Source organism: Cryptomeria japonica, chromosome 4 (assembly GCF_030272615.1).
Source record: "Cryptomeria japonica chromosome 4, Sugi_1.0, whole genome shotgun sequence".
Classification (NCBI taxonomy): Eukaryota; Viridiplantae; Streptophyta; class Pinopsida; order Cupressales; family Cupressaceae; genus Cryptomeria; species Cryptomeria japonica.
The window spans coordinates 417,895,800-418,039,978 of record NC_081408.1 but is presented as its reverse complement, the minus strand read 5'-3'; the positions used below and the strand labels follow the sequence as shown (position 1 = coordinate 418,039,978).

Here is a 144,179-nt window from a genome sequence, read left to right as displayed (position 1 = left end):
GAAGGCACTTATCACACACCCAGCTAATTAGATGTTTCCAGATCATCAGAATCACTCTTATAAGAAGAAAATGAAGAAAAGTATTATGCCCCCAATCCTTGCTCCTCTTAGTCAAGATAGACTTCCTCCAGTTGCTCAGAGGGAATAATAATCGAAAACCAATTGAAAAGATAGCACACAAAGAAAATTTCAATCATATCTCAAATAGTTTACTGATTGTTTTTAGTAGTGGTGTTTTATTTGTTTACTCAGTGATAAAACTTTGTAGTGGATAGGAGACAGGTGACTGACTCAGATTGGATGAACTAGTACTACTGACATAAAGATGACTTGGTTAAACTACTTAGGACATGTAAATTAATCAGTCGATTACCCTAAGACTAGGACATTGATCGGTTTCAACCCATGAGGGTTCCAAAAGAACCTAGATGTCACAAATGCAACTAAAACATATGTACAAGCTAAGGAAAAGATGCAACAATTCAGTACAGGAGATAAGACGAACCTGGATAAAATCTAGCAGCCATACTGATCGATGTCATTGGTTTGATTTGTGTGATCATTGATAGGAACGTCTACTTTTAAAGAGTAAGTACCTCGTATAAGACCGATCTGCCTAGTTTCAAGTGTACCCTTCCTTGTATAAGACATGTTGATGTTTGATAGAGTTTGATAAAATGATTATCAAGACATGTGATAAGTTTCATTGCAGACTTTGAGAGTTTGTCTGTGGTTGATTTGGTTTGAATGATAATCTATGCTTTCTTGTTTCAATTTATCATTTTTTTGATTTAGTGAGTTTTTTATTTTATTTTTTAGGACATTTTAGGATTTTAGGATTTTTTTCAGGACATTTTATGATTTTTAGAATTTTTTTCAGGACATTGTATGATTTTTAGGATTTTTTTCAGTTATTTTATGTTTTTAAAGATTTTTTCTAGACATTTTAGGATTTTTAGGATTTTTTTCAGCTATGCCCCCACTATGCAGACCTATATGACAACATGATCTACAGAATGCATGTGGTAACAATGAATTTTTGATATGATCTATGTTAAGGCAACATGCATGATGAAGATGCATTTCCTATTCGAACAAAGATGATTGTGTTTGTTTAGAATTTAGTAATACACCAATTGAAGTGGAGGTACAAAACATTTCATAGATAAGCGGCTAATTGATCTTTAAGGTCCCTTGGAACATCCAAATTAACACACTTAGTGACTAGGATTTACAAATGGAGACGCAAAAAACTTCCCCATAGATTCTTGGAACTTTGAACTTCTTTTGCCCATGTGAGTGCAAATGAGTTAATTATTGCTCTTGTATTCACTAAGAATCCTTAGCATCTGGTGCAGGAGCACCCTTCCAAGCTCTTCCTCCTTCTTTATTTTGTTGATTTTATGCTTCTTTTGAAGCCATTGTACATGTAATAAGGGCCAAGAGCTCATTTGTTCTTCACTAGGTCCTAGTTTTAGGTCCTTAGTGTTTTTGTTGTGATTTCTTGTGCAGGGGAGGTTGAGAATGCCTTAGATGTGTGTTAGGCCTTAATGGCATGTTGATGTCCTTAGGATAGCCCAAAATAGGCCTAGGAGTCATGAAAAGCAACAATGGCAAAGTTGCTCAAAAGATGCAAAAGTTGCATGACAACTTTTAAAAGTTGTCAAGCAACTTTTCCACCCAAAAGGTAAAGGACCCTTGTTGAGCGTGGAGAGCCCTAATTTTGGCACACCGGCTAAGGCAAAGGAGGTATAAGTAATTGAAAACCCTAATTGGATGGGTTGGATGTCAGACATTGTACGGCCCAAGCCTATTGGATTCACTGTGACTATTTTGTTGGTTACCATTCAGTTTGAATGAAGCTACCGAACAAGTTAATGGATTGATTTGCATGTAAAATTGTGTGGGATGTTTTCTATGGTGTAAATAATTTCATTGTGAGTAATTATATTAGGTTTTTATTTGTCAGTTGAGTGTGTTTGTAAATAGTTTGTAAATTGCATAGTCATTGTCCAGTTTTGGACTGGTTTGTGTAAATGGATGCATAACTCCATTCCCCATTGTGGAACCACCATGAAACCATGGGGAATGAGAGTGTAGACTTTGTATTATAATCCAATGCAAGAAGGGCCCTTGAAAATGAAAGGAATCCATTTGAAGACCCATTCCTAGGCGAGACTGGACAGTGCCCGGTTAGGAATGGTTGTTGGTGCAGAGGTCTTGGAGAGAAAGGTTGGTCAGTGGAGAGTGCACCCTTTTGAGGAGGTGTAAAGGAGCATGTGAAGCACCACTGGTGTGAAGGAGGAGCCTCCACCAATCTAGACAAGGTGGCTAGAACACAAAATGCCCACTGTGACCCAGGCAGACCTTAAAAACCCTCACAAAACCCTTAAAAACCCCAAAATTCGCCCTAGGCACTGTATGGCCACTTGGAGGCCCAAAACCAAAGAAATCCTTGAGCCCTTGCCAGATTAATGGCAATCCATTTTGGGAGTTGGGGTAGTTTGTGCATCGTTTGTGAGAGGAAGCCCTAAAGGACTGGGTAGGAGGCCTAATTGGTCCTAATCCTTGTAGCCCTATTTTGTAGGCAAAACACAAAATAGTGAGATCGGTAAGGGGTTGAAGGCTTGAAACCTCTTGGGGGCACATGAATGGGTGGAAAGACTATGAATTAGACTTGATATAACCTTGCTAAGACCTTGGAAGGTGTAGAACAAGCCTAGCCCTTATTAGCCATAGTAAGGGGTTTTGAGTCTCATGAGTAGGTGAGACCTTAGGAGCAGCATTGCAAATCATTGGTGGGTGGATTGGGCAAAGTCAGGGGATTCCTTAAGTAGAGGGAGTCCTAGAGACCCTAGGGTATGTAGAGAACACCAGGTGATCCAAGGAAAGGATCCAAGAGCATAGACTAGGCTAGTCTATCCCAAGCACCATCCCATCATATTGGTATAAGAGAAAGTTAAAGATTTGTTGGACTGTGTATGTCTCTATATACTGGTGAATCAGTAGGGGAGAGCAGAATGGTCACTAATGCAGAGCTAGCTAGAGAGGTAGAAGAGCAGAAGGAGAAGAATAGACTCCTTGAAGAAGCCATGAGTGAGATAAGGGATAAGTTGCAAGAAGTGGTGGATCAGAGAACACAAGGACCTTGGGGTGAAGACACCAAGGATAAAGGCAAGAGAACCATTGACATAGATGATCTTATACCTGAACTAGATCCCTTGTTTAATGAAGAATCATTTGTGAAGACTATTAAGGCTTTGAACACCAAAGCTTTTGAAGGATTGCAACATTTCAGTGGAAGGATGGACATTGACACTGTCATGGAATGGATTGAGGGCATGGAAAACCACTTTGAGTGTGAGGGAGTGATAGAGGCTCAAAAGGTTAAGGTTGCCAAATCTAGATTAAGGGGAGCAGCTTTAACATGGTGGAAGTACCTGCAAGAAGAGAGAGTTAGTATGGGGAAGCTACCTATTGCAAATTGGAAGGCCATGGTGAGCAAGATCAAAGAGAACTACTTACTAGAGGATTATGAAGTCTAACTTCATAAGAAGAGATAGGGTTTGAAGCAAAAAGACCTTGATGTGACCTCCTACACTGAAGAATTTCAAAAACTTTGTCTTAGATCCAAAGTCCAAGAAGATGAATCTATTAAGGTGGCTAGGTATCTAAGCGGCCTAAAGTGGAACATTCAGGAGGAGATAAGTCTATGGACTCCTACTACTGTTCAAAAATGTCATCAGCTTGCTGTCAAGGTAGAAGAGAGGAACAAAAGGAAAGGAGACTCCAATAACAGGGTAGAGGCAGAGGTAGAGAGCAAATGAACCACTGAGGTGGTTACCAAAGCAAGTCAAATGAGTAGAGGAACCAAGGAGAAGCCAAGTTGACTAAACATGGCAGTGAAACCAATCTTAGAGGAGGCCATTCTAGAGGAGGAGGTGCACAAGGTGGTACAAGTAGGGGTAGAGGTACCAGCAGAGGTAACTCCTACTTTGCAACTATGAAGTGTTACAATTGTGGACAATTGGTACACCCGACATATAGATGCCCTGATAAGCCTACCTCATCAAACAGTGGAAATAGGGTTGCCTATGCTCATGAAGACTCTTCAAGAAGCAAGACACTAGATGTGGACCAGATTGAATCAGAGATTGGGGAAAATCTGATGTTCAATAGGATTTTGATCAAACAGTCGGTTAAGGAGGAACCCAAACATAGGAGAGCATTGTTTAGGGTGAGATGCAAAGTTCTTGGTAAGGTGTGTAAGGTGATAGTTGATATAGGCTCAACTGACAACATCATCTCAAAAGAGGTAGCTAGGAAGTTGAAACTCACAAGAATACCCCACACTAGCCCTTACAACGTGACTTGGTTGAACAAAGGACAGAGTGTGCTAGTCAATGAACAGACTTGGGTAGAGTTTTCTATTGGAGGATATAAGGATAAGATCCTTTGTGATGTGTTACCTATGGATGCTTGTCATCTGCTGCTAGGAAGACCCTGGAAATTTGATAGGAAGGTGATCTATGATGGAGAGGAGAACTCCATATCATTTAAGAAGGACATCAAGACCTTCAAGATTCAGTCTTTGACAGAGGATGAAGAAGGAACTTCAAAAACATCTAGTGTCTTATTGGCTACTGGTAAAGAGTTCTTAAATTTTCTACATGAGGAGGAGATAGTGAAGTCTGCCATCTTTGTGAAACCAAAGGAGGAAGAAGACAAGTTGCAGGAAGAAGTACCCAAGGAGGTGAAGCAAATGTTGCAAGAATATAAGCACATAGTGAATGATGGAGCACTTGCAACACTCCCACCTAGAAGGTCTATAAGCCATCAAATAGACTTTTTTCCCAGTGCATATAAGCTCACACCTGATCAGAACAAGGAGGTAGCAAGGCAAGTGTAGGAGTTATTGGAACAAGGATTGATTAAGAAGAGCATCAGCCAATGTGCAGTCTCGATAGTGCTAGCATCAAAGAAGGGAGGTAAGTGGAGATTATGCACCGACTCAAGAGCAATCAATAGGATCACCATAAGGTATAGGTTTCCTATTCCTAGAATAGAGGATTTGATGGACTATTTAGGAGGTGCCATGTATTTCACCAAATTGGACCTTAAAAGTGGTTATCACCAGATTAGAATCAGGGAGGGTGATGAGTGGAAGACTGCTTTGAAGACAACAGAAGGATTGTATGAATGGCTTGTGATGCCATTTGGACTCACCAATGCCCCAAGGACCTTCATGAGGTTGATGAATGAGGTGTTAAAAGACTTCACAGGCAGATTTGTGGTGGTGTACCTAGATGACATTCTCATCTATAGAAGAACCAAAGAGGAACACCTTGAGCATTTGAGGTTAGTTTTAGAGAGGTTGCATGAGGAGAAGTTATCCATCAACCTAGAGAAGTGTGACTTCTTGAAGCAAGAGCTGGTCTACCTAGGATTTGTGGTGTCTAAAGAAACCTTGAAAATGGATCCAAGCAAAGCGGAGGCAATCTTGAATTGGCCTGCACCTCAAATAGGGACTGAAGTTAGGAGTTTCCATGGATTAGCTCAATTCAATAGGAAGTTTGTGAGGAACTTCAGTGGCATATGTGCACCATTCCTTGACACCATTAAGGGAGACCTTAAAACTAAGTTTAAATGGACAGAGCAGGCTGACAAAGCATTTCAATTGTTGAAGCAAGAAGTAGCCACAAAACCTATTCTTCTCCTACCCACCTTTGATAAGCTATTCACATTGGAGTGTTATGCAAGTGGAATTGTAGTAGGTGGTGTATTGAGTCAAGAGGGAAGACCTCTGGCATTTTTCAGTGAGAATCTTAATGAAGCAAAGAAGAAGTACTCAACCTATGACCTAGAGTTGTATGCAGTAGTGCAGTCTCTAAAGAAATGGAAGCATTGCCTACTTCCAAAGGAATTTGTGGTGTTCACAGACAACCAGGCATTGAGTTACATTAACACTCAAGAGAATCTGAGCAATAGACATCTAAAATGGATGGAATACCTCCAATCCTTCACCTTCACCATCAAGCATAAGAAGGGGCAACTTAACAAGGTGGCAGATGCATTGAGCAGGAAGTTGTTGACAGCTCAAGAACTACAGTTGCAAAGCATAGGAATAGAAGGTTTCAAGGACCTCTATGAAGGAGATGAAGACTTCTCATCAGCTTACAAGGTTTGCAAGGAGTTTGAGAACCATTTCCATGGTGAGTATGCAGATTACACTCTCCAAAATGGTCTCTTGTTCAAGGGTAATCAGTTGTGTGTACCAAGAGGATCCATGAGGGAGAACCTCATCCAAGAGAAACACAATGGCAGTTTAAGCGGACTCTTTGGAGTCAACGAAACCTTGGATTTAGTACAGAGGTACTACTACTGGCCAAAGTTGCCAAGGAATGTGAAAAGATATGTAGAACAATGTGGTGTATGACAAAGAGCAAAAGGAGGATCAAGCAATGCCAATCTCTATCAACCATTGTCGGTCCCTAATAGGCCTTGGGAATGCATAAGCATGGACTTTGTAGTAGGACTTCCCAAGACAAAGATAGGTATGGACAACATCTATGTGGTAGTAGATAGATTTTCCAAGATGAGCCATTTTATTCCATGTAAAACTACACATGATGCTAGCTATGTTGCACATCTTTTCTTTAAGGAGATTGTTAGGATTCATGGACTCCCTTTAAGCATTGTTTCAGATAGGGACAACAAGTTCATGGGTCATTTTTGGCAGACATTATGGAGGAGACTAGGAACTAATCTCTCATTTAGCTCAACTTACCATCCACAAACAGATGGTCAAACTGAAGTCATCAATAGGGTGTTAGGCAATTTGTTGAGGTGTTTAACTAAGGAGTATGGGAAGACATGGGATCTAGTCATTCCACAAGTAGAGTATGCATATAATGACAGTGTGAATAGGACCACCAGTAGAAGTCCTTTTGAGGTTGTCTATGGTAGACATCCAAGAGGTGTATGTGAGTTGAGAGACCTTGGTACTTTGGAAATGAAGAGTGGGAAAGCAGAGGACTTCACTCAAACCATCAAGGAAGTCCAAGAGTAGGTTAAGAAGGCCATCCTTGATTCCACTCAAAAATTGAAGGCCAAAGTGGATGAGAGAAGGAGAGAAGTTTAGTTCAAGGTGGGTGACTATGTGATGGTCCATTTGAGCAAAGCTAGGATGCAAAGTGGTAAGCCTACCAAACTGCAAATGAAGAGGGTAGGACCTTGTGAAATTTTGGCAAAATATGGTGAGAATGCCTATAAGGTTGATCTTCCTTCAGACTTAGCCATTTCACCAGTCTTCAATGTTGCTGATCCAATCATGTACAAGGGTGAGATAGCAGGGCAGACTGAGAACCAAGCCAAGGTACTACAAGACTTGGATGTGAGTACCTTACCTCAAGTGAAGAAGCCTATAGAAGAGGAAATTTTGGAGTCAAGAGTGAAGAAGTCTACCAGACACCAGGTCTACATGGAGCACTTAGTGAAATGGGCAGATCAACTAGTATCTGAAGCTACTTGGGTGGAGGAGAGAAAGTTCAAGAAGCTTGGCATAGACCCGACTCTCATCTCTTCTCCTAATTCTTAGTTGTGTGTAGAGGGGGAGTATGGTGCAGGCACACCCTTCCAAGCTCTTCCTCCTTTATTTTGTTGGTTTTATGCTTCTTTTGAAGCCATTGTACATGTAATAAGGGCTAAGAGCTCATTTGTTCTTCACTAGGTCCTAGTTTTAGGTCCTTAGTGTTTTTGTTGTGATTTATTGTGCAGGAGAGGTTGAGTGTGCCTTAGATGTGTGTTAGGCCTTAATGGAATGTTGATGTCCTTAGGATAGCCCAAAATAGGCCTAGGAGTCATCAAAAGCAACAATGGCAAAGTTTCTCAAAAGATGCAAAAGTTGCATGACAACTTTTAAAAGTTGTCAAGCAACTTTTCCACCCAAAAGGTAAAGGACCCTTGTTGAGCATGGAGAGCCCTAATTTTGGCACACCGACTGAGGAAAAGGAGGTATAAGTAATTTCAAACACTAATTGGATGGGTTGGATGTCAGACATTGTACGGCCCAAGCCTATTGGATTGACTGTGACTGTTTTGTTGGTTACCAGTCAGTTTGAATGAAGCTACCAAGCAAGTTAATGGATTGATTTGCATGTAAAACTATGTGGGATGTTTTCTATGGTGTAAATACTTTCATTGGGAGTAATTAGATTAGGTTTTTATTTTCCAGTTGAGTGTGTTTGTAAATAGTTTATAAATTGCATAGTCACTGTCCAGTTTTGGACTGGTTTGTGTAAATGGATGCATAACTCCATTCCCCATTGTGGAACCACCATGAAACCATGGCGAATGAGAGTGTAGACTTTGTATTATAATCCAATGCAAGAAGGGCCCTTGAAAATGCAAGGAAGCCATTTGAAGATCCATTCCTAGGTGAGACTGGACAGTGCCCGATTAGGAATGGTTGTTGGTGAAGAGGTCTTGGAGAGCAAGGTTGGTCAGTGGAGAGTGCACCCTTTTGAGGAGGTGTAAAGGAGCATTTGAAGCACCATTGGTTTGAAGGAGGAGCCTCCACCAATCCAGACAAGGTGGCTAGAACACAAAACACCCACTGTGACCTAGGCAGACCTTAAAAAACCTCACAAAACCCTTAAAAACCCCAAAATTCGCCCTGGGCACTGTACAACCACTTGGCGGCCCAAAACCAAAGAAATCCTTGAGCCCTTGCCAAATTAATGGTAGTCCATTTTGGGATTTTGGGTAGTTTGTGCATCATTTGTGAGAGGGAGCCCTAAAGGACCGGGTAGGAGGCCTAATTGGTCCTAATCCTTGTAGCCCTATTTTGTAGGCAAAACACAAAATAGTGAAATCGGTAAGGGGTTGAAGGCTTGAAACCTCTTGGGGGCACATGAATGGGTGGAAAGACTATGAATTAGACTTGATATAACCTTTCTAAGACCTTGGAAGGTGTAGAACATGCCTCGCCCTTATTAGCCATAGTAAGGGGTTTTGAGTCTCATGAGTAGGTGAGACCTTAGGAGTAGCATTGCAACTCATTGGTGGGTGGATTGGGCAAAGTCAGGGGAGTCCTAGAGACCCTAGGGTGTGTAGAGAACACCAGGTGATCCAAAGAAAGGATATAAGAGCATAGACTAGGCTAGTCTATCCCAAGCACCATCCCATCAGCATCATATATGACTAGCTACGTGGATTATCCTAACTTCCAAAGCACATGATAGATTTTGGGTTAACAAGTCTCAAATAGTGAAACCACTACCCAACCATAAGTAAAGCATCGTCACAGGGTAACATTAAAAATGAATGACCCCAGGATGTCCAAGACTTCATGTCTGAATATCTAAGAAAGGAGATGACCTTTGTTTCTCTTGAATGCAAATAAATGATAAACTTGGAGTTGCCTTGTTTTATTAATGCTTCTATATGCAAATGTAGAAATTTTGTGAATACAATGCATTTGAAAAAGAAACTATATGCAATGCACTGCTTTTAAGAAAATGATATGCACTGTAGAAAGAAAATGCTAAACTAACCCAGCACTTAGATATAATATCATTTAAGGTGCATGTTATGTATAGGGTCACATTTTTTTGTGTAGGTAGTTTACTAGTCTAGCATAAAGATGTCTTTCCAAGAAGGACTCAACTAAGTATGTCCAGCATCTCCATTGTTAATTTCCTTTGTTTTTGGATTTGGTGATGAAACTAGGGTAAATTCTTATGCAAAGGATCGGATAAGAGGTATGGGAAGATGAAAAAGAGGTGTTGGATAATGGATCAGATATTAAAAGTTTGGTGCATGAGTGAATGGAAGCATTTGTGGGATCATCATTGGCACACATCTTGAGGGATGGTGGATTGATGGAGGAAAAGTGGATCTCAGATTTTGAGATTTGGATGGAGGAACAACTAGGGATTTTGGGACATAAGGATGCAAAATGGATGAAAGAGGTGATGGAGAAATAGATTTGGGAGGTTTGGATGGAGGAACAACTATCATGGCTATTGATTTAGATTTTTCTTTAGACTGTTGTGCTTCAAGGTGTAATACCCTAAAATTGGTCACCTAAACCATGGGCCCCTAATCTTGACAACATCACCAAGGTCCTAACGAAAGGCAATTAAATCAACTTTGAGCACATAATTAATTAATTCTTCAATCATTAAATGTCACATGGCAAGTGAATTATTCTATATTAATTAAATATTTATTTAATTAATTAAATCATTCCAAGAAAATCATTTTGATCAATTATCCTGTTTAATTTATTAAATATCCTAGCATATTTAATTAATTAATAAATTTGCCATTTAATCATTAAAAAAGGAATTAATTTATTACAAAAGAGGAATCAATATGCAAAGCAAGACTTAAACTGAAAAAATAAAAGAATTGAATTGAGAGAGAAATCAAACTTGAGATATTATTTCTTCTTCTAAGTTGAGATAACTTTAAATCAGAAAAGTAATTAAAATGAATTATTAATCATTCTCTAAAATTGGAACTCAAAGCTTTTGAGAAAAGAAATTTAGTTGCATTGAAAAGACTTGTTTTCTTGAATAAATCAAAGAATATGCATGGAATCGCCTATTTTTAGCACAAGTGCATAGAATTAAATGATTTTTTCTCCAATGCAAACTCAAACTTATAATATGAATGCATTTAAATCAAACTATAATTGGAATCTATCTCAAGGTTAACTGAGTCTGATCTCTCAATTCTTTCAATTATCCTAAATTGTGTTTTTTCTTGAATAATCTCAACCGCTCATTGCTAATTGATCTTGACCATTGGTCTCTCTTGTGATTCTCTATAAATTCAGCCTTCATCTCTCATTTAAAACACCCTGGAGATTTTTTGGTATGATACAGTTTTTTCTCTAGAGTCATTGAAGATATTGTGCTTTCTTTTTTGAGATTATTGCATCTTAGTTTAGCTTTTTACATTTGTATTACAATTATGATTTCTTGAATTCATATAGCTTACTATTCATCCCTCTAGCATAATCTTGCATCCATTTAGCTTAATAAAATGCTCATATAGATTAAATCCTTCATCTTGGTGTAGTCTAGTCATTGGTATTGCTTATACAAATCTGAGAGCAAGTCTATACTTGCATCTTTTAGAAGGCAATTGGTCAATTTGTGATGGTTTTATTATTCATGCTTATATCTGTCTAACCATACATGTAATGATTTAATTGAAGTGTTGTGTCTTATAGCTTACAGATACTTATTCCACTTTTCACACACACATTTTTGGCACCCACCATGGGGTAGAAGACTACATCTTTCATCCTCCAAGACTCACATTTCTGGCACCCACCGTGGGGTAGAAGACTACATCTTTCATCCTCCAAGACTAACTTTTTTCTTATTTTTCAGATTTTTTTTTTTTGGATTTTTGTCCGTACAGTTACTGCGAAATATCGTACGAGGTTTCCCACGTGCCCGAATGACAAACTACAGATATCATGCGATCTCATATGAATTATCATACGACTTTGTGAGAATTGTTGTATAGTATTCTGTATTTTTGGGTTAAAAGAAGACTTCATTCTTCAGGTTCTTTATTCAATTTTTATCATACTAATGCTGACCCTAGCTTGTTGTCTATTTGTCTGAGGAATTTTCACAACCTAATATTTTTTTGTAGAATGCTTGTCGAAGGATATGCTTGTCAAACACAGACAATAGGACTACTGATTCATTGTCTTTGCAAGTTGCCTAAGGAGAATTGAGTAAACATTGTGTATTCTTTAAATTCATTTTTAGACACCTAAATTGCTATCTGGTTAATGAACAAATTTGTCTTTTGTGTTTTAAGAAAATTCTGAGAGGTAGGAGAGTATGCTCTTGTCTGCACAGACAATCAGAAATCTAGACACTTGAGGCTTTTTCTATGTTTGAGATTTGTGTACCTTTAGCGGGCCTACCACGGTTGGAAAAAGTAATCACCCTGTGAGAACGACCCAAGTGAGTACAGTCGGACCTGGGAATTCCAACTCACTATAATAAATGGGTTTCTAGTTGATTAAAGTCTCAGAGGATGGGATTATTTGAGTTTTCTCTTTGAGATCTCTCATTTCAGGCATTTTGTAGGGCCTCACAGTCTCAATCACATTTACGTGACTATAGCTTGTTTCAGTACCTTGTCAGGCTATAGGCCTCAATCATGCTTGTGTGCCTTCAAGGGGTAATTTTGAACGGAATTCCTGACTAAGAACTATAAGTCAGAGGCTACCCGGTTCACCTCCAAAAGGGGGGATAATCTTTGTGCAAGAGAGATAGTACCTCTCCCAAGATACTTGCCATTTCATGCCCCCATTAGCATTTGGAGTCGGCTAATACAGCATTGAGAATCCATTGCATGAGACTGAGCGACCGTATTCTGATTAGCTATTGGGGGTGTACCTGAGTCTGCAAGCAAAGTTTTGATTCTCTCACCAATTTCCATAGGATTAGCGTGTTGTGATTGAAGTCATTATACATATTGCGTGTTTACTATGTTTTCATCCCTGAAATTGAAACTGGAATACCAAAACTCGAGAAAACAATAAACAACTCAGTGATAAAAACTTTGTCCGTATCAAAAACTAGTCTACCTTAGTGGTCAAAACTTTGTCTGTGTCACAAACTAGTCTATCTTAGCCGTCAAAAACTCAGTCCATCTCAAAATTGGTCATCATCAGTCATTAAAAACTTTTTTTGTTAGAATTTTGTCTCTGTCCAGTAAACTATCATACAAGTCTTCTGATTTATCATATTGTTGCATACGTATTTTCATACTAAATTTCATCAAGCCTTACAGTTTGTCATCTCATCCTGCACTAGTTGTCGTATGAGATCTAATAAATTGTCGTCCTGCTTAGGGAAGTATCATTTGAGTCCTTTTCCTATGTTGTATGAGAAAACATCACATTCATCAGTTTTTCATCTGAGGTATACCCACTTGTCATACGAACCTAGGCAGCAACTTGTACAAAATATTTTTTCATTGTCCTAAAGCTCTTAAACTGTCGTCTGGTCTTGTAAACCCTGTCGTCTGAATCTCTAATTTTGTCATTCCAAAATAGTCAAACTTGCCTAGAAACAGTCTACAATGAGCATAAAACTGGTTATCATCATCCTGAGCATAAATAAATCTAAACAGTGTATTTCCATCATTGTGTTGCATGATTTTATTGATCATCTTTCAACTAGTTCAATCAACCATTTATCAAACTTAAGTTACTTAGATAACGTCTTATACAAGATAGATCATTCTTGAAACCAGACTGAGTCTTAGTCACTTCTCTTGAATCAAACAAGGTAACTTAGATCACATCTTAAATAGGATAGATCTTTCCTGAAACCAGACTAAATCTTAGTTGCTTCTCTCAATCAATATGTTAAACGAATAACTAGCTCTTGATCTTGACTTCTGCATCACAAATAGCTCTAGGTCACATCAGTCAATAAAAATGCCTACTCAAACCAGAATTTCTCGTAAGAAAGTTGACAAAGGCAAAGGACCATCCTTTTCATATTAGGATAATCTATTTTATGTAGAGGACCTTGTCATTAATAAACCTTCATCATGAGATATACCAGTTTATGATCAACCCTTGTCTCCCACCATATTTGGAACAAAACAAGAAACACAAGCTGCTAAACAAATTACTTATGATGATCTCAATATGCATGCTACTGACAGTGATTCCTCATCAGGTGAATATGTAGCCTCTGAACCTACCGAAATTGATATTCATAAATGTCAAAAGGATAAAGATTTCCAAAAAATGATGAAGGTTATCATGGCTAGAAAAAAAGAAGACTATTTTATAGAACTAGCAAAGCAAGGCGCTAAACTACCTACTAGTTATAACGTTGAGGCCCTCATCACTAAAGAGGAAGAGACACCCTTAGCAATGGTAAACAAACAATTACAAGTGTTATGGACTGAGATCACAAAACTTAAAAAAAAGGATAAATCATCAAAACAATATTCTCTGGACACGATATGCCCATTTCAATTTGATAAAAACCTTTACATGCCTTCATTTCCTTCAAGTGGAGATCCCGAAACTTGACAAATACGATGGCAACTTAGATCCTCAAGACCATGTCAGAGAAATTTTTACTTTATGTATGGAGTTCATGCATGAATAAACATATCTCATGCACCTTTTCCCGAGAAGTTTAGGAGGGCAAGCTATAGAATGGTTCTCAAGCCTACCTATGGGAATAAAAACTTTTGAAGAATTAATGCAATTGTTTCTACAATAATACTCCTATAATATTCATCATCCAGTCACTATGATAGATCTTTGCAATACCAAATAGAAAATAGGAGAGCCCTTTCTCAATTTCCTCCAACGTTGGAGAAAGATGTTCTCTAGATATTCATAGCCTATTCCAGATTCTGAGAAGATGGATATATTCCTCATCAACTTGATCCCAAAATTGAAATACAATATCCAAATGCAAGTATACCCTTCATTCAACAAAATGGTAGACAGTGCCCTCAGAATAGAAGATGTGCTTATAAAGAAAGGAGATATCTCACTTTGGAAAGAAACACAACAAGGTTCTAGTTCCAAATAAAAGAACAAATATTGGAAATATGGAAAAGACAAAAATAGAAACATTGTTAATGATAGAGTGGTAGACACTGTGAAAGAAAAATAAAAAACCACGATATTTAACTTGGCTAGTGGCACACAAGCACTCAAAGCAGCTGAAACTGCAACAGAAAATCCTCCGAAGAAAGTAAAAGAGTTGTTTAAAGAGAAACCTCTTCTTTCAAAACCTAAACGCAGCTTCACTCCTTTGGAAGAATCATATGAATCTGCTTTCAAAAATTTATTGGCAAATGATTTGATAACCTTACCAGACAATTCTAGGCCATATGATCCTGAAGTCAAACCAAAATGGCAGAGAGAACGAATACTACGAATACCATCGAAACAAAGGTCATAACACAAATAAACTACATGAAGCTCAAGCATGAGATTTGAGATCTCATCAATGCTGGCAAAATTGTTGTTGGAAATCACACGACTAATGCTGATCACAAAGCTTTTAAGGACCCCTTACTTGTTTATGAACAAAGTGATTCCTCAAAGTCAAAAGGAGGTGCCAAAGTTAATTACACCTTTACCAACAATGACAATGTGATCAACATGATTAAGTTTTCTCAACCTGAATATTGCAATGTGATCATAATCAAAGATAAACAAAATGAATCACAAAATGCAAATGTTGTGACCCGCGCTTAAAAGAAAGTCACTCTCCAAGGAGCTAGTTCTTCAACTCCTACTCAAACAAATTCAAACCTACCAACTTCTTCAAACAAACAAACAAATATAGCCATGGCTAAATCCAAATAGTTGGCTTCATCATTCTCTCCTAGTTATATCATTATCAAACAATTGAAAAGAACGAACACTCAAATATCCATCTTTGAATTGCTCAAAATCTCTTTTGCTCAAAAAGAGATCTTGGACAAAGCTTTGCTCACTACTAATGTCCCAAAAGATTTAGATATCGATTGGTTTCAATCTATGGTGGGTCACCTGACTTCACCTCATTATCTTACCTTCTCTGAAGAAGATGACAACTCATTGAATCACCCACATAACCAGCCATTGCACATTGAAGCTATGATCTATAAACACCGAGTTAAACATGTTTTGATAGATGGAGGCACTGGGTTGAATATTTGTACCTATAATCTGCTTACATAGCTGGGCTTTTCTGAAAATGTCATTGATCCGACCAGGAAAATAACAATCAAAGGTTATGATGAAGAAGAAAGAACCTCTAAAGGTCTGCTACTATTATCAATCAGGATAGGACCTGTAGAAAGAGATGTTATTTTTTAGGTGCTTGATCTCCCTCTTTCATACAACATCTTACTAGGTAGGCCATGGATTCACGAAATGAAGGTAGTTCCATCTATGTATCATCAATGCTTAAAATTTCCTTATAACAGAGTTGAAGTCAATATTCTTGCTGATACAAACTCCCCCTGTAATGCATTGACAAAGAGTGTTGATACCTTTGTGCCTCATAATAGAGCAGCCTCTACAGCTGAATATTTAGAAACCTTGATTAAAGACTTAGACAAGAAATTAAAAATCACAAATACTGGCATGGATCGATACAAGATAGAACCAGTACTTTCACTAATCTGTCTTCCTCAATCACCAAGACAGTTAGGAAAACCATCAGAGGTTATGAAGCCATAGACTTCCACTTCAAATATTATATATAATGGTCTCTTTGTACAATCCTCTACTTCCCTTGTAGATCAAATAGAAGAGGATGTTGTTCTCAAATGGCTTTTCAAGGAAGATAGTGAAAACAAGGAAGTATGGCATTGTGAGATTTCCCCGACACAATATGGTCCAAGATATAAAATGATTCAATGCATGGGATATTCAAGTACTAGTCCTCTGGGAAAAAATTAAGAAGGTATTGTTGAACCTATTCAACTACAAACTAAGTCTACAAGTGATAAAGTTGGATTGGGATACAATCCAGGAAAGACATCAGAACAGAAACATATTTTCCATCATCAGTCTAAGTGGAGGAAAAATATTCTGCCTTTAACTACACAGGAAGTAAACACTCAACAGACTCAAGAAGAGTATGAAAAAGAACAAGAAGAACTAGCAATCAAGAGAGAGGAAACAACCGGTAATCAAGTTCCAATGGTATCAGCTACAATACTACAAGGAGTAGAAATCCAAGAGGATATGAGAGAAGAGGTAGAAAGAATCAGAGAATTGTTTGCACCACTAAAAATTCCAGTCACATACGCTGGTAGACAACAAGTAGATGATTCAAAAAATGACTCGAATGAGTATGAATGGGGTCCATATCATCTCTTAGATACATCTAATACAAAAACCTTAGAAGAATCTAATGATATCACAAATGACACACAAGAACTGATGCACTTAAAGCTACAAAAAGATATAGAAGAAATCAAACTAAAAAGACAAGAAGGCTATGAACAAAAGCTAAAAGAAGGAAGAACACAAGAAAATTCTTCACCTATTATGTCTCCCTCTAATAGGACAAAACAAATCAGGTATGGAACTACACAAGAAGAATTGGAAGCTCCAGAAATAGAACCAGTCAATAGTCTAGAGGAAGCTGAATGGAGTAGACGACAGAGATTCACGGAACTATCAAGGTTATATCAACAGGTATGTTAGATACAAGTGATAAATGAACTAAATCACAAAGGAATTTGTACCATAAAAGATGTAGGTGTTGACACTATACATACATTCACTCAATCACTTGAAGAAGAGTCGGAAACTCCATCCTATGACTTTGATGACTCTGACAACAATCCTATTTATGACAATACCTATTCAACATCAAACTCTGACTCCTCTATCATGAATGTCGGGAATCTGTCTACTGATCTTGTTACTGTCAAACCTTGATATGTAGTCCATCCTGGCATAGAGAACAATACTAGAATTAGGTCTATTGGATTTGGTCAACTAAATATTAACGTGTCACTTCAATGATCATGTTGTAACTCTTCCTGGTCTCGAGACATTTACGCAAGGTAGTCTTCTAGAACCTGACTTGTCGGTCCAAAATTATGATGATAATACCATGAACTCCCTTGAACCTATTCAAAATCTATCCTTGGTACATCCTGAACTAATTGACTATAGTCTACAAAACCAACCTATGAATGTACCTATCTTTGCCAATGACTACATGTTAACCTACTACCTTAATGCTGTCGAACCAATGGACTCTTCCACCAATGAGAAAAGTGAGAACATGACTGAAACAGATATCAAGTATTAGTCGCAAAAATCAAAAAAAGAAAAATAAAAGATCTGATGGCAAAAACCACATTGTGGGTGTGTCAGATTCAAAAATAGAGAAAATAAAGGATGTACCTAAGGGTGAAAACCTCTCCGAGGCACCTGAAGGTGAGATACTTGATATACTACCAAGTCACTTCCAGGAAAGGTCTTCTATATTGATTGAACCAACTCAGCCAGTAAATAGTGGGAGTCAAGAGACAACACATATCAACCACTTATCTCAATCATTATCAGCAGAAGAGTTAAAATATTTCAGCAATCTCTTTTTAGAAAAGAAGATCAACTTTGCATGGACATACTCTGATATGCTAGGCCTAGATCATGATCTTATCATGCACCATATTTCTATTACACTAGGAGTTAAACGAGTCAAGCAAAAACTTCGTAAGATGCACACTCATGTGGCACTGCTAGTCAAGGCTGAGCTAGAAAAATTGCTAAAAGCAGGATTTATCAGAGCTATAGACTATGCAGAATGGATATCAAACATAGTACCTGTATCAAAGACAAACAAATCTATTAGGGTTTGCACATACTTCAGAGATCTCAACAAAGCATGTCCGAAGGATGATTTTCCATTGCCTAACATTGATATGATAGTGGATATGACTGTTGGATATGAGATGTACTCACTAATGGATGGATTCTATGGTTATAATCAGACCAAAATAGCTCTTGGAGATCAAGAAAAGACAGCTTACACTTGTGCATGGGGAACCTTTTGCTGGAACGTCATGCCATTTGGCTAAAGAATGCAGGAGCAACTTACCAAAGAGTAGTAACAACTATCTTTCATGATATGATGATAAAAACATGGAAGATTATGTTGGTGATACCTTAGTAAAGACTATAAAGAGATCCATGTAAGGCCCTACCCCGACCCATCCTAGCATTACAATGATTTTCATTTTGGAACTATTATGGATGCTTTATGTTTATACATTATGGATATAGAACTTTATATGATCCCAGGAATTGGATAACATTGATATATTGATGCTTCATTTCTATGCATTGTGGATATAGAATTTTATATGATTCTAGAATAGGATAACATTGGGATGGTGTATGTCATTATTTGATTTGCAGGACTTTATTATGATGCTAGAAATATAATGCATATCTTATGAATGGATTAAATTTATGAGGATTATGATAATTGCTTGTGTGGATTTGTCTTGTTATATGGTAAATTGATTTGTATGATGTCAATTGTATGCAGAGTGATTGATTTATATTCATATTTATGTGTTTAATATTATATGAGGCTATTGAGAAGTACTAATGTGTAATTGAGATGCATAGGAAAATTATCCATGTGACCATGGAAACATTATGGAGAATCAAGCCTAGGCCTATGTACGTTCGTAAAACCAGGGGTTGTCTATTTGGAGAGACAACACCTCGTATGTATCATATTTTATTCGTAAATGTAAATGATTGCATGTGTGTTAAATTGTAATTATTTATTTGTATAAATCCTTCAAGAGACAATTGCCATGTGTGTATTAGTGTTGTGGAATTGTTTTGTAGTGTCACTTGACACATATGTTGTATGTTGTGTTGGCATTGTCATGTCACCTTTTTGAGAGATTTTTTTTTTTTTAATTGATATGTTTCCAAATTATCCTTGAAGATTCCAAGAAATCTAGGATAGTGAGCCATTAGGAGGGTCAACTTAGAGTTGACCCGTAGGTAAACTTTAGGTGGACTTTCAAAGGGTTAAACCAACTCCTAGAGTCAGTTTTGGAGCATTTTTATTGGGCCTTATGGGGTACCTATGGGTGAAGGCCAAATTTGGCCATGTGTCCTCCCCCTAGGACTTGTTTAACCTCCCAAAAAAGTGGGTTTTCCTAGATGGCCGAATTTCATCTTTAGGAGTTCCATCCTTGGGTAGATAACCTTCTTGATATGTGTCATTCCTCTTCCCCATTTCATTCCTCTTCTTGAGGTGCCTTGGTTAGGGAGTGTGTAAGACCTAGGGAAGACCAACCAATGGGAGCCTCTCACTCTATCCAAGAGGTTGGAAAGAGTGGGAGAAGCCTTCTTAGGCAAGAGATTGAGACTTAGTGAGTTAATCACCCACTCTCCATCTTTGGAGATGAGATCTGACAGTTTTGAAACCAGTTTAGAATAGAATTTTGGCTAAGTGTTGCAAAAAAGAATTATGGAATTGGGCTACTCTTCTCCAAGCTATCCCTAGTAAACCCTTGGCAGATTCCAGGTTGGTGCACTTTCTTACTTGTATGTTGGAAATTTGTTTGTAGGATTGCTTGAATGTAATTGTTGCTTTCCTTGTATTTCCTTTGTGAAAATATTATGTGATCTTTCTTTTATTCTTTTGTATGCATTTTCTTGTGTTTTGGGAGTATCCAAGGCCTTCTTACCATTGGGAGGGTAGAATGGTCTTGGGGGTGGAAGGAGTTTGACAGCCTTAGAGTGAGAGGCTCTCATTATGAGAGTGATCTCAAGGGTTTTTTTATGTGACCATTGCTGCATAGTTTTGTTTATGCATTCGGGGGTCATAAGGGGAGAAAGTATGGCATGTATGCCTTGGGGGTCATAAGGATGTTGGGTTAAGATGGACTTTTGTTATGTTCTTGGTGGCCATGAGTTGGCTGTAATCTACTATCTTGTAGTTCTCCTCAAGGTACTTGGTCCACTTCCACCCATGTAAACATCACATTAAGTGATAAAGTTTAGCCTTGGGATGGAATGTGTTTGCTTGAGTGTAACCCATTTAGAACTTGGTTCTCCAAGCTCGGGGGTGGCTTCTAGTAAGCCTAGGTTGGGAGGTGAGCACTCCATGGTCATAGCCTTAAGATTTTGCATTGCAAGTTGCCTTGGGAGGGGATTGAAGGAAAAGCTTGGAAATGGACTTGTTGAATCTATTTTAGTTGCAGAAAAAGAATAGGAGATGTAATATTGTATTTTAGATGCAGAAATGTAAAAGAGGAGTTTTAGGTTGTATTTATTTTGTATAAAGAAATGTATTTATTTTATTTAAGTCCTCATTATTAGGAATGAGAGACCAGTTGGGTATTTCACCCATTGTAAAAGTTGACAAACTATATTCAGATTATTCTTGTAAGAATTGCATCCTTTTAAGTTGATATTGCAAAATAAAAATAAAATGATTAAATGGACATTAGAGGAAAATTAGTTCTGCATTCTTTTTTTTAACATTTCTAAGTGTTTTCTGGTCTATATATGTTGTTGTCATTTAGCTATCTCTATCATGTTTCTTTCAACAACAAAAAAAATGCAGAAAGTATAATGAGAATATTTGGAAGTAGAAAAGCATAAATGCTAGTAAAATAAAAACAATTATTTAGTTCTAGCTATTTTCTAAATGCAAATAGGGTTAAACAGACATTTTGAAGTATCATAGTTTTGCATTGTGCAAATGATAATGTTTTAAGTGTTTTCTGTATTAATTAAATGTTGTTGTAATTGTATTTATTATTGTCATTTTTCTATTTTCAAAAAAAAAAAATGCAGAAAGTTAAAGTAGACAAATTTAAATTTACCTTTTCCTATAGTTATCTAGTAGAAGCTAAAATGAAAAGAAATGTTGTTAGATAAATCTGTTAGTTTAGAAAGTCTGTTGTTATGTGATTTAAAAGAATATATATATGCACAGATTTAGAAAACCAAAAATTACAAATAGATTTATGTCCTATTCTACTTTCTGTTAGCCATTAACTTACTTTATCACTGTATAAAAACAAAAGAGAATATAAAAAAAAAATTAAAAAAATCTAATATACCCATATTTAAATGGATCACATTATAAATCTATAAAAAAAAGAGATGCTTATCTTTTATTAAGTTGTTGTTTTCCCTTATTATTTACCAGTCTTATACATTGATTTATGCATAAGATATATATATATATATATATATATATATAATTTTAAATTTAAATAAAGTATAAAAAAAATATAACAAAAAAAAATATCTCTAAAAAAAAAAAATTATCCCGAAACCTCACCCGAGGGTTACCTCGGAGCCAAGGGATCCCGCAGGCTTCCCGGGTGGTGTGGGCTCCCTATGGGCCACGACCCACAGAGGTGTTGAGGCGCCGCTGTGGGCCGAGGTGGCCCCCTTTGTCTAGCATGGCCCCCGCGGGATAAACAAAACCGCCGCCCCTGCAAGAAAATCCGCCCTTCTGCCATGCCTCCTTGGTCGCCGCCTCCATGGTCACCCTCTTCCATGGCCGTTGCCTTAACCTTGTCATAACACACACAAAAAAATAATAAACCCTAACCCAATTTCCGGTTAGGGTAAAGGCAAATGAAATAAGAATAAAATTAAGTTAGATAAAATATGCAACCCTAATCCAATTTCAGATTAGGGTTTGCATTCAACCCTAGCCCACATTCGGGTTAGGGTTAGCATTTAAAAATTATAAAAATATCAGGGTTGATATTTAAAATAAAAGAGAGATATTACTCTACCCTAATCAGGGTTTGAAAATTAAATATAATAAAAAATAAGAAGAAGGGGAAATTCTTTTTAAAATTTGAAAAAGAATTCCCCCCTCCCCTCCCCCCCATTTAATTTGAGTCATATGTGAAACCAATTTATAACTCCTTATTTGATTTGGGAGAAAATTAATTTTAATGTAGTTTTTTTTTAGGATATGATTTAAAATGGAGATTAATGTTATATAGTTACATTAATCGCATAATTGAGTTAATTTAATTAACTAGGGTTACTATAAAAGTTATTTTATATAATTAATTACATGTGGACGTTAAGTTAAATTTAATTTGGGGGAAATTTATAAATAGAAATTATTAATTATTTTATTCGAATTTTTAGCCTATGGGGTCATTATTGGCCAAATCATTTATTAGTCAGAATTTGAATAGTTGGGGAATTAAAATTGACTTAAATATAAAGTATATTTATTTGGCAAATAACATTATTGAATTTGCTAACCTTATTGGTTATATTTAAATAATGAATTTGCATGCACCCAATTAATTAATTTTAAATTAAGATAATATTATCGTTATTTTAAGTAGCCTGGAATGATTATAATACAATCAAGATATTTAAATATCTCTCGACTTTAATGAGCAAAAAATTAATTAGGTTGATTAAATTAACTAATTAAATTGCGATGACCCTCTTAGGGAATAGTTAGTCTCCATTAATAATTATCACGTTATTGAGTGAATTAATTATTTCAACTTTAGTAAAAAAATTCTATTTACATCTTAGTTAAGACAAAACTTAATTGATTCCATTTTAAATGTAGGTTATTTTTACGAGTTTATGTTGTCCAAAAAAAATAAAAATTGTTGTTTCATTTTTTGCCCAAACATTTGGGCACGACAATCCACACATATTCAAGAGCTAGGTCTCATACTAGATAGAATCGAAAAAATCAAGCTCCGGCTAAATCCTAAAAAGTGTGTATTCACAGTGACATAAGGGAAATTACTTGGTTACATTATTTCAAAGAAAGGAATTGAGGTTGATCCTGAGAAGGTCCAAGCTATAATGGAAATGCCACCTCCAAGGAATATTAGTCAAATGAGAAGTTTACAAGGACATCTCCAGTCAATAACATGCTTTATTTCTCAGCTAGCAAATAAAGATCAACCCTTCACAAAAGTATTAAGGAAAGGAGTAACATACAACTAGGATCAAGAATGTGAACATCACCTTCAGGAAGTCAAAGAATACCTATCTAATGCACCAATATTGATGCCACCAATTCAAGGTAAACCATTGATTCTATACATATCAACTACTGATTCATCACTGGAGGCACTTTTGGTGTCCTATGAAATGAACTATACTATAATAGAAAAAACATGTTTGGCATTAGTCTTTGCACCACAAAAATTGAGACACTACATGTTAGCACATTCAATCAAGCTAGTAGCTAAGATTGATCTGCTCAAATATCTTCTCAACAAAGCAACACTTACCGGAAGATTGACTAAATGGGTCATGGTTCTTATAGAGTTTGATATTGAATATGTAGAACGCAAAGCCATCAGAGGTCAAGTCATTGCTGATCAACTTGCTAATGCTCCACTTGAAGACACTCAACCTTTGCATATAGAATTTTTTGATGAATCTATCATGCACCTTACTCAACAATCATGGAAGATGTTCTTTGATGGGTATTTCACTCAACATGGTTTCAGTGCTGGAATACTTTTTATTACTCCTCAAAAATATTCAATCCCGAAGGCTTACAAGATTCTCAACCCTTTCACAAACAACATTGCAGAGTATGAAGCTTTGGTAAATGGGATCAAGCTGGCTATCGAATGGAAGGTTGTTGAATTACACATCTATGGAGATTCTTAGCTAATCACCAATCAAATCAATGATACATATCAGAATCGAGATGAGAAACTGATGCTTTATAAGAGAATGGTTGATGATCTCAAGAAATATTTTACTTTTGTATCATTTCAGCAGATCTCCAGATCAAAAAATAGGGCAATAGATGCTATGGCCACCTTGGCATCTATACCAGAGTTACAAGAATCTAATTTTCACTTTGAATTCCTAGTGGAGGAGTTACATTACCCTACCTATGATTCTCTTGAGTCCCAGATGGTCTGTTCTATTATTGAACATGACTCATCTCGCTACAGCCACATTTACTCTTATCTACGAGACCAAATTATCCCTGAAAATATTACCCATAATGAGAAAAGGAACCTAACCTGAAATGCTTCATAGTACGTCATCATCGCTAACAATCTATTTAGGTGAGGTTTGGATCGTATTTTGCTTAGGTGTCTAGAAACTGAAGAGTCCCAATGCGCATTATCTGAAGTCCATGAAGGTATTTGTGGATCTCATTCAAATGGTCTAACTTTAGCTCGGAAACTACTAAGGGTTGGCTACTACTGTCCAAACATGGAGAAAGATGCTATAAAGTTATCTAAAACTTATGAGAAGTGTCAGATACATGGGAATCTCATACATGCTCTAGCAAGGTATCTCATACCCTTCATTACAAATTAGCCTTTTCAACAATGGGAGTTTGATCTCATTGGCCAAATATATCCTACATCATCTAATGGAAACAAGTTTATCATAAATGCCACTGAGTACTTCACTAAGTTGGTAGAAGTGGTTCCGCTCATCAAAGCAACAGGTAAACAAGTAGCTTTGTTCATCCTTAACTATATCATCTATAGGTATGGGATACCTTCATCCACTATGACTGACAATGGAGGGTTGTTCAAGAACAAAGATCTACATGAGCTCTTTGAAAAATTCAAAATCAAACAACACTGGTCATCCATATATTACCCTCGAGGTAATGGACAAGCTGAAGCATCTAACAAAATTCTGTTGACTATCTTACACAAAACAGTAAACAAATCTGGGAGGGATTGGCATCTGCAGGTCGATCCTGCATTATGGGCTTATAAAACAAGTATTAGAACACCTACTGGGGCTACACCTTTTTCTTTGGTGTATGGATTTGAAGCAGTCTTACCTATTGAGGTGGAAATACTATCTTTGAGAGTTTCTTTGTAAGGTCTTGCTACTGATGAAGACTACATAATATCTTGATTGCAAGAACTCGAGTTGCTGGATGAACGTCGGCAAGTGACGTTTGATCATCTGAGAGTGTATCAAAAGAGAATGTCTAAAGGATATAACAAGAAGGTCCAACAAAGATAATTTCATGTTGCTGACCTTGTTCTGAGAGAAAATCCTAAAAATCAACAGTTTCGAGACAACAAAGGGAAGTTTGAACCCAACTGGCTAGGTCCCTACATCGTTACTGTAGCCTTTGGCTTTGGTGCCTATCAACTCTCAACATCAAAAGGAGAATAGCTTCGTGAACCGATCAACACTATCCACTTGAAAAATTTCTTCACTTAGTATTCTCTACTCCAGCAACCTGTACAGCTGAAAAAGTCCTAGAAAAAAATCATAAAATGTCCTGAAAAAAAAAAAAAAGAATCTTTGCCAAGCAGGTGAAAACCTGGCAAAGAGGCACCTCTTGTACTCAAGTGCTCCATCTATCAACGCAACGTTGGCATTTCTTGCTTTCCTGCATCTTTGATTTCACTTGTACATATCTTTTAATCACTTTTTGTGACATCCTTGTTCTTTAGAACCCTCATGGCTTGAAACTGATCAATGTACTAGTCTTAGGGTAATCGACTGAGCAATTTATGTCCTAAGAAGTATCAACCAAGTCATCTTTATTTTAGTGATATCTGGTCATCCAATTTGAGTCAGACACTTGTCTCCTAACTAATGAAGAGTTTTATCACTAAGTACACAAGCAAAATAACATTACTGAAAACAATCACTAAACAGTTTGAGATATGCATGAAATTTTCTTTGTGTGTTGTCTTCTATATTGGTTTTTGATTATTATTCCCTCTGAGTAACTCGAGGAAGTCTATCTTGACTAAGAGGAGCGAGGATTGGGGGCATAATATTTTCTTTGTTTTCTGCTCATAGGAATGATTCCGATGATCTGGAAACATCTAATCAGCTGGGTGTCTGTGATAAGTGCCTTCACATCAAGGTGAAATCGCCACACATACTTCAACTCCGCTTATTTTTATGCTACAGGGAGGTTGGTATCATTTCTTTGTTTATTTTGAGGGAATTTATTTAAATGTACAATCCGGATGCATGCATAATTTGTCCAAGGATATGAATGAAAAAAGGATCATTGCAGACAAGATACTTAATATTGCACATGAAAAGAAAGGAACTCTATTTTGCCTGCTATGTTTGTAAATGCTCAGTGATGAAAATTAAGCATTTCAAATCTAGTGACTAGGTTTTAGGTTGCATTCATTCTACATTTTGTGCATTGCGAGTGATTTCTGTATGATAACAATGATCTCTTTATCTTCTGAATGAGCGTTTGAAGTATCATCATTTCTTGGCTAAGTGGTCTCTTTTTCATCATTTCTCCGATCAAGTACTTGTGTATTGAGATGTTAGCTACATACATAAGCATCTTATATAGATCTATAAATTTCATTAAACACATTCATTTGCATTCATATTATTGCATAGAAAAATAAAAATTTGCATTACTAGTTACTCATTTTCATCATTTATTTGCATATGAAAAGAAACAAAAAAAATAAACATTCATATTAATCTGCATAATATACATTTATACTGAAAAAATATGCATACATATAGAATAAAGCATATAGAAAAACATCTCACAATCAATCAACAGAAGTACGATGAAATCAAATCAAGATCTCGTATGAATATCTCAGAGTACAAATAAAAGTTTTAGGGTACAAATGATATCAACTATCATCTACAATCTCCAATCGGAGTAAGAATCGTATGGCCTACAAAAAAATGGGGTATATAAAAAAATCTAGGAGCTATAAAAAAATCTAGCTCTCTGCCTCTCCCTCATTACCAGGTGGTGGAGGAGGTGGAGCCTGCTAACCACCATCCTGCCTAGGTGCCTGAGCTCCCTCAGATTGCACCATATATTGAGAATATGGGACAACCTTCTGCGCTACGGGAACTGCTACACTATAAGTTGCAACATAATATTTTGCCCAACTCGTCTGGTGCAGAACCTCTCACTGGAGAGTATCTCACTCAACTCTGACCTCTACCAGTTGTCGGTCCTGCTCTGCAAGCTATGTCTGAGCCACTGTCAACTGTCACTGCAAACCGACTAATCTCGCTCTCATGGACCATACTAGATCAGCTTCTCCCTACTCCCTCATAGGATCTTTGCCTCCATCTCAACCTCCATCCCTGCCTCCATCTCCACCCTACTCATCCCTCCACTGTCACACCTATCTAGGAGTTGCTCACTACTCCTCTCCTCCACCCTTTGTTGCCCTGGCACCACTAGCCCCCACACCAATAGCTCCAAGGGATCCACCCTCCCCTCTCTACCGTTGTCTCCCCCTAGTTGGTACTTTGCTACTATCACCAGGATCACCACCTACCCATCTAGAACCCGCCACTCTCTATCCCTATGCCTATCCATGTACCTGTGTTTGTGTAGGGGCCTCATCCTCAACCTCCTCTATGAGAGGCACATGCTTAGGTGGATCCATAAAACTAGGAAAGGGATGACTCTGAAACCAATCCATGTACTGGGGCAATACCCCCACATCTGCAATATCCTCCAGATAGTCCCATCGAAGTCATTGCAATCTGGTAAGCACCTGCATGCTCAATGTGTATGACAACGTAGGGGCCCATCCTCATCTCTCCTCATCCCCATAATGAGCATAGGGTGTGAACTCCTATGAAATCCCCTGAGGCCTCCCATACTACCTCATAACCTGAGATACAACAAATCGCTCAATAACGGTAACAGATATGCCAATAAGAGGACACATCATGAACATATCTCTTTGTTTATCTCTCCAGTCGTCCCACAGCTCTAGACCCATGTATGGTCTCCATACAACAATGATTAGATCATCAAGCTATCATCACCAATACTCTATCTTTCCCAGATGAGGATGAGTAACGTATCCAAAATATCTATAAATGATCGGTTGGTGTGGATCTCTGGCATCATCAACAATAGGTCTACAAACTGAGATATGCTCCCAGGCCAAAATCTGCACTCCTACTGTCATGCTCTTCCTATCCCTATATGCAATCTCATGCATCTCATGATACATGTGGGCTAACAAACAAGATCCCCATCCTAATCTCTCAGGATGAGTCAGTAGTCTCTTGAGCATCCTAGCCCAGCCACATAAGAAGCCCTGTTGACCCTGTCTAACATAATGAAACAACCAATGAACCCTGCTAATACACATGCCAGCAAAAACTCCTCATTATATATAGCCATCATATCATCCCAACTAATCGCCCACTCAAGAATGTCCTCATCATGAAAAATGTGTCTCAAGGCTAAGACACCAAGACGGTGAGTAGAATCATAGTCAACCTTATCCCCAGCAAACAAAATCCTCAAAATCCTATAAACATCCTTTGGAGTAATAGTCATCTCTCCCACTGGTAGATGAAAGGTGTTGAGCTCAGAATGGAACCGCTCAACAAGTTCAGTAAGAATCCCATGATTCACACGGATATTAGGCATATGTAAAAGGTGAGTAAATGCACACAAATCAATATGTGCTCTATCTATATCTGATAGCTTGCAAACTAGCCTCATTGTAGGAGGATAGACACACTGAAATAGGATATGTGGTGGTCGAACCTGCAAGAATCAAACAATGGAGCATCAGCAAGTCATTCAAATTACGCTATACAACATGTTAAACATCATGCAAATCCAAATACACCAAATGCCAAATAAAAATTTCATGTTTTGACCCTTAAAAATGTTTACTATTTTCCATACGACATTTCACAGAGTAAGCAAAAACTCATACGAGTCAGCAATTAATGTAGCCCGATAAAAGACTCCCATATGACAAAAGACATGCATTCGCATGATAAAATGGACTTTCAAGTAAACTCTCGTACGATACATGGGGTGACCCCAGACGACAAAACATATGGCCTAATATGATAAACCACACAAGGACAGTTTATCGTACGAGAGACAGTACCGTCTCGCATGACAAAATGACATTGACCGATTTTGGATGCTATTAAAAAGCAAAAAATTCACCAAAATTCAAAATTGATGAAATGTGAAGGCATAACATTGATTACTTACCACTGGCTCATAGTTTTGTGGTCAATTATGACGTCTCTTGCACTCGAATTGATGCTCTTGGATCGGAATAACCATTTTTCTTCGTAGAAGGCTTTTCAAATTTCAAACGTGGAGAGGTTAAAATGAATTGAAAATGACACTTGGACCCCTTATATAGCCAAAAACCTAATTTTTCAACTTGTTCCGATGGACATGAAAATTGTACCCTAAGCTAATTTGCCCATCCTGATTCCATTTTTAGGATCGAAATTGAAATTTGAGATCATTCTCCTAGTCAATTTCACACAACTTAGACCACTTAGCCCTTTCATCAAATGCTCATTCTTTTCTTCAATTTGCACTCAATTTCTCATTATTCAACACTAAATCTTCAAATATTTCTTCGAATCATTCTTTGTGCTCAAATATTTATCATCACCAACAATTGCCTAAAATTATCTTTCAATTTTGCTCCCGAGGGGGCATACTCATGACCTCATATCTTCAATGTCGAGAAAATTTTTAGATCTTCATCAAAAGTCGAGAAAAACAATTTTCAACTAAAGAAAATCAAACAAATCCTTATCGCTAGGGGCATCTCAAATTCATCGCTTCAATTCAAGTTGATATTGTCTTCATCTGAATTAGTCTCTTAACGTTAATCAGTTTCATCGCTTTTCATCAAGCTCATTATTCGTTTAAACTCAATCAAAAGTTTAAAAAGTATCTTTGATCACACGCTCAATCTAAGCAGTTGTTCAATTTCATCGCTTCAAATCAAGATGGACAGTTTCATCGCTTCAAATCAAGCTGGATAGTTTATCTTCTCTCATCGTGTCTTGATCCATTAAGTTCAAGATTGATTTTATCTTTGCTCATTGTGTCTAGTTCAATCAAGTTCAAGTTTGGTATCTTTGCTCTTCATATGTCCTAGTTCAATCAAGTTCGAGATTGGTATCACTTTAATTAACTTTGTTCAGTTTCATTGCTTCAAATTAAGATAAACACCTCGCTCTTCATCTGGTTCATGATCAATCAAGTTCAGAACTGGTATCTCCTAGACATCAACTATTCTTTGAACCAACGCATTTTTCGCACATTAATTCAAAGGGGGGCAAATGTAATACCCTAAAATTGGTCATCTAAACCATGGGCCCCTAATCTCGACAACATCACCAAGGTCCTAACCAAAGGCAATTAAATCAACGTTGAGCACACAATTAATTAATTCTTCAATCATTAAATGTCACATGGCAAGTGAATTATTTTATATTAATTAAATATTTATTTAATTAATTAAATCATTCCAAGAAAGTCATTTTGATCAATTATCCTATTTAATTTATTAAATATCCTAGCATATTTAATTAATTAATAAATTTTCCATTTAATCATAAAAAAAGGAATTAATTTATTACAAAAGAGGAATCAATATGCAAAGCAAGAGTTAAATTGAAAAAATAAAAGAATTGAATTGAGAGAGAAATCAAACTTGATATATTATTTCTTCTTCTAAATTGAGATAACTTGAAATCAGAAAAGTAATTAAAATGAATTATTAATCATTCTCTAAAATTGGAACTCAAAGCTTTTGAGAAAAGAAATTCTGTTGCGTTGAAAAGACATTTTTCTTGAATAAATCAAAGAATATGCATAGAATCACCTATTTTTATCACAAGTGCATGGAATTAATTGAATTTTATCTCCAATGCAAACTCAATCTTATAATCTGAATGCATTTCAATCAAACTATAATTGGAATCTATCTCAAGGTTAATTGAATCTGATCTCTCGATTTTTTCAATTATCCTAAATTGTGCTTTTTCTTGAATAATCTCAACTGCTCATTGCTAATTGATCTTGACTATTGGTCTCTCTTGTGATTCTCTATAAATTCATCCTTCATCTCTCATTCAAAACACCCTGGAGATTTATTGTTATTATACAGTTTTTTCTCTGGAGTCATTGAAGGTATTATGCTTTCTTTTTTTAGATTATTGCATCTTAGTTTAGCTTTTTGTATATTTAGTTCAATTATGATTTCTTGAATTCATATAGCTTACTATTCATCCATCTAGCATAATCTTGCATCCATTTAGCTTAATAAAATGCTCATATAGATTAAATCCTTCATCTTGGTGTAGTCTAGTCACTGGTATTGCTTATACAAATCTGAGAGCAAGTCTATATTGGCATCTTTTAGAAGGCAATTGGTTGATTTGTGATGGTTTTATTATTCATGCTTATATCTATCTAACCACACATGTAATGAATTAATTGAAGTGTTGTGAGACAATTAGGGATCCACATGGTTTTTTATTTTTCATGATTTTGTAGTTTCTTGGAACGCATTGCTTCTACAAATGCCTTAGGAACCCATATAGCTTTTGATTTTTCTTTCTTTTGCTTAGTGAGCCTTTGTATCCTTTTAGATGGATGGAAGGTACGTGAAGATGTACGCCTTTGTTAGTCCTGGACAAGTGATGGAGGAATATAGGGTCCTAAAATGGATGGAAGAGATAAAGGGGAAGGCCTATACCTAGATTTTAGTTTAGTAGGGATACCAACATCTTGAGGAATGTCTACCCCTTTTCCCTTATAAATATTTTGACTTGTAGGATACACTTTTCTTTTAAAGATGACGTGAGTCCATTATGAGGTGGGGGTGGAACATAGGGAATGATAGGAACATGAGAGGGCTTTGTAGGCATGATGGATCCTTGAGGTGGACATGGAGGATTCTAACAAGGAAATGAAGAGATACTTTGATCTTGACATGGAAGAGGACCATTGGATAGAGTAGGAAGGGTGTTTGACTCTTCATTTTGAATAGGATCATTTGAAAAAGGTGGAAGAGGCATCATGATCTTGCTTAGGAAGGATGCTTTTCTCTTGAGATGGAATGGGATCATCTTGGAAGAAATGGAAAGGTATAATGGGATCATCATGGGATTCTAGGGAGGTAAGATCCTTTTCAAGCATTGGCTGGGATGGTCTTTGAGATATCCCTTGAGGGTCAACATGAAAAGTTTCATCATTAGGTTCATTATTTGAGGGATATGATATGGATTTCTATTGAGAAGCCTTAGGAGATGGAGGTTTCATGGAAGAGATGGAGGCTACATGTAAGCCAATGCTATACACAGGTTCATCATTTTGATCGTGCTTGGTAATGACATCTGGTTTCTCTTTAGGTGAATTATTATGATCTAAAATTTCAATAACACCATCATCAAGGAAGTATTAAACTTTATGTTTTTTATTCCTATGATATGCACAATAATTACTCAAAATTTCACATCCCCATGTGGTCTTTTTAGGCAATATGATAAGATTGTTCTTAAGAATCTCTTCCAAAGCCGACTCAATAGATTTCCCCAAAGGTGTAAACTGTCTATCTGGGGCATAGATGTCCTTTTGTCTTGGTGAAGATGTCTTGTGATCTTGTATGAGATTTGGCTTTTAATTTTCAATTACTTTCTGTTCTGGACCTTATATAATTGTTTTAGCATTTCTTGAAGTCTAGTGTTCTTGATATCATAAAATTTTATCTCAAGAGGGGTCATTAAATCTTCTTATTGGGCTTGAATGTCATATATTTCTCTCTTGATATCTTGAATTTGTTGGGCCAACGTAGCCATGGGCTTCGTAATTCTGTCAAAATTTTTAGGAGACCTCCTAGTTTGAATAGGCATTTACAATCAACGTGATCGAGAGCTAGATGTGATGCAGATGTCAAGATTAAATCAAAGCTAGTTACGCATTTTAACATAGTGATTAAGAAAGGTGACTAAGACCCAGTCTTGTTTCAGGAATGATCTATCATGTGTAAGATGTGATCTAAGCAACCTAGGTTGATTAAGTTTGATAAGCGATTGATAAGATATTTGATAAGTTTGATAATTAATTGATTTGAACTAGCTGGGAGATAATCGACAAAGTCCTGCAACACAGCGGCGAGGGTATACTATCAAGGTTGTTTATGCTCAAGATTAAAAAAAAGACCAGATATACGCTCACTATAGACTAATTAGGCAAGTATGAAAGTTCTAGAAAAGTATGCAAATAGACAAGTTCTAGACTGACATCAAAAATTTGTACGATAGTATTCTGACCTAAATGACAATTTAGTAGGTTCCAGATCACATGGGAAGTTTCTCGTACGAATTGCTATCTACACTCGCTCAACAATTTAAGGTTCTCCAGACGATAATTTGATGAGGATTATGTTTACTCGTACGACAGTGTTTCGAATGTTAGACGACAATTCTCTAGGATGATAACGATAATTTTGAGGACCAGGATGACAATTCTGATAAGACCAGACGACAAACTAACATGACCAATTCAAACTCGTACGACAACAAATATATAGCCAGATGATAATTAGTAGACTCGTACGATAGAGGACTAGATAGAGATGAGATTATGACACGGACAGAGACAAGATTCTGACAAGGACAGAGTTTTGATCATTGAGTTTTTGACGTTTTTAATTGTTTTCTCGAGTTTTAGTATTTCAGTTTCAATTTCAGGGATGAAAACACAGTAAACATGCAAGATGTATCATAACTTCAAGCACAACACACTAACCCTACGGAAGTTGGCTTAGAGAAGAAAACCTTTTCTTGCAAACTCAACTACACACCCAATAGCTAATCAGAATACGGCCATTAAGTCTCATGCAATGAATTCTTAATGCCGTATTAGCCAACTCCAAATGCTAATGGGGTCATGAAATGGCAAGTATCTTAGGAGAGTTACTATCTCTCTTGCACAAAGATTATCCCCCTTTCAGAGGTGAATCGGGTAGCCTCTATCTTAAATTTCTTAGTAAGGAATTTTGTTTGAAACTACTGCTTGAAGTCACACAAGCATCATTGAGGCCTATAGCCCAACAAGGTACCAAAACAATTTGTAGTCACGTAAACTTGATTAAGACCACAAGGCCCTACAAAATGCTCGATATGAGAGATCTCAAAGAGAAAACTCAAATAATCCCATCCTCAGAGACTTTAATCATGAGAGGCTTATTTATTATAGTGAGTTGGAATGCTGAGGTCTAGTTGTACTCACTTGGGTCATTCTCACAGGGTGATTACTTTTTTCCATTGTGATAGGCCCACTAAAGGTACATAAATCTCAAAACTTAGAAAAAGCTTTGAGGGTCTAGATTTCCTGATTATCTGTGCAGACAAGAGCATACTCTCCTACCTCTTAGATTTTTCTAAAAACACAAAAATAGATTTGTTCATTAATCAGATAGGAATTTAAGTGCTTAAAAATAAATTTAAAGAATACACGATATTCACTTGAATCTCCTCAAGCAGCCTGCAAAACAACGAATCAGTAGTCATATTGTTTTTGTGCGACAGACGCGTTCTTTGACAAACATTCTGCAAAAAAACTTGTTAGGCTGTAAAAAAATCTCTCATGCAAACAAAAAAATAAGCCAGAGTTAGCATTAGTATCATAAAAATCCAATAAGAAAACCCCTAAAAATTTAGTCTATTTCTGATATGAGAAACCAAAAAATCATACGATAATTCTCACCCACTCGTACGATAATTCATGACGGAGCGTATGAGACCTGCAGATTGTCGTTCAGGCCTCTGTGAAAACTCGTACGAGTTTTAGTAGTAACTATATGGAAAAAATCAAAATAAGCTGATCTCCAAGGCCGAAAATTGTAGTCTTCTACCCCACGGTGGGCGCCACAAATGTGTGCATGTAAAGTGGATAAGTATCTACAAGCTATAAGACACAACACTTCAATTAATTTATTGCATGCATGGTTAGACAAATATAATCATGAATATAAAAACCATAACAAATAGACCTATTGCCTTCTAAAATATGTGAGTACATACTTGCTCTCAGATTTGTCTAAGCAATACTAGTGACTAGACTACACCAAGACAAAGGATTTAATCTACATGAGCACAAAAATAAGCTAAATGGATGCAAGATTAAGCTAGATGAATGAATATTAAGCTAGATGAAAGAATATTAAGCTAGATGAAATCAAGCAATCATAATTAAACTAAATATGCAAAAAACCTAAACTAAGATGAAGTAATCTCAAAGCACAATATCTTCAATGACTCCAGAGAAAATACTGCACAATAAAAATAAATCTCTAGGGTGTCTTGAATGAGAGATGAAGGCTGAATTTATAGACTCAAAAGAGAGACCAACGGTCAAGATCGATTAACAATGAGTGGTTGAGATTCCTCTAGAAAAAGCACAATCCAGATTAATTGAAATAATTGAGAGATTATATTAAGCTAATCTTGAGATAGATTCCAATTATAGCTTGATTGAATACATTCAGATTATAAATTTGAGTTTGTATTGAAGATAAAATTAGTTGATTCCATGCACTTGAGATAAAATTTAGGTGATTCCATGCACATGAGATAAAATTAGATGAAGATTTTTATTTAGAAAAAGCCTTTTCAATATAACTGAACCTCTTTCCTTAAGAAAAGCTTTGAGTTTTATTTTTAGAGAAAATGATTAAATCAATTTAAGTCCTTTTCTTATTTCTCAAGTTATCTCAATTTTAGAAAAATAAATATCTTAAGTTTGATTTCTTCTCTCAATTTAATTCTTTTCATTTGTTTTCACTCTTTCTTTTGTAGATTAATTCATCTTTTTGTGATTAATCTCTTTTTGTAAATTAATTCCTCTTTTTGTGATTAATCTCTTTTTGTAAATTAATTCATTTTTTTATGATTAAATGGCAAATTTATTTATTAATTAAATATGCTAAAATATTTAATTAAATAAATAGGATAATTGATCAAAATTATTTACTTGGAATGATTTAATTAATTAAATAAATATTTAATTAATATAGAGTGATTTATTTTCCATGTAACATTAATGATTGAAGAATTAATTAATTAGGTGTTCAAGGTTGATTTAATTGCCTTTGGTTAGGACCTTGGTGATGTTGTAGAGATTAGGGGCCCATGGTTTAGGTCACCACCTTTAGGGTATTACAGTAATCATGCTTTAGAATATAATCAATTAAAATCAATCAGAATATCAGATAGATAGATTGTGCCTAGAAGAAAGATCTTTCGATTCAAGGTCCCAGTTGTGACCTATTCTACCTGGCCTGTATGCCAGTATGTTGTAACCCAGTTGTTATCGGTTGGATGTAATCAAATTTCATGCAATAAAACTACTTGTTCTGCATTGCCTCCATCATATCCATGTGTTTCCGTTGTGTTTACTCTTACTGACCAGTCTAGATTGATCTCCTTGAGGTCCCTCCTCACTGGTGGTTGCATCAAGTGGTATCAGAGTGAAGTTTCATTCCGGAGGTTGCATGTCTAGAATTTTTGTTGTAGGGTGGTAGATTACAGATCCAAGATGCAATTGCAGAGGACTAGCGTGAATCAATAGCGCGAAGAGGAACTAGGAATGGTGGAGCGCATGGGAATGCAGACCCCTGTTGTGATGGAGATGTTGCAAGGAATAACAACCCAGTTAGAAGTTGTGGAGACAGCCCAGAGAAGAGGCCACCATATTGAAGATGTAAGCGAAGATGAAGGAGAAGAATCCCCAGTAGAACAAGTAAACCTACCGGCCATTGATCTGGATGAAGAAAGGTTTTTAAGGGTTTTAAGTAAAGAGAACACTAAACCTCATTTTACCCCACCGAAATATGATGGGAAGTTAGATTCAAATGAATTAATGGATTGGATCTCAAAGATGGAGAAGTATTTTGATTTTGAGAACACTGAAGAAGAGAGGAAGGTGAAATATGTCTATACCCAGTTGAAAGGTCATGCATCTCTTTGGTGGGAGAATTTGCAAGTTGATAGACAAAGAAGAGGTAAAGAAAAGATTAAGATATGAGATCAGATGATTGCTAAGTTCAAATCAAAGTTTGTTCTGGCGAATTATCAATTAGATTTGTTCCAGAAATTACAAAACCTAAGAGAGAAGGAATCTAGTGTGAAGGAGTACACCGAAGTATTTTACAAATTGAACATCAAATCTGGATATGTTGATAATGAAGTTGAACAAATTGCAAGATATTTGAACCGATTGCAGATGTCTGTACAAGATGAACTGAGTATGATCAAATTGGAGAGTGTTGAAGAGGCTTACTAGTATGCACTAAAGGCGGAAGAAAAATTCAACAAAAGACATGAGTAGAGACAGAGAGGTAGAGGTGGAAGGTTTACCGGAGGAAGATTTCAAGGAGGAAGAGGGTATACGGAAGGAAGAGGAACCAATATAAATCAAAACAAGGACAAGGAAGTGAGCAAAGAAGGTAATTCATATCAGAAGGATGATAGCAATTTCTACCAGATGGTTACCAAAATGAGAAATTTGGAAGACAAGACAAGAGGACATTTAGAGGAACTTGCTTTAAGTGTGGAGTAGAAGGACACCGTGTATTTGAATATAAGAAGATACAAGCTACCCGAAGAGCTGCAGTGGTGGAAGAAAACCCCACTAGATCAGACAATAAACCGAAAGATGAAGAACTACTGATGATGAGGAGATCTTTGTGTCATACCGGAGGAGATGAAGAACCCTTGTAGAGGAAGAATATGTTCAAGACCATATGTAAGGTATCTGGTAAGTGTTGTAAAGTTGTTATTGATAGTGGTAGTTCAGATAATCTTGTTTCAAAAGAGATGGTGAATAATTTTAAATTGGAGATATTGAAACACCCTAAGCCTTATCAGATAGCATGGATTCAGGATGAACATAAGTTGTTAGTAAGTGAACAACGTTTGGTAAAATTGAAAATTGGGAATTATCATGATATTATGCCTATGGATATTTGTCATCTTTTATTGGGAATACCTTGGTAGTTTGATAGACAGCAAATACATGATGGAAGGAAGAATACATACACTATTGTGGCCAATGAGATGAAGCAAACCTTGTTACCTTTGGAGGAACCTTTGAAGAATGAATTTTGTACAAATACCATAATCTGTTTATATAATGCCCTACTAGGAAACCCCGAAGGGATAAGGCTAAAACTCAAGAATAGAGTGCAAATATTTTTTTTTAAGAGTTTTAAACACAACATGATGATACAATGAGTTATTATACGTTTAGATAACACAACAGAAGACATAACTAACACCTAAAGGGTTTCCCAACGTGATTACTTGATTCAACACTTAACTCAACCCACACTAATTAAACCAATTAAGTTGATTTACTTAATTATCAGTTATTACTTTAAACAGGGATATAATTCATTCGGTAAATTAAAATTATAGATAACCAGACGATTTCATCCATTAAGATTAAAAATATAGATGACATGATAAAGTTCACCCATTAAGGTTAAAATATAGATAACATGATGAGTTCATCCATTAAGTTAAAATATGGATAACATAATGAAGTTCATCCATTAAAGTTAAAATATAGATAACATGATGAGGTTCATCCATTAAAGTTAAAATATAGATAACATAATGAAGTTCATCCATTAGAGTTAAAATTTGGATGACATGATGAGTTCATCCATTAAGGTTAGAAATATAAATAACTTGATGAAGCTCATCCATTAAAGTTAAAATATAGCTAACATGATGAATTTCATCCATTAAGGTTAAAATATAGATAACATAATGAAGTTTATCCATTACAATTTAACCATACATCTCGCCCAACTTTTATAATAAATGAACGAATGCTTTCCAAGCATACTTTAATTGCATTATCAACAAATGAATACATTCCAATTATTTGAATTTGTAATCTTCATGATCAAAATTACCGCATTAATGAGATGACTACATACATGCATTTACGATTAACTTCATCTAATTCACATTACACATTTTAACATAATGTCATCCATACATGCTAAAATTAAAGAGGGAACAAAAGAACATAAACACCACATAACATCAAAATGATATCGGAGTTCACCCCTAGTGGGCTACATCTCCGGGTCTGCTCAACTACAAGACACCTCTGAATAAAATAATCGGGTGAGGAATACATAAGGTTCACATCATTTACATCCTGTCATCAAGGCGTACATAAACCAATAATACATATGACCGCATTGGTCCAATAGATACATGAAGGATCCCTGAATAGGAAAAAGGATCCAATTGAACATAATAAGAAGCAAATACAAAGATCAACTAGAGCATCTACGAAACTAAGTCTTCGCAACCCATCATAAGCAACCCATGGTCTAACATGAATATCAGGTTCTCACAAGGGCATAAACAAGAGGACAACTCCACAACAATGCTCCTATCAAGGACAACACGTCAACATACTAGCCAACGTAATCAAATGAACTCCTAAAACCTAGGTATACACCAGGACAAGCATACAAAGTTCAATACAGTAGGATTACCCACTTGGCCAAACATGACTTCATACGAGCTGGTGCACTGACTGACAATACTCTATCTAGAGACATGACCAGCTATGGTCAACCACATACCAACATATCAGCACTCGCATAAAGGACATGACCTAATACAAAACCATCAGATGAAAATAGTAGAAACTCGAGATCAAGGACATAAGCAGGTACCCAAATCAATCATACGGCCGTGTCCAACAAATCAAAATCATAGACCTACCATTTCTTAAGCAAATGTGAATACATAAAATTAAACATGCAAAGGCATAAATCAGAAATGAGAATCTACTTCCATATTGTCTAAATGTTACAGTCGATCCAGTTTTCTAATAGATCTAAGTTGTTTTCTATCTGTCTACTTTGTCTAGAAACATGACACTTATGGTTTACTAACTCACTATAGTTCATTAGCATCATAAAGTAACATAATTATGTTATTATGAGTTTCCAAACCAAAATCACAAGAATATAAATAAATAAACATTAATCAACTAAAAATACGATATGCATTTTCAAATAAAACATCATTTCCATTTTTGATCAAAAACGATAATCAAATCTCATCTCTTGCAACACACATATAGACTTTCCAAAAATGGAAATACAAATTTTAAAGGAAATAAAGTCGATGATCATTTCCCCAAATAAATTGATAACTCCTTGCATACATATAGGAAAAATACCAATTAAATATTAATTAATTAATATATATATATATATATATATATATATATATATATATATATATATATATATATATATATATATATATATATATATATATATATATATATATATCCACCATTAATAAAATATATACTAATTAAAAATTAATAATTAATAATAACATTACAAATTAAATATTAATTAATATGTACATAATTATTAATTCCCAATTAATACCATACATACTAATTAATAATTAATAATTAAAAAATGCTATTTTAAAACTTTTAATAAAATATATTAAAAAACTTTTTATATAACCCACATCATAAAAAGGTGATAGTATTTTTTTGTTTTATATAAAAAAAATTAGGGCAATCTGCAGGGCCCACCTCCCTCCACGGGAGTGGAGGTTGTGTGTGTGTGAAAAGTGGACCTGTATCTCTAATACATAACACTTCAATTAAGTCATTACATTCATGGTTAGACAGATATAAACATGAATAATAAAACCATAACAAATCGACCCATTGCCTTCTAGTAAATGCGAGTTTAGATTGCTCTCAAATTGCTAAGCTATCCAGTGACTAGATAACACCTAAACGAAGGATTTAATCTATATGAGCATGAATTTAAGCTAAATGGATGCAAGATTTGAGCTAGATATGCAAGATTAATCTAACATGATTTAAGCAATAAATGAGCTAAATGATCTAAATATGTATGTTATAACTAATATGTAAATATCTAAATGCACAAATATTATTGAACTTAGAGCAAAAACAACATGACAACAATATATTCTCCAGGATTTTTTAATGAGAGATAAGAGCCCAAATTTATAGAAAAATCAGAAAGAAACCAAAGGCTGAGATCAAATGATGATGAGCGGTCAAGATTTTCCAAGAGGAAGCACAATCCAAGTGAATTGATGTGATTGGATGCTTTTCTCAGTTTTAAAGGAAATTGAATGAAAATTAAGATAAAATCAAGAAAAAACTAATTTATTCTCTATTTCATTCAATTTTAATATTTAATTGCTTTCTTTGAGATTATTCGTCAATTTTTTAATTTGTTTTTTTCAAGATTATCTCCAATTGATTTCTTTTCTCAATTTTTAATTCTTTCTTGGTCAATTAATTAATTTTTTTTAATTTATTTCCTTTTTTGAAGATTTGATGGCAAATTGATTTATTTCATTAAATATGCTAGGATATTTAATAAAATAAATAGGATAATTGTTTAAAATGATTTACTTGGAATGATTTAATTAATTAAATAAATATTTAATTAATATTGGTTTTGCCATGTGACATTTGATGATTAAAGAATTAAATTGTGCTCAAGATTGATTTAATTTCCTTTGGTTAGGACCTTGGTGCTATTGTCAAGATTAGGGGCTCATGGTTTAGATGACCATTTTTAGGGTATTACATTTGCCCCTCTTTGAATTAATGTGCGAGCAGTGCATTGGTTCAAAGAATAGTTGATGTCTAGGAGATACAAGTTCTGAACTTGATTGATCACGAACTAGATGAAAAGGGAGGTGCTAAGCTTGATTCGAAGCGACGAAGCTGAATGAAGTCTGATTAAAGCGATACAGATCCTGAACTTGATTGAACTTAGGAACGATAGAAAACAAAAGATACCGAACTTGAACTTGACTGATCAAGAAGTGGATCTTACTGATCTAGAACTTGATTGATCTAGACATAGTGAGTGAAGATAAAAATCGATCTTGAACTTGATTGATCAAGATACGATGAGCGAAGATAAATTGTCCAGCTTGATTTGATGTGATGAAACTGAACACCTGCTTAGATTTAGCGTGTGATCAAAGAAACTCTTTAAACCCTTGATTCAGTTTAAACGAATAATCAGCTTGATCAAAAGCGATGAAACTGATTAACATTAAGAGATTGATTCAGATAAAAGACAAATATCAGCTTAATTTGAAGCGATGAAATGACTATGCCCCTAGTGATTGATTCGATTCAAATGATTGAGAAATATCAACTTGATATAAAGTGATGAAGTTGAGATGCCCCTAGCGATAAGAATTTGATTGATTTTCTTTAGTTAAAAAAAAAGATTTTTGCTCGACTTTTGATGAAGATTTGAAAATTTTCTCGACATTAAAGATGTGAGGTCATAAGGTCACGAGTATGCCCCCTCGGGAGTGAAATTAAAAGATAGCGAGGGTACATTATATGCAATATTGAGCAATGATAAGTTGTTTGAGCACAAACTGATTCAGAGGAATTTGTGAAAATTTTGTGTTGATTGATAAGAAATTGAGCGCAAAGTTTATTTGTAGAAATTGAGATCCAATGTTGTTTCATGAGAAATTGAGCGCAATTAGAAGAGAGAATGAGCTTTTGATGAAAAGTGCTAAGTGGTCCAAACTTTGTAAAATTGAATAGGAAAATAATCTTGAATTTCAATTTCAATCTCGAAAATGGAGTCAGAACGGGAAAATTAGCTAAGGGTACAATTTTCAAGACCATCGAAGGAAGTTGAAAAATTAGGTTTTTGGCTATATATGGGACAAAAGGGTCATTTTCAATTCATTTTAACCCTCCAAAGTTGGAAAATTCAAAAAGTCTTCTATGAGAAAAATGGTGGTCCCTACTTGTGAGCATCGATTTGAGCACCAGAGACGACATAATCGACCATGACACTATGAGCCACCAGTAAGTGATCTATCTTAAGCCTATTATTCATTCCAAATTTGAATTTTTTTGTTGATTTGTCAAGTTTTTTGGTATGTTGAGTCGGGTTTTATCTTTTTGTTGTGCGAGATAGGATCCTATCTCGTACGACAAACTGCTAAATTTTATTTTGTCATTTAAACCCATAAGTTTTGTCGTTTGGGACTCACCCTTGTGTCGTACGATAACCTTCATAAAATCCCATTTTGTAGTGCGAAGTCTAATATTTTTTCGTTTGGGAGTTTTTTGTCGTACGGGGCTCAATTCTGACTCATACGAGTTTTTGATCTTCTGTGTTTTGTCGTTTGGAAAACAGTGAGCATTTTTGAAAGTCTAAACTTGAAATTTTGTTTTTGCAATTGACATAGTTGGATTTGCATGATGTTTTACTCCTCTTGTAGGCTTATTTGGAATGTGTTCTGATACTCCATTGTTTGATTTTGCAGGTTTGATTGCCTCATGTGCTCTTCAGGTGTGTTTATCCACCTACCATCACTTTAGTTTGATAGCTATCAAAGGTTGAGCAGGCTCATATTAACTTGTGCGGCTTGACACATCTGTTGAGATTACCTAATATCCGTGTGAATCACGGTATGCTCACAACATTGGTAGAGAGATTCCATTCTGAGCATAATATCTTTCACTTACCAGTTGGGGAGATGACTATCACTCCCGAGGATGTATATAGGATCCTCTATATCCCTTTTGCTAGGGATAAGGTGGACTACGATTCAGGACACCTTCTCAGATTATAGGCAGTGAGGCATGTCTTCAGGGATCCTGATATCCTAACACGTTCCATCAGTTGGGACATCATGATGAGTAGGTACAGTGATGAGTTTCCTCTGGCTTGCATCCTAGCAGGTTTTAGTGGTTGTTTTCTGATGTCGGATAGAGGTCAGCAAGGATTTCAGTGTGGATGGGGCCAGATGTTGGAGAGATTGGTGGAGACCCCCCAGAGGCTTGGCTGGGGTTCATGCATTTTGGCCCACATGTATCACGAGATGCATGAGATAGTGTATAGGGAGGGCAAGAGCATGGTCATTGGTGTTTTGATCTTACAGGTTTGGGCTTGGGAGAACCTCCCAGTTTGTTGGGCCATTGTTGATGATAGCAGAGAGTCAGGGTAGCTAGTCGTATATAGGTATGTCGGTTATGTTACACAGCCCCATCTGGGCAAGATAGATTTTTGGCAGCGGTAGTTAGATGACCTGATAGCTGTGGTATGGAGGCCTTATAGGGGCTTAGAGCCATGGGATGACTGGAGGCTAGTACACAAGGACCTTTTTGTTACTCGCCCTCTTATTGGCAGATCGTAGATGATAGTGGACTGGTTTGTAGTATCACGGGTGATGAGGCAGTTTGGCCGGCCTCAGGGGATATCATAGGAGTTTACATCATATGCCCGATATACTAATGAGGAGAGGAAGGGATGGTCACCGAGTTTTTCCTATGTCTTGGCCATGCAGGAGTTGACTGGTCTACAGAGACTGATATTACCTAGGTGATATCGTAGATGCAGGGGTATTCCCCTAGTATAGAGATTTTTTTCCAGCAGCATCCATTCCCTCATTTGATGGATCTAGCTAAGCAGGCTCCTCGCATTGAGGAGGTTGAGGATGATGCCCCTGCGCAGGGATAGGGATAGGGTCAGAGGTAGGGCCAGAGAGCTGAGGCTCTAAGGCAGACAGGTGATGATCTTAGTGCTAGTAGTAGTAGGGTTCTAGTTGATGTGGGACAACAGAGGGGTGAGGGTGGATATCTTGGGGGTATAGGCATGAGATTGGACAAAGCTGAGGAGGAGCGAGCAGCTCCGAGATAGGTCCATCAGTGGCGAGAGGAGAAGGGTGGAGCTAGAGGTGGAGATGGGGGTGGAGATCCTGCGAGAGAGCAGGGGACGGATGCTGGACGATCGATGAGGGCACGTTTAGTAGAGCTACAGTCATAGTTGATAGTGGCTCAGACTCGAATGGCAGACAGAGACCGACAGCTTGCAGAGGTGAGGGCTGAGGGAGATCATCAGCTTATAGAGATTAGGACTAAGCGAGATTTTCAGATAGCTAAGCTGAGAGAAGAGCGCGATCATCAGGTCACGGCGATGAGAGCAGAGCGAGACACCCTTCAGCAGGAGGTTTTGCATCAGACCAGCAGGGCAGCCTAATATGTTGCAGCATATAGCGTGGCAATTCCAGTTGCACAGCAGGTCATCCCTTATTTGCAGTATATGGCATGGTCTGAGGGAGCATAGGTGCCTCGTCAGGATCCCAGTCATCAGGCTCCTCCTCCTCCACCTAGCGATGAGGGAGAGGGTGCCAGCTAGATATTTCTTTTTGTAACAGTGATATTTTTTTGTAGACAAACCCATTTTTTGTAGCCTATACATTTCTTGCTCCAATGGGAGTTTGTAAATGTCATTGGACATCATTTTGTACTCTTAGACTTGATATGATATATATATACGAGATCCAATTTGAATTCATTATACTTGTGTTGATTTGGTTTTTGAGATGCTTTCTATATGCTTTATTCTACATGTATGCATTTCTTTCCAGTAGGGTTGTTTGTAATGCAAATGATCATGGATGTCTATTTTTCTTTCTTTTTATATGCAAATAAATGAATGTGAATGAGTAATGAGTAATGCAAATTTTTTATTTTTCTATGCAATAAGATGAATGCAAATGAGTAATAATGAAATGTATGAATCTATATAAAATGCTTATGTATGCAGCTAACATCTCAACACACAAGTACTCGATCAGAGAAATGATGAAAAGAGACCACTTAGCTAAGAAATGATGATGCTTCCAACTCTCATGTAGAAGATAAAGAGATCATTGTTACCATACCGAAATCACTCTAAATTCACAAAATGCAGAACGAAATGCAAAATGATATGCAAAATTCAACCTAAACCTAGTCACTGGATTTTGAATAACTTAATTGTCATCATTGAGCATTTTACAACCACAACAGGCAGATTAGAGTTATTTTCTTTTCATGTGCAATATTAATTATCTTGTCCACAATGACCCTTTTTTCGTTCATATCCTTGGACAAATTACGCATGGACCCGGATTGCACAATAAAGAAATTCCCTCAAAATAGACAAAGAAATGATGAGAACCTCCCTGTAGAATTCAAATAAGAGGAGTCGAGGTATGTGAGGCGATTTCACCTTGATGTGAAGGCTCTTATCACAGACACCCAGCTAATTTAGATGTTTCCAAATCATTGGGATCATTCCTACAAGCAGAAAACAAAGAAGATATTATTCCCCCAATCCTTGCTCCTCTTAGTCAAGATAGACTTCCTCGAGTTACTTAGAGGGATAATAATCAAAATTTAATAAAAGACAGCACACAAATAAAATTTTCATGCATAGCTCAAACTGTTCAAGAATTGTTTTCCATTGTGTTTTGCTTGTGTACTCAATCATAAAACTCTTCAGTAGTCGGGAGACAGCTGACTGACTCGGAGTGGACGACTGAGTATCACTGACATAAAGATGAATTGGTTGATACTACTTAGGACATGTAATGTTCTCTTGTCGATTACCTAAGACTAGGACATTGATCAGTTTCACGCCATGAGGGTTCCAACGAACTAGGATGTCACAAAAGTGACTAAAATATGCTCAGGCAAAAGAAAAGATGTGTGAAAGCGGGGATGCCAACATTATGTTGATAGATGGAGTGCTTGAGTACAAGAGGTGCTTGTTTACCAGGTTTTCACCTGCTTGGCAGAGTTTTTTTTTTTTTTTTAACCAAGGTGCTTGTTTACCAGGTTTTCACCAAGGCATTTTCTCTCTTTCTTTCTTTTTTTTTTTTTTGGATTTCTTTAGGACTTTTTCTGATTTTTAGGATTTCTTCAGGACTTTTTAGCTATATAGGCTACTAGAATAGAGAATATTTAAGTGAATAATTTCTTCAGATGGATGGTGTTGATCGGTTCACGGACTTGTTCTCCTTTCGATGTTGAGAGTTGATAGGCACTAGAGCCAAAAGCTACAGTAACGATATAGGGACCTAGCCAATTGGGTTCAAACTTCCCTTTGTTATCTCGAAACTATTGATTTTTAGGATTTTCTCTTAGAACTAGGTCACCAACCTGAAATTCTCTTTGTCGAACCTTCTTGTTATATCCTATGGACATTCACTTTTGATACACTCTGAGATGATCAAACGTCACTTGTCGATGCTCATCCAACAATTTGAGCTCTTGCAATCTAGATATTCTATATTCTTCATCAGTAACAAGACCTTGAAAAGAAACTCTTAGAGATGGTATTTCCACCTCAATAGGTAATACTGCTCGGACCCATACACCAAAGAAAAAGGTGTAGCTCCAGTAGGTGTTCTGATACTTGTTCTATAAGCCCACAGGGAAGGATTAAGTTACAGATGCCAATCCTTTCTAGATTTGTTTACTGTTCTGTGCAAGATGGTCAATAGGTTTTTGTTAGATACCTCAGCTTTTCCATTACCTTGAGGGTAATATACTGATTACCAATGTTGTTTTATTTTGAATTTCTCATAGAGTTCATTTAGATCTTTGTTCTTGAAATGTCCTCCATTGTCAGTTATAATGGATGAAGGTACACCATACCTGCAGATGATATAATTAAGAATAAATAGAGCTACTTGTTTGCCAGTTGCTTTGATAAGAAGAACCGCTTCTACCCACTTAGTGAAGTACTTAATGGCAGTGATAATAAATTTGTGTACATAAGATGATACGGGATATATTTGTCCAATTAGATCAAACGCCCACTATTGAAAGGGCCAGTGTGTCACAAAGGGTATGAGATCCCTTACTGGAGCATGGATAAGGTGCCCAAGTAGTTGACACTTTTAACAGGTTTTAGAAAAATTTATAGCTTCTTTCTCCATGTCTAGCCAATAGTAGCCATCCCTTAGTAGTTTTCGTGCTAAAGTTAGACCGTTTGAATGGGATCCACAAACACATTCAAGAACCTTGAATAATGCATGTTGGGACTCCTCAATTTCTAGACATCTAAGAAAATTATTATCTAAACCTCACCTAAATAGGTCATTAGCAATGATGACGTACCGTGACACATTTCGGATTAGGTTCCTTTTTTCATTTCGGGAAAGATTAGCAGGGACAACTTGGTTATGTAGGTAAGAGTAAATATGGCTATAACGAGATGAGTCATGTCCAATAATAGAATAGACCATCTGGGACTCGGGAGAATCATAGGAAGGATAATGTAACTCTTCCACCAGAAATTCAAAGCAAAAATTAGATTCCTGTAGCTGTGGTATAGATGCCAAGGTGGCCATTGCATCCGCTGCTCTATTTGTTGTTCTGGGGATCTGCTGAAATGATACGAAGGTAAACTATTTCTTGAGATCATCCACCATTCTCCTATAAGGCATTAGTTTCTCATCTCTTGTCTGATATAGGTCATTGATTTGGTTGATGATGAGTTGAGAATTGCCATAGATGTGTAATTCAATAATCTTCCACTCGATGGCCAGCTTGATTCCATTTACCAAAGCTTCATATTCTGCAATGTTGTTTGTGCAAGGGAAGAGAATCTTGTAAGCTTTCGGAATTGAATTTTTTTTAGGAGTAATAAAAAGTATTCTGGCACTAGAACCATGTTGAGTGAAAGGCCCATCAAAGAAAATCTTCCATGATTGTTCAGTAAGGTGCATGATTGATTCATCTGGGAATTCTATATGCAGAGGTTGATTGTCTGCAAGTGGAGCATCAACAAGTTGGTATGTAATAACATATCCTTTGATGGCTTTACATTCCACATATTCAATATCAAATTTTGTAAGAACCATGACCCATTTGGCTAGTCTCCCTGTAAGCGTTGCTTTACTGAGAAGATATTTGAGTGGATCAATCTTGGCTACCAGCTTAATAGAGTGTGCTAACATATAGTGCCTTAATTTTTGTGATGCAAAGACCAATGCCAAGCATGCTTTCTCTATTATAGTGTAGTTCATTTCATAAGACACCAATGCCCTGCTGATGTAATAGATAGCTCGTTCCTTTTTATTGTCATCTTTTTGTGCCAAAAGTGCCCTCAATGAAGTATTTGTAGCTGATATGTATAGAATCAATGGATTACCTGTAATCGGTGGCATTAATATGGGTGGATTAGAAATATATTCTTTGATTTGTTGTAAATGTTGTTCACAATATTTATCTTTGTTGTATGTAACTCCTTTCCTTAATACCTTTGTGAAGGGTTGAGCTTTGTCTGCTAGCTGGGATATAAAATGCCTTATTGACTGAAGACAACCCCATAAACTTCTCATTTGACTAATATTCTTGGGTGGAGGCATTTCCATTATAGCTTGGACCTTTTCAAGGTCAACCTTAATTCATTTTTATGAAATTATGTAACCAAGCAATTTTCCTGATGTTACTCCAAATGCACACTTTTTAGGATTTAACCGGAGCTTGAATCTTTCCATTCTATCTAGTATGAGGCCTAGTTCTTGAATATGCATAGATCTCTTCATAGTCTTTACCAGGGTGTCATAAACATAATCTTCCATTTTTTATGCATCATATCATGGAAGATAGTGGTTACTTCTCTTTGGTAAGTTGCTCCTGCATTCTTTAGCCCAAACGACATAACATTCTAGCAGAAGGTTCCCCATGCACACGTGAAAGCTGTATTTTCTTGATCTTCAGGTGCTATCTTGATCTGATTGTAATCAGAGAATCCATCCATTAATGAATACATCTCATATCCAACAGTCATATCTACTATCTTGTCAATGTTGGGAAATGGAAAATCGTCTTTCAGACATGCTTTGTTAAGATCCCTGAAGTCTGTGCAAACTCTAATAGATTTGTCTACCTTTGATACAGGTACTATATTTGATATCCATTCTATGTAGTCTATAGCTCTGATAAATCCAACTTTTAGCAATTTTTCTAGTTCAGCCTTGACTAACAGTACCACATGAGGATGCATCTTACGGAGTTTTTGCTTGACTGGTTTAACTCCTAGTGTAATAGAGAGATGATGCATGATGAGATCAGGATCTAATCCTGGCATATCTGAGTATGTCCATGCAAAGTTGATCTTTTTTTCTAAAAAAAGGTTGCTGAAATCTTTTAACTCTTCTGCTGATAGTGATTAAGCTAAATGAATGATGTGTGGTGTCTCTTGACTCCCAAGGTTCACTGGCTGAGTTGGCTCGATCAATATGGAAGATCTCTCCTAGAAATGACTTGGTAGTATATCAAGTATCTCACCTTTAGGTACGTCCTTTATTTTTTGTTTTTTAGATTCTGATACTGCCACAATGTGATTTTCGCCATCAAGTCTTTTATTTTTATTTTTCTTATTTTTGCGACTAAGATACTTGATATCTGTTTCAGTCTTGTTTTCACTCTATTCACTAGTGGAAGAGTTCATGGGTTCAACTGCATTGAGATAATAGGCTAACATATAGCCATTGGCAATAGTAGGTACATTCATGGGTTGGTTATAAAGAGTACAATCAATCAATTCAAGATGTATTAAGGATAAGGTTGGAACAGGCTCGAGGGAGTTCACGGTACTATCATCATGGCTTCGGACCGACCAGTTGAGTTCTAGAAGACTACCTTGCGTATGTGTCTCAAGACTAGGAAGATTCATGACATGATTATCAAAATTCATGTTAGTATTTAGTGGACCTAATCCAACCGACCTACTTCAAACTAGACTACATACTGTGGTATGACAATAACAGGGTCAGCAAACAACATCTCCACATTCATGAGAAAAGTAGTCATAATGTGTTGTTGAATAGTTGTTGTTATAAATAGAGCTCCTGTCTGAGTCATCAAAGTCATAAGATGAAGTTTCTGACTCATCTTCATGTGGCTTAGTAAAAGTATATATAGTGTCAATACCCACATCTTTGATGCTGCAAGCTCCTTCGTGATTTGGTTAATTGATTGCCTATATTTGACACACTTGTGGACATAACTTTGATGGTTCTATTAATCCCCATGATTTTTTTCATTCAACTTCCTCTGGACTGATGACTAGTTCTTTTCTATAGCTTCTAATTCTTCTTTTGTAGTTTTGTACCTGATTTGTCCTATCTCGTTAGAGGGAGAGTTAGTAGGTGAAGAAATTGCTTGTGTCCTTTCTTCCTCCAACTGTCGTTCATAGTATTCTTGTCTTTTTATTCTAATTTCTTCCATTTCTCTTTGCATTCTTAGGTGTACCAGCTCTTCTGCATCATCTATGACATCACTGGATTCTTCAAGAGTTTCTGTAGTAGATGTATCTGAGAGATGGTCAGGACCCCATTCATACTCATTTGAATCAGTTTCTGAATCATCTACTTGTTGTTTGCCAGTATATGTGACCGGAATGTTCAGCGGTGCAAACAATTCTCTGATTCTGTATACTTCATCTCTCATATCCTCTGGGACTTCTACTTCCTATGGTATTATAGCTGATATAATTGGAACTTGATTACCATATGTTTCCTCTTTCTGGGTGGGCAATTCTTTTTGTTCATCGTCACACTCTTCCTAAGTTTGTTGAGTATTAATTTCTTGTGTTGTTAAAGGTAGTACCTTTTTCTTCCACTTAAGTTGATGGTGGGATGTGTGATTCTGATTAGATGTCTTTCTTGGATTATATCCTAGTCCAGCTTTATCATTAGCAGACTTAGTTTGTAACTGAATAGGTTCAACAATACCTTTTTGATGTTTTCCTAGAGGACCAGTACCTAAATATCCCATGCGTTGAAGCATCTTATAGCCTGGACCATATTGTGTTGGGGAAATCTCACAATGTCATATTTCTTTATTTGCACTATCTTCTTTGAAAAGCGATTTGAGAATATCATCCTCTTCTATTTCACTTGCAAGAGAAGTAGAGGACTGTATAAAGAGACCACCATACATGACTTTTGGAGTTGAAGTTTGTGGCTTCATAACCTCTGATGGTTTTCCCGACTGTCTTGGTGATGGAGAAAGAGACATTAGTGAGAGTATAGGCTCTATTTTGTAGCCATCTACACCAATGTTTGTGATTTCCAATTTATTTTATAAATCTTTCAACAAAGATTCTGAACTTTTAGCTGTAGAGGTTGCTCTATTATGAGGAACAAAAGCATCAGCACTCTGTGTTAATGTATTGCGGGTATAGCTTGTATCGGCAGGAATACTGACTTCAACTCCATTATACGGAAAATTCAAGCATTGATGATACGTAGATGGTATTGCGTTCATTTCATGAATCCATGGCCTGCCCAGTAATATGTTGTATGAAAGATGAAGATCCAGGACCTGAAAAATGACATCTCTTTCTACAGGTCCTACCCTGATCAGTAATCGTACCAGACCCTTAGAGGTTCTTTCTTCTTCATCATAAGCCTTGATTATTATTTTCTTTGTTGAATCAATAACATTTTCAAAAGATCCCAGCTGTGTCAGTAGATTGTAGGTACATATATTCAACCCAGTGCCTCCATCTATCAAAACACGTTTAACCTGGTGTTTATGGATCATGGCTTCAATGTGTAATGGTTGGTTATGTGGGTGACTCAGTGAGTTATCATCTTCTTCAGAGAAAGTGAGGTAATGAGGTGAAGTTAGGTGACCCACCATAGATTGAAACTGATCTACGTCTAAATCTTTAGGGACACTAGTGGTAGGTAAAGCCTTGTCCAGGACCTCTCTATGAGTAGAAGAGATCTTAAGCAGTTCCAAAATGGAGATTTGAGCATTGGTTTTCTTCAATTGTTCAACAATACTATAACTAGGAGAAGATGATAAAGCCACCTATTTTGACTTGGTTGTGATTGTGTCTGTTTGTCTATTTGGTAGATATGATGTTGTTTGATCAAAAGTTGAGGAACTGGCTCCTTGGAGAGTAATCTTCCTTTGAGCGCGAGTCACAACATTAGCAGTTTGTGCTTGACTTTGTTGATCCTGTATTATGATTACATTGCAATATTTAGGTTGGGAAGATTCAATCATGTTGATCACATTATTGTTGTTAGTGTAGGTATAATTGACTCTAGCTCCTCCCTTGGATTATGAGGAATCTCCTTGTTCATAAGTCGGTAAGGGATCTTTAAAGGCCTTATGATCAGCATTAGTCACGTGATTTCCAACAACGATCTTCCTTGCATCAATGAGATCTTGGATTTCATGTTGGAGTTTCATGCACTTGTTTATGTTATGTCCCTTGTTCCGATGGTAGTCACAATATTCGTTTTCTCTCCACCATTTGGGTCTAATTTCTGAGTCATATGGTCTAGAATTGTCTGGCAATGTTATTAGATTATTTTCCAATAAGGTTTTAAAAGCTTATTCATATGATTCATCTAGAGGAGTAAAATCATGCTTAGGTTTTGACAGCCAAGGCTTTTCCTTAAACCATTCTCTTGCTTTCTTCGGAGGATTTTCTGTCGCAGTTTCAGCTGCCTTGAGTGCTTGCATGCTACTGGCCAAGTTAAATATTGTGGATTTTGTTTTTGCTTGGATAGTAACTACCACTCCATCACTAACAACGTTCTTGTTGTTATCTTTTCCGTATTTCCAGTATTTTCTCTTTTCTTAAGAACTACAACCTTACGATGTTTCTTTCCAAAGGGATATATCTCCCTTTTTTATAAGCACATCTTCCATTTTGAAGGCGTTATCTACCATTTTGTTGAATGAAGGGTGTACTTGCATCTGGACACTATACTTCAATTCAAGGATTAAGTTGTTGACAAAGATATCCATTTTCTCAAGGTCTGGGATAGTCCGTGAATATCTAGAGAACATCTTTCTCCATCGTTGGAGAAAAGTGAGAAAGGGTTGCCCTGTCTTTTGTTTGGTATTGCAAAGTTCTATCATGGTGACCGGGTGACGAATGTTGCAGGAGTATTGATGTAGGAATAGTTGGATTAATTCTTCAAAAAAATTTATTCACATGGGTAGACTTGAGAACCATTCCATAGCTTGCCCCCCTAAACTTCTCAGGAAAAGGCGCATGAGATACGTTTGGTTATGCATGAACTCGATACATAAAGCACAAAATTCTCTGATATGATCTTGGGGGTCCGTATTCTCATCATATTTTTCAAACTTGGGCATTTCTACTCTTGAGGGGAATGGAGGCATGTAAAGGTTTTTGTCAAATGGGAATGGGCATATTGTGTCCAGAGAATATTGATTTGGTGTTTTATCTTTGTAGTTTTGTGACCTTAGTTTCTAATGTTTGCATTTGTTTGCTTATCTTTCCCCATGGTGTCTCTTCCTCTTTAGTGACGAGGGCCTCCACATTATAACCAATAGGGAGTTTGGCGCCTTGCTTTGCTGATTCTAGGAAATAGTCTTCTTTTTCCCTAGCCATGATGACCTTCATCATTTTTTAGAATTCTTTATCATTCTGGCATTTATGTATTTTGGCCTCGGGAGGCTCAGGAAGCTCAGATTTAATTGATGAGGAATCACTGTCAGTGGCATGATTGTTGAAGTTGTCGTGAGTATCTCATTTACTAGCTTCTCTTTCTTGTCTTTCCCCAGACATGGTGGGAGATAGGGGTTGACCAAAGATTGGTAGATCGTAAACTGGTTTATTTTGAAAGGGGTTTTCTACAAAGAATGGATTGTCGTTTGACGAAAAGGGTTTTTCTTTTTCTTTGTTAGTTTTGTTGTGAGAGTTTCTGGTTTGAACAGGCATTTGTAACTGACAAGACCAAGAGCTAGATGTGTTGCAGAAGTCAAGATCAAATTGTAGCTAGTATTTTGTTTAACATAGTGATTGAGAGAAGTTACTAAGATCTGGTTTGGTTTCAGGAATGATCTATCCTATGTAAGACGTTATCTAAGTTAACTTAGGTTTGATAAGATGTTTTTTGAACTAGTTGAGAGATTATCGACAAAATCGTGCAACACAACAGCAGAGGTACACTATCAAGGTTGCTTATGCTTAGGAGGATGATAACCAGTTTTAGGCTCATTGTAGACTATTTTAGACAGGTTTGACTGTTCTGGACTGGCAAAATCAGAGACTCATACGATAGGATTTCTAAGATCGTACGATAGTAAAACAACTTCAGGAAAATAACAGTTTTGTTTCGTATGAGTTGCTGCCTAGTACCATATGACAAATGGGCATGTCTCGAACGATAAAGGGTTCAGTGCAGTTTTGTCTCGTACGACACAGGATTTAGCTTTCAATGACAGACTGTTGGGTCTCATACAACAGAGGATTGAGCTCGGACGACAAATTAGAAGACTCATACGACACAGGCTATGGTGCAGGATGACAAATGATCAGGCTCGTACGACTGTTAACAGGATAGAGACAAAAATTATGAGTTTTTCAATAGCTGAGTATGACCAATTCTAAGATGGACTGATTTTTGACTAGGATAGACTAGTTTTGACATGGATAGAGTTTTATCACTGAGTTGTTGATTTGTTTTCTCTAGTTTTAGTATTCCAGTTTTAGTTTGAGGGATGAAAACACAGAAAACACGTAGTATGAATAGTAACTCCAATCACAACATGCAAACCCTATGGAAGCTGGCTTAGAGAAGAAAACCTTTGCTTGCTGACTTAGGTACACACCCAATAGCTAATCAGAATACACCCGCTGAGTCTCACGCAATGGATTCTCAACACCGTATTAGCCGACTCCAAATGCTAATGGGAGCACGATATGGTAAGTGTCTTGGGAGAGTTACTATGTCTCTTGTACAAAGATTATCAACCTTTCAGAGGTGAACTGGGCAGCTTCTATTTTTAATTGGATCTAGTAAGGGTTTCGTTCGACGCGTCAAGGTATAAACTCAATTAAGAGGTCTCCCAGCCTTGAAAACCAAGGTTCAATATACCCAAAGGTACTGAGGAGAGCTATTCACGAGCACTACCATTGACTTGATTTTCATCAAATCACATTTATTTTATAGTGGGTTGGAGTACTTGGCATTTAGCCATTCCCACTTAGGTCGTTCCCCTCACACCGGCCATAACGGCTTTAAGAGTTTTTCAACCCCTCGAGAGGGCAGGCCTGCTAAAGATGTACAAATCTCAAACAAAGAAAAAGCCTCAAGGTTCTAGATTTCTAATTGTCTTAAAAAGACAAGAGCATACTCTCCTACCTCTCAGAAGTTTCTAAAAAAACACAAAAGACAGGTTTGTTCATTAACCAGATAGCAAGTTAAGTGCCTAAAAAATTAAAGAATACACAATGTTTGATTGATTCTCTTTAGGCAACCTGCAAAAACAAAGTATCAGTATTCATGTTATTTTTATTCTTTGACAGGCGTATGTTTGATTGATAAATTCTTTGACAAGCGTCCTGCAAGAAACTGGTTAGGCTGTGAAAATACCAAGCAGACAAAAGACAATTCAGGGTTAGCGTAATCAAAATTTAATTCAAGAAAAACCCTGAAAAGTGAAACTTTCTTTAATCCAACAGAAAACATAATCATACGACAATTTTTATAGAATGAAATGATAAAAGGATTTTATCATACAAGTTAGAATTGAGCCTAGGATGATAGAAAATAAAATCAGATAATCAGAACAGTATGTCGTACGACACCATTTTCTGATTCGTACGACAAATAAAAGGCTTCAATATAATTTTGTACAACAAATAACAGACTTCAATATAATGTCGTATGATTCAGTGAAACTACTCGTACGATATTTCACAGAGATTGTACGAACGAAACCTGCAGGATAAAAAAATGATTTTGAGGCCAAAAAATTAGTTTCCTGCCCCATGGTGGGCACCAAAAATGTATGTGTGAAAAATGAACCTATATCTGTAATACACAACACTTCAATTAAGTCATTACATGCATGGTTAGACAAATATAAACATTAATAATAAAACCATAACAAATCGACCCATTGCCTTCTAATAGATGCGAGTTTAGATTGCTCTCAGATTGCTAAGCTATCCAATGACTAGACAACACCTTAACGAAGGATTTAATCTATATGAGCATGAATTTAAGCTAAATGGATGCAAGATTTAAGCTAGATATGCAAGATTAATCTAACATGATTTAAGCAATAAATGAGCTAAATGATCTAAATATGTATGTAATAACTAATATGTGAATATCTAAATGCACAATAATTATTGAACCTAGAGCAAAAACAACATGATAACAATATATTCTCTAGGATTTTTTAATGAGAGATGAGAGCCCGAATTTATAGAAAAATCAGAAAGCAACCAAAGGCTGAGATCAAATGATGATGAGCAGTCAAGAGTTTCCAAGAGGAAGCACAATCCAGGTGAATTGATGTGATTGGATGCTTTTCTCAGGTTTAAAGGAAATTGAACTAAAATTAAGATAAAACCAAGAAAAAACTGATTTATTCTCTATATCATTCAATTTTAATATTTAATTGTTTTAATTGCTTTCTTTGAGATTATTCATCAATTTTTTAAATTGTTTTTTTCAAGATTATCTCCAATTGATTTCTTTTCTCAATTTTTAATTCTTTCTTGGTCAATTAATTCCTTTTTTTGATTTATTTCCTTTTTTGAAGATTTGATGGCAAATTGATTTATTTCATTAAATATGCTAGGATATTTAATAAAATAAATAGGATAATTGTTTAAAATGATTTACTTGGAATGATTTAATTAATTAAAACAAATTAATTAATATTGTTTGATTAATTTTGCCATGTGACATTTAATGATTAAAGAATTAAATTGTGTGCTTAAGATTGATTTAATTGCCTTTGGTTAGGACCTTGGTGTTGTTCTTGAGATTAGGGGCTCATGGTTTAGATGACCATTTTTAGGGTATTACAAGTTGTGCCCTAGCCGCAGAGGTTGCGGCCACCAATGTGGATGCAGACCCACGACCTCCATACTATGGACACAGGACTCTGTGGCCACCATGGCGTCGTAGGTCTCTGCGGCCGCCATGGGGTCGCAGGTCTCTGTGGCCGCCATGGGGTCGCAGGTCCCCACGGCCACAGTAGGGTCACAAGCTTCTATGGCCACACTATGGTCGCAAGCTTTTGCGGCCACTAGTGTGGTTGCAAACCTCACAACCGCGAGCCTACGGAGGGTAGGGGGGCATGGGTTGAGCCTCGGCTCCTCAGCCCTCCAAACCCTAAATCCACCATTAAATTACTTTATAAATTTCATTTTATTTATTTAAGTATTTTCTTTTTTCTTTCTTATATATACAAACATTAAAAGAAAAACGAAAACCCCAGATTTCATTTATTCACAGTCTCATACAGAGACTGAAATTTATTTTCCAGAAAATTAAAAAAATAGATTAACACATATAAATGCAATAAGATAGACTCGGAAATTTTCTGAGATAAAACAAAGAATGGATCCAGTCATTTTTAAACAAAACATTTTCATTGCCAGGCAACCCATTCTGGTGAATTTTTGCCAGCATAACCCCTCTCAGGGTAAAATTAGCAAATCTACTTAATCTAAAAGCATGAAATCCAACTAATTTGACAATCTACAAACCAAATTGCAAGATTTAAAAAGGAATTTTGGATTTCTTCCAACTCCCATATACACAGAATTTTAAATTTAACACATCATTTCTTTCCCAAAATGAAGAAATGGATTCAGACAGATTTCAACAAAAAATAAAAGGGTTAACCAAATGCCAACCTTGAATGCTATCCTGGAGGTGTTGAAGATGAGCTCCACCTGCAAAATACCCAAAATCCTTCCACCAAATGCCCCCAAAAACTTTCCTCCAAAAATCCTTCTCCAAAAATGTTTTCAAAAATGCTCACCAAAATAATCCCCCAAAAATATTTTCAATCCTAGGTTAATGGGAGAAATGTTTAACGTAATATTTATTTTTGAATCTAAAACACTTTCTTTTAAATAAAATGAAAAACCAATCTTTTCAAACTATTCAAATATTATAAACTTGCTTTCTTAATTAAAAGAAAAAGAAATATCCAAAAGGCCACAAAGGCCCACTGAGCAAAATAAAGCAAAGTCAAAATATATATGGGTTCCTAAATCCCTTGTGCAAGCAATGCACTCCAAGGAACCACAAAAGCATGAAAAATCAAAAACCATGTGGATCCCTAAGCGGCTCCTTGAAGCACAAAAGCCTAAAGAAACATCCAACTTGGCATCCAAAGTTACTATTCCTCCATCCAACTCTCTCAAATTTGTTCCTCCATCACCTCCTTCATCCATTTTGGGCCCTTATGTCCCAAAATCCCAAGCTATTCCTCCATCCAAATCTCAATATCCAAAATACGTCTTTCCTCCATCAGTCCATCACCCCTCAAGGTGTGTGCCAATGTCGATCTTGCCAACATTTCCGTCCACTGAAGCCCAATTCTTCAAATACCCTATCCATTATCCAATGCATATTTTTCATCCTTTGATCCTTTTGATCCCATCCTTTGCATAAATCCTTGCCTTAGTTTCATCTCATTTTCAATGTCCTTATCCTACCAACATCTTTGAGCATACTTTTAAAGGTCATGGTCCAATTTTTTAAGGCTACTATCCAAACAAAAAGACGCTTGAGTCCTTCTTCCATCCCCTATCATGTGTCCATCTTCTATTGAAAAACTCAAAAAATCAAAAAGTGAAAAAAAAAAAAAGTGAAAAAAAAAAAAGACAAAAGAAAAAAAAAGTAAAGAAAAATAATTCGTCCACTGGTGAAAACCTGGCAAACAGGCGCCTTGGGCAAGTACCATGATGAAAACCTGGCAAACAGGCGTCATGCGTAATTTATGAACTTCTTGCACACCGCACTTGGGGGCAGGTGTCCTCCTTCATATCCTATTGCCCTTCATTATCCTATCGAACCCCTATCATTACCTTCCTTGTCCTATCATCCCTCATGTCTAGTTTCCCTTTCCACCTTTGATCTTGACAAGGCTGAGGATCGTAATGAGCATCATGCATCTTGTTTGCAGCTTTTAGTCTATCATAGCTTTTGGTCTTTATCCATTTTCTTATTATACCCTTTCATCCATATTCCCTATCTTATTGCAACCTTCAGTCCATGTCCCTTATCCATTCTTGGTCTTGCTTATCCTATCCATATCTTATCACTATCCATACACTCTTTTTCTATCTCTTGATCTTGATCTGACATAAGGACGCAAAATTTAAACATGGTTTCAAAAACCTCTTGACATGTCCCTCATGCCATGTTCCTGCTTTACATTGTCATATCCAATCTCTTGTCCCATCACGCCATAGCCCTTGAAAATTGCATCTGCGTTGTCTCCATAATAAAAGGCCTTTGTCTTCCCTCTATCCACCATCATTTTAGCAAGCCTATTTATTCACCTGTCATATTCCTTGCCTTGCTAGACACTGGAGGCAAAAACAAATCATAAAAAATTGAAAAATGTCCTGAAATAAGATCATAAAAATTGAAAAATGTCCTGAAAAAAATCTTAAAAATTGAAAAATGTCCTGAAAAAAATCTCTAAAAAAATTGAAAAATGTCATAAAAAAATCTCAAAAACATTTAAAAATGTCCTGAAAAAATCTCAAAAAAATCGAATAAAGTCCTGAAAAAAATCAAAAAAATTAAAAAAATGAAAATCCCTAAAAATCATAAAAAGTCCTAAAAAAATGAACGCAAAAACATCCTTTATTGCATAGACAGATCACTGAGCATCCATCCAATGCCTCGCAATCAATCGAACACTGTGCTTTAATGACATCATGCTTTAACCAGATGAACTTTTTCAATCAACTCAGACATTCAAACTGATCAAAATTGTCATATCAATCACCCTCAAAATCATTTGTCCTTGTCTCTACTATCATGGGTCTTATACAGGGTGTGGTATACTCGAAACCAGACTGTGTCTTGTCTTAGACGGGGTACCGCATTTCCTAAAACTAGACAGCATGATTGTCCTATCAGCACTTTCAACTTTTGACAACGAAGATCAAGATGTTTGTCTGATTTGCTTGAATTTGTGTATCTTATCTTTTTATTGATTTATCTTTGGCTTCGATCATGTTCCTATGTTGCTCGATGATGTCACTGAGTGATTTAGAGTGACCGGGATGGTTCATGATCCCTTTCTTTTTTATTATGATTGTTGTTTGTCTATGATATGTCTGTCTTTTGCAAAAAGGGTTGCATTTCAGCTCTGGCCTTCAATGCCATGATGCTACGCATCCATTTTGCTACATAAAAATAAAGGTTCTCACCTACAAAGTGCATTACTGAAAGCAAGTTTTTCTTCAATTGTCCTTTGTCTCATTTTCTTCTTACTAACACTTCTTCCGTCAGTTCAGATAGTCAGTTCGGTCTAGTGCTCCGATATCCAAACATACATCTTGCGTCCTGCATCCATTTGGTTAGTACATTTGCATTCCATCACATATTACATCAAGCATTTTATCCATTTCATTTCCTAAATACATCAAAAATACATAAAAATACATCCATACATGTTCATAAACAAGTACATAAGTCATCCATACATGGCGAAATCACTACAAATCATAACACATTGCATCCCATCATATCGATGCATATTACATATCATAATAATATCGGAGTACAAAATTGGACTGTCTGTCCTAAGTATGGCCCGTAGGCTGACTACAAAATGTCAAACTACATAATGTCCACTGTCTGTCATAAGGAGCATGTGCCTCTGTCACTGGGTGCTCCCTCTGTCCTCCTCATCCCTGCCATGTCTCGCAGATGATGTCCCTCCTAGTCCTGGCTGTGGTGGTCTCATAGGTCCACTCACTCCTATGCTGCTCAATGACCTCCGAGAGCGTGACCTGCTCTCTATCCTCGATCGTGCCCGATATGAAGGTGCTCTCTGCTCCGATGGAACTGCACTCTCATATAGTGTCCTCCAATACAATCTCTCCTCTCTGGTCTCTACCAACATCTGTGCCATCTCCCGTGCACTGGCATCCCTAATCGACCCAATGAACTCAGTGACTCTCTGTCCCCCTCGCTATGCCTGAGCTATTGATGTATCTCGTTCTGTCCTCAAAATGGCATTCTGTCTCTCCAATGTTGCAATATAATCCTGCTAGCTCGCTATGGTAGCCCTGCACATCTCCATCTCCTCTGTCCTAGCTGTCCCCGGCTCTATAGGAATATCCTGCAATGTCTCCTGATCAGCTGAGTCTGGCTCCTCATCATCCTCTCCACTATCATCTCCGTCATCGTCCTCCCCACCATCATCCCCATCTCCCTCATCCTCATCTCCGTCATCATCATCACCCTCGTCATCCTCCTCATCCTCATCATCTCCCTCCTCTCCTATGAGTGGGAAGTCTTCCTGTCGCCTCGGCACTGGAATATCCTGATCTGTCAAAGGCACTGGCCGTCATCGTGCAAACCATGTCTCATACTCCTCTGTCGTCCCAGCATCCACCACATCTGACCTCCACTCCCACTATCTCGGCTGTAGCTGTGCAAAGTCGGCATAGGCTATGTGTGGCTGAATCATACTCCCCCACTGACTCGTCTCTCTGTGAGATCGGGCGAAGTGTGCAGTCCTCCTAGGTACATCCTGCCTCTCTCCAAACTGTCGTCTGACTCTCTCTGGCAGGTACAACTCAATCACTCTCTGGCAGTTCACTGGCCGCCCAATCAAGTACCTCTCCTGTCTGCAATAAGGTAGCTCATCACTGTCATCTGACCATCTTGGACAATCACAATATGGCCTCCATATGAATTCTCTCAATCTGTCTAGCTCATGTCGCTAATATAATATGTATCCAAAAGGACCCTGTCTCAGTGCTCCACCATAGCAATACACATATGGTTGGTGTGGTACTACCTGTCTATCTGTAATCGGTCGACATATGGCAATATTCTCAAATGCCCATACCTGAAGCAATGTAACTCCACAGCTCAATGTCTGCACTCCCTGATACGCTATCTGATGCAACTGAAAATAGAGCATCGCCAGCACACATGGTCCCCATGCATACACTGTCCCCTCTGTCACCATCCGCTCTAGCACTCTTCCCCATCCAATAGGGAATCCATGTCCTCATCTGTCTCCTGCTAGTAGACATGCTATCACCACTGCTATCACCACATATCGTCGGTCATACTCCGCAGCCATGCTCTCCCAGCCGATCTCCCTCTCGACAATGTCCAGATTGTCTGCATCGCACTCAAATAGCTTGCATAACGCGTCTGTACCTGTCACTGGGTCATACTCTATCATCTCTCCATGAATCGGAATGCGGAGGATGCGCCATACATCCTCTAATGTCACTGTCGCCTCGCCAGTCGCCAAATGGAATGAGGAAGTCTCCGAATGCCATCGCTCTACCAATGCGGTAAGCAATCCTGTGTTTGCCCTAATCTCGGGCATGTATGTGATGTAATATATCCCCAGTCCTGCTAATGTGTCTCTCTCTGTGCTCCTGAGTCTATGACGTAGCATGAAGCAGTCAGGTCGATTCTCCCGCGTGATCAACGGATACTGTCGACTCTGCATCACAATCGGGGCATCTTTTTGTCAGTTTTAGGGTTTGCTCCTACGGGTTGCATTTCCTCATTTTCATGTCCAAATCAGGGTGTTTTTTTCATCTGCATTGACTTATCCCACCCTTGTTCCCTCTTTTTTAGGTCATTTGCATGCAGTTTTGAGTTATAATTGAGTCATTCATGCACTTTTGCGCCTATGTCTTCTAACTTGTGCCTGTGTTAGATGACCTGCGCTTGTGTCTTCCTACACAAGCGCAGAACTCCCTACACAAGTGCAGAATTAGACTACACAAGCACAGAAGTTATCTTTTTCATCCCCCGTGGGCCCCGCAATGTCCCGTAAGCTATCAAAATTCATGAAATTCAAAACATGGGTTTTTGAGATACATACCGCTGCTCCTGCATCGTCTAGTCATCTGAATGTGCGTACACGTTCTCCAAGGTGATCCACCACTGGAATGTTCGCCATCTATCTGCAAGTGTCCTTGTCCAGAGCAACAAATTATCCTCTTTGGCTAGTAAAAATGAGCAATTTTAACCCTCTTGGTCTCATTTATAGCTCTTTGTCATTGCATAGATGGACGTGTGTCCTCTCCATCTTATGTTGGTCGTGGTCTTGTGCACCTTACATTGATTGTCCTTCATGCATCCAATCTCTGATTGTCAGTTCATTCGATCCTATCATTTTTATCGATCAATTGGCCTCTTTTCCGCATGTTTTCGGCCAATTCCTCGAGGGGGCATGCATATGTCATTATTATTGTTTGGGGCATTTTCATTATTATTCTTTGAAACAACGCTTAAAATCGCATTGTCTCAAAGAGGGGCAAAATGTAGACACCTAAAAATGGTCAACGCTTGCGAGGTCATACTTTAACATTTGCGCATTGCCTCATTTTAGGTTTTTGCATCGCATTAACATTTCTCCTATGATTTGCACTTGATCTTTATCATTTGCGAGCATCGAGTCATTCTTCTGCATTCTTCAGTCATCTCGTCCTCAAATTTGGTCTTGTCGACAACACTATCTAGTCATGATTTTGATTGATTTTATCCTGTTGCATCAATGTGCGTGCTAATTTGTCATCATTTTGGACATCGTCAATCCTAATTAGGGTTTTGCCCTCCTGTCAATCTTGCGATCGATTTGTCATCAATTGTTGCTCTCTTTTCAATCTTATCATTTTGGACATCGTCAATCCTAATTAGGGTTTTGTCCTCTTTTCAATCTTATCATCTGGTGATCGGTTTATCAATCTTGTCATTTTACGATCGATTTGTCATCGATCGTTGTCATGTTCGATCTTGTCATTTGCGATCAATTTATCATCAATCGTGGTCATTTTCAATTCTGTCGTTTTGCGATCTATTTGTCATCGATTCTTGTTTTTTTTTGTCAATCTTGTCATTTTGTGACCGATTTGTAATCGATTGTTATTTGTCTCAATTGTGTCAATTTGGATCAATTTGTCATTGTTCCTCGTCAATTGGCACATTTATCAGTCAAATCATTTATCACATTGGTCATTTATCAATCCAAAATCAAATCATGATCAAGTCAATTATCTTTCATCAAGACCTAATTCGCCTTCTAGGGTTTCATGATTTAGTCATTTAACCTTGCTTATCATTTTCTTCCTTTAGGATTAATAAATTACTTATTTATCCTAAGTATTCTCATCACAATTAAATATTCATTTAATTGGCTAATTATTCCTCTTTTGTGAATTAATTAATAAATGAAAGATTATTAATTAATTTACTTAATTTCTAATTTCTTAATTCCTCTTTTCCCTATTTTTCTAATTTCTTAATTCTTAAATTCAATTTCCTCCTATCTCTCTCCTAAATTTATGGAAATGACATAGAAATTTGTCATAGAATTATCATAAGCCTTGCATAGCAATTTGTCATAGATATGTCATAATTTTGCTATTCTTGATTTGAATTTCCATTCAAATCACTATCATGCTAATTTGTTCATTTCTCCAATTTCTCTATAAATTGGATGATTTTCAATCAAAGCTAATCCCGAATCCCTGATCAGATTATTGAACTTACGCTTCGAGTATTCTTGAATATCAATCTTGCTTTCATAATTAGGTATATTCACTTGAAGGTGAGATCCACAACAAACCTATTGGGAGAAGAAAGAAGAACAATGGAGCCGCATGGAAAGAGCATTCAATTCTGCATTTGGTTTGCATAATCTTTCATTTTGAATGCTTTGTTTTCATATCTCTATTGAGTGTGCTTAGGATTAGATCATTGCAATGTGTGTTTGTGATTGAGCTAATAATGAATGATATGTCCCTTTATATATTGCTTTGATTCTTCCTAATTCCGATGCTACAGTTTTAATTTACAATTTTTTTGAAAATAACCATTAATCAAACTTGCTTATATAATAAATTGATTTTCTCAAATAATTGAAATTAACCTTTCTATTCCAAAATGCCAAAGAGATTAAATTATTTCTATTTCGAATAAATTTAAATCTTTCCTTTCAAAATGCATAAACTAAATAAATTTATTATTTAAATTTAACCATTAAATTGAACTTGCTACAAACATGAATAGAGCGATCTTTTTAATTAATGATTAATCGCATAAAGGGGAACCTATTTAATTTAGTCCCTAAAATACTAATGCGTAAACACACATTAAATCAAATTAAATACTAAGGATTAAATACTCAATTTTACCACACGCAACCCAAGGAAGCCAACTAGATACATGACCCGCAAACCCAAACAAAAGTGAAACCAACAGACAACTGACGACGATCACTTGAGCACGACTAGGATTAAATAAGGGTTTTACGACCACCTAATCCAAACTCTAAGGACCAAAGAGGTACACTCAAACCTGTGAATCCAGGTGAAGACAAACCTCGCACCTAGGCGGTACTATACCTACAATCTCCTGCAACCATGAGTCACCCAACATACACACACACACACACACACACACACACACACACACACACACATATATATAATGAAAGTGTTAGCCTGAGATTAATAACATGAATTAGGAGAACAAATAAACTTACATAAGAATCAATGCAAAAGCACATTAATAGGTACACACAATAATCATAATATCTGACTACAACATTACATAATTGTAAATCAACCATCCAAGAATGTCACATAAAAAAAAGTCAACCAAGGTCAAACCAGTTTTACAAATATGACTAGGGTAGGGGCACTACAGTTTAGTAGATGGAAGGAAATTCATGGATGGACTGAAACATGAAAATGTGACTTTTGCCTTAATTCCTAAGAAGACTGAGAGACCAGAATTGGAAGGAGAGCACTCAGAAGAGAAGAGATTTGTTGACAGAAGATGAGGAAATCATTTAAGATAATTTACCTAATGGATTGCCACCTGTTAGAAGTATTAGTCATTGCATGGACTTGGTTCCCGAAGCTAGTTTGCCTAACAAAGCTACACACTGGTTAACACCAATAGAGAATGAAGAACTGAATAGACAAGTGGAGGAGCTATTGAAGAAGGGTATGATCAAGCACAATCTGAGCCCTTATGCAGTACCAGCATTATTAGCACCTAAGAATAATGGAGAATGTACGATGTGTACCGATTCAAGTGCAATAAACAAGATCACAGTGAAATATCAGTTTCCTTTGTCTAGGATGGATGACATAATGTATTGTTTGAGTGGAACAAAATACTTTGCAAAGATAGATTTAAAGAGTGGATGTCATTAGATCAGGATCAGAGAAGGTGATGAGAGGAAGACAACATTTAAGACAAATGAGGGACTATATGAATGGTTGGTGATGCCCTTTGGATTGACTAACAGAGTACTTTCATGAGACTGATGAATGAGGTATTGAAGAAATTATTGGGTAAGTTTGTTATTATGTATTTGGATGACATTCTGATTTTGAGTTAAATAAAAGAGGAGCATTTGTTGCAGTTAAGACAAGTTTTATAGAGGTTGAGAGAACAAAAGTTGCTGATCAACATCAAGAAGTGTACTTTCATGAAGGATGAGCTAGTCTATTTAGGATTTGTGATATTTGAGGATGGTTTGAAGATGGACCCTAAGGAAGTGAAAACCATTATTGTGTGACCTACAGTGGAAATCATTGGAGAGGTAAGATCATTTCATAGATTGGCTAGTTTTTACTAGAGGTTTATCAAAAAATTTAGTTCAGTTTGTAACCCTATGACTGAGACCATGAGAGGAGATCGAAAGGAATTCAAGTGGACCACCGGAGAAAATAAAATTTTTGAATTGTTGAAGCATATAGTGACTGATCAACCTTTGTTAGCTTTACCGGATTTCAATAAGGTATTTCAAGTGGATTGTGATGCAAGTGGAACAGCAATAGGAGCAGTTTTGAGTCAAGGAGGGAGAGTAGTAGCCTATTTGAGTGAGAAATTGAAAGATGCCCAGAAGAGATATTCAGTGTATGATCAGGATTTTATGCCATAGTTCAAGCCTTGAAGAAATTGAGACACTACTTGTTGCCTAAGGAGTTTGTGTTGTATACAGATCATCAAGCTTTGCAATATTTGCACAGTCGAAGTAAATTGAATCACAGATATATGAGATGGGTAGAATTCTTGTAGAGTTACACCTTTGTGTTGAAACATAGAAGTGGGAAATCTAACAAAGTTGTTGATGCATTGAGTAGGACAAGAAATTTACTAACATAGATGAGAGCGACAGTATTAGGTTTTGAAGATTTGAAGACCTTGTATGATGAAGACCCAGATTTTGCAAAACCTTGGGAAGCATGTAGAGAACCAGTTATGGTTGATAGGAGTAAATGGTTGGATTATTTCATTCAGGATGGGATGTTGTTCAAGGGAGTTTAGTTGTGCATACCTAAGAGTTCCATGAGAGAGAACCTCATAAAAAAGAAATATAGTGGAGTTTTAGCTAGATATTTTGGCATTGACAAAAATATTGCATTGGTAAGTGATTAGTACTTTTGGCCCTAAATTCATAAGGATGTTAAGAGATATGTGCAGATTTGTAGAGTTTGTTTAGTTGCAAAAGGTAGTAGTAGGAATGTGTGATTGTATAAACCTTTGACAATACCGATAAGACCTTGGGAGGATATAAGCATGGATTTTGTACTTGGATTGCCTAAGACATCGAGAGAGAATGATTCCATATTTGTGGTAGTGGATATATTTTCAAAGATGCCTCATTTCATACCTTGTAACAAGACATCAGATATATTACATATAGCAGACCTATTTTTCAAGGAAGTGGTGAGATTGCAGGGATTACCTAAGAGCATAGTTTCAAACAGAGAGACTAAGTTTGTTGGCTATTTTTGGAGAACACTTTGGAAGAAGATGAAGACAAATTTGAAGTTTCGTTATACTTTTCATCCATAGACTGATGGATAGACAAAAGTTGTTAGCCAGAGTTAGGGAAAAATTTTGAGATGTTTAGTGGGAGATAAAATCGAAAGTTGGGATTTCATCCTTACACAAGCAGAGCTTGCCTACAACAATTTAGTGAATAGAAGCACCAGAAAAATACCTTTTGAGATTGTTACCAGAGTGTATCCTAGAGGATTATCAGAATTGAGAGACATTAGCAGTGAAAACTAGAAGACTTTAGAAGCAGAAGATTTTGTAGATCACATGGAAGGATTGCATATTCAGGTTAAACAACATTTGGAAGATATCAACAGCAAATATAAACAGAAGGTAGATGAGAAGAGGAGACATAAGGAATTTGAAGTTGGTGATGAAGAGATGGTATATTCAAGAAAAGAGAGATTCCTGGTTGAAACTTATAATAAGTTGCAGATGAAGAAGTTTTGACCTTGTAAGATTTTGAAAAATTTCAATTCTGTAAATGCATATGAAGTGGAGATACTAGATAATCTAAGTATAATACCTATATTCAACATTGCAAATCATCATGAGTACCATGAATCAGAATTTATTTAGGACAATGTTTCAAACCTTGAGAAACAATTGCCCTAGAAGAAACCAGATCAGATTGAAGAGATTTTGGATAGTAGGATTGGGCATAGTACCCGAAACAATCAGTACAAAGAATATCTTGTGAAGTGGAAGAGAAGACCAGTTGAAGATTCATCTTATATTTCTCAAGTAGAGGTATACCACCTTGGTTTCCCTCTAACCCCATCAAAGTGAGAGGCTCACTTTTCATTAACCCCAGATGTCTGATGCAAGAGCATCGTCGGTTCACAACAATCTTGCATCAACCAAAACCATTTTCCTTTTTGTTTTGTTTGCAGTTTCAATTTTCTTTCTATGTGTCCTAATTTTTTCTCATAGGATCCTATGGAGTTGGATTATAGTTGAAGACTTGATCATCTTTCTTATTTTCAGACCACATCTCATTTCGATTACTTTCCGACAAGATATCGCTATCGGTTTCCATGATAGTTTCTTGTTACCGGTTGCCTAAGACCTATTCTGGTGATCTACTGGAACCCGTTTCGAAGCTTATGGAGCCTTGACCATTCATCTCGATGTTTCTTGGCATGTGGCCAACCTTCTACATTTCATCTTTTCGATTTTCCAAAGGAATCTCTTGGCGGAGGCCAACCTTGTTCATTTTGCACGTTAGGTCTTGTTCTTCAAATTTTTATCCCTTTTTTGGCCGACTGGATCCTTTGGATCGATATATATAGTTGTAATCATGCTTTAGAATGTAATAAATTAGAATCAATTAGAATATCAGATAGATAGATTGTGCCTAGAAGAAATATCTTTCGATTCAAGGTCCCATTTGTGATCTATTCTACCAGGCCTATGTGTCAGTATGTTGTAACCCGGTTGTTACCGGTTGGATGTAATCAAATTACATCCAATAAAACTATATAATCTGCATTGCCTCCATCTTATTCGTGTGTTTTTTTTTGTGTTTACTCTTGCTGACCGGTCTAGATTGATCTCCTTTAGGTCCCTCCTCACCGATGACTGCTTCAAGTATGAGGCCAAGTACAACTTTGTTGAAAAATAGGCCTTGACCATAGTCAAAGGCCTCAAAAAATCCTGGCACTTCATTTCTTGCAATAAGACCATTGTATATGTCACAGATCCTTCGGTCAGAGAGTATATAATGGAAGGTGATATCATGAAGAAAAGGGATAATTGAATGACCAAGATCTTATAGTATAACATTTATGTCAGGCCTACTAAGGTAATCCACAGAAAGGGCCTCTATGAACACATAGCCCAAGAGTCTAGCCCTCAAGAAGTCGAGACCACGACGGAGGAGGTTGAGATGGTTGCTTCTAAACCTAAGAAAGCATGTTGGGTCAAAGACCAAAAACATTTCATGATGACCGGAATCTTCCCAGCTGACATTCCCCTTGAAAAGAAGAGATTCTACAGGATGCAAAATAGCGGATACCGCTTGGTTGAAAGAGTGCTTTTCAAAAGAAATTTTCATGGGATTTTACTACATTGTATAGACAAAGACCAAGCCCATAAGATCTTACATGAATTCTATCATGGACTCTCAGGGGGCCAATATTCAGCACAAACTACTATCATCAAGATTACCCATGCTAGGTATTTTTGGCCTTCAATATTTAAAGATGCACAGGCTCTAGTGAGGGAATGCAAGCAATGTCAATATTACAGTGGTAGATGCAGGAATGCAGCAATGTTGCTCAGGCCAATAATGGTGGAAGAGCCCTTTGCTCAGTGGGGTCTGGATTTCATAGGGATGATTAATCTGCCAAGCTTAGTTGGACACAAGTGGATCCTTACGGCCAAAGATTAATTCACCAGAAGATCTGAAGTTGTACCCCTAAGGAATGCAACGGAAATAAAAACACTGGCATTTCTGGAGGAACTAGTTTGTTGGTATGGTCCATCGAAGATCATAATAGCGGATAATGTGTGAGCATTCATAGGTTCTCGAGTAACTTAATTTTCTCTCAGCCAAGGTATCTATCTAAAAACTTCTTGGAATTATTATCCATAGGGAAATGGCCTAGTTGAGTCTACCAATAAGAACCTGATAAGACTCATCAAAAGGATTGGGTCCGAATACAAAAAATAATGGCATCACCACCTGAGAAGTAAATTATGGGCAGACCGGATCACACCTAAGCAAGTTCTCAAGAACTCTCCATACAAGCTGGTTTACGGCAAAGATGCCTTATTCCCCACATCAATGGAGATCCATGCCTTGCATCTCCTCAAGTCCATGGAGGTGGCTGAGAATGAGCCCATGCAAGTAAGGCTGATAGAACTATGGAATTAGAAGAGGCAAGGGATGTAGAGTTTGAATCACTTCAAAACCACCAACAAACTATCAAGAGGTGGTTTGACAACAAGAAGAGTTCTGACCCAGGGTTCAAGCAGGGTGATCTCATTTTGAAATATAATGAGAGGGAAACTAGGCCAGTTCAACACACAAAGTTTGATTTCTTATGGGAAGGACCCTTCCACATAACAAATTGTAAGGGGTTTAACACATTTGACCTCAAAAAAATGCAAGGAGAGTCTCTCAAAATCCGAGTTACCGGGTTTCATCTTAAGCCTTTCTACTAAAGTATTAACATTCTCAATCTAAATAATATATTGTTAGTATGCCTTATTTATTTAATTATGATTCTTCATGCATTGTAAGGAACAAGAAGTAAACCATAAGATACACCTTGAATAAGTAAAAGAAAATCATTATATTATATAATAGTATCTTTTGTATAATGCATTGAAAAGGCTTGTAGCCTGTAATTTTGGTAGCAGGGTGGCAGATTGTGAAGCAAGGTGTGCGTGTTTTAGTCATCTTCTTCATCCTCCTCCTTTTCCTCAAGAGATTTAGAATCATCATCATTTTCCTCCATCCACTCATGCCTTGAGTCATTTTCTGACTCCTGAGTATTTATAGAAGCACCAGATTCGGAAGAATATGTGGTGTCAAGATCCACAGCACGATATAGTCTTGAAACTCGATGTACCAAGTCATGCCAACCATAGTAGGCATTAGTAGATAGACCCGAAGGAGAAACTCCACAACATGCTCTACACAAAGGCAATGAGCAGACAATGACATAGTCTTTAAACCGCCTATAAGCAGGTACTAGTCCACCTCTTCTTCGAAGGCAATAAAGAGTTGCAAGTCCGAAGCCAAGCACAAACCTCTGAAAGGAACAAAATACTCCAAAATGTCTTCAAGGCCACCTAGATACTCTAAAGGGAAGAGTGTATGAGTCATCTCCATCATCAGATAGACTTTCATCCCAGCATCCAGAAGCAAAGCCACGAAGCAGGAGCAGATATCTATGTTGAAATGGTATCTGTCTATGTCGTCGATAAAATCTTCCCCGAGCACCCATTTCATAGCAGCAATGATCAAAGCATTTTTCCATTGCGTCATACTCTGCAACCTCTGGTCCAAAATTTTGCCTAAGAAATCGACTTGTGTTTTGCTGCCGGTAAGCCTAACAAGAGTATCCATAACTCTTGAAGCTCCATCATTAAGCCAATTGTTGTGAAAAAGAATGTTTGAAAAGACATATTTATAGTTGATTTCTAGTTGTGAGTAATAAATAAAATTAAGAGCCAATGCCCTCAATTTTTGATGTGGCTATCTTTTCACATTACTCACTCAAGTAAATGGAGTTGAGCCTGAAGGTTGCGTATGTCATGTCCAGAGCCTCGAAAAGAGAAGTAGCGTACTCAAATATCACGCATATCTTCAAGTATGTTGTGTTTAAACCTAGTAATCTGCAGAACTATTTTGGCTCGTGATAGCTTTGTTGGTTGCGTACATTATCCTTAATAAGGAGATCTATTTGAATAAGCAGATCATCTCAAGTGGATTGGAATGACAGCATAGTGGGTTGACATCTTTTCAAAAAATGCAAACAGCGGCGCTTCTTTCCATTTTAGCATTAATGTCGCTTGGAGAAGGAGGTGGCATACGTTCCAACAGACACCTATCATAAATGCCCCCTTTTCGCACACAAATATAGGCATTGATACAATTAAGGAAGAAAGCCTCAAAAGTGCACGCCATATTTTCATTTTATATCCCAAGCGCCAAAGCCTTTCAGAAGTGTCAGGAAGAGCTTATCTACAAAAAAATGGAGATGGAAGAAAGGTTTTCAAATCCTTCCCATGGAGAGATGTGGGTAGACATGTATGGGGAAATGTCATATGCAGCCAACACTATGCCCCTAAAGCTAGGGTACCCCAGGACTAAACCCAAATCAAAGACATCCACCCATGATCCCATGGTGGTGATAGACTCATTTGAAGAAGTCATCGAGCCTAAACTGCACAAGCAGCCAAGAGCCCTCGGGGAGGACACGTGTGCAAGGATGTTAAATTATAGAAATGAGTTCTAATCTATCACGTACAAATTCTAGAATAGTGGCATTCCTCAATTCTTGGTCCCTATGGTTCCACATTGCCTAGAATTTGTGGTTGCATGTGCGAACATGTTTGTGTCAGACTCCCTTTCTATACAGGGCTCCTCTTTGTAGATTGTTATAACCCCAACAGCTATTCCGAACATGTTGTGTTGTCCCAGAATCGACAGCACAAAGATTTTTGACAAAGACGCTATGGAAGAGTATTGGTACTCTAGGAGAGACATTGTTCACTTTTACCAAGCTGCGCTGAATCGGAGCTCGGTCATTGAGCCTCTAAATCTCCCTGTTCCCTATAGCGACTTAAGGCAAGATGATCTTAAGGATATCGCCTCTACCATTACGTTCTTGTGCAGCCATGACAATGACCAAGAAATCACCGCTCCCCCGATGAGGTTTCTTTTCAAATGTTGGAAGCAAAAGGAACAGTTCCATATTGACTTCTCTATTTTGATAGCCAGAGAAAAGGTGAGGCAGTTGGCTGAATTCGAGTAGTCATGGTGGTTCAGGTTTGTCTCGTTCGTAGTCCATTTATTTTTGCACTAGAATGTCACTTTCTTAGTCAATTCATGCGATTGGCTACTCGTGATGAGCAAGGAAATAGGAGGTCTGTGTCCGCCTGGACACTCATCTTGTTAGCCACCTATGACACATACCAATTTTCGTATTGTTTCTTGGCCCCCGTCCTTCACAATTTTCGTGTCATCCCTAGGGAGCCTCTTGCTCGATTTTCTCAAATTCAGGTAAATTGGATGTGTAATGAATGCCCCCACTATGACTGGTTCTTGCCTAGAGATTTTACTTTTATCCAGGTACATGGCTATTTTGAGGAGCCATTTTGATTGCCCACATATGTCATGGAGAGAAACCTGGCCCTTAAAATATTTTGGTAGCTGATGGAGGTTGAGAAAACTATAGGGTCAGGAAAACATGATACCTCCATAACTTAAGACCACAAGGCTATTGGCCCCATCATTCTACAGTGAAGCAACATCGCTGAGAAGGTCTTGACCTCCAAGTTGGTGCAGTTCCACCTGGTAGCAATTGATGATGTATGGAGTTATGACCGGGATGGGTAGTTATCCAGCAAATACAAAAAAAATGTCATTAAGCATGTACCATGGAGCTTGTGGGAGGGCTGCACTAACCCACCAGTGAATGACCTGAGCCTTTATGTGGGTCCTAGTGATTTTCCCGTCATTAAGCACCCCCATGATTTAATTACTACACTCCTTCGCAAAGGCACAACCTGACTAAGCCTATTCCCTGGAACATGTTGCAGGCCATGAAAGATGATTTTTGGCCTAGAAAGAAGAGGGAGAATTTCTAGATCTACCGCTAGGAAACCCAACAACCTAGGGCTAATATTGGGAACGCTCCTTACGAAAAGTGTATTGAAAATGAATGGAAAATGCATGGTGATGATGAAGAAGCGACAAGTGACGAATCCCCACATGATGACTCATCCCCCAGGAGGCTCAACGATAAAATGTTGAGGTTATAAATATAGAAGAGAAAAGTATCAAGGATGATATTTCATTTCCTTTCACTAGCTAAGCTCGGAAGCCCCATTCCCAATCTTCAAAGAGATTAGTTGAAAAGTACACCCCCAACCCCCCATCCAGGAAGAAACAATACGTAGGTTCTGAAAAGAAGGGTTCATCTTCCCGAGTCCCTGCAGCCCCTTCAGCCTCTCAACAAACGACAACTTCCATGCTTCAGGTACGCCCTACTTTTCCCTTCCTCTCCTCTCAATCTTTAACCCCTTCAACACTCCAAGTTGCACCTATGTCTGCCCAGGTCCCTACTACTCTTACATTAGCACCCATCAAAATGTTGGTTGAACCCTAGGTTGTGTCATTGCAAGCCGCCTCTTTGCTCCCCACCTATAATGTCGCTTTCCCTGCAACGTTCTTCTCACATATTTCTGCTACAACTCCTATTTCACGTAGGCTTGGTTTTGAAGAGTCTACTCCTTCCCCAAATGTCAATGCAGCATCCATTGATCCAGCTTCTTCAAGAATCCTCCCTTCATCTTGTTGTTCTCCCCAACCACCGCTAGCGTAGCCTATTCAAACCAACTTTGGTGGCCCATTTCCTCTTTCCCCTATGTTGTCAATCCTGGTTCAACATTTGTGGGTCAAGCTATTTTAGCCCCGGATATTTATTATCAACAAGTCACCTACTCTAAGACTGGACATATTAACCAGGCTCACAAGAGGAAGGAGAAGAATGGTGCCAAGCCAGCCCAGCCACATGTGTAGACACATTTCAGCAAGGAGAATGATAGTCTCTTCTTTGCAACCATGTTCCCAAAGGTCAACAAGTCGGAGGCCCAAATGAAGCCAGATGATTACTCCCTACATGTTGTCAAGGTTGATCTCACAAACGCTACCACAATGGATAAGGTGGAAATGATGGAAGAAACTTTGAAGGTTGTGTCTCCGGATTTCATCAAGAAGAGTCATCATCTGGACAAGATGCAAATAGAGCTCGATCACCTTAGAGAATCCTTGGATCATCAGAGGAAGGAGGACAAAGCTAGGAGTGTTGAAATTAACTATTTGCAGGGCCTGCTAACTCAAGCCAATTCTGAAAAACAGAAGTTGCAAAATGCCCTGGATAACGTGAGTTCCCAGTTGAAGGGGCAAGAGGTGACAAGGAACATAGCACTAAAGGAATTTCAAGGGAAAGAACAAGAAATACAACAGCTAAAGGTAGCTTCCAGAGATGGTACCTAGATTTAAACTCAGCTACGAGAAGAGGTCTGCCTGAAGGAAGAATGCGCTTGGCAGTTGAGCGAGGTGCAGGTCATACTTTCTGAGGAGAGAGAAAATTTTGGAATAGACACATGCGAGATGCAAAGTATCTTGGAGAAGACTAAGATGAAACTCTAGGATGTAAAGGGGTTATTGTAGTAGGATAAATATCGCATAGCACAACTTCAGGAGGCTTTCCAAGATAGAGGTACCAAGATCCTCTCTTTGGAGCATTAGGTTCCTTGTGAGCAAGACAGATGTAAGGGTCTGCAAAATGAGATAAGAGTGAAGGATGATGAAATTGTATACTTATCTCATCTTCCCCCCCCTCTGGAAGTCCCTCAAGATCTCTCCCTAGTCGTGGAAGAATTGTATGTTTCTCATTGGGAGAAGGTTAAGTAGTATTGCCCTTCGTTGCAGCCCATGTTGAGGTTCCTAGGTGAAGCACAATATCTTTGTGCTAGAGTGGGTGGTCTTATTGACAAAATTACACTTTTCATTGGTCCTAAGCTCCCTATGGCCCAAAGCTTGATTCAGTTTCTATATGTCACTTCAGATGAGGAGTTGGTAGCAAAAGGGAGTTGCAGATTGCAAACAATTGATCAGGAGGGCCAATCTTTTCATTAATCAGCACAAGGCAGCCATGCAAGCATTGGTAGTACTTGATTCTTTAAGGATTTTAGTTTGAGATATCAAGTGGCATGTGCAGAAGTTTGTGTTCATGTCCTTGCCTTCACCTTTTCCTGCAGATGGTCCTGTTCTAGGGATTGGGCAAGTTTTGAGCCAAATTGAGCAATTGCAGCAAGATCAAACTTTCCTATAGTGCCTTAGTAGTCCTATCTCAGCAGAGGAATTTGAACAACTCCTACACCCCTCTGCCTAGCTCTATGCACTCTTGAAGATGGTCCACGATGAATCAGCAAGCTTGTCATTCAAGGAAGTGATATGTTTGAACTAGAATTTCCAAATCCTAGAAGCTCAGGTATTACCCTCTGAAGATGATTAGCTTTCATTGTAGTATGTCTTTGATTTTCTTCTCCCAATTCAAGCATAAAGTTTGGTCTCTGATCCAGTAATTTTGGGTCCTAGCATTCTGCAAGCAGAATTCCCCTTTGAGTCGCCAACAAATGTTAATATTATTTCAAAGTTGTTCATGAGTGGCATTTTAGTTAAGGGTTAGTGCCTTCCCTTATTTTTCTGCCCACTCTCCCATTCGTTTGTGCGCATGCCACGTGGTTTCATGGTGTTTCTCTAAGGGGCTCTCTTTTCTCGCTTTATGTTGAGAGAACGCGGAGATGTAACGTGGCGCAGTTTTTTTCATCGACGTATGTTTTTCGGCCCCACCATCTTCTATGTGCTGGCAGTAACACTTGGTATCTCTATGTTGCATGTTTTGGTTCCCTTGTTACATTCAACTTTGGGTCCCCTTCGAGTTTCCACGTGTCCTCTCTAGTGATTCATGAACCAGAATGTTGTTGGTTTCACGGTTTTCTTGTTTTGGCAGGTGCAAGGGTTGCCATGACGTAGTTAGAATAACAACATCAAAGGTCATTTTTTATTTGATTTGCATACACCTCTATGGATTCCACGTAGGTAGATTCCTGATAGGGAGCGGTTGCTGACTTTTTATGTGATTTCTTGTTGTTTTTTAAAGGCCGAGGTCTATTTATAGGTCTTTTTCTGTTGTTTTAGGGGTTCAAACTTTGATAGAGATTATTGGACTTTGGTTCTATGAAATAAGCCTTTATGTTAATTATATTTTATGGATGATAAACATATCAAACTATGCCTATGGCCTTTATGGTTATTTTTATTTGAAGCTAAATAGATAAACTTATGTGCTATGTTCTAATTCAGTGACTTTTATGATATATGTTGTGAGACTCTACGGATTAGATTATGTCATTTAACTTGTTATCTGTTAGATGAATGGTGTATGTCATATTATGTCAAATGAACCTTGTTTGATTATCTTTACAAATTGTATTAGGCATGTAGATAGTTGAATAGGCCTTAAAATTGCAAATACTTGGGTTTCCTGTGCTGTAAATATTCTAGCGCATCACCTAATTAGTGTAGCTTTTAAGTTTTCTTCTTCCCCTTTTCTCCCCTAATTGTATGAAGAGTCAACTTCTCAAACTCAAAGGTTATCCAGTGAATCTCGCACAAAGGTCCCCCATCACTAGATTTCCCATAATATTTTTAGCATTTAATGCAAAATTAGTGGTCAGTAGGGCTCATAGCGCACAACTTCATAATTACTCAATGTTCCAACCATCTTCAGTATACACAAACACTAATCCTTTTGTGGGGAACACGTATACATCAAGTATTCCTTTCACCCAAACAGAGATCTTGGCTCAACAAGTACAAAATATGTAGAAGTAGATGGTAAACATACAATCAAGAAATGAGAAGAAGAGCTATACCATGGAAGATCTCCATCCTTATCCCTTTGATCAAACCTTATACATGCCACTTTACCCCCCACATTTTCAAACTCCCAAACTTGATAAATATAGAGGAGAAGGTGACCCCAGAGATCACATCAGGGAATTCTTCACTACTTGCATTGAAGTAGCTAATGAAGACATGTATTTGATGCATCTATTCCCTAAGAGTCTTGGTGGATCAGCCTTAGAATGGTTCTCACACTCACCACCTAAGATCACCTCATGGGAATAATTAATTGAGAAATTCATAACAAACTTCTCTCACAATATAGATAATCTAGTAACCTGAATGGATTTGTGCCACCAGACAAAGAGATGGCATGATTTTTTCTTCATTATTATAAAAGTTGGAGATCCTTGGCTTGTATTTATCCATGTCACATTCCTGAAGTTGAGCAAGTGGACATTTTCATAGAAAATCTAATTCCTCAAGTCAAATATCTGCTCCAAATGCAATATCTCAGCATATTCAAACATATCACTGAGAAATTATTGAAGTGTGAAAAGGATCTTGTCAAACGAGGGATCTTGAAAAACAATAAGAAAAGTGGGTCGACTAGTAATACATACAATGATAAGCCAAAATTCTGGTTGATAAACAAAAATGTGACAATTGATGGGGTGATAGATGCATGTGTGGTTAATAGAGTTTATCCTGTAGTTTCACTATAAGGACCTGTCAACTCTTTTGTGCCAAGAAAATATCAGTCTCAAGACAACAATGTGGCTTCAAATGAAAATACAGTGCAGTCTAGTAATTTCAGACCTCAAAGGACTAATGTACCTAGAAGAATCGATACGCCACTTGGAGAACCAATTGAGTCTGCACTCAAGAAATTGATATAAACAAATATCATAACTCTACCTGAGGTCAAGCTATATGAACTAGGTCCTTTCAAACCAACTTGGTGGAACGATAATGTTTTTTGCAATTATCATCACACCAAAGGCCACAAAATAGAAATTTGCTACAAACTAATGAACTTGATTCAAGACCTCATTGATTGGGGAGATATCATTATGGATAACAATAAGGATTCTACCAATATAGATCATACTATTTTTAAAGACCCATTTATCAAGCATGACAAAGGAAAGGCTTTAGGCTCAGGCTCACAAGAAAACCAAGAAAACTACACTAAGGTATGTTACGATTATGCAATCAACACTATCAGCGCAGGTGATGAGATAGTGGCTACAATTAGCACCAACCTAAGGAATCAGGATTGTGCAGTCATCACTCCCTAGTCAAAAGTCACACTGCAAGGCATGCCTTCTAATTTTCCTTTGCCAATAATGACCTATAATGTTATGGACCAATTGAAGAAACTTCACAAATATCACTCTTTGAGTTGTTTTACGCATTTCTTCTAATCATTGAGCAATCTTGGACAGAGCTCGTCAGTTGCCAGAGATATAGATGAGAACATTTTCCAAACCATGGTTGGATATCTAGCAGTTGTGCCCCATTTTGCCTTCACAGAATAAGATGTCTCGAGAAACAATCTATTGTATAATGATCAACTACATCTTGAGGTTTTTGTTCATAAGAGAAAGGTTAGAAGAGTGTTGATAGATGGCAGAGCTGGTCTAACCATATGCACTCTCAACCTAATTAAAGCATTGGTTTATTCACATATTCATATCGATCCCACCAAAAGAATAAATATGAAATCTTACGATGATGAAGAACACCCATCAAAAGGTGTAGGCACTCTACCAATACAAGTAGGACTTGTCATTATAGATGTCACATTCCAAGTGTTGGATAGAGAGCTAGGATACAACATGCTACTAGGTCATCCATGATACATATAATGCAAGCGGTGTCGTCAACCTTTCACCAGTGTGTCAAGTTTTCATATAACGGTATTGAGATTACAATACAAGTAGCTCCAAACCCATTTTAAAACATTTTAAAACTGTAATTATCTAAGAGCAAGCATGGATAACCAAGTTCCAATCAAGCAACTCCTATTACATTACAAGTGAAATCCTTGGCAAACACAAAGGCACAAGCATCTTCATCCCATACACCTATTGTGCCACCTTTGCAAATTAAAGAGTAAGGATGTGGTAAATATTCGTGTTCAAGGCAATTGTCCCTCTCCCCGAGATCCTTTGGGAGACCTTTGTCCAATCTAGCTATTCTAAGAAAAGGAGGGAAGTTGTACAATATTCCTCTTCTTTCTCCTTTATTAGATGGGGAGACTTATAGGAAGAATTCTTGGATGAAGATGTGAACAAATGGTTGTGAAAAGATGAGGAAGACAATCACTCAATCAAAATCCCCTTTGATAAATATGGAAATGGCTTCAGAATGTTGCAAAGGCATGGCTATGATGGTACAACAGGCTTGGGGGCACAAAGGCAAGGGATCGTAGAACCAATTTTACCTTTAGAGAACTAAAGAAATCAAGGTTTGGGATATGGGGATATGACACAGAGATCAAGGGCTAGACAACATACCTCGGTTATATTGAATATGCCTATTCCAACAACACAACATTTTGTCGGTAGGAACATTGATCCAAAATACTTGAATTAAAGTGACCTATCAATGAGGGTGTTTGTGCCTTCATTTCATCCCAATGCATTAGTATAAACTAAGGTGGATCCCTCTAATGAATCATGTGTCAGGGAAATTTAATCCCTTACTCAGGAAATGGCTTCTATTTTGGTGATAGAACAAAGATCCAACATATCAATGGAAATTGGTATCACACATACTAATGATACAGACATCAGGAGACCAGTACCTCTTATTCAAGAAAGTGGCATAGTCACAATGATGGAACAAGGGTCAAAATGTTGTGGAAACATTCCAGTAATCATAAACACTGTTGGGAAACCTCTTTCTCTGATTGAAGAAATATATGAGTTTGAGTCAGACATAGAGACATATATTGAAATAGAAATAGACTCCCATGAATATGAATGGTTGTCCCTCCATAGTAGTAGCACAGATGTAGTAGACATTTTTTATCATCATCATCCACTTATGGATGATGGCATTACTTATGAAGATAAAGAATTATATTTGAACTCTTGGAAGAGCTATTACAACACTCGAGCATGAATGATATCAGCAACACCTCACCCTAACAAGGACAATGACCTTTACCTCATATATCCACATTTGATAAACTGGGGGCAACAAGAACAACCACACCTAGATTGGTTTGAAAATGATGAAGATATAACAGAATTCTTGGGTGTACGAGAAAGGATTACCATATGGTGACAATAAGGTTGGCTTTTCAATTGACCCAGATAGAACTGCTTATTTTGAAGAAGCATGTTCATCCTCGATTTATGAAGACCTTGAATAAGATAAAAGCACACACAAAGGTAGATTAGGTGATCTTCCAATTGATGAAGAAAGGTTTTCATTGTGGGTAGAGAAAATAGAAGTCAACATTAGGGATGTTGAACCTATGCACAACATCCACTTAGAAGAATCTCTAAACCCAAAAGAAAAAGAGAAGTTTATCCAATTCTTCAAGCAAAGACCGATCAATTTTGCATGGTCATATGTTGATATTCTAGGGTTAGATCCAGAACTTGTTCTTCTATCACTTGCCCTTACTTCCAAGAGCAAAAACATATAAGAAAAAGCTTCCAAAAATGCATCCATAGATTGCTTTGCTAGTAAAGGTAGAACTATAAAAGTTGCTAGATGTGGGTTTCATCAGGTTGATCGACTATGCAGAATGGATATCTAGCTTGTTATATGTAACTAAACCCACTAGGGGCATTAGGATATACACAAACTTCGAAGATGTCAATAAAGCATGACCAAAAAATGACTTTCCACTCTCGAACATTGACATGATTGTGGATTTGACTATTGTGAATGAAATGTTATCATTGTAGACACCTAAAAATGGTCAACGCTTGCGGAGTCGTATTTTAACATTGGCGCATTGCCTCATTTTAGAGTTTTTGCGTCGCATTAACATTTCTCCTATGTTACGCACTTGGTCTTTATCATTTGCGAGCATCAAGTCTTTCTTTTGCATTCTTCATTTGTCTCGCTTTCGAATTTGGTCTTGTTGATAACAATCTTTAATCATGATTTTGGTCGATCTTGTCAATCTCTTATCAACTTGTCAATCTCGTCGTTTTATGATCGATTTGACATCGATCGTCATCCTTTTCAATCATGTCAATTTGAATCAATTAGTCATTGTTCCTCATCAATTGGCACATTTATCAATCAAATCATTTATCAATCCAAAATCATGATCGAATCGATATCAATTATCCTTTGTCAAGACCTAATTGTCATCTTTGCATTTCTAATTCATCTTCCAAGGTTTTATGATTTATTCATTTAATCTTGTTTGGCATTTTCCCTTTAGGTTAAATTATTTATTTATTTATCCTAAGTCTTCTTGTCACAATTAAATGTTTATTTAATTGGATAATTAATTTCCTCCTATTTTTGTGAATTAATTAATGAATGGGAAATTATTAATTAATTCACTATTTCTCCTAATTCCTATTTTCCTCAATTTTCTAATTTCATCATTTCTAATTCTTAATTTCCTATTTTCTAATTTGTCAAATTTAATTTCCACCTAATTAATTTCTCTCTAGTTCTCCCTATTTTTATGCTTCGGTGGAAGCATGAATTTCTCATGCGTCATACTTTTGGCATAGCAAGATGTCATAAGCCTCTAGTCTTCTAACCTTTGCATTGGCAATATGTCATAATTCATGACATAGAAGGTGTCATAACCTTCTTCTTTCCACTCAATTTTCCTATTTTTGAAATCAATTGCCTAAAAATCAATTTCATGCTAATCTTGTCTTCTCTCCAATTTATCTATAAATTGGATGAATTTCTTCAATCAAGATCCCTTGATTCTTAATTGGTAATCACTTTTGCAATCACATAATCATAGAATCAGATAATGAGAAATAATCACTTCTTCTAGTACTCTTGTGCCAATATCAATCTTGCTTTCACATTAGGTTTGTGCACTTGAAGGTGAGATCCACAAACAAAGGCTATTTGGAGAAGAAAGAAGGACAATGGAGCCACATGAAGAAGCATTCAAGTCTACCATTGGTTTGCATATGTCTTTAATTGTGAATGTTTTTATTTCATGTCTCTATTGAGTGTGTTTAGGATAGATCATTACTTTTAAGCTTTCGTGATTGAGCTAATGGTTAATGTTTATCTTGCTTGTTATGATTTCCTATTTCCTAACCTACATTAATTGGTGAACCCGACGTGAACACTAACCTTCTAACCTCTTTATGGTGTTTTTGAGTGCTTTCAAGTTGATTTGCAGGGCAAAAACCCAAAAACAGGGTCGTGCAGGGTTTTCTGGAGACTTCTGCGCCTGTGTGAGACATTCTGCGCCTGTGTAAGGCACAAAATTGCATTTTTTATGAGTTTTGCGCCTGTGTATATGCATTCTGCGCTTCTGTTAAAAAAAAAAAAAAAAAAAAAAACTGCGCTTGTGTAAGGTAACCTGCGCTTGTGTCAAGAAACCTGCGCCTGTGTAATCCTGTGCCTGTGTTATGAGTTATGCGCCTATGTCATGACTTCTGGGCCTGTGTAAAGTCCATAAAAGAGGTAAAAATGCAGTGTTTTACTTGAAAATTTTCTTGATTTTGCATTCTATTTTCTGTGTTTTGGTTTTTGCTACTAATTATCTGTGCAGCATCTTGGCATACGCATGGCAAAGACAATAAATCAAACTACTAACACACTTTGTGCAGATTCAAAAGTCAAAGAATAAGCGTATTAAACTTCTAACTTGGGTTTTTGCAGGTTGCCTTGGAGAAACAATCAAACTTTGTGTTTGCATTTAATTTTTAGGCACCTAGTGGTTTCTAAATAGGTTGGAATGAACATTTGTTTGCTTTGATTGTTGAGTATGACATTGGAGTAGGAGAGTATGCTCTCATCCTTCTTAGGGTGATCAGAAATCCAGATCTTCGATACCATGCTCATGTTTTTGATTGTGTGTCACCTTTAGAGGGCCTGCCTTCCCGACCATTTGCTTTTGCAAGCAAGTGATAATCGTGAGAAGGGAACGACCCAAAGTGAGTACGGCTAGAATACCTTGGCATTCTAACTCACTATAAAAAAATACCTGATGAGCGAAAGCTTTGAAGGAAGGGTTACGTGGGAATTGCAGTTACTTGGGAAGTGATGACCCTTGAACTCTTTCTCATATCAACATCTAAGTAGGACCTCACAGTCTAAATCGTGCTTGCGCGACTACATTTGTTTGGTAGCTTGATGGGCTTAATGTCTCAATCACGCTTGCGTGACGTCAAGGAGTAACACTTAACAGAAATCCTGACTAAACACCTTGTATTTAGAAGCCAAAAACCCTTCTAGTTGCTTGAGAAGGACAAGTTCGGATACTTGGAAGAGATACTAAGTTCGCCATGGGGAGATTTCCATGGAGACTGATGCTTGGCTGCCCTGAGAAGTGAGTGCCGTGGAGGGGAGCCCGTGGGGTCAAGCATCTATGTATTCTCTTTGAATCCCATAATGAGTCTACCTCTCAAGTACCTAATGTCCTTGCCTACCATAAGAAATGTGTGAATGAGCATGATTGTCTTGAGTCTAAGTTGAAATATCTTGTCTTCTTTGTTTGTCAAAAGTTGAATTGTATCTCATTTCCAAAGCAAGACAAATTGATTCAAAACAAGGTTAAACATAAGAGCATTTCATCCAACAAACTTCAAAACATCTTCAAACATGGTTGTCAAATATTTTTCAAAATCTTGTCTCAACATTCATGTCACTTAGATTTAGGTTCATCCTAGGTTTGCATTTTGCAAAGTCATTGTCAATTACCAAGGTTAGGTTTCACCTAGGTCATACTCCTTTGCATATCAATAAGGGTCATCCATTTGCATGTGTCTTCTTGCATTAGAGTAATACCATTGTCATACTTTGCATACACTAGGTCTCTTCATTAAGCTTAGGTTATTATCATATCATATTAAGGTCATTTGCATAGTAATTGTCCCTTAGCATATAGTGCCAAAACTAAGTTTTGTCATACTTGAGTAATCCAAATCTTTGATAAACCCTAAGTCATTGTTAGGAAATCTAGACCTTATCAAACCTTTTCTATTTTTGTCATTATTGTCATTTGGTCAAACCTAGCTTAGTATCCAAGCATATAGGGGAGACATTGTCATTTTGTCCTTTTGTCACTTGGTCCTTTTGTCCTTTGAGGTCTAGACATCATTTCAATTTCCTAAGGGTCTCTTTTAGATTTGCATTCCAAAAAGTTTGTCAAAATCTTGAAAAACAACAAAAAACATAGATTGCACTCTTGCCATAGATTGCATTTTCATCTATTTAGGTTGCATTTAGTTGCATATCATACATCATCCTTTTAAAATCAAAAATCCCAAAAACATTGCATAGTGACATGTCTATTGAAACAAGGTTCCAAGCACCAATGATGCAACAAAGTTTGACATATCAACTAACAATGCAATCGAATTTTAATCTAAGGCAATCACAATTATATCGAACCCAACAACAAGGCAATATCAATCAAACTCTTTATGATGAAACAAATCTTCAAATACAAAAACTAGAGGAGAGGCTAGCTCAAGAAAATGAGATATTGGAACAAAGAGTGAAAAACATTGCGAAGAATAGATCACAAATGTCCAAAATGTTTCAAAAATTTCCAGGTCAAAATCCAAAGATTGAGCCAATTGATGTAAGATCTCTTCTTGAACAATCAGACATACCGGCTCTCCTCTCCCAAATAGAGATGATGAAACAATTTCAAGAAAAGAGCCAACAACATTATGTACCTTCACAAAAAGAACAAGAAGGTGTTTACTATCAATCAGATTTTCAACCATCACAACCAATTGTTGAACAGCTCGAACATTTCCAACAGACACAACCAATGGTCCAACATATACAACCAATACAACCAATGGTCCAATTTCAACAATATGTCCAACCAACTATACAATGTCCACAAAAGATTCAACCAATGGTGGAATATCAATGTCAACAACCACAACCAAACATTCAAAAACAAAGGTTGCAGCACACACCAACCCAAGTTTCAAGCATGTCGGAACAAATGAACCAAGTCCAATATCAAAACATGACATCAGATCAGAACCAACTCCTTGCCAAACAATTTCAAATTCCAGATACAACCATGTCAAAACCTCAAAAGAAAGGTGGCTTTATTGCAATGCTCTTAAGGAAATTACCAAGTGAGTTCTTTGAGGAAGATCAAAATAATACACTTATGTCTAGCAATGCCTCATCCCCTCACAAACAAATTGACTCTCCAGTGGCATCTATCCCTACACCTCTAGAAGTTTCACAAGAACCTTCCATATTGTCCTCATCAAATAATACACCCAAGGATGCAATTATCCAAGAGCTATCCATAATTGATTGCCAAAATAATCCAATTCATGATGCACATCCTTGTCATGTTTCAGAAGTACAAGACCCAATGCCACCATGCACTTTATTGCCATTACTTGTTTTAGAGGACCCCATTCAAAGTCCCTCTTCCTCATGTTCAAGCATTGATTCCTTTCTAGAATCCATCACAAATGTTCAAAGTGCATTTCCTTCATGCCAAAACATTGAATCCTTGTCAGAATCCTCCATGCATATCCAAAGTCCAATCTCATGTCAAGAGGATAATTTAGAGCATGAAGAAATGAGTCCTAAAGAAAATCAAGATCAAGATCCTGAAACCTTATCATCCCATCCAATTGTTGACCAGGACCCCATCTTCCCAGACACTCACGATGATTCCCCTATCCTTGTCTATCCTATCCAAAGTCCTATTGACACTCCATTCCTTGAGCAAGATCAAGATATCCTACTCCATCCAATCCACAACGATCCCCTTCCATTTCATGAACACAATATCCTTTCAAATCCCATTGACATTCCACTTCCTAAGAAAGGTCAAGATATCTCTTCCATCCTTTATGATGATCCCATTAAAAGTCCAGAGCAAAGCACCTTTAAAGAGGATTCTCATGATCTTCCTCCTTGTCAAGATCAAATTATTCCTTTAGATCCTCCACAAGATCCACTTGTTCCTCCATCTCCACGTCCTAATCCAGCATATACACTCCAAGATTGCATTTCTTTTGATGATCCCATTATTTCTCCCATTCCATCTCTTGAAGAACCTATCATTGAACCATGTCCACTACACAATCCTAGTCCCCCTCATGATCCTAATCCCCTTCATGATTCTAACGTGTTAGTGCAAGATGTTCATGAACCCTCGACATGCACAATGGGTTCTTCCACTTTGGTGAAATCCGATCCACTTCAAGATCTCATTATTTCTCTCATATCATATCCACCTCATAATGGACTTGCATCTTCTTCCCAAAGAAAAGAGTATCCTACAAGTCAAGATATTCATAAAGGAAAAGGAGTAGATCACCATAAGCAAGAATCCCTCCATATCAAAGAATATACTAATGGTCATGGCTACAGAGCTCACACTCAAGGCGTTGGTATCCCTTCAAAGTCAAAATCCAAATGTCCTCCTTCCCCATCATCACTTCCATCCATTCTAGGTCCCTATATCCCTCCATCTCCTATGCAACATCAGCAAAGGCACACATCTTGGAGAACCTTCCATCCATCCCACATGCCTCCATATCATTCCCATCCACACCAACATTCATTCCATCTTCCAAGCAATTTGGATGCCAAGTATAAGCATCATAAGTCTAGCAATCCACATGTATTCAAGGATCGACATGTCCAATATAATCGACATGTCAAAACAAAGAACAAATTGATCTATAAAGAAAAAGAAATATCCAAAAGGCCACAAAGGCCCATTGCTCAAAAACAAAAGTTAAAATATATATGGGTTCCTAAATCCCTTGTGCAAGCAATGCACTCCAAGGAACCACAAAAGCATGAAAAATCAAAAACCATGTGGATCCCTAAGCGGCTCCTTGAAGCACAAAAGCCTAAAGAAACATCAAAATTGGCATCTACAATTGCTATTCCTACATCCAAACCTTCCAAGTCTATTCCTCCACCACCTTCTTCATCCATTTTGGGCCCTTATGTCCCAAAATCCATAGCCTTTCCTTCGTCAAAATCTCAATATCCAAAATACGTCTTTCCTCCATCAGTCCATCACCCCTCAAGGTGTGTGCCAATGTCGATCTTGCCTTCATTTCCATCCACTGAAACCCAATTCTTCCAATACCCTACCTATTATCCAATGCATATTTTCCATCCTTTGATCCCTTTGATCCAATCCTTTGCATAAATCCTTGCCTTAGTTTCATCTTATTTTCCATGTCCTTATCCTACCAACGTCTTTGAGCATGCTTTTAAAGGTCATGGTCCATTTTTTTTCAAGGCAACTATCCAAACAAAAAGATGCTTGAGTCCTTCTTCCATCCCCTATCATGTGTCCATCTTCTATTGAAAAAGTCAAAATGAAAAAAAAAAAAAAAAGTGAAAAAAAAAAAGACAAAAGAAAAAAAGTAAAGCAAAAATAATTCGTCCACTGGTGAAAACCTGGCAAACAGGCACCTTGGGCAAGTACCGTGATGAAAACCTGGCAAACAGGCATCATGCGTAATTTATGATCTTCTTTCACACCACACTTGGGGGCAGGTTTTATCCTATCATATCCTTTTGTCCTTCATTGTTCCATTATCCTATCGAACCCCTGTCATTACCCTTCATATCCTATTATCTGTCATGTCCAGATTCCCTTTCCACCTTTGATCTTGACAAGGCTGAGGATCTTCATGAGCATCATGCATCTTGTTTGCAGCTTTTAGTCCATCATAGCTTTTGTCATTTATCCATTTGCTTATTATAACCTTTCATCCATATTCCCTAGCATATTGCAAATTTCTCCCACTATCCCATATCCTATCCCGACCTTCAGTCCATGTCCCTTATCCATTCTTGGTCTTGCTTATCCTATCCATATCTTATCACTATCCATACACTCTTTTTTCTTAATCTGACATAAGGACACAAAATTTAAACATGGTTTCAAAAACCTCTTGACATGTCCCTCATGCCATGTCACTGCTTTACATTGTCATATCCAGTCTCTTGTCCCATCACGCCATAGCCCTTGAAAATTGCATCCACATTGTCTCCATGATAAAAGGCCTTTGTCTTCCCTCTATCCACCATCATTTCAGCAAGCCTATTTATTCACCTGTCATATTCCTTGCCTTGCTAGACACTGGGGGCAAAATCATAAAAAATTCAAAATGTCCTGAAAAAGATCATACAAGTTGAATAATGTCCTAAAAAAAATCTCAAAAAAATTGAAAAATGTCCTAAAAAAATCCCAAAAAATTGAAAAATGTCCTAAAAAAATCCAAACAAAAAAATCACATAATGTCCTGAAAAAATCAAAAAAATTGAAAAATGTCCTTAAATAAATCCAAAAAAAATCAAAAAATGTCCTTAAAAAATCCCTAAAAAGTCAAATAATGTCCTGAAAAAATGAACATAAAAAATTATAAAATCTTGAAAAGCAAAACAAAACATAAATATCTCCCTCTGTGCATAGACAGCTCACTAAGCATACATCCAATGACTCGCAATCCTACACTGTGCTTTAATGAAATTCATGCGTTAACAGATGAACTTTTTACTCAAACCAGACATTCAAACTAATCGCACTTGTCATGTCAATCAACTGCAAATTTATTTGTCCTTGGCACACTATCATGGGTCTTATATAGGGTGTGGTATACTCGAAACCAGACTATGTCTTGTCTTAGACGGGGTACCGCATGTCCTGAAACTAGACAGCATGATCGTCCTATCAGCACTTTCAACTTTTGACAATGAAGATCAAGATGTTTGTTTGATTTGTTGGAATTTGTGCATTTTATGTTTTTATTGATTTATCTTTGGCTTCGATCATGTTCCTATGTTGCTCGATGATGTCACTGAGTGATTTAGAGTGACCGGGATGGTTCATGGTCCCTTTCTTTTTTGTTGTGATTGTTGTTTGTCTGTGATGTGTCTGTCTTTTGCAAAAAGGGTTGCGTTTCAGCTCTGGCCTTCAATGCCATGATGCTCTGCATCCGCTTTGCTACATTAAATAAAGGTTCTCACCTACTTATGTGCAATCGTGAAAGCAAGTTTTTCTTCATCTCTACCTGTCCTCTGTCTAATTTATGCTTACTAACATTTCTTCCATCAGTCTTGGTAGTCCGTTTGATCCTATCATTTTTTATCATTCTTATCGATCAATTGGCCTCTTTTCTGGATGTTTCCAGCCAATTCCTCGAGGGGGCATGCATATGTCATTGTCAGTGTCTGGGGCATTTTTATTATTGTTCTTTGAAACAACGCTTAAAATTAGAATTGCACTAGAAGATCAACACAACATAACATTCACCTATCCATGGGGGACATACTATTGGAACATGATGCCATTTGGGCAAAAGAATGTTGGTGCCACCTACCAAAGAGAAATAACAATGTTGTTCCATGACATGATACATGATATCATGGAGGGCTATGTTGATGATATATTTGAAAAATCCATAACCAGAGATAACCATCTTGATGTCCTTGCTATGATCTTTGACAGGCTCAAAAAATACAATGTCAAGCTAAACCCAAAAAAGTGTCTTTGGAGTAACCGTTGGAAAAACCCTGGGTTTTAAAGTCTCAAATAGGGGCATTGAAGTGGATCCTGCTAAGATAAGAGCTATTCTAGAGATGCCTACACTATATATGCTAAAAAAATTAAGGTCTCTACAAAGAAGGTTACAATCCATTAGGAACTTCATAGCTCAATTGTCAAATAAGTGCCAACTATTTCAACACCTTCTCAAGAAAGGTGTAACTTTTAAATGGACAGACCAATGCTAGGAATCATTTCAGGTGCTAAAGGATTATCTTTTGTCAACACCTTTTCTAGTCCCTCCAACACCAGGCAAGCCATTGCTATTGTACATATTAGCAACAAACTTATCTCTAGGTGCACTCTTGGCACAACATGATGACCATGCAAAAGAAAGAGTTATATATTATACTAGCATAACAATCGTAGGACATGAGCTCAATTACACGTCCATAGAGAGAGCATGTTTGGTAGTGATTTTTGCATCGCAAAAACTCAGACACCATATGCTTATCCATAAGGTACAACTCATCGCAAAATTTGACCCACTCAATTAATTTCTCAGCAAAGCTACACTGACTGGTAGACTAGCTAAATGGGTCATGATCCTAAGTGAATTTGACATTGATTATGTTGATAGAAAAGAAATAAAAGGCCAAATAATAGCATATCAATTGGAAAAAGCACTTATATAGGATAATCATCCATTGCTCATAGACTTTCCTAATGAACCAGTATTTACATTGGCAGCTTCCATGAGATGTAAGCTATATTTTGATGGATCTTATACAAACCATGGAGTAGGAGTTATCATTGTCTTTGCCACTCCTCAGGGTGATTCCATTCTTAAATCGTATAGAATAAGTTTCCCATGCACTAACAACATGGCTAAATATGAGGCCTTGGTCACAAGACTCCGCACGGCTATACAATGAAAAATAAGACTTGCGCATCTATGGGGATTCACAACTCATATTCAACCAAGTTGATGATGACTATACCACTAAAGATGATAAGTTGATTCCTTATAAAAGGATGATAGATGACTTCAAGGAACATTTTAGTCACATTAATATTGAGGAAATACCTAGACTACAAAACAGAGTAGCGGATGCAATGGAAACTATAGGATCTCTCCTTGATATGCTGGGCAATGTAACACAGTTCAAGTTCATGGCAAAGTAGTTGATGATTCCATCTTATGAAATCCCCTCTTCAAAATATGTATGTTTGATAGTTGGTCCTAACTTTCCATGGTATAATGACATATACGCATATCTTTATGAGCAATATATATCTCCTGATCTATCATTCAATCAACACAAAATCCTCATGCGTCAAGCATCTAGACATGTCCTCATAATATATATCTTGTATAGAAAAAGTATAGATGGTATGCTACTTTGATGTCTAGATTCCAAAGAACCACAATTGGCCTTAAGGGAACTGCATGATGGAATTTGCGGCGCACGTTCTAGTGGTCCTGCACTAGCAAACAAACTTGTGCATGGGTTACTATTGGCCAACTATGGAGAAATATGCCTTAAAATATATCCAAAAATGTGGACAATGCCAAATACATGGAGATCTAATTCATGCACTGGCCCAAGATCTTCAACCCATGACATCACCATGCCCATTTTCACAATGGGGACTTGATCTTATAGGAAAAATCAACCCTACCTCCTCCAATGGCCATAAGTTCATTTTAACACCAACAAAATATTTCACCAACTGGGTACAGGGGATCCCTCTCACTTACACCACTAGCAAGAAGATAAAAAAGTGCATGCTCAACTACATCATTTACAGGTATGGAGTCCCAATATGCATAGTAACAGACAATTGGCATCCATTTAAAAATCAGGAAGTGCGAGAATTATGTGAACAATTCCACATTCAACGTCACTTTGTAACTCCCTACTATCCTCAAAGTAACAGCCAAGTAGAGGCACAACTATAGGAGCTACTCCCTACTCTTTGGTCTACAGATCAGAAGCAAATGAGGATTACAGAGTATCCAAGCTACGAGAGTTAGAATTATTGGATGAAAAAAGACAAAGTTCTCTCAACCACTTACAAGGGTATCAGAATAGATTAAGAAGGACCCAAAATAAAAGGTAAGGGTAGGGTTCTCTACAGTTGGAGATCTAGTCCTGAAAGAAATTCAAAGAAATCTAGTAGAACTTGAAAAACTAGGCAAGTTTGAACCTAACTGATTGGGTCTGTATATAATAACAAAGGTCATGGGAAATGGTGCATATTATTTGAAACCAATGGAGGGAGAGTCACTCTTTGAACCCATTAACAACATGCACTTTAAAAAGTACTATGTCTAATGCCTAGTAGTCCATATTTCTTTGCATTTTAGTTTTCTTTGCAACAGTATATAGCTTCTTTCAAAATATTGCATTGCATTTGCATACAGTTACATAAGTAACTCATTTCATCTTGCATGGCATCAATAAAACAAAGGCGATTGTGGTAATTGGTCAAATTGTTTCCATCTAAGCATATCAAAGTTCATCTAATTTCTTGGATATTCACTTGTGAAGTTTCAAAAACTCAAAGTTGCTCATCTTTGGCATCATCTTGTGGTTAGCATTTATATTTGGTTGGGTAGAGAGTTCACTATTGTTCTTGTTACCTAAATCTATTAATTGGTATATCTTACACACATTAATAAGTTACTCTAGGTCATTGTAGATACCTAGTTGATAATGTGACTAGTGAAAAATCTAAAATCCTACTTCAGGGTCACTATAATTGTCACATCCAGGTAAGTTTCATTACTTATGAGCCAATGCAAGGACAAAATAAAATATGCCTAGCAATATATAAAAAAATCAAGGCAAAAAATAAAAGAAAAGAAATATCAGTCAATGCATTGCATATCAAAATCTTGGTTATGCGAACATTTGAGTAACTCCATCAGGACTATAGACTTTTATTGGCAATAGAGAAGTATTCAAGAGATTATAGTGATAACCTTGTTAGGGCTATAGACATTTGCTGGCAACGAGGCTCTATCCAAGATGCTTTTGGAGTCACGATAACTCATGTAGCTAGTTATGTAGGATTCTAAGGGTCACCAATATTCATAAGAGTTGGAATAAAGTCAAAGGCACACACATAGGCAATTGCAGAACAAAGTCTCAAGAGTCAATGGAGGAGTTTTATGTGTCTCCATTTGGAAATCATTGTCACCCGGTGTACTAGGTTGAGTTGTCTAAAGGTTGTTGAGAACAAAATGGGTCCTTATCTCTGAAATATTTTGCAGCCCCAAATTCATCAGTGTTAGATAGCTCAGATAACCAGTGGACAACTAAGAGGGGGGTGAATCAGTTATCAACATATTATAAAACTTTAAGCATTAAAACCTTATTACCAGAATACATAAACCAAATATCAGAATAGCAGATATAAAAGTTCAACACAAATATAAACCACATAACATTTACCAACCATCCACAAAAGATAACACCATGATTTTTATGTGGAAAACTCAGTAAAGGGAAAAACCATGATGGGAAGCCTACCCACAGTTAGATAATACTTCTGTAGTAAGTATGTGATTACAAAAAGACGGGCCTGCACATGTAGGAATGCCAACAGCCTAGAGTGTACTACTCATCACAAAAGGATCCTCACTGACTACAAAATAAATCCAGACTACAATCTGGAATGAAGAGTGAACTGCAAGACTAGCATCTCCTATGCCTGAGTATAGTTCTGGTTAAGCTCAATACCAGAGGTCTTAAACCTCTTTCACCAAACCAATTCAATCACCTACGATTGACCAAAACCTTTGCATATGATTACAACCTTATTCGCACACAGATAATCCTATATCCCAAAAACCTACGATCTACAAAGAGATCTTACATCATATTTATACCAACCCGGGACCTAAATAATTAGGTCAGCTACCTAAAAGATAATACAATAAATTCATAACATAAACCCGCAATCTAATGATCAACCAATTCGGCCTAAGACCAAAACAACATAATCCAATCTACAGATCTAGCCGGTAACACATTGGGATCATCCACCAACACGTTACGTAAACCGGTCCATAACCTAGCAAAATAAGATAGCATTAGGTCCAATCCTAAATGCAACACTACCGATCAACAAGAACATCAAGTGCATCAAAAGATCTTCAACAAAGCTTTGTTGGTAAAACCCTTACTGGTGACCAAAAGGCTTACTAGAATAAATGATAGCTCTTGGGTCATCAAATCCTGAACCAACTGATCGTGATACACATCTGAATAGCATGAATGACAGATCCAAACCAATTCCACAAATCAAAGCATACCGGATCAATATCATAATCAAACCGCTCTACCAGAACCTACCAGAAACTGATAAACAACTAAAACAGTCAGTGTTGCCATCAATGATAAAACATAAATGCAACACATAATCAATTCCTCCAATTTACTAACAGTCTCCCCCTTTGGCATTGATAAGAACACTAGATGTGAAAAATGTCCAAGTGCCAAGAAATTCCAAACAAGTCTCCCCCAAAGGAAGACAACCAACAATCTCCCATAAGATGATATTACAATGAAGTTAAAAAACTCCCCTTGTGAATGATATCCCTATTAATCTTTGATCTCACTTTGACTGATAATCTTTTAAGCTCTATTTTTCACATAGATCTCTCCCCCTTTGACATCAGTGCCAAAAATCTAACATAAACATCAAAGAAAAATAATAAATCCACTGAACCACATAGCTGACTACTCCCCCTAAGTAGTAGCACCAACACATCAATCCGGAATGAATAGTAGCTTTGTAAATGCATATCAGACTGATGTATATCAGCATCAGTTCAGGTCTCTACTAGAGGGGCAGAAACCCCCAATCTATCTCTGAAGTACTCAAATGATTCCTTAGGCAAAGGTTTAGTGAGTATTTCTTTAATCTTCTCTTTAGTGTTCACATAAACCAGTCTGAATTCATTTGCTTCCAACTTCTCCTTTAAAAATTTGTACTTGATAGATATGTGCTTTGTCTTAGAATGAAATACCAGATTCTTTGATATGTCAATAGAAGAAGATTTATCACAGTAAATAACTACCAGTTCATTACAATCCACCCTTATATCCTTCAACATTTGCTTCATCCATAGAAATTGTGTATAGTTAGTAGTAGCAGCAACATACTCAGCTTCAGCAGTAGATAGAGAGGTACATGACTGCTTCTTGTTGATCCATGAAACAAGTTTCTTTCCAAGAAATAAATCTCCACTGGATGTGCTCTTCTAGTCATAAACATCTCCAGCCCAATCTGCATCTGTATATGCACATAGTGTAAAATTTACATCTTTAGGATACCACAAACCATTTTCCGTTGTTCCTTACAAATACTTGAAAATCATTTTCACCGCACTCTCATGATTCTCTCTAGGATCACTCTAATATCTTGATACAATACAAACTGTATTCATTATATTTGGTCTAGTCTGAGTCAGAGATAACAAACCTCCAATCATAGACTTGTACCTTGTAGGATTAACCAGTGTTGATGCATCTATCTTAGTCAATTTCTCACTTATAACCATAGGAGTACCAACAAATTTAGAATTTCCATACCAAATTTATTCAACAACTCCCTAGCATACTTAGTTTGACAGATGAAAATACATTTATCAGTTTGAGAATTCCATACATAACTTATCCTCACCTCCAAAAATGATATCATCAACAAAGACTTCAACAATCAATATGTCATCATCAGTGATCTTATAATATAAATTACTATTAGCATTACCTTTAGTGAAACCAAGCTTCAAAAGATATTTATACAGTCTTGCATACCAAGCTCTAGGGGCTTGTTTCAATCCATATAAAGCTTTCCTTACCCTGCAAACCATGTTTTTGTCATCTGAAAGTGAAAATCCACAAGGCTACTCAATATAAACTTCCTCTTCAAGATCTCCATTCAGAAATGCACACTTAACATCCATCTGATAAACCTTGTACTTCTTATGGGCAGCATAAGAAAGAAATAATCTCATAGCTTCAATCCTAGCTACCAAAGAAAAAGTCTCATCATAATCAATTCCTTCCTTCTGAGAATATCCTTTACAAACCAATCTAGCCTTATTCCTCACAACTTGTCCTTCTCCATTCAATTTATTCCTAAAAACCCATTTAGTCCCAATAACATTCTTATTTTTAGGTTGGGGAACTAAAGTCCATGTATTATTCTTTTCTATCCGATCTAATTCCTCTTCCATAGCTTTCATCCAATATACACCTTTACATGCTTCAATTACTGATGTTGGTTCAATTTGAGAAATTAAACATACCTCATCAATTGACAACCTCCTTCTTGTCATCACTCCTTTATTCTTGCCTCCAATGATCTAATCTTTTGAATGATTTAACCTTACATACATAGGAGTCTTTTGATTTTTTGTTTCTCTACTCTGATCTTCAATTACTATTGAATTTTCTGATACTTTCAAAGTAACTAGTTCAACATTTTGTTCCGGTGTAGGTGCTACCAGTTTAGTTATGATCATTTCCACTGTCAGTTCTCTCTCATAAGTTATGATTTGACTTCTATTCAGCTTATCCACCTTGACATTAGTGCTCTCCATAATTCTCTGCAATCTTTTGTTATAACATTTATATGCTTTTCTTTTATTAGAATAACATATAAATATCCCTTCATCATATCTAGGATCAAACTTTCCAATGGAATCATCTCTTTTGATATAGCATTTACTACCAAAGATTCTGAAATACTTAACTATAGGTTTATGACCAAACAATAACTCATAAGGTGTCTTACCGATGTCTCCTTTGATATGAACTTTGTTGAATGTGTATGTCGTCATGCTCACAGCTTCTCTCTAGTAGATATGAGGCAGATTTGCTTTCATCATCATACTTCTAGCCGCATCCAGGATAGTTATGTTCTTCCTTTCCACAACTCCATTCTGCTGAGGTGTATGGGGTGCAAATAATTGTCTCCTTATCCCATTCTTTTCACAATAACTGTTAAACTCACCTGATGTGAATTCTCCACCCTAATCTGACCTTAAGCATTTAATCTTCAATCTTGTCTCTGTCTCAATTTTAGCTTTAAAGATTTTAAACTTTTCAAATGCTTCAAATTTCTCCCTTAGAAAAGTAACCTACACAATTCTAGAATGGTTATCAATGATTAGCATAAAATATCTATCACCCTGAAAACTTTTGATTCTAGAAAGACCACATAAATCAGTCTGAGAAAGATCAATAACATCATTATATTTATCTTGTATACTCTTAAAATAAGTTCGTACTTTCTTTCCCATTTAACATTCCTTGCATATTGGATTATAGGGCTTCACAATCTTAGGTATATCTCTAACTGCCTTAGTAGAACTAATCTTTACAATGCAATCAAAATCCACATGACACAACCTCTTATGCCATAGCCACCTCTCATCAATTTGTGCAATAAAATGTGTCTTCTCACCAGATCTCAAATAAAAGATGTTGCTAATGTTGCATTTTCCATCCTTTTATTGTAAATGAAATCTCTAATCCAGATCTATTGATAATGTTGCATTTTCCATCCTTTTACTATAAATGAAATCCTGTATCCAGCAATTGTCCTTCACTTTAAAGATTATGGCTTAAACCTTCAACACAAAAAACATTATCAGTATCAAGTTAACCATCCAATGATATAGTTCATCTTCCCTTGATCATGCATGCTTTTTCATCTCCAAATCTAACCAGACTGCCATCAAATTCTTGTAAAGATAGAAACTTCATTTTATCTCTAGTCATATGATGTGAACATCCACTGTCTATCACCCATTCATCATTTTCTTCAACTTTAACAGCAAAGTCCTTTCCTTTAGGTACCGCATCATCTTCCTTGATAGCCAAGAATACCCATTCCTTTCCATTGTCGGATCCACTAGTTGAATCTTGTGTCGATTCATCATCAGAATCAATCACACCTTCCTCATCGGCATAGTCGCATGATTTGTCTTTGTTCCTCCTATACTTATGCCTAGTTAGTACTAAAAGATCTTCTAGCTCTTTTCTCAAATCTTGAATTCCTTTCAAGACATCTAGATGCAAAATGACCTATCAAATTACATGTAAAACATTTAAAAGGTGATTTTCCTTCATACTTACTTCAAGTTGGACCTTTACGTACTCTTCTAGCAAATAAGGCTTCAAGTTGCTCAAACTCTTCATCTTCTTTCTTCATTTCCTCCAGTTCCTTAGCATATAAGGCTTTCCAATCACTCTTGTCGATAGATGATGTAGATGCATAAAAAGCAAGTTAAGATTTTTCAACTCCAGAAGGACCAAATTCCTCAAGCTCAAAAGTAGATAACTTCCCAACCAAGGTATCCCTATTAACAAAGGTGTTTTTCATTATTCTCAACTCATTAATTGCAGTAGCCTTCATCTTGTAAGTCGGTGGCAAAGCTCTCAATACTTTAGAAACCATTTAATCTTCTCTCAGAGATCCACCACAACAATAAATTCCCAGAACAATTTCATTAACTCTGTCCATAAAAGCAGTAATCCTTTCATCTTCTTCCATTTTCAGGTTCTCATATCTCACCCAGTAACCATCAAGTTTATAAATTTTAACAGTAGGGTCACCTTCATTCAAAGTCTCCAATTTATCCCATATAGCCTTTGCAATTGATTCATCAGTTAGTCCCATAACTTGTGCACAAAAAATGACTTCTCTAGATCTACAATCATTTTCAATGTCCTTATCCAAGCCTATCAAAGAAGGATTTACACATGTTGGATTATGAGCTGCATATCCCTTCTCAGTGATCTCCCAAATCTCCTTACCAAGACATCTCAGATGAGTCTCCATCTGAATCTTCCATACTTTGTAATTTGTTCCATCAAGCCTGGGAATTTCTCTCTCGAAAACAGTTGCAGATGAACTTGATGAACTTGAACTATTAGACACCATAGTATCTTCCTCAAGTAGTTAAACTTTTGAAGAGAGGACCAAGCTTTGATACCAATTGTTAGACAGCTCAGATAACTAATGAACAACTAAGAGGAGGGGATGAATCAATTGTCAACAAATTATAGAACTTTAAGCATTAAAACCTTATTACCAAAATACATAAACCAAATACCGGAATAGTAAATATAATAGTTAAGCACAAATATAAACCATAGAACATTTACCAATCATCCACAAAAGATAACATCAAGATCTGTACCTGGAAAAGCCGATAAAGGGAAAAAAACATGGTGGGAAGCCTACCCACAATCAAATAATACTTCTGTAGTAAGTATGTGATTACAAAAAGAGGGACCTACACATGTAGGAAGGCCAATAGCCTAGAGCGCACTACTCATCACAAAAGGAGACTCACTGACTACAAAATAAATCCAGACTACAATTTGGAAAGAAGAGTGAACTACAAGAATAGCATCTCCTATGCCTGAGTATAGTTCTGATTAAGCTCAATACCGGATGTCTTAAACCTCTTTCACCAGCCCAATTTGATCACCTATGATCGATCAAAACCTCTACATATGATTACAACCTTATTCACACACAGATAATCCTTTATCCCAAAAAACCACGATCTACAAAGAGATTTTACATCATATTTATACCAACCCGGGACCTAAACAATTAGGTCGGACACCTAAAAGATAATAAAATAAATTCATAACATAAACCCGCAATCCAATGATCAACCAAGTCGACCTAAGACCAAAACAACATAATCCAATCAATAGATCCAACTGATAACGCATCAGGATCATCCACCAACACGTTACATAAACCTGTCCATAACCTAGTAGAATAAGATAGCATTAGGTTCGGTCCTAAATTCAACACCACCGATCAACAGGAACACGAACAAGATAACCAACACCATCCTGAAAGCCATCTAGAAGCCGCACCAACACCACTTATGAAGTGCATCAAAATATCTTCAACAAATCTTTGTCGGTAAAACACTTACCGATGACCAAAAGGTTTACTAGAAAAATGATAGCTTCTGAGTCATGAAATCCTGAACCAACTGATCATTATACACATCTAAATAGTATGAATGACATATCCAAACCAATTCCACAAATCAAAGCATACTGGACCATACCAGATCAATATCATAGTCAATCGCTCTACCGGAAACTAGTAAACAACCAAAATAGGGATTGTTGCCATCAATGACAATTTATCAATGCAACACATAATCAATTCCTCCAAATTGTCAACAATCAATGTATAATGAAATGACCATTTCATGCAAGTGTGTCCTTGTTCACATAAAATATTCCATTTCATTTATCATTCTTCTTTGCATTATTCAAGCATTCATACTATGGTAGTCATAATCATGTAGACATAGGCATAGTTCATCAGTCATAGTGCCCAAGTTTGCAAACTGGGGGCAAGTCCTGGAAAAATCCTAAAAAATCTTTAAAAGTCCTTAAAAAACCCTAAACATCATAAAATGTCTTGAAAATATCCAAAAACATTAACAAAATAAAAAATTCAAAAACATCGAAAGGTGCAAAATGAAAAACATTGACAAAATAAAAAATTTAAAAACATCTATAAGAGAAAAATCCAAAAACATTCACAAAATAAAAAATTCAAAAACATCAAAAAGCTCTCAAATTCAAATTTTAAAAATAAAAAAATCATACTATTAAATCTTCAAAAACATTTAAACAAAATCTTGAAAAAAAAACTCCTAAAAAATAGAAAAAGCCTTGAAAAAGGCACTCAAATTTTTTTTAAAAATGAATAAAATCTTGCTATAAAATGTCTTGCTAAGATCAAACACTTGAGCAAATATCTAGTAAATACTTTGCATGAAGTCAACGAAGGATAAAACTATCTTATCAAAATTTGCAGCCCAACCAATCAAATCGTCGTATCAATCGTATCAACCAAACATATCAATCAATCATCATCCTGTCTTAAACAGGAAAGGTTACACTCAAAATCAGATAGATCGGTCTTAAACGATGCATTATGTCTTTGACATCAAACATTATCAACCATCACATTGAAAAATCAAAGAAACTGCACAAATCAATATGGCTGCTGGAGTTTTGGTCCTAGTTAGTTTTTAGCTTTTATCAATTGGTGACAAGTCATGTTCAATGCTACTCAAGGATGTCCACAAGTGACTAGATGAGTCAAGGTGGTTCATGATATTTTTCTTTGTTTGTTGTTTATGGTGTGAACCAATGAAGTTTTGGGGAAATGGTACTTTGGGTGTCTACGTTGGTACATTCATTTGGCAAGTATCTTATATAAAGTCAAGGATAACTATGCTTGTGACTATCACACATACACTTGACTATTAGCGTTGCACTTAGAATGGAGGGGTCCACTCCTTGTCTGCAATGTATTTTTTCTGCAATGAGTTGTCTTTACACTTTGGTTCCTTATACCCTAGTGTATCAAGCTCCACTGAAACATAATAAGGTTGAATGATGAATATGTTGCGCTAAAAATAAAGGCACACAAGTTCATGGTTCTATCATTTTTTATCTTTCCATTCATCTTCTAATCTCATCTCTAATTTGTCTTGAATCATCTCTCATCAACCATTTATATCTCTAATCAAATAACACTTCTTCTTAAGGCATTTGGGGCAAGTAATAAAAAAATATATTCTAGCACATTTAAAAATTCATTAACATTAGGTTGTATTATCATTAGATTACATTATATACCATTAAAGTTGCATTATTAATCATATCTACATTAGGTTGCATAATCATATTCACATAATCACATATTAAGATCATTTCTAATTAGTTAATATTAATTCAACCATTTTATAACACATTCATTCATTGCATCATCATTATATCAAAATCCCACATTTAGAAAGTACATAAGAAAGATAACATCACATCATTAAAAAATGCATCAAGAAAATCATATAGAAGATCATAGAATAAGGTGTATCATCATCATCATCATCATCATCATGAAGTAAATCATAGGCATACACATCATAAAATCATAAACATGCATATAGAACATTGTCAAAACTACATATCTCATATAGATCTCAAAATTAACAATGTGTCAGAATAAAATCTCATAAAAGGCTCGAATGCTCAAATGGCATTGTTGAGGCTAAAGTTGAACTCCAAAGAATCAACCAAAAACTTGTTAGTCCATCATAAAATATAAAAGAAAGCTACAGGAAAACTTAGCTTCAACCAATAAAACAACATGAAATAAAAATAAATAAAAGAGAATATACCTTCATGATTTATGTCTCATAGTGTCCTAACTCCACTGTTCCTAGTTGCAGATGATTTGCTCTCAGACAAGCACTGGTAGCTTCCAAGATGGCATATGAAGAATGGATTGATAGTTAACTGATACTATGATATGCATATGCAAATGATTTAAGCTATGATAAAAATTCTAAAATTGCTATTTGCTTCAAACTCAAACACAAGGATGAAAAATAAAGACTCCTAGAATGACTATAAGATTACCTAATAGTTTCAAAATGGCTTAGGAGACATCCTTTTATGGATTTTTGAGTGCATGAGCTTAGGTGGCAAAGATCAACGGTCATGATCGAATCTTGTAAATTAGATGGCTATGAGTAAGAGGTTGAAGGTTGAGAGAAAGGGGGAAGGAGAAGACAAGTGTCACTCATCTCACCTTGACTAAGTTGAAGACTTGAGAGGATATAGGATAGTTAGAGAAGATGTAGGAATGAGAGGACAAGTGGAATCAAGTCCTAAAATATAGGGATGTTAGAGAGGATATAGAAGAAGGTTAGGAAATATGTGTATGTACACAATATTTCATTTATTTTGGAAGTTGGAGATAAGTGGCTAATGATGAATACTAAGAGGGGGGGTGAATTAGTATGCCAAAAATCTCTGCACTTAAAAACTTTGCAAGACTAATAGTAAACCAGTAGAACAGTTTAGCAGACAAACTGGTTAACACACATGCAAACCAAATAGCTAATAATGCATTCACCCACAGAAGCAAAAACACCATAACACAAGAGATTTTGATGTGGAAACCCAAATGGGAAAAACCACGGTGAGATGGAACTCACAAGTAACTATCTGCAGAATAAGAACCAGACCAATTAAGGTCAGACTGGTTAAGGTCTTACAATGTTCTTTACCAGAACATATCCTGTTAGGAATCTCAATCTCTATTAGGAGATAAGTCCGATTAAAGACTACCTTGCTAGAGGATTTTAGATCCACAGATGTGAACCACCTTGTTAGAGGATTTACAAAAGGCTTTTGGGCCTACCCGGTAAAGGGCTATAGACTTGTCAAAGATGTGAGTAATCAACAAGTGTTTGATCTAGCTAGTAGCACAGACTGCTCGATTAGATCCTTGATAGCTCGTACCTAATTCACTCTAGCATTACTTCAGTCTTATACACATTCATATTCTCTCCAACTCCTCAACCACCCTAAACCCTAGCAACAACATAAACTTTTGCTACAACCATATCAACAACCTAAAACCCTAGACATGATGTCCTTATAAAGGAATCTGATTTCATGTCAGTCCAATAGGATTACATAACAATTTCCTAGGTTCAATGAACCTGGACATACTTGGTACCACGACACAAAAAGCACCATTTAGGTGTCGGCACCATCAAACAATCGGTGGATGGTAACTCATCACAAAATGTTGGTTGGTAACTCATCACAGAGTATTACTGTTTCATATAAATTGTCGGTTGTTGGTTTGACAAAAATGAAGACTGGTAAAAATGTGTTATGCCGCTTTAATCCCTCATACCACTTGGGATCCACGAACCGCTTGGGGTCAACATGCCGCTTCAGACCGGGAAACACATTCTGCAAAACACCAATAGTCTAAAGACTATTATACAACATACTGGTTGGAACAAATATCGGTTGTGCTCTAACTCATACATATAAAGGAGATCTCAATGCAAGTGTGTGTCCATCAATGACAATCACAACATAAACATAAAAAATGCCAACAATCTCCCCCTTTGGCATTGATGGCAACACTTAGGAAAATAAAATTTTGACATCTAATTGTTTTACAACAAAATCATGCCATTAGCAAAATTGTTCCCCCTAAGCATATACACTATCTCTTTAACAATACAATGTATAACACTTTTGCATATAGAGTATAAACATTGAGATATTCAGAGCATATATCAAAATTTTGATTACCAGATACTTCCCCCAAATAGAATTCTTCTCCCCCTTTGCCAACAATGACAAAGTACAGCTAAACAACCCTGTTTTCATTTGATATTAAAATAATAAAAGTTTATGACAATAAGGAGTAATACTTGTCAAAAACAGATTTAAAGTCCTGGAAGAATTGTTTCATTAACAAAGACCAGGACTCAAGTAGGGAGGTGGCTACTTCTTTTTCTGTCTGCATCTGGGACACCTGTTCTTCCATGGCATCAATTGTGCTCATTTCCTGTGTAACTGTTAAGGCATCCAGGTTCATATAGCACTTCTGAAGAATTTGCAATCGTGGGAGTAGAACCAGTTGTAGCTCCTGCAAATCTCTAGATCGGGTGCTAATCTCTTGCTCCATTTTTGCTGACTGGATGTGAAACCGGTGAACGGTTTGCCCATAAGTTGTAAAGGAATCATAAGGTGGCTTGAATGTGCTCATGTAGGACTGCAAGTCTATTTGAAGCTTTTGCTTCTGAGCTAGCACATCATCATAGAATAGATGGGGTTGGTAGATCTTGTTGAGTAGCAGATTCCCCTCATCTAGAGTGTCCCTTATATCCTTTTATTCTTTCTTCAGTTCAGACCGGAGCTCATTCAACTTCTTCACCAGAGCTATATTAAGAGCTTTTTGATGCTCCTTCTTGACATTTGCCTATGCTTCCTCTTCTAGGCTCTACACCTAATCATCCACTACTGTGCATAGGAGCTTAAGTTTAGCTAGTGATGAATCGGTGTTGGGAAGATTTATACCGAGTATCAAACTGGTAAGAGTTTCCACAGCCGCTTAAATTACATCCTGCTCCTTCTTCCTTCAAATAATTTCAAGGTGCTCTTGAGCAACCTTGATGCTTTGCATTAGCTCCATTTCACTTGCAGAGTGGAGATCGATAGGAGTGGTGAGATAAGCTAGTTTGGCTTGACTCCCGGTTGCCTTCGGAGTCTCCATCTGGGTGCTCTTCTCCACTTAACTTGCCTTGTCCTCTTCTGCTTTCTTCTTCTCCGCATCTCTCCTCTTCTTTGCTTCCTTATCCTCCTCTTCTTTTTCCTTCTCTGCTTCTTTCCTTTTCTCCTCTTCTTTGTCCTCCTCTTCCTTCTTCATTTTCTCTGCTTCTTGCCTCTTCTCCTCTTCTTTTTCTTCCTCTTCCTTCTTCTTCTTCTCTGCTTCCTTCCTCTTTTCCTCTTCCTTGTCTTCCTCTTCTTTCTTTTTCTTTTCATCTTCTTGCTTCTTTTTCTCTTCTTCATCCTTCATCTTCTTCTCCTCTTCATCTTTCTTCTTCTTCTCTTCTTCATCCTTTTTCTTCTTCTCTTCTTCATCCTTTTTGTTCTACTTGGCCTATTCCTTTGTCGCTTCATGTCTGTCCTCAGCTTGCTTATCAACCTGTTTAGCCTGTTGCTCCTATCCTGTTGCCTTAGATGGTGTTTCCTTGAGTAACATCTTCTACGTCCGGGGCATCGACATCAATAGCGTCGACCGGTTCATCAACCGGATTTCCTTCACCATCAAGTACTTCGTCTGGTTTGGATATAACCGATTCTTTCTCAGCTTTTCGGTTGGCTTCAGCCACTTGATGCATCTTCAGAGCTTCTAGAGCACGAGTGTGTGTATCCTTGAGCACTTCCTTACCCTTCCCTTCCAGTAATAGGAGTCTTCTTCTTCTCATGAAGAAAAGACCTTTGTATTTCTTCATTACATAGAACAGTTCCGAATTTGATACATCAAGAAAATGTTCAGCATAAACTTTTTCTCTTATTTCCTGTTCCTGCTCTATGGGAATGTGCCATTTATTGTCTAAGCACTTATACAAAGAATCTGGTGTTTCAGATCTAATTTATGAAGGTGACCGATCATTAACACATAAATACTGAATTATTTCCTTTTCGACCGCTTCCTTTTCATCATCATTAAAGTCATCAAAATACTCAATTAAATCATGTGGCAATTTTCTCCTAATATTCTTTATTGTTCTTTGACAATGTGTCAAAGGTTTATAGGAGGAGATATCAATATTTACCAATGCAGATGATGTCGGTTCATTCTTTGTCTTCTTTCTTGTCTGTCTCACCTTCTTGGGCTGCTCCTCAGACACAGTTTCCTCTGAGTCCGGTGTATTGCTTTTTGTCTTCCTTTTTGTCTCAAAGACTTTAGCCGGTGCTGCTTCTGGTTTCTTCTTGGACGGTGACTATTTGGTCACTTTTGGACTTGTTGTTGTAACCGAAGCTGATGCTACAGGCACTGCCTTTGCCTTCTTCACTGTAGGTTCTTTTCCTTTCTTTGCAGAGGGTTCCTTGACCGGTGTAACCCTTTCCAGATAGGTTCCAATCCTCTTTGCCTTAGGATCAAGAGGTGAGGCAATAAGGGTAGAGGCATACCCTTCCAGCATATCGTACATCACCTCACAGCCCATTGGCTCCACTTCTTCCTGTCTCGGCTCAACAGACTCCATTATGCATTTATCCACTTGGATGGTGAAACAGATATCATCTTCATATTTCTTGATGATGTCACCTGATATCTTCATTCTTTGGCTCATTTTCCATCTGAACTCATCAAAATACTTGTTCAGAACATCAGGGTAACCGGTTCCAAATGCTTGAATGCTTTCCTTGATTTGCTTGGTCACCGGTTGGTCAGCAGACCACTGGACATCTCCTACTCCTAGAAAGTAGCCTTGGAAATAGAAGAACAACCCAACCAGTAGTTGTCCAAACTTGAACCTTAGTGAATTATCCTGTTTGGTCGACTTCATATTCAACATGAGTTGTCTCTGCATACCGGTGCACAGGTCAAATGATGCATCTGGTAAGCGGCATTTACCGCTGCAGCAGATACAGAGTTAATTCTGCTGGTAGAGAATGTCTGGTAGCCTATCACCATGCAGGCATACTTAACCAGATCATCCTTGATAGAATTGACTATCATGCCTCATGAGTTGCTCACTGAACCAGTGAGCTTGGACATTTCAGTTTTTCTTACCGTCCTTAGGGTTGGCACTTCCCCTATGTTGTAAAAACGGGTGATTGCATGAATTGCCTGCATCGTGATATCATGTGTTCTCTCCAGGTACATCTTGTCATCATGGACTCTTCTCAGAATGATCCTTATATGATCCTCTGTGAAATCCTCCAGGAAGTAAACAGTATTGTGGAGCTTCTTCTTCTCCAAAATATTACTCTGGTTTGATCTTCTTATCCTTTCCACAAAATAAACCTAACTGGGAGTGGATAGCTAGAGACCCTAGGTCTTCAATCTTGCAATCTATGTAGTCAGAAATTCCCTCTTCTACTATCACACCAGCTGAAACTTGTGATAGGGCATTATACTTAGACTTTTGTTGAATAAAACTTGCAGAATTGACAAATGCACTAGAACTGGTATGAGATGCGAAAGCCATGATAGAAATTTTAAGAACTCGAGAAATACCTTTTGAAACACGTGAATTTAGGGCTTGCAGATTCTCCTTCACTTCACACTTCATCGGTTGCTGAATCACCGCTTTGTGTTCTCCACTTGACCGTTTGCAATTTGAATTTGAATCTCCTTCGCAGTTTCTCAATTTCTCAAAATCTCTGCTCAAATCGCCTTTTCGTCGCTCTGCTCTTTGAAAAACTTTTCTTCGCTCAAAAATTGATAGTGAGAAATGATTTGGAAAATTCTTTTAAGCATATTCCTCACCTACCATCATTAATGCTCCTCCATTACAGCGTAAACCCTAATTTTCCTTTTTACCATTTCTGATCTTCTGCCAAATGACAAGTATCACATATCAGTTAAGGTCTTTTACCGGTGTAAACCGGGGGTTCGAAACATTTCACCATTTCCTCCCCCTAAACTTTTCTAAAGCTTAGTCTGTCGGTTCCGTGATTTCCACACTAGGTACAGAAACTGGTTCCTCTTGTAACACCGTTGGTTTCTTCTTCTAGGTTTTGTTCATGTCCTCTTGAATAGTGTCAACATCAATGTTTCCTTCCAAAGTGACCGATATATCATCAAATATGTTCTTTCTTGATCTACAGAATCTGGCAATGTGACCCGGTTTGTTGCAGTGATAGCAAACCAATCCAAGTGCTCTCCAAGGTCCATTGTTCATGTTTCCATTCTTCCTTCTGCATGTTGCAGCAGTGTGACCATGACCATGACAAACCATACAGTTTTCTCTCCGTCTGGTTGCCGCTTGATAGCCACCACTTCTTTGCTGATGATTGAAGGCATTAAATCGGTTGTGATTCTGGTTCACAAAAGGTTCAGGACCAGCTCCTTGGGTCCTCTGAGGATATCTATCAATGTTGTTCATAACTGACCTGCATTCAGATGCTCTATGCCCATACTTGTTGCATGTATAACAGTTACCATTGAATCTATAGGATCTAGGCTTATCATTTAAGAAATAAGGAAAATTGTTGTAAGCCTTACTCCTACACACATTTGCAGTATGTCCTTCTTTAAGACAATTGAAGCAAACAGGTTTAAACTTTTGCTTACCTTTATCCTTTGATGTTGGTTGTTTCTTTAACGTTCCAGCATTTGTACTAGAGGTCTCACCTTCCTCATGACCGAAATAACCAATTCCATTGGCATTCTTGACCGGTTTGGCCGATTCAAGCTTTTGCTCTAGCTTGACAGTACTCTTGTTGAACTTAGCAAGTATTTCCTTTGACTCAGAGAGTTCTTTGGAAATAGCAGCATTTGTTTCCAATAGGTTTTCATTCTCAGAGATGGCAATGTTCAGTTCTCCTTGCATGTCTTCCTTTTCCACTTTGCTTGCATGGAGTTGACCAGTTGGGGCACTGATCTCTTGCTTCAGCTTGGAGATCTCATGATCTCTTTCTTTCACCACATCTTTAGCTTTCCTCCAGTTCTCAAGCTCTTGACACATCCGGATAGTCAGTCCTTCCAACTCCTTTCTCAAGTTGGAGTTTGATTCATTCAACTTATTTACTTCTGCAATTAGGGCTTCCATGTCTACTTCATCTGAAGAACTATTTTTAGATAGCTCCATCAACTTTTCAGCATGTTCTCTCCTTTTTGCTTGAGATGCCTTGTATTTGACCATAAGATCATCATAGCCTTGCTCAGACTGAGTGAGCCGATGTGTAAGTTCCCTTATAGAGTATTCCCCCATATCTCTTTCCAAGTGGTTAAACTTATAGGAAGGTAGGCTCTAATACCAATTGATGAGTACTAGGAGGGGGGGTGAATTAGTATGCCAAAAATCTTTGCACTTAACCACTTTGCAAGACTAATAGTAAACCGGTAAAACAGTTTAGCAGACAAATCAGTTAACACACATGCAAACCAAATAGCTAATAATGCATTCACCCACAGAAGCAAAAACACCATAACACAAGAGATTTTGGCGTGGAAACCCAAATGGGAAAAAACATGGTGAGATGGAACTCACAAGTAACTATCTGTAGAATAGGAACCAGACCGGTTAAGGTCTTACAATGTTCTTTACCAGAATAGATCCTGTTAGGAATCTCAATCTCTATTAGGAGATAAGTCCGATTAAAGACTACCTTGCTAGAGGATTTTAGATCCACAAATGTGAACCACCTTGTTAGAGGATTTACAAAAGGCTTTTGGGCCTACCCAGTTAAGGGCTATAGACTTGTCAAAGATGTGAGTAATCAACAAGTGTTTGATCTAGCTAGTAGCACAGACGGCTCGATTAGATACTTGATAGCTCGTACCTAATTCACTCCAGCATTACTTCAGTCTTATACACATTCATATTCTCTCCAACTCCTCAACCACCTTAAACCCTAGCAACAACATAAACTTTTTCTACAACCACATCAACAACCTAAAACCCTAGACATGATGTCCTTATAAAGGAATCTGATTTCATGTTGGTCCAATAGGATTACATAACAATTTCCTAGGTTCAATGAACCTAGACATACTTGGTACCATGACACAAAAAACATCGTTTAGGTGTCAGCACCGTCAAAAAATCGGTGGATGGTAACTCATCACAGAGTATTACCGGTTCATATAAAATGCCGGTTTCCAGTTTGACAAAAATGAAGACTGGTAAAAACGTGTTATGCCGCTTTAATCCCTCATACCACTTGGGATCCACGAACCGCTTGGGGTCAACATGCCGCTTCAGACCGAGAAACACATTCTGCAAAACACCAATAGTCTAAAGACTATTATACAACATACCGGTTGGAACAAATGACGGTTGTTCTCTAACTCATACATATAAAGGAGATCTCAATGCAAGTGTGTGTCCATCAATGACAATCACAACATAAACATCAAAAATGCCAACAGCTAATAAATGATTTTATTTTATTTTATTTTGTTGAATTAATTAAGCCACGTGATGGATGAGTTAGCAAAGGAAAGATGAAGTGGAGATGGAAAGGTGAGTTGGAAATGGGATTAAATAATTAAGAAATTATTTAATTAATGAGACTATAGGATAATAGATACAGTAATAATTAAATATTTGATATTTAATTAATTGATTAGAAGAAAAGGATATAACGAATTAATTGATAAAATATTTCTATTCAATTAATTAATAGAAGAATATAAAATGGATTAGATAAATTAATCTTTTCAAATTAACTATTTAATAGAAGAATAATTATTAAATAAATATAAATATTTATTTAATTGCTCATAGCCAATTTTATGTGTATACATTTTGCCCCTCTTTGAAATGATGTTAATGTTGGCATTCTACACTCTTGTGAGAAATGATGGTGTCGTCATTGATGGCAACCTACTGGAAACCTACAGGTAACCACTGGTAGGCACCGCCACCGGGAGACACTTCACTGCCAGCAGCAACAATGCATATCGGCACCCCAGCTGACAAGAATAAACTTTTGTTTATTGTATTTAATTGTAAATATCCTTTTGTAAAGCCAACATGGCATATTGTAATAGACTCATATATGTATGAGATCTTGTAAATCATTTTTAAATAAGGATAGAGAAGAGATGAGATGAGATAGGAATGAGCGAATAATAAGGACAAATCTTGTATAAGGTTTATGGTTATAGTATGAGTTTAAACCGGTATTGAACCTGGCATAGTTGATGCTGATTTGAAGCAGTACATTGTATTGGATTTTCATAATCCATTTTGTAAGTCAGTGAGACTTTCATTTTGTAGATTGAGCAGTGAGCTCTAGGCAGTTGGCCTTCCTGTATGTGTAGGCCCCTCATTGTAAGTAATATTATTCATTGGCCCGTGAGTGAATATTGTGGGTCACAAATCCCACCGAGGTTTTTCCCACACTGGGTTTCCTCGTTAAACATCTTGTGTTATGGTGTGTTTTCTATGTTGTCTTTATTGTTCCTATTTACTACATTAATTCTTATTTATCAGTACACTGTTTTGGAATGCAAAATACTTAATAAGGTTAAATATTATGTTAACCGGTTAGATACTGATTCACCCATAGCTTGAAGAAGATTCTGACACTGGTATAGATGGAAAACTTAAAAAATAAATTGGAAGGAGCTCTTGTAGACTATGATTCAAAGAAGTTGAAAAATATCAAATTTGAAGATGATTTGAGGACTACACAGGAATTCATTCAAGGACTTCAAGAGAATCTTACTATTGCTAGAAATAAGAGAAAAGAACTTCATGAGAAGATGCAGAATGATAATGATGAAAAGGAAACTCTTAATGAGCTTGTGAACAAGATGAGACAAGAAAACATGACTATGAGAAATGAAATGCAAGATATGACTATGAGATTTTGTAAAGACATCAAAGACAAAAAGAAAAATGAAGATGACTTGACTAGGAGACTCAATGATGCTAGAAATGAAAATCTAAGACTCAGTCATGAAAATGATATGCTAAAGATAGATCTAATTCACATGCAACATGGTAAAACTGAACTTATGAGACAAATGGGAATTCTGGAAAATGAGTTGGCTACTGCAAATCAACACAAAGAGAAATTCAAGAAAAGTTCAGAAGAACTTGATGATATGCTGAAAAGTCAGAAACCTAATGGAGATATGAATGGACTTGGATTTGAATTTGGTGAAAGTTTCAGTACTGCAAACAATCATGATCACAGTAAACCTGTAAGACAACCTAATACTTATAAATTTAATGGGAAATACTTTAACTGTAACAAGTTTGGTCATAGAGAAAATCAGTGTAGATCTAGAAACAATCAGAACATTAATGCACCGAGCGGTCAATGTTCCAAATGCAACAAAGTTGGTCATAATTCAGAAAACTGCAGAATGAATGTAAGATGTTATGTTTGTGGAAGATTTGGGCACTCATCTAATCAATGCAGAATGCAAACTGACATAGGATATAGAAAGGCTATTCAAAAGAATAATGTGACTTGTTATGCTTGTAACAAAATTGGACATATTGCAAAATTTTGTAGAAGCAAGAATTCACTAGCAAATAATAAAGGACCCAGTTTGAAAGGTAAAGAAAAGGTTGATGAGGTAAAGCAATAATTTTCAAGACAATGGATTATAAAGATAGATCAGAATGTTGATGAGACTATTTCTTCGCTGATAGAACAGAGTATTACTCCACGGGCAGGAAATTCTTCATCCAACTAAGAAGTAACCCTTTGGGGGTATTGCAGCAAGTTGAATATCATGCAGATTACCCTCGGTAGATGGTGAGAAGATAGATTTCTTCTTTACCGGCAGATGTGTTAAGTTTTCACTTAACCGGCGAGAATTTATTGCAGTTGTTGAATGAAGTTTCATTAAAAATCATCAATTTTCCCTCTTTTTCGATTCACCGAGCATTCAAACTAGCAGAGAGTGCAAAAATCTGAGCGAAGGCATTCAAGGAAAAGAAGTGAAGCGATTTCTTTCAAGCACTCAAACATTATCAGGCAGCTTAAGGTATTTTTCAAATGGCTTCCTCTTCTACTCCCAAATTTATTGCAAACCCTACTGTTGTGGAAATTGTAAAACACCCTAGGCCCGTTTTCAATATTATTCCCAAGATCGCTAAGCAAGATGATTCCATAGGTGCATTTTCAAAAATTCCTAAAGGTGTACCTTATGCTGAAGACCCTAAAATTTGTATTCACTGTAATATTGAAGAATTAGGCTCTGTGGAAGTTTTAAAGATGTTTAAAATCGTAATATGTTATGAAAATGGAAATGTCAAACCCGAGAACAAGGTTATTGAGACCTTAGGGTTTGTAGAAATCTTGAACATCCCTGAATTTCCAGAGGAGGTGGTGATAATTGTCCTAAGTAGGGAACATGGAGAATTTCTTTGGTTAGATTCAGTCTACAAATTCACCTGGCAAGCAATTAGGGTAGTGACAGGTTTACCCTCTATCGACAGCAGACGAGACAAAACAAAGAAGGTACCTAAAAACACAGTCATGACCTTAACAGGAGCAACATCTGATAGTAGATCTCTGAGAGTAAATGACATCAAGGATATCAATGTGAGATTCATACGTATGATTTTAGGATATAAGACCACACATGCAAACCGACTTAACTCAGTTTCTAGTCTTTGCATTAAAAGTGCTTATGATATGGTAAATAATGATGCAAAAATAGATGTGTGTGAATGGCTGAAGGATGAACTAGTTCATAATTTGAAAAAGATAAAAGGAGACAAGAAAGGGACATTTCGCTTTGGTAATCTTTTGGTATTCCTTATGTTGTATTTCTCAAAACAAATTCCTAGTATTGGACACAAAGATTTTGGATATGACATATCGGTAGGAAAACAATTGCAAGAAGCCTTCAACGATATGGGTACTGCTAGGGAAAACAATCTAACTGAATATTTCAAAGCATTCCAAGCCAAAATGAAAATGAGAGAGAGACTACCACAAAGTATAATAGATAAATATGATAAGGAAATATGTTTTGTGATTAAGAAAGATAAAATATGGATGGAACCAGTTCTTCCTAGGACTGTATGGGTAACTAAAATGGGATATGAGGCTGATGTGAATATTATTGAGACTTATGCTAAATCCCTATTAGAAGCACCTAGAGAACCAATGGAAGAAGTTTTTGGCAGTGCAGAAACAATTGAGAGTGGTGTACAAACAATGAAACAAAGGAAGAGAAGAGAAAATTATATAAGAGATGCATCAAAACAAGTAAAGGATATAAAAGAAAATGTTATGAACCTTGCTGGAATAAAGGAAAGTGAACTGGAAGGATTACAACCGGAGGCACATATCTCATCGGTTGGCACATCATCTGATAGTGAGATACCTGTCGAGTTTAAGAGAGTTGATAGGAAGAGAAACCTTCACCGGTACCCTCTCCTCCACCCAAGAAAACAAGAACTCTAAGAAAGAAGAAACAAGCGGTAAGACACCCGGCAAAGAAGTTAACACCCAAGAAGAAATAGAAATAGGTGATACCACCTTTGGATAATTTACTGAATGAAATCACTGATGACGGTAACTTGGCTAATGTGAGCAAGTTGTATAACACATTTACTGATTCAAAAAAAAAAAGTATTGAAAACAGTATTATTCTACATCTGGACATTTACAAGAAAGTACTAATTGAAGTTATAGATGATTTACCAAATGATCTAAAAACTTGTACCCTCGTTATCTTTCGATTTCACTCCCGAGGGGGCATACTCATGACCTCATGACCTCACATCTTCAAAGTCAATAAAATTTTCAAATCTTCATCAAAGTTGAGCAAAAAAAAATCTTTTTCAAATAAAGAAAATCAAATCAAATTCTTATTTCTAAGGCGCATCTCAGCTTCATCGCTTCACATCAAGTTGAGATCTCTCGATCATCTGAATCGAATAAATCGCTAGGGGCATATCACTTTCATCACTTCAAATCAAGCTGATATTTGCCATCATCTGAATTAGTCTCTTAACGTTAATTAGTTTCATCGCTTTACATCAAGTTGATTATTCGTTTAAACTCAATCAAGAGTTTTCTTCGATCACACACTCAATCTAAGAAGGTGTTCAGTTTCATCACATCAAATCAAGTTGGACAGTTTATCTTCACTCATCGTGTCTTGATCCATCAAGTTCAAGACCGATTTTATCTTTGCTCACTGTGTCTAGTTCAATCAAGTTCTAGATTAGTAAGATCCGCTTCTTGATCAATCAAGTTCAAGTTTGGTATCTTTGCTCTCTATCGTTCCTAGTTCAATCAAGTTCAAGATCAGTATTGCTTTAATCAACTCTGTTCAGATTCATTGCTTTAAATCAAGCTAAGCACCTCACTTTTCATCTAGTTCATGATCAATCAAGTTCAGAACTGGCATCTCCTAGACATCAACTATTCTTTGAACCAACACGTTCCTCGCACATTAATTCAAAGAGGGGCAAATGTAATACCCTAAAATTGGTCATCTAAACCATGGGCCCCTAATCTGGACAACATCACCAAGGTCCTAACCAAAGGCAATTAAATCAATCTTGAGCACATTAATTAATTCTTTAATCATCAAATATTGCATGGCAACTCAATTACTCAATATTATTTAAATATTTATTTAATTATTTTAATCAATCCAAAAATATCATTTTAATCAATTGTCCTGTTTAATTTATTAAATATCCTAGCATATTTAATTAATTAATAAATTTGTCATTTAATCATGCAAAAAAAGAATTAATTTATTACAAAAGAGGAATTAATCACAAAGCAAGAGTTAAATTGAAAATAGAATAAAAGAATTGAGAGAGAAATCAAACTTGAGATATTATTTATTTTTCTAAATTGAGAACTTGAAATCAGAAAAAGCAATCATTCTCTAAAATTAGAACTCAAAGCTTTTGAGAAAAAGAAGTTCAGTTGCATTAAAAGACTTTTTTCTTGAATAAATCAAAGAATTATCTATTTTTATCACAAGTGCATGGAATTAATTAATTCTTATTTCTAATGCAACTTGAACTTCTTATCTGAATGCATTTCAATTAAACTATAATTGGAATCTATCTCAAGGTTAACTAAATCTGATTCCTCAATTATTTCAATTAATTCTAAATTGTGCTTTTTCTTGATCTCTCTTGTGAATTTCTATAAATTCGGCATTCAACTCTCATTCAAATCACCCCAGAGATATTTGAGAAACACCTTGGAGATTATTATTATTATGCTGATTTTCCTCTAGAGTCATTAAAGATCTTGTGCTTGCCTTTTTTGAGATTATTGCATCTTAGTTTAGCTTTTTCCATATTTACTTTATTTCATTATTTCTTGAATCCGTATTGCTTGAATTATTCATCCATCTTGCATCCATATAGTTTAATATCATACTCATATAGATTAAATCCTTCATCTTGGTGTAGTCTAGTCACTGGTATTGCTTATAAAATTCTAAGAGCAATCTTATCCTCGCATCTTTTAGAAGGAAGTTAGTCACTTTGTTATGGTTTATTATTTATTGATTATTGATTTACTAACTAGACATGTAATGACTTAATTGAAGTGTTGTGCCTGCAGCTATCAGACCTCTTTTCACTTTTTCACACCACATCTTTGGCGCCCATCGTGGGGCACGAGACTACATTTTTCGGCCTCCAAGACTAACTGCTTACTTTTATTTTTTTCGGATTTTTTGACTTTTTGGATTTTCGTCTGTACAGTTTTTGCGATTTGTCGTATGACATTTTCCATACGGCCAAATGACAAACTGCAGGTGTCGTACAATCTGGTATGATTTATCGTACGATTTGGTAAGAATTGTCGTACAATTCTAAATTTTCCTAGTTAAAGAGCATATTTCATTCTTCAATTTTCTCATTCAATTTTGATTATACTGACGATTGACCCAAGTTGTTTATCTGTCAATCTGAGAATTTTTCACAGCCTAATTAGTTTTTTGCAGAACGCTTGTCGAAGAATATGCTTGTCACACAAATACAATATGACTATTGATTCATTGTCTTTGCAAGTTGCCTGAGAAGAATCGAGCAAACATCATGTATTCTTTAAATTCATTTTTAGGAACCTAACTTGCTATCTAGTTAAAGAACAAATCTGTATTTCATGTTTTAAGTAAATTTTGAGAGGTAGGAGAGTATGCTCTTGTCTACATAGACAATCAGAAATCCAGACCCTTGAGGCATTTTCTTTAAGTTTGAGATTTGTACATCTTTAGCGGGTCTGCCCTCCCGAGGAGCTAATAACTCTTAAAGTCGTTACGATTGGTGTGAGGGGAATGACCCAAGTGGGAATGGCTAAACACCAAGTAATCCAAACCACTATAAAATAAACGTGATTTGATGAAAATCAAGTCAACGGCAGTGCTCGGGAATAGCTCTCCTTTGTACCCTCGGGTATATTAAACCTTGGTTTTCAAGGCTGGGAGACCTCTTAATTGAGTTTATACCTCGACGTGTCAAACAGACCCCTTACTAGTTCCAATTCAAATTAGAAGCTACCCTATTCACCTCTAAAAGGGGGGATAATCTTTGTGCAAGAGAGATAGTAACTCTCCCAAGATACTTGTCATTTCATGCCCCCATTAGCATTTGGAGTCAAATAATACGGCATTGAGAATCCATTGCATGAGACTTAGCAGTCGTATTTTGATTAGCTATTGGGTGTGTACCTAAGTCTACAAGAAAAGGTTTTATTCTCTCACCAATTTCCATAGGGTTTACATGTTGTGATTGGAGTTATTATTCATATTATGTGTCTTCTGTGTTTTCATCCCTGAAACTGAAACTGAAATATCAAAACTGGAGAAAACAAGAAACAACTCAGTGATCAAAAACTCTATCCATGTCAAAACTAGTCTATCCTAGTCAAAAACTTTGTTCGTGTCACAAACTAGTATACCTCAGCGATCAAGAACTCAGTCCAACTCTAAACTGCTTATCATCAGTCAATGATCAAAACCCAGTCCATCTCAAATCTGGTTATACTCAGTCATTGAAAACTAATAAATTTACCTCTGTCCAGCAAACAGTCATACGATTCCTCTGATTTATTGTCTAGTTTCATATTTTGTGTCATACGAAATTCCATCAGTCCTAACAGTCTATCGTTTGAGCCTGCATCCTCTGTCGTACGAATCCTGATTGTCTGTCGTCTGGTTCTGAGAATTGTCATTCCATCCTAAATCCTATGTCGTACGATAAAACATTATATTGATCAGTCTGTTATTCTAGACATACCCATCTGTCATACGGTACAAGGCAGCAACTCGTACGAAACACTGTTGTTTTCATCCTGAAGCTATTGAATTGTTGTCTGGTCCTGAGAAACCTATCGTATGAATCTCTAATTTTGTCAGTCCAGAAAAGTCAAACTTGCCTAAAATAGTCTACAGTGAGCATAAAATTGGTTATCATCATCCTGAGCATAAACAGATCAAAATAGTGTACCTCTGCCATTCATGTTGTACGATATTGTCGATCATTTTTTCAGCTAGTTCAAGCAACTACATATCAAACCTAAATCACTTAGATAAACATCTTATACAGGATAGATCTTTCCTGAAGCCAGACTAAGTCTTAGTCACTTCTCTCAAATCAACTTAGATAAATGTCTTATACAAGATAGATCATTCCTGAAACCACACTAAATCTTAGTTGCTTCTCTCAAACAAATACGTTAACTGAACAACTAGCTCTGAATTTGATCTTGACTTCTGCATCACAAACAACTTTAGGTCACACCAATCAATAAAAATGCCTACTCAAACCAGGAGTTCTTGTAAGAAAGATGCCAAAGGAAAAGGGAAACCCTTTTCATATAAAGATAATCCATTTTATGAAGAGGATCCCCTAACTGATAAACCTTCATCATCAGAGATACCAGTTTATGATCAACCTTTATCTCCCACTATACCTAGAATAGAACAAAATGACAAAGACAACCTCAGTATTCATGAAACCGATAATGATTCCTCATCAAGTGAAGCTGAAGATTCTGAACCTCCAGAAAAAGATATTCATAAATGTCAAAAGGATAAAGATTTCCGAAAAATGATGAAGGCTATCATGGCTAGGGAAAAAGAAGACTGTTTTCTAGAACTAAAACAAGGCGCCAAACTTCCTACTGGATATGACATTCAGACTCTCATCACTAAAAAGGAAGAATCACCTATAATAATGGTCCACAAACAATTACTAGCTTTACAGACTGAGATCATAGAACTGAAAAACAACGATAAATCCCTAAAACAATATTCTCTGGAGACAATATGCCCATTTCCTTTTGAAAAAAACCTATACATGCCTCCATTCCCTTCACGAGTTGAGATTCCAAAATTTGACAAATATGATGGTACCTCAAATCCTCAAGATCATGTCAGAGAATTTTGTGCTGCCTGCATGGAGTTCATGCATGATCAAACGTATCTCATGCACTTTTTTTCGAGGAGTTTGGGAGGACAAGCTATGGAATGGTTCTCAAGTCTACCTAAGGGGATAAAAACTTTTGAAGAAATAATCCACCAATTTTTACAACAATACTCCTACAACATTCGACATCCTATTACTATAATAGAACTTTAAAATACCAAATAGAAAACAGGGGAGCCTTTTCTCACTTTCCTCCAACGTTGGAGAAAGATGTTCTCTAGGTATTCACGGCCTATCCCAAATGCTGATAAAATGGATATATTCATCAATAATCTAGTCCCTGAATTGAAATATAGTATCCAAATGCAAGCACACCCATCATTTAACAAAATGGTAGATAATTCTATCCGAAAGGAAGATGTGCTTATAAAGAAAGGAGATATCACACCTTGGAAAAAAACACAACCAGGATCTAGCTCTAAAGAGAAGAACAAGTATTGGAAGTATGGAAAAGACAACAATAAGAATGTTGTTAATGATGGAGAAGTAGACACTATTAAAACCAAATAAAAGCCCACAATATTCAACTTGGCTAGTGGCACACAAGCACTCAAAGTAGCTAAAACCACAATAGAAAATCCTCCGAAGAAAGCAAAAGAGTGGTTCAAAGAGAAACCTTCGCTTTCGAAATCTAGATGCGAATTCACTCCTCTAGAAGAATCATACGAATCCACTTTCAAAACTCTATTCGAAAACAACCTGATAACCTTACCAGATAATTCTAGGCCATATGATCCGGAAGTCAAACCAAAATGGTGGAGAGAAAATGAATACTGCGACTACCATTGGAATAAAGGTCATAACACAAACAACTGCATGAAGCTCAAGCATGAGATTCAAGATCTCACATATGCTGGTAAAATTGTTGTTGGCAGTCACCCGACAAATGCTGATCATAAAGCTTTTAAGGATCCCTTACCTATTTACAAACAAGGTGATTCTTCAAAGACCAAAGGAGGTGCCAAAGTAAATTATACTTATACTACCAATGACAATGTCATCAACATGATTGATCCTTCCCATTCTAAATATTGCAATGTGATCATAATCCAAGATAAACAAAATGAATCATGATATGCAAAGGATATGACCCGTTCTCAAAAGAAAGTAACTCTCCAAGGAGCTAGTTCTTCAACTTCTGCTCCAACAACATCAAACCTACCAACCACGTCAAACAAACAAAAAAAATCAACATTTGATAAATTTAAAAGCCTAAATTTGTTATCATCCTCTGGATATAGCATTGTTCAACAATTGAAAAAGACAAATGTTCAAATTTCCATCTTTGAATTACTAAAAATCTCTTCTACTCACAAAGAAATCTTGGACAATGCCTTGCTCACCACTAATGTTCCAAAAGATTTAGACATTGATCGGTTTCAATCCATGGTGGTTCATCTGACTTCACCTCACTATCTGACCTTCTCTGAAGAAGATGACAACTCGCTAAATCATCCACATAACAAGACATTGCACATTGAAGCCATCATCTATAAGCATAGAGTCAAACGTGTTTTGATAGATGGAGGCGCGAGGTTGAATATATGTACTTACAGTCTACTTACACAACTAAGATTTTCTAAAAAATGTCATTGATCCAGTCAAGAAAATAACAATTAAAGCCTATGATGAAGAGGAAAGGACCTCTAAAGGTCTGGTATCATTACCAATCAGGGTAGGACCTGTAGAAAGAGATGTCATTTTCCAGGTAATTGATCTTCCTCTGTCATACAATATCTTACTCGATAGTCCATAGATTCATGAAATGAAGGTAGTTCCATCTACATACCATCAATGCTTAAAATTTCCTTATAACGGAGTTAAGGTTAGTATTCCCACTGATACAAATGTCCCCCATAATGCATTGACAAAAGATGTTGATACCTTTGTGCCTCATAATAGAGTAGCCTCTACAAATGAAAGTTTAGAAGCCCTGATGAAAGACTTGGAAAAGAAATTGAAAATTACCAATACTAGCATGGATGGATACAAGATAGAACCAGTAGTTTCATTAGTTTCTCTTCCTCCATCACTGAAATAGTTGGGAAAACCATCAGAGGCTATGAAAACATAGACTTCAACTCTAAATATCATATATGATGGTCTTTTTGTATAATCTTCTACTTCCCTAGCAGATGAAATAGAAGAGGATGTTGTTCTAAAATGGCTTTTTAAGGAAGATAGTGAAAATAAAGAAGTACGGCATTGTGATATTTCCTCAACACAATATGGTCTAGGCTACAAAATGATTCAACGCATGGGATATTTAGGTACTGGTCCCCTGGGAAAACATCAAGAGGGTATTATTGAACCGATTCAGCTGCAAACAAAATCAACAAATGATAAGGCTGGACTAGGGTACAATCCAAAAAAGACATCAGACCAAAATAATGCTTCTAAGTCTAAGTGGCAGAAAAGGATATTGCCTTCAACATTAAAAGAAATAAACACTCAACAAACTCAAGCAGAGTGTGTAAAAGAGAAAGAGGAATCAGCAATCAAGAAACAAGAAACAGTCAGTACTCAAGCTCCGATCGTGTTAGCTACAACAATACAAGGAGTTGAAGTCCCAGAGGATATAAGAGACGAAGTAGAAAGAAACAGAGAATTGTTTGCACCACTGAAAGTTCTAGTCACATACACTGGTAGACAGCAAGTAGATGATTCAAAGACTAACTCAAATGAGTATGAATGGGGTCCAGACCACTAACCCCAGAAGAGTCTAGTGGTATCATAGATGATACTCAAGAGCTGATGTACTTAAAGATAGAAAAGGACATATAGGAAATCAGACTAAAAAGACAAGCAGACTATGAACAAGGGTTGAAGGAAGGAAGAATACCAGAAATTTTTTCATCTATTATATACCCCTCTAAAAAGACAGACAAAATCTAGTATGGGATTACCCAAGAAGAATTGGAAGCTATAGAAGTAGAACCGGTCATCAGTCAAGAGGAAGCTGAATGGAGTAGATGATAGGGAGTCATAGAACCATCAAGATCATGTCAACAGGTGTGTCAGATACAAATGCTAAATGGTTATTGCGTTCCAATCGTCTGTGTTTGCATTAATTGCAATTTCAACTCTACTAGTGATTGGTGTACCTGTCACACTTGCCTCTCCTAATGGTTGGTCAAGTAACAAAAATGTACTATTTTCCGGCTTATCATTATGGATTGGATCAGTCTTTTTAGTAGGTATTCTAAATTCTTTCATATCTTAAGATATGTTTTAAGATCTTTTGGGTTTCAAATTTCCCTCTCCCCCCTCTCTAGGGGGCATCATAAATTATTCACAAGGGAATTTACGATAAATTTGAAAAAACCAGGTAATGAGAGTATTCAAGGGAGAGGTTTTTTTTATTAGTATGATTGATAATTGATCAATCAGTCTATTCAAATTGAAAAATTGACCTACATAGAATGGTAATATATGGGTATATATTATACCCATATATCGAGTCAAATGCGGGTATGGTTGAATGGTACAATTTCTCCTTGCCAAGGAAAAGATGCGGGTTCGATTCCCGCTACCCGCCCATCTGTAGTATAGAATAGAATTATGAATTAGTTATTCGTTTAGTCATATTTTTTATCTTCTTTATACATAAGGCCAAGATAAATGGGATGAACCATCCTTTTTGGATATAAAAACTTATTGTGTCTTTGCGGAGACGGGATTTGAACCCGTGACTTCAAGGTTATGAGCCTTGCGAGCTACCAAACTGCTCTACTCCGCGCTATCCCCTAATATTACCTTTGTTATAATACCCCAAAATGGGTACATCGAGCAATCCCTTGGGTATGCTATTCTCCCTCCTATATAGGGAGGGAGGATAGCATAATAATAACTTTAAGCAATTTTTTTGAACCTACCAACTCGATTTGGTCACCCCAGCCAACAAACATGCGTGAGCCATTTCACGGATTATATATCCGGATAATTCAAAGTCTCTATAATTGGCTCTAGGTCTTCCAGTCTTCAAACAACGTCGACGAAGACGTGTAGGTGCACTATTACGCGGTAGAGATTGTAATTTTCTATAAATATCCAATTTATCATCCAGTGATGAGACTTCGCTCATCTCTTTTTTCAAAGATTGGCGAAGCAAATTATATTTCCTTTCCAATCTTTGTTTCTTTTTCTCTCTTTGAATGAGACTTTTTCTTGCCATAATGATTCAGCTAGTTTATATAAATAATATAGATCAAATTTGAGATGGAGAAGTATTACGTGGATTACTCTTTCTTTTTATGCATAGAGATTAGATAGAAAATCTAAATATTAGAATAAAATGAAAAAGAATTAACCGAATTTGCCTGATGTAGAGGCGATTAAGAAAGCTGCATAGGTGAATATATAGCCTACAGAAAAGTGAGCTAATCCAACTAATCGCGCTTGAACAATGGAAAGAGCTACTGGCTTATCCCTCCATCGAACTAAATTAGCCAAAGGTGTGCGTTCATGAGCCCATGCAAGAGTTTCAATCAGTTCTTGCCAATATCTCCCCTATGTAACACGATGGGATTATTTGGCTACTATGTTCACAGAGGCGATAACGGTTAATGCGCCAGAAAAATTGGAAAATATTCAAATACCTAAAAGGGCTAGCTATATTAGAATGATTATGCTAGAGTTAAGTCGTATAGCTTCTCATTTGTTATGGCTTGGACCTTTCATGGCTGATATTGGTGTGCAGACTCCTTTCTTTTATATTTTAAGAGAGAGGGAAATGATATATGATTTATTTGAAGCTGCCACGGGCATGCGAATGATGCATAATTATTTCCGCATTGGAGGAGTAGCTGTAGATTTACCCTACGGTTGGATAGATAAATGCTTAGATTTTTGCTATTATTTCTTCCCAAAAGTGACAGAATATGAAAGGCTTATTACACGCAATCCTATCTTTTTGAAACGAGTTGAGGGAGTAGGCATTATTAGTAGAGAAGAAGCAATAGATTGGAGTTTATCAGGACCCATGCTACGAGCTTCCGGAATCCAATGGGATCTTCGTAAAGTGGATCATTATGAATGCTACGATGAATTGGATTGGGAAATCCAATGGCAAAAAGAAGGAGATTCGTTAGCTCGTTATTTGCTTCGAATCGGGGAAATGAAAGAATCTATCAAAATAATCAAACAGGCCCTAGAAGTAATTCCGGGAGGTCCCTATGAGAATTTAGAGGTTCGACGTTTAAATAAGGGAAAAGATTCGCAATGGAACGATTTCGAATCTCGATTTATCAGTAAAAAACCTTCCCCTACTTTTGAGTTATCAAAACAAGAACATTACATGAGAGTAGAAGCTCCCAAGGGGGAACTAGGAATTTTTTTTATAGGAGATGATAATATTTTTCCCTGGAGATGGAAAATTCGACCACCTGCTTTTATTAATTTGCAGATCCCTCCTCAACTGGTTAAAAGGATGAAATTAGCCGATATCATGACGATTTTGGGTAGTATAGATATCATTATGGGAGAGGTTGATCGTTAAAATGGTTATTAATATAGCAGATCTCGAAGAACAAGCTATCAATTTATTTTCACTCAACCACTTGAAGAAGACTCGGAAACTTGCAGCATTAAAGATGTTGGTGTTGATACCATACATACATTCACTCAACCACTTGAAGAAGACTCGGAAACTTCATCCAATGACTCTGAGGACTTTGGCAATAATCATGTTTATGACAATATCTACTCAGCATCAAACTCTGAATCCTCTAATATAAATGGCAAGAATTTGTCTACTGATCTTGTTACTGTCGAACCTCAATATAAGTCCAGCCTGGCGTAGAGAACAATGCTACAAGTAGGTCTATTGGATTAGGTTGATTAAATATTAACGTGCACTTTAATAATCATGTTCTGACTTTTCCTGGTCTTGAGACATTTACGCAAGGTATCCTTTTGGAACTTGACTTTTCGATTCGCAATTGTGATGACAATACTGTGAACTCCCTCGAACTTGTCCACACTCTATCCTTGGTACATCCTAAATTAATTGAATGTAGTCTACAAGACCAACCCATGAATGTACCTACTTTTTCCAATAACTACACACTAGCTTATTACCTAAACACAGTTGAACCCATGTACTCTTCCACCAGTGAACAGAGTGAAAACATGACTGAAACAGATATCAAGTATCTTAGTCGCAAAAATCAAAAAAATAAAAATAAAAGATCTGATGGCGAAAACCACATTGTGGCGGCATCAGAAACTAAAAAAGAGAAAATAAAGGACGTGCCTAAAGGTGAAAACCTCTCTGACGTGCCTGAAGGTGAGATACTTGATATACTGCCAAGTCACTTCCAGGAGAGATCTTCTATATTGATTGAGCCAACTCAGCCAGTGAACATTGGAAGTCAAGATACACCACACATCATTCATGTAGCTCAATCATTATCAGCGAAAGAATTGAAATATTTCACTCATCTCTTTTCAGAAAAGAAGATCAAGTTTGCATGGACATACTCTGATATGCCAGGCCTGGATCCTGATATTATCATGCATCATCTTTCTATCACACTAGGAGTTAAACCAGTCAAGCAAAAACTTTGTAAGATGCACCCTCATGTGGCACTACTAGTCAAAGCCGAGTTAGAAAAATTGCTAAAAGATGGATTTATTAGAGCTATAGACTATGCATAATGGATTTCAAACATAGTACCTATGTCAAAGGTAGATAAATCTATTAGGGTTTGCACAGACTTCAGAGATCTCAACAAAGCTTGTCTGAAGAATGTCATTCCATTGCCAAACATTGATATAATAGTCGATATGACTGATGGATATGAGATGTACTCACTAATGGATGGATTCTCCAGTTATAATTAGATCAAAATAGCTCCTAGAGATCAAGAAAAGATAGCTTTCACCTGTGCATGGGGAACCTCTTGCTAGAATGTCATGCCATTCGGGCTAAAGAACGCAGGAGCAACTTATCAAAGAGCAGTAACAACTATATTTCATGATATGATGCATAAGAATATGGAAGACTATGTTGATGACACTTTAGTAAAGACTATGAAGAGATCCAGGCATATTTAAGAGCTAGGCCCTATACTAGATAGAATGGAAAAATTCAAACTCCGGTTAAATCCAAAAAAGTGTACATTCGGAGTGACATCTGGAAAACTACTTGGCTACATCATTTCAAAGAAGGGAATTGAGGTTGATCTTGAGAAGGTCCAAGCTATATTGGAAATGTCACCTCCGAAGAACATCAATCAAATGAGAAGTTTACAGGGACGTCTCCAATCAATCAGACGCTTCATTTCTCAGCTAGCAGACAAAGCTCAAACTTTCACAAAAGTATTGAGAAAAGGAGTAATATACAACTGGGATTGAGAATGTGAACAACACCTTCAATAGATCTAAGAGTACCAGTCTAATCCACCAATACGAATGTGACCAATTCAGGGAAAACCATTGATCTTATAAATATCAGCCACTCATTCATCATTGGGGGCACTTCTGGCAAAATAGGATGAAGATAAAAAAGAGAGAGCTATATAATACATCAGCAGAACATTAGTGTCTTATAAAATGAACTACACTATAATAGAAAAAGTATACTTGGAATTAGTCTTTGCATCACAAAAATTGAGACACTACATGTTGGCACATTCCATCAAGCTATTAGCTAAGATTGATCTGCTCAAGTATCTTCTCAACAAAGCAACACTCACCGGAAGATTGGAAAAATGGGTCATGGTTCTTACAGAGTTTGATATTGAATATATGGAACACAAAGTCATCAAAGGATAGGTAATTGTAGATCAACTTGTTGAAGCTCCACTTGAAGACACTCAACCACTGCATATAGAGTTCTCAGAAGACAGGTAATTGTAGATCAACTTGTTGAAGCTCCACTTGAAGACACTCAACCGCTGCATATAGAGTTCTCAGATGAATCAATAATGCACCTTACTCAAGAATCATGGAAGATGTTCTTTGATGGATCTTTCACCCAAAATGGTTCCGATGTTGGAATACTATTTGTTACTCCTCATAAATATTCAATCCCAAAGGCTTACAACATTCTTTTCCCTTGCACAAACAATATTGTAGAGTATGAAGCTTTGATAAACGGGATCAAGCTAGCTATTGAATGGAAGGTTTTGGAGTTACATATCTATGGAGATTCTCAACTAATTATCAATCAAATCGATGATACGTATCAAACTCAAGATGACAAATTGATGCCTTATAAGAGAATGGTTGATGATCTCAAGAAGTATTTTACTTTTGCATCATTCCAGCAGATTCCCATATCAGCAAATAGAGCAGCAGATGCTATGCCCACCTTGGAGTCTATACCTGAGTTACAGGAATCTAATTTTTGCTTTGAATTCCTGGTGGAAGAGTTACATTACCCTACCTATGATTCTCCTGAGTCTTAGATAGTCTTTTCTATTATTCGACATGACTCATCTCGATATAACCATATTTACTCTTATCCGCGTGACCAAATTATTCCAGAAAGTCTTACCCGTAATGAGAAAAGGAACCTAACCCGAAATGCTTCATGGTACATCATCATTGCTAGCGATTTGTTTAGGCGAGGTTTGGATGGTACATTGCTTAGGTGTCTAGAAACTGAAGAGTCTAAACATGCATTATCGGAAGTCCATGAAGGTATTTGTGGATCTCATTCGAATGGTATTACTTTAGCTTGGAAACTACTAAGGGCTGGCTACTACTGGCCAGACATGGAGAAGGATGCTATAAATTTTTCTAAAACTTGTGAAAAATGTCAGCTACATGGAAATCTCATACATGCTCCAGCAAGGGATCTCATACCCTTCAACACACGTTGGCCTTTCCAACAATAGGCCTTTGATCTCATTAGTTAGATCTATCCTACATCATCCAATGGACACAAGTTTATCATAACTACCACAGAGTACTTCACTAAGTGGGTAGAAGTGGTTTCGCTCATCAAAGTAACTAGTAAACAAGTAGCTCTATTCATTCTAAACCATATTATTTGCAGGTATGGGATAACTTCGTCCATCATGACTGACAATGGAGGACAATTCAAGAATAAATATCTGGACGAGCTCTGTGAGAAATTCAAAATTAGACAACACTAGTCATTTGTATATTACCCTCAAGGTAATGGACAAGCTGAGGCATCTAACAAAAACCTGTTGACTATCATACACAGAACAGTAAACAAATCTAGGAAAGATTGGCATCTACAACTCAATCCTACATTATGGGCTTACAGAACAAGTATCAGAACACCTACTAGGGCTACACCTTTTTCTTTGGTGTATGGATTTGAAGTAGAAATACCATCTCTAAGAGTTTCTTTGTAAGGTCTTGTTACTGATGAAGACTATAGGATATCTAGATTGCAAGAACTTGAATTGTTGGATGAACATCGGCAAGTGGTGTTTGATTATCTTAGAGTGTATCAAAAGAGAATGTCTAGAGGATATAACAAGAAGGTTCAACAATGAGAATTTCAGGTTGGTGACCTATTTCTGAGAGAAAATCCTAAAAATCAACAGTTTCGAGACAACAAAGGGAAGTTTGAACCCAACTTGTTGGGTCCCTACATCATTACTATAGTATTTGGCTATGGTGCCTATCAGCTCTCAACATCGGAAGGAGAACAACTCTATGAACCGATTAACACCATCCATTTGAAGAAATTCTTCACTAAGAATTCTCTACTCCAGCAACCTGTACAGCTAAAAAAGTCCTGAAAAAAATCATAAAAATCATAAAAAGTCCTGAAAAAAGAAAAAAAAAAAAAAGAGAAAAAGAAAAAAAATACCTTGGTGAAAACCTAGTAAACAGGCACCTTGGTAAACAAAAATGAATCTCTCCCAAGTAGGTGAAAACCTAGTAAACAGGTGCCTCTTGTACTCAACACTTCATCTATCAATGCAACGTTGGCATTTCCCGCTTTCATGTATCTTTATTATCGCTTGTACATATTTCAGTCACATTTGTCACATCCTAGTTCGTTAGAACCCCCATGGCTTGAAACTGATCAATGTCCTAGTCTTAAATTAATTGACAGAGCACACTACATGTCCTAAGTAGTATCAACCAAGTCATCTTTTGTCAGTGAAACCTGGTCATCCCCTCTGAGTCAGTCACCTATTTCCTAACTACCAAAGAGTTTTATCACTGAGTACACAAGCAAAACAACATAACAGAAAACAATCACTAAACAGTTTGAGCTATGAATGAAAATTTTCTTTGCGTGTTGTCTTTTATATTGGTTTTCGATTATTATCCCTCTGAGTAACTCGAGGAAGTCTATCTTGACTAAGAGAAGCAAGGATTGGGGGCATAATATTTTCTTTGTTTTCTGCTTGTAGGAATGATTCTGATGATCTAGAAACATCTAATAAGTTGGGTGTCTTTGATAAGAGCCTTCACATCAAGGTGAAATTGCCACACATACCTCGACTCCGCTTATTTGTATGCTAAAGGGAGGTTCACATCATTTTTTTGTATGTTTTGAGGGAAAATCTTTATCATGCAATCTGGGTCCTTGCGAAATTTGTCCAAGGATATGAACAAAAAAAGGGTCATTGCGAACAAGATAATTAATATTGCACGTGAAAAGAAAGGAACTCTAATATGCATGTTATGTTTGTTATGCTCAGTGATGAAACTTAAGCATTTTAAATCCAGTGACTAGGTTTAGGTTGCATTTCATTTTGCATATCATTTTGCATTTCATTCTGTATTTTGTGAATTTAGAGCGATTTTGGTATGGTAATAATCTCTTTATCTTTTGAATGAGTGTTGGATGCATCATCATTTCTTAGCTCAGCGATCTCTTTTTCATCATTTTTCTGATCGAGTACTTATGTATTGAGATGTTAGCTGCATACATAAGCATCTTATATAGATTCATACATTTCATTACAACTCATTTGCACTCATCTTATTGCATAAAAAGAAAAAATATATATATATTTGCATTACTCATTACTCATTTTCATCATTTATTTGCATATGAAAATAAACAAAAACAAACATTCATATTCATTTGCATTACATAAATCCATGCTAAATAAATATCCATACATATAGAATAAAGCATATAGAAGATATCTCATAACTGATCGACACAAGTACTATGAAGTCCAATCAGATCTTGTATATATATAATCATCAAGTCTCAGGGTACAAAATAATATCAACTGACATGTACAAACTCCCATCGGAGCAAGAATCGTAAGGGCTACAAAAAATGGGTGTGCCTACAAAAAATCTCCGAGCTACAAAAAGAAAATCTAGCTCTCGGCCTCTCCCTCATCGCTTGGTGGAGGAGGTGGAGCCTACTGACCGAGATCCTGATGAGGTGCCCAAGCTCCCTCAGATCAAGCCATATACTATGAATATGATACAACCTGTTGTGCTACTAGAACAGCTACGTTGTAAGCCGCAACATAGTAAGCTGCTCGACTTGTCTGATGAATAACCTCCTATCGCAAAGAGTCTCGCTCTGCTCTCGTCTCTGCTAACTAGCGGTCTCGCTCTGCCAGCTAAGTTTATGACACTGTCAACTATGACTATAACCTCGCTAGGTGTGCTCTCATCAACCATGTTGTGTCAGCCCCCTCATCCCTCGTAGGCTCTCCACCTCCATCTCCTCCTCCATCTCTGCCTCTGGCTCCCCTGCTCCTCTCTCCTCTGTCGGACCTATCTCAACACTACTCTCTCCTCCTCTCCTCCACCCTCTAGCATAAGATAATCTTGGTGCCCATCCCTACCTCTCCTCATCTACATAACGTGCATATGCAGTGTACTCCTACGAGATCCCCTGAGGTCTACCATACTGCCTCATCACTCGAGAAACAATGAATCGCTCGACTACTGCCTGTGATCTATCAATGAGTGGGCGAGTCACGAACAAATCCCTAAGAATGACCCTCCAATCATCCCATGGCTCTAGACCCATGTACAGTCTCCATGTCACGGCTATCAAATCATCCAGTTGTCATCTCCAAAAATTTGTCTTGCATAAATGGGGCTGAGTAACATATCCTGAATATCTATATACAATGAGCTGACCAGGATCTCTGTCATCATTTACAATCGGCCTGCAAACTAGGAGGTGCTCATAGGCCCATACCCGTAACATCAAAACTCCTACAGCCATACTCTTCCCCTCCCTAAATACAATCTCATGCATCTTGCGATACATGTGTGCTAATATACAAGAGCCCCAACCTAATCTCTGAGGGGTCTCAATAAGCCTCTCTAACATCCTACCCCATCCACACAAAAAACTCTGTTGTCCCCTGTTTGGCATTAGAAAACAGTCGATAAAACCTACCAAGATGAAAGCAAGTGGAAATTCCTCATTTTATTTTCCCATCATCACGTCCCAATTGATAGAACGTGTCAAAATATCAGGATCTCTAAAAACATGTCTAACAGCTACTAACCCAGGAAGCTGTGCTGCATCATAATCAACCTTACCCCAAGAAAATTGGATATGGTGAATCCTGTATACGTCCTCAAGAGTGATGGTCATCTCCCCAACTGGCAAGTGGAATGTGTTATGCTCAGAATGGAATCTCTCTACAAGAACAGTCAGCGTTCTGTGATTCACACGAATATCAGGTAAATCAAGAAGGTGGGTCAATCCACACAAATCAATATGTGCCTGGTCAACATCTGACAACTGATGGACTAATGTCATCATCGGTGGATATACACATCTAAACAAAACATGAGGCAATCGAACCTGCAAAAAACCAAACAACAACCATTAGGAAACATTTCAAATTAGCCTATAAGAAAAGTAAAACATCACGCAAATTCAACTACATCAATTGCACAATCAAAATTCCAAGTTTGTACCTTTAAAAATGCTCACTGTTTTTCAAATAACATAACACAGTAGAGGCAGCAACTCGTACAAGTCAGGAATAGACCTAGTATGATAAAAGGCTCTCATATGACACAAGACTAGCCCTAGGATGACAAAAGGGGCTCTTTTGAATGTTCTCATATGATATAAGGGTAGGCCTAGAACGACAAAACTGATGGACTAAAATGAAAAAAAAAATACTTAATCAATTTGTCGTACGAGACAGGATCCTATCTCGCATGACAAAATGAGAAAGCCTAACTTCTACGTGCCAAAAATTGAAAAATTCAAAAAAAAATTTAAAATTGAAATGAATAACAGGCTTAAGATAGATCACTTACCGCTGGCTCATAGTTCCAAGGTCGATTATGTCATCTCTGGTGCTTGAATCGATGCATATGAGTGGGAACTACCATTTTTCTTCACAGAAGGCTTTTCAAATTTTCAAACGTGGAGGGTTAAAATGATTTGAAAATGACACCTTTACCCCATATATAGCCAATACCCTAATTTTTCAACTTGCTCCAATGGACATGAAAATTGTACCCTTAGCTAATTTGCCCATTCTGATTCCATTTTCATGATCCAAATTAAAATATGAGATCATTTTCCTAGTCAACTTCACAATTTGCACCACTTAGCGCTTTTTCATCAGATGCTCATTGTCGCTTCAATTTGCGCTCATCAATTCTACATATCAATCTCAACTCAATTTCTCATCAATCAATGCCCAATTTTCAAAAATTCCTCTGAATCAATTTGTGCTCAAATTATTATCATCTTTAACAATTGCCTAAAATCTTGTACACTCGCTATCTTTTGATTTCTCTCCCGAGGGGGTATACTCATGACCTCACGACCTCACATCTTCAAAGTCGAGAAAATTTTCAAATCTTCATCAAAGTCGAGCAAAAGTAAATCCTTTTTGAAATAAAGAAAATCAAATCAAATTCTTATTGCTAAGGGGCATCTCAGCTTCATCGCTTCACATCAAGTTGAGATCTCGCGATCATCTAAATCGAATCAATCGCTAGAGGCATATCAGTTTCATCACTTCAAATCAAGCTGATATTTGCCTTCATCTAAATTAGTATCTTAACATTAATTAGTTTCATCTCTTTACATCAAGCTGATTATTCGTTTAAACTCAATCAAAAGTTTTCTTCGATCACACGCTCAATCTAAGCAGGTGTTTAGTTTCATCACATCATATCAAGCTAGACAGATTATCTTCACTCATCATGTCTTCATCCATCAAGTTCAAGACCGATTTTATCTTCGCTCACTGTGTCTAGTTCAATCAAGTTCTAGATTAGTAAGATCTACTTCTTGATCAATCAAGTTCAAGTTTGGTATCTTTGCTCTCTATCGTTCCTAGTTCAATCAAGTTTGGGATCGATATCGCTTTAATCGACTCTATTCAGCTACATCACTTCAAATCAAGCTAAACACCTCGCTTTTCATCTGGTTCGTGATCAATCAAGTTCAGAACTGGCATCTCCTATACATCAACTATTCTTTGAACCAACGCGTTGCTCGCACATTAATTCAAAGAGGGGTAAATGTAATACCCTAAAATTGGTCATCTAAACCATGGGTCCCTAATCTCAACAACATCACCAAGGTCCTAACAAGGCAATTAAATCAATCTTGAGCACATTAATTAATTCTTTAATCATCAAATATAGCATGGCAAGTCAATTACTCAATATTAATTAAATATTTATTTAATTAATTGAATCATTCCAAGAATATCATTTTAATCAATTATCCTGTTTAATTTATTAAATATCCTAGCATATTTAATTAATTGATTAATTTGTCATTTAGTCATGCAAAAAAGGAATTTATTTATTACAAAAGAGGAATTAATCACAAAGCAAGAGTTAAATTGAAAATAGAATAAAAGAATTGAGAGAGAAATCAAACTTGAGATATTATTTATTTTTCTAAATTGAGAACTTGAAATCAGAAAAAGCAATCATTCTCTAAAATTAGAACTCAATGCTTTTGAGAAAAAGAAGTTCAGTTGCATTCAAAGACTCTTTTCTTGAATAAATCAAAGAATTGTCTATTTTTATCACAAGTGCATGGAATTAATTAATTCTTATTTCTAATGCAACTTGAACTTCTTATCTGAATACATTTCAATTAAACTATAATTGGAATCTATCTCAAGGTTAACTGAATCTGATTTCTCAATTATTTCAATTAATTCTAAATTGTGTTTTTTCTTGATCTCTCTTGTGAATTTCTATAAATTCAGCCTTCAGCTCTCATTCAAATCACTCGAGAGATATTTGAAAAACACCTTGGAGATTATTATTATGCTGATTTTTCTCTGGAGTCATTGAAGATCATGTGCTTGCCTTTTTTGAGATTATTGCATCTTAGTTTACCTTTTACCATATTTAGTTTATTTTATTATTGCTTGAATCCATATTGCTTGAATCTATATTGCTTGAATTATTCATCCATCTTGCATCCATATAGTTTAATATCATGCTCATATAGATTAAATCCTTCATCTTGGTGGAGTCTAGTCACTGGTATTGCTTATAAAAATTTGAGAGCAATCTTATGCTTGCATCTTATAGAAGGCAATTAGTCTCTTTGTTATGGTTTATTATTTATTGATTATTGATTTACTAACCACACATGTAATCACTTAATTGAAGTGTTGTGCCTGCAGCTATCAGACCTCTTTTCACTTTTTCACACACATAAAGACAACATTGTTTCAAAGATTAAATCAAGTCTCGATGATGTTCCTAACAAAGATGAAAATCTCAATCGTGTGCCCCCTCAAGAGATTGATCGTGAAATTATTAAAAAATTTGGATTGAACGATTAATCTCACGATAATTGATTGAAATTTCTGCAACTTTGGTTGATGAAAATGTCCACTCTTTGATTACTTTTATGGTATGCTTGATTTGATGATTGATAGAGTTTGATTGACCTCATGATCGATGAACGTCAAAGATATAAACTTGAAGCTTTGATGATCTAATACGATAGAGTTTGATTGACTTCATGATTGATGAACCTCAATGATGTAAACTCAAGATTGGATAGACTAGATGCGTAACCTCATGATGAATGAGTGTCACTAATATGTGGTCAAAGAGATTGATAGAAATCACAAGTGAGCAGATAGGATGGTTGATTTATTGATCAAAGCGATTGATTGGATAAAGAACTGACATTTTGTTGATATCATGTTGTAGGAGGATCTAGATGTATTGAATCGTCCAGGGGGGAGTAGGAGGATCAGCGAGGCCTACAACATCTAAAAAGAGTGGTGCTCTTCATCCTAGTTGACATATTGATATGAGACATTGATTTGTAACATGGGACATTATATTTTATTGATTATTTCTTTGATATCATTATATACTTGGACTGTTTATTTTTTTATGATGATATGCAAACATGGACTCTATGTTATTGTGAGTATCCAGTTATTACTGAGAGGGGGGTGAAACAGTAATAAGGATAAACTGCTACTTTTCACCAATCTGCAAAATACTTCACAAAATAGTTCATAACCAGTACCAATAGTTGATCAAATAATCACTTAATGCACATTTACCGAAACATTATCGTTAGCAACTTAAGTGTTCATCATTAAGAAAATATAGTTAAGACATCAAATGCATAACTCAACAATCCATCCACAACATTAACACCAGGATATTTCACATGGAAACACAAATGGGAAAAACCACGATGGGAATTGGTACCCACAAAATATACACTCTTTTGTAATGTACTCTGTTAGGAGCCTAGCTCAGTTAGGAACTTTACAACAATGCTCGGTTAAGAGCAAACCCTATTAGGAGTCACCCATCAAGGGATTTTATAACTTAGCTCTGTTACGAGCTTTACCTTGTTAGGAGTAACCTCGTTGGAGGATTTAAACCCAAATTAATGAGCCACCTCATGAAGGGATTTACAAGTTCAGGCATGTTAGGACCTACCCAGTTAAGGGATTTTAATGTTGCTACAACAGATAGGAAACAACAGATAAATGATCAGGACTCAACACTACATAGCTTTCTATTACAGATCCTTTTCAGCTCCAATCTTCTTCTCTCATGCAGACATCTCAATCTAGTTCGGCACACACACACTTCTCTAATCACCGACATAATAAACCTTCTAAAAATTGACCTAAATAACCTTTACCATTAGGTCAATTACAAAACCTTAATTTGCAATGAATCTACACGATAGATCATATCATATCATTACAATTCATCATACAGATTATTACAATAAATTTTAAGACAATTACAGTTGTTGAATGATCATAACACATCACCACACATCAATCTGATAAGCTATCAAACCCTTAACATGTTTTGCTAAGCACTTCACTATTTCCCAAGAAATTTGATCATTGTACGTGTCAAAACAGCATCTTATCTCTTCACATGGTTTCTGACACGTCGTCATCAACTTATCAACATGAAAAGAATCACCACCAAACTATAAATCATCACCGGTCAAAGGATCTTGATACCGGTTCTCAAACCCTAGTTGAATAAACAACACTCAATAACAAACATGACTTTTGGTTCTCCAAACATGATGCGGTTCAAGTTTTAAACTCATTACAATGTCATAAGTATACATTGCAAACCGCAACAATCAACTCAACACAGATCTCTACCGCAACCATCTCCTTCTACGTTCTTGCTTACCGGTTCAGTGTCACTTGGCAGTTTTACTTTCCAACTCAATTCAATTCAATCCTTTACCAGTTAGACTTAGATAATATACCAAGCATAAATAAACATGGACAAACATGGTTGTCATTAATGACAACACAAATAACTGATCATCAAGCATCATATCATAATTATATCATCACCAATAGTCCATGAATATATCATCACCAATAGTCCTTTACTATATCATCACCAACAGTCCATCAGTTATGCCAACAATCTCCCCCTTTGGCATTGATGACAACACAAAAAATTGCAACACCAAAATTTCATCATGAAACCTGTTGTACACCACTCACTGTTCATTTCTTGGTTCTTCTCCTTTGCTCTTTATTGATCTTCTCCCCTATCATATATAGTCTCCCCCTTTGACAGTAATGCCCAAGGTGTAAAGGCATCTTTTGTTTAACTCCAATTCTGCTGCTACATTTTCATCATCTTTGTATGTCACATCATAGTTGCTCCCCCTAAGGAGTAACCCACTTCTCATCAATCCATAGTGAAAGATAATCAAAGAGTCCACTAGATTGATGCTTCCATATCTTCTTAGTTGACCTTGGGTAGGGGTATAAACCCTAACTTACCTCTAAGATATTCAAAGGTAGCCTTAGGTAAAAGCTTAGTGAATATATCTACCAACTACTCTTTACTTGACACATGCTCCAATCTCACTTTCTTTTCCTGCACCCTTTCTCTCAGAAAGTGATACTTCAATTCAATATGTTTAGTCCTAGCATGCAGTACCGGATTCTTGGATATGTTTATAGCACTAGTCTTATCACAATGTATGATCACTAGTTCTGTCATATCTTGCTTGAATCCTTCCAAGACATGTCTCATCCATATATCTTTTGTACAATTCATTGATGCAGTGACAAACTCTGCTTCTATTATAGACTAAGAAATACAAGTTTGTTTCTTACTGGTCCGAGGGAACAGTCTACCACCTAGAAATAATGTACCACCGGTTGCTCTCTTCCAGTCATCCACGTTTCCTGCCCAATCAGCATCACTGAATACCTGCAAGGAAAAATTTCCTCTGTGTGGATACCATAATCCATAATCAATTGTCCCTCTAAGATATCTAAATATCATCTTTAATGTTGTCATATGCATCTCTGTAGGGCTCTTTTGGAATCTTGCAACTAAACCAATTGCATGGGCAATATTTGGTCTACTATGAACAACATAGTGCAATTTTCCAATCAGGGGCCTGTATTCCTTCTCAACAACTAAGGTGAATCATCTTCTTTTGACAATCTGCAACCGCTAAGCATAGGAGCTCCAATCGGTTTACAGTCTTCCATTCCAAAGGTCTTTAACACTTCCTTCACATGCTTGGATTGACTGATAAAAATACCACCTTTCAGCTATTGGACCTGCAAACCAATGAAATTTTTTCACCTATAAGAGACATATCAAACTCTTTCTTTATCTCATCTACAAAATTCATACACATATCATCATTTCCACCAAATGTAATGTCATCAACAAATACTTCTGCAATCAACATCTTGTCTCCTTCAGTCTTCAAATAAATATTGTTGTCTTCATTGTTTCTCTAAAATCCTATCTTTATCAGATATACATGAAGTCTTTTAAACCATGCCCTTGGTGCTTGCTTCAATCCATATAATACCTTATGAATTTTTTATACCATATCCTTATCTTTAGGAAATGTAAACCGATCTCGTTGTTCAATATAAACCTCTTCTTTAAGAATACCATTTAGAAATGTTGACTTTAGATCCATTTGATAGACTTTAAAACCTTTAAAAGCTACAAATGCAAGTAGCATTCTAACTTCTTCAAGCCTAGCAACTGGTACAAAGGTCTCTCCATAACCTTCACCTTCTTCTTGTGCATACCCTTTGCATAATACTTTTTCCTTGTTTCTAACAAAATCTCCATCTTCATTCAACTTGTTTCTAAATACCCATTTTGTACCGATCATATTTTTATCATCAGGTCTAGGAACAAGTGACCAAGTGTTATTTTTCTCAATCTAATCAAGGTCTTCATTCATTGCATTTAACCAGTCACCATCATTAAGAGTTTATTTAACTGCCTTCGGTTCAACTGTGGAAATTAGACAAGAACTTTCTCTGATTTTCCTTCTAGTACTCTAGCATTCGTGTCACCTATTATCTGGTCTTCAGAATGATTTAACCTTACATACCTAGGAATTACCTATTCCGATGCAATAACCTCTTCTTGTTCTTCATCTTCTTCATCTACCAGTTAAGCATCTTCATTTGCACAGTTCTTCTCAACATCTTTGTGCACTTCTGGTTCAATAAGCACAATCTTTTCTTCATCATCTGCTAGACTAGATTTTTTGGTATCATCAAGTTTATCAGAATACTCATCAACTTTTACATTCAAACTCTCCAAAATATTCTTTGTCCTTTTGTTGTAACACTTGAAATCTTTGCTCTTAGGGGAGTAGCCAAGAAATATTCCTTCATCACTCTTAGCATCAAATTTACCAATATAATCATCCCTTTTTATAAAAAATTTGCTGCCAAAAACTTTGAAATAACTAACATTAGGAGTTTTACCATACCATAACTCATTGTTGGTATTTTGGATATGTTGATATGGTTTTGTCATTGATGTCAACACCTGTCATCACTTGTCAACACTTGGAGATCTTTGGTTATGTTCATCGGCAAGTCAGAGACATATGTACAGTCACCAGTATTTGGCTCACCAGCAGGTTATATTGTTCACTGGCACTTGGAATGACTTGGAGACTACTTGGTTATGTTGAAGACATTATTCGATCACTTGTTTTTGGCAATTTGGTTATTTGTTTATTCGGGGTTGCATATTTGTTGTTACCGGTAAATAGGTCCAGGTTATGCACCGGCAAGCATATCTATTCCAGATCAACACAACATGTTATGGAGATGATTTATTATTATTGTAAATACATTGAGTTGACATCATGCATCAGATATTGATTTATTTTCATTTTATTGTAATATCTTTTAGTGAGCCGACCTATTCCATTGGTCCTAGGTTATGGTATAAATGTAAGATCTCATTTATGAGATTGATATGCGATTAAAAAAATAATTGTAATAAGGTATATGCAAAAATAAGCAGAGCTATACACCCAGACATCATTTGAAGGTTGAAGGAAGGTTTTTGTGAAGGCAATCAGAACTAAACCGATATTGAATCTAGCATATGAAGATGCTATTTTAAGCAATACATTATCATTGGATTTAACCATCCAATTATAGTCAATGTGACTCTCATTTTGTGATTAACCAGTGAGCTCTAGGCAGCTGGCCTTTCTGCATGTGCAGAATCAATATTGTACACACATACTATCTGCAGTAGTATCATTTGATTGTGGGTAAGGCTTCCACCATGGGTTTTCCCCTTACAGGGTTTCCACGTACAAATATTTGTGTTATGTGTTGTGGATGTTATTGTCTTTCTGTTTCGTGCATTACTCTTTACCGGTACTGCGATTAACTTATAAAACTATCAACCAGCATAAAGTTTGGTTTACCGGCATTAAGCATTAAGTTTTGGTTAAGTTAATTTTAGTTAAATTTAATGGACAACTGATTCACCCCCCCCCCTCTCAGTTCTCTCCCGGACCTAACACTCATAAGGTGTTTTATCATTACCCTTCTTAATAAGTACCTGGTTCAATGTGTAAACAACAGTACTGACTGCTTCTCTCCAAAACATCTTAGGTACATCTCCTTGTATCAGCATATTCCTTGCTGCTTCAACAATGGTTTTGTTTCTCCTTTCTACAATTTCATTCTGATGTGGTGTCCTTGGAGCAGATAACTGCCTCTTGATTCCATTTTCATCACAATATCTCACAAACTCATCTGATGTAATCTCTCCACCCCAGTCAGATCTCAGGAACTTAAGATTCTTACCGATTTCCTATTCTACTAAGTCCTTGAATGCCTTGAACTTGCTGAAAGCTTCTAACTTTTCCTTCAGAAAAGTAACCCACATCATTCTAGAAAAATCATCAATAAATATCATGAAATACTTGTCACCATAAAAACTTCTAGTCCTCATAGGACCATATAAGTCAGTGTGCACCAAATCTAGAATATGCTCAAAAGAAAAATATTTGCTCTTAAAAGAATATGTAATCATCTTACCCAACTGACATTCTTTACACAACACATTGTCTTGTTTAACAAATCGTGGCATACCTCTCACCATATTTGACTACATGACACTAACCACATTATCAAAGTTCACATGAAAAAACCTTATATGCCATAACCAGCTATCTTCATCCTTAGCAACCAAACAACTGTTCACATTAGCATTCAGATGGAATAAGTTACCTTTAGTTTGCTTACCAGTAGCAATTAATTCTCCTTTTCATCCTAAGTTCCTGCACACTCCACTCTTAAACTCAAGATGATAACCTTTGTCATTTAGCTGACCAACACTCAACAAGTTATGTTATAAACCTTCAACCCAATAGACATCATCAACGTTACTTGTACCATTCAAAGAGATAGAACCTTTACCTTTTACCATACAAGGTGAATTGTTTCCAAATCTTGCTATGCCGCCATCAAATTTTTTAAGAGAAACAAACTTGTTCTTATCACCAGTCATGTGGTGTGAGCAACCACTGTCAATAATCCATTCATCATTGTTGTCAATGCGAGATCCTAAAGCCTTCTTATCAGACAGATCTTCCTTAACAGCAACAAAAACAATCTCATCATTGTCTTCATCCTTGGATTCCTCATCAATAGCTCATTCATCAACTGCAACATAACACTATTTATTTCCTTTTCTCTTATATTTTCTAAACTTTTCCTTTTGATCATTATTAGGACAGTGTGCAGCAATATGTCCTATCTTGTTACAAGAGAAACATTTGAGAGGCAACTTACCTTTGTACTTACCAGTGCCTCTAGGAAGTCTTTTAGCCAATAGAGCTTCAAATTCCATCAAATTACCTTCATCTTCCATATCAGCTTTACTACCACCAAGATGACTTGACCTGCATTCATGACTTTGACAAACATATTTTCCTTTTCTCACCAGTACACTAGATACAAATGCTTTAAAAGCGGATTTTGTCTTAGGTACACTGTTATCAAAACTATTTAACTCAAAAGAAGTGAGCTTACCAATCAAAGAATCAATAGTAATCTTATGTAAC

General features: G+C 36.7%; 1 protein-coding gene and 1 non-coding gene across 2 annotated transcripts; one reads left to right on the top strand and one right to left on the bottom strand.

Annotated features, from left to right (window-relative positions):
* Positions 1-45,222: 45,222 nt before the first annotated feature.
* Positions 45,223-126,935, top strand: LOC131031283 (NAD(P)H-quinone oxidoreductase subunit H, chloroplastic-like). Its single transcript, XM_057962366.2, has 3 exons — positions 45,223-45,384; positions 58,032-58,168; positions 125,900-126,935. The coding sequence occupies exons 1-3, from the start codon at positions 45,223-45,225 to the stop codon at positions 126,903-126,905; spliced, it is 1,305 nt and encodes a 434-aa protein (XP_057818349.2). The 3' UTR covers positions 126,906-126,935.
* On the bottom strand, positions 125,074-125,147 carry TRNAM-CAU (transfer RNA methionine (anticodon CAU)). The gene has a single exon. It is a non-coding gene; the product is annotated as a tRNA-Met (tRNA).
* Positions 126,936-144,179: the final 17,244 nt, after the last annotated feature.

Bases quoted from the DNA above. Each gene is read 5' to 3' on its own strand.
- LOC131031283 (XM_057962366.2), top strand. From the start codon at position 45,223: ATGGCAGACAGAGACCGACAGCTTGCAGAGGTGAGGGCTGAGGGAGAT. The intron at 45,385-58,031 runs GTTTTGCATCAG...GACCATTTTTAG, and splicing joins GAGACACCCTTCAGCAGGAG to GGTATTACAAGTTGTGCCCT. The intron at 58,169-125,899 runs GTCTCTGTGGCC...AGTTTCAATCAG, and splicing joins CGGCCGCCATGGGGTCGCAG to TTCTTGCCAATATCTCCCCT.